This window comes from Populus trichocarpa, chromosome 1, assembly GCF_000002775.5.
Source record: "Populus trichocarpa isolate Nisqually-1 chromosome 1, P.trichocarpa_v4.1, whole genome shotgun sequence".
NCBI classification, from domain to species: Eukaryota; Viridiplantae; Streptophyta; class Magnoliopsida; order Malpighiales; family Salicaceae; genus Populus; species Populus trichocarpa.
The window spans coordinates 766,515-894,108 of NC_037285.2; the positions used below are offsets into that span (position 1 = coordinate 766,515).

A 127,594-nucleotide genomic window follows, 5' to 3' on the forward strand; every position below is an offset into this window, starting at 1 on the left:
AGTTAAAGTTCTTGAAGGCTTAGAAGGAGTGTCTGAACCTGTAAGTGATAAGTTTTTGGAATCTTGATTAGTGGGATTTCTCTTCTTCTTGTTTTTTTGTATATAATTCCAGATTTTGATTAAAATTGTTAAAGTTTGATAGGTTTCTTTTTGTTTTTGGGTTTTATGTCAATGTTTGTTTACTTTGGAAACTAGAGTAAATCAAATTAAAGGCAGTTTATGTTTGTTTGCAGCATGATTGATTTCATAAGATTAGTTGGAGTCATCTGTAATTAGCCTAAAAAATTGACAAGTAAATTATTTTGGAATAATGGGAGGGGCAGATGAAATTGTAATGATGTGTTGGATCTTGTGATTGTTATGAATTCTGATGATTCTGAGCACCCACAGACAGGCTCGAACTTGATCGAAGGTCGGTGGCAATTAATGTTTACGACTAGACCTGGGACAGCATCTCCAATTCAGGTTAGATTGCAATTTGTTGCCATACATTTTTGTTGTGCTTTTCATGTAACTTAGTTCCTTAGTGTAAAATATTGGAATTTGTCCTAATTTTCATGTGACAACATCGGGATTGGATCTACTTTTCTGGTGCTTTTGTGTCATTAGACAATTTAGAAATTATCTAAGTAATATAAAATTATTTTTGATATATCAGTTTATAGTTTAAGTTTTTGGATTAAAAAGATTTTTTTGATATAATATCAAAATTTTAATAATTAAACAGTTATAAATTCTAATTTGTTTACTCTCACTCTATTTTTAGTATGGGTTTGTACAAGTTTCGAGCTCAATAAAATAAAATTTTATATTGAGAAAGTGTATTAAAAAATAATATAAAATTATTTTTAAATTTCACCTAATAGTTAAAGTTTTCAGTTTGAAATAGTTTTTTCTACAGAAACTCCAAAATCGCAAAGTGGATTTGCTGGGTTGATACCATTTTGAATAGCATAAATTTCTCCCAGTTGTTTTTCTTCTGCATTTTGTGCTCATTCTGGCCATGTGCTTTGCAATATGCTGCAGAGAACATTTGTTGGTGTTGACTTCTTCAGCGTATTTCAAGAGGTATACCTTCGGACAAATGATCCTCGTGTGTCCAACATTGTAAAATTCTCAAATGCTATAGGCGAGCTGAAAGTAGAGGTATGAATCCACTATCTTTTCTAGTAAGTTATAAGCTTTTCCACCAGAAAAAGTCTCATCATACACCATTAGCCACCTCGATTAAGTGATGTGAGGGACGAGCCAGTCAGCCCGAGCCCATCAAGTCATTGCACTCTAGTCATCTTTTCATTTTTGAAAGCATGGCCTTAGAATAGAAGAAGGGACTAGGACAATCAGCATAGATGCAATGGTTTCTCCTTTAACCTTAAGAAGTATCTGACATGCACATGCATCTTCAGAGCTATGCAAAAATGCTTTGACTAGGTATTTTTCTCTTTTAAATGATGCATATAGTGAACCATGTAGAGGTTATAGCCCCAACTTCCATGCATCTGAAGTTCATGTTTCAAGCTTTGTTATGAATGACCCACTCCTCTTTCTCTTACACCATGCACATTTCACTTTTCTCTCAGGCAGCAGCAACAATTGAAAATGGAAAGAGGATCCTTTTCCAGTTTGACAGAGCAGCCTTTTCTTTCAATTTTTTACCATTTAAGGTTCCATATCCAGTGCCATTTAGGCTTCTTGGTGATGAAGCAAAGGGCTGGCTGGACACCACATACTTGTCTCCATCTGGAAACCTTCGCATCTCGAGAGGAAATAAGGTATGTAAGAACTACATGATCTTGAGCATACTAAATTCAGTGTATATGCTGTTTACCTTCTCTATTGGTGGGTGGTAGGTACTAATGTTATAGGTTCAGAAGTTTTCTTTTGGTTTCATTTGCTGAAGTCATCAAGCAATGTTTCTGTAGTGCAGGGCACCACCTTTGTGCTCCAGAAGAAAACTGAACCTAGACAAAGATTGCTGTCAGCAATTTGGACAGGAACCGGAGTTCTAGAGGTAAAATTACAATCGTCTTTCTAGACCCTGTCAGAGGACGTGCTTTGTTAGCCAATATAGCTCCACGTTGCTAATTACAGAGCTATAACCTTTGCAGGCAATCAATGAATTTATAAAGTTAAATCAGAATGTTGCTAAAGATGAAATGGAACTCATCGATGGAGAGTGGCAGATGATATGGAGTTCACAGGTGATTGTGTGATGATGATTGCACATATTTATTTATTTAATAAAACAAACTTGAATTGCCTATAAAATTATTCTTAAAACTTCATCTAATAACTTAAGTTTTTAGATTATAATGATTTTCTGACATGGTATCAAAACCTAAATGATTAAAATCTCACCATCGCATTTTATCTAATTACATTATAAAAATCGAGTAGAAAGTGACGGCGAGTTCGTGCAAATTTAAGTTCAAGAAATTTTACTTGAAAAAGCGTACCGAAAAATAATATAAAAATATTTTTGAAACCTCAACTAATAACTTAAATTTCTGGGTTGAGATTGTTTTTTAGCATGGACATCAGCGCCATGAATAATGTCTCTAGATGGTAGTAAAAGAATGTTGATAATCTATCGTTGAATCATTCAAATTCAAGCGACTTTCTTCTGCGACTTTCTTCTTATAACGCATTCAGATATTAAATTTAAATTTTTTACTTGTCACTGATTCTTAATTAGCTCTTAATATGATTTTTTTGTCAGTTCTACTTTACCTAGACCCAAATAGCAATTTTTATGATGCAGATGGAGACAGATAGTTGGATAGAGAATGCTGGCAGAGGTCTAATGGGAAAGCAGGTAAGCACAAAGGATGCCAATAATCTTCTTCATGTTAAATCTTTCTGCATACTCGAATCTTCTTTACAAATCACATCCTAACCCCCTCACCCTCTACTCCTGCCGTTTCAGATTGTCACAAAGAACGGACAGTTAAAGTTCGTCGTCGACATCTTGCTCGGTGTCAGGTTCTCCATGACAGGAACATTTGTGTAAGTCTCTCAGCACTTTGTGGGGATCTACAGAGAAGAAATGCAAGTAAAACTGATATGGCACAAACTATTGGCAGGAAATCAAGTCTCAATACATATGATGTTAAAATGGATGATGCAGCCATCATTGGTGGCATGTTTGGACTCCCTGTGGAGATGGAAACCAAGATTAACCTAGAGTTGCTGTAAGATTTCTGGTCTTAGATACTATCAAATTGCATGATCCCATGATGGTTTTCTCCGCCGACCATTAACAAGAGACGGTATACATGTTGTTGCAGATATAGTGATGATAAAATCAGAATCAGTCGAGGGTACAAAAACATTGTGTTTGTGCATGCACGAACAGATGGAACAAGGCAGAATTAAGCCAATTGGTGGATCAACCAAGGAGAATTTGCATCTTGTTTCTGTCAGTTTTCTTGATGCATCTTTGACAGAATATTATAAAGAGGAAATTGTGAGTGTTCTTATTCAATTTGTATTGCATATATATATATAGCATACAGAACATTGGTTTTCCTTTGATTTTCCCTTCCCTCCTTTTTTCCTTGTGTAGAAAATTGAACTAATAATAGTATACCTGCTTGTCAGCTAAATGGAGATAAAATCTGATAGATTTTTATGAAATTCAGGGTAAATATTAATACTTGATGAATCCGTTTTGAAGAGATAAACGGATATAAAAATTAAAAAAAAAAAACATAATGATAAGAATATTTTCACGTTGAACAAGTATTATTTTCAAGGAGTTGTTTGGTATTATTTTTATTTTTGGAAACAAAAACATAAAAATGGTTTGTTATTGTTTTTTTTTAATGAAAAAAATAAAACCAACTATTATCAGAAGTTTTTGAAACACTTTATTTTTTGAGAATTTTTAAAAATAGTTGGTTTCTATATTTTTGAAAGAAAGAAAAACATATCTTTTATTTTAAGATTTTTGAGAACAAAAACGGAAAACATTAATAAAACCCACAGCCCCAAACAAAACAAAACAATGATAATTTTGGGAGACAGTGACTCTACGTCGATGGTCCGCATCTGTGCGTTGAGGTAATAGCCCATGAAAGTTGGCCAATCAAACCCATATTTAAGCCTAGCCTTTTGGTTTGCTTTAAAACCATAGGCAATATTTGGGCCCTAAAACCTTCCATACGCAAGCTTCCATGTTAATTTTGTGATTGAATTTAAAAAAAAAAGATTTGAATATATAATTTAAAAACTATCTCAACCTGTAGAAAATTTAAACTAGTGAGGTGTCACTATATAATTTATATTATTAACTAATTTTAATTAAAAAATAAAATAAAAATGATAAAATTCGAATTTGTAATTGAATGATTATTAAAATTATGATATCATATATAAAAAATAATCTAAGAATTTAAATGGATAAATAAAGTGTTTTATTCTCTTATAAACCTTCATTTATAACAAAAAGAAAATATACCTTCCTACATATAATCCCACTATCAACGATAATTAGCCATGCTAATATATATATATATATATATCAACAAGTTCTATATATATTATAAAAAAAAAAGGCCACCAACTAACAAGTAATTGCAGCATGCAGCAGCCGCTATGATGTCAGGTCTCCGAGGGAAGGAATAAATCGCAGGCATGTGAAAGGGTCTTTTTATCAATACATAATCAAATCCATCCAAATCAATTATTTTTATAATAATAATAATAATAATAATAATAATAATAATAATTTATTTTTAAATATTAACTCAATTACATTTAATCAAGTCAATTAAAAGTTTTATCAAAGTTAATATCTTATTCAATTCAATTAAGAGTTTAAATCAACCAAATTTTAAATCCTGAATCAGTGGAGTCAACCTAACGGAAGTTGGATTTAACAAGGGAAAAAACAAATAGAAAAGGAGGGCAAAGACGCTCTTAGAACCTGTTTGACAACACGGCTAGCTGCCCATTTGTTTTTTAAAAAAATATATATTAAAAAACAACAATGCATAACCAACATCAATACAATTCTTCCTTGTAAAATCAGCCTCCTGGCTGAAACCCTTAACCGGTATAGGTTAAAAAAAAACTGAAAAAAACTTATTAATTATTTTTTTGATAAAATTTTTAATCAAAACAATATCCTTTAATTTTTTTTATTTTTAATTTTTTTGAAGAGATCAACTTGGATTAAACCCTCCTGATCCATTACATAAAAGAATTGCATGCGTGACACGTTACCTTATCCTTTGTATGTTTCACAAGCGTGGAGGGCACGGTCACCATCACCAGCATCACTCCGAGTAAAAAATATAGAGATTGAGATAAGATTTAGTGAGAGCATTGAGCGGGGAAACATGATCTATAATAATTACTTACCACACCATGCTCTTGGAAGGTAATTTAATGCAAGTTAAATTCATATCGATTTAAATGATATAGAATTTAGTATGATATTTTAGTCTAAGATTTTCCTTGATCAATTCAACCAGGATTATTAAATCCAATACCCGTAACTTAGACAGTGTTTTTTTTATCAAAAATCAAATTAAATTTTGATAGAATCACAATTCACAAGTCAATTTTAGATCAACTTTTTAAAAACCTAACCCGGGCCCAACTAAAAAAGAGTATAACTACTAACCCAACAAGGTATCTTGGGGGCAAAAAAATATAAAGTGTATTTAGCATCCTTTCTTCTCGTGAGCTTTTTCTTTGTCAAGTAATATCAAGCAACCTAGTCTTTTTTACATTATTTCAGGCCCAAAGATCATGACTTGTTTGCCAACCAAACTAAGGTAACGCGGTCTACACAGAAAGGATATAGCCATCAATTGAAGTAAAGCCACCTCTGTGACCACACGAAGAGTGCATTTGCTCTTTAGACAAAATTTAAAGGAAAAATCTTAGTCTTCTCATGCAGCTGTGATGTCTGAAATATTCTTATGGAAATAATTAAAAGTATACTCTACTATAGGACCCCTTGTATCCAAAGGAAAAAAAACAAATCATGAAAGGTTGCTTCGTGGATTAGCCACGCATCTTGGAAGCTGGGTTTTCAAGGTTCAAGCACACAGGAAACAAGGATTTGGCCTTTCCTTGATTTCAAAGATTAAGCAAGAAACCTACGGTTCTACACCGTAAATGAATGATGCCCCCACAAAAACTGTAAATGTTAATTACCTATCACTCGATTCATGACTAGATTATAGACACATAAGCTAGCATAACATGAACATGAATTCTGTCAAGATTCGACAAATAACATTGTATTAACAATGAACCTGATACGGCAGACAAACAGTTGCTGCCATCTTCATGTCGGGTAAAGGAATGCAGGAACACAGCTTAAGGCAGACGGTGAGAGACCAAAAGTGTCGAGCTCTTTATAAACCTGGCATAAAAGGGATCCTCAGTACCTGACACAGAAGGAAAGATTTTAAAATCAAGTGATGGAACAAAAACCAATTGAATGCCACAACGATTATAAGAACTAATATTGCTAGTCAAGACCTATTGCAGGCTCATTAGTGTAGCAGACTCATCATCAAGTCTCCAAATTTCTGCATCATCCACCAGGACAGTCACTCGTGTGGAAGCAACATAGCCTGCTGCTTAAAACACACCCCTATAATAGGCAACAAAAAAAAAATCTTAAAGCTACGTCTCTGGGAAACATAAGCATCACATTTGCCGGGTAACATGTGAATCTCAGGAGCTACAATTGCTCAAACATTGGACACCGATTTTTATGATCAATTGAACTATCAAAAGTATGCGAGTTCTCAAAAAGAATTTTAAGTCACTATCTGTCTGCAATTACAAGTCAAGCTGCATTAACTTCATATGAGGAGACACTAAATGTTTTCATGCAAGATATTGCACTTTAGCTCTCTCTGAACAATCCAGTAACGGATATACCAAGGGACAGGGAAATTGTTGAGGCCATTTATTTTCCAATTTTAGCCACTGAATGTAACTCCACCCTCTTTGACTACAAACAACAATAAGCAATAACAGTTATTGGCATCAAAGTACAAGTTTAGCACTAATAAGCAAAGTTCGAAGAGCAACACCCAACCAAATCTCCCAGCATTCTCAAATTGGAAACTGTAATCAGAGTCTCAGATGGGAAAGTTTTATTAGAATCTCCAACAGCTGGTTTTCTACTTCTAATCATATCTGGAATCAGAAAGTAATAAACCTACCATCCACTATCACTCAATCATGTGTAACTTTTTATGGCTACATGTCATAACAACCTGGGATTTCAGAGGGAGAAGTTCTTCAGGCTCAAAAGTTTCAGATCTCCTGAGAAAACCAAAGAACCAATAAAAAAAAAAGGCCATTTAGTAATTAAGTACAGAAACATGAACAAAATGGTAACAATTATAAAGGTACATGTGCACAGATCAGAACAGCAGGCCTCCCTTCCCTGCAATCAAGAATTGAAATAATACTAGAAAAGTAATCACAAATATAGTAAGGATAATTTGGATAAAACATTCAGAAAGGCATTCCATGGAAAGGAAAAAAAAAACAAAAGCAAACGCGGTAGAAATGTTTATGGAATTAGACAAATGAAAAGCCAGTACATCATGGTTAGAGATTTACGCCACATGTTACAGGTTACATCCAGCTCAAAAGCCATAAAATGCAACATACAGATTTATGCTTTTAACAGAACTAACATTCACACTAGCCCCCCATTACCTGAACCCTTCCACCCAAATTCCACCCGCGGTAGCCTAAAAAGGATAACAAGATACAACCTACTTCCTAGGTTTTGTAATCTGAACAAGGGAAAATTGGGGAATCAAAACAAATCCTCCCTTATTTCCTCCTTTCAGACCAACAAAACATAAAAGAGAAAAAAAAAATTAAACTAAATCTACAAAGATCACATTTATCCTTTGTGCAAAGACATGAACATGATATTCCATCTATTCAGAGAAGAGACTCACATTAACGCGGGACAAAAGATTAGTCACCACCGCCAATGCTCATCTCTAAGGACACTTGATTATCATTAGAAGTGTCCTCCTTTGAAACCATTTTGTCTTGCACAACCCTGTTGTCAGCAGTATCACCTTTAGACAGGCTCCTCCACCTTTGAAACCAGACGGTCTGGTAAAAGTTAGCTTCCCCTCTTCATCATTTGCTTCATCAACCTTCACTGTTTCTGCATCAGTAGCTACAAAATCGTCTCCTTTTTCTACATCATTAACAAATCCACTACCTGCCTTCTCATCCTTAACCTCATGCTTCATGATAACTTGATCATCAGTGCATTTTCTTCCATACAAACATCATCACTCCCCTTCCTCCTTATCAACATTACTAACATTCCTCCCTACTCTCTCCATTTCCACCCACTCCATCACGTCCTCGTTACCGTCGTTAGCTACAGTATTCACACCAATATCAGATCCTCCATCACTCTCATTCTCAGAAACATTCTCCACAACCTCCTCATTAACATCTTCCAAAACCATAGCACTACTGCTACTCTGACCATGCTGCTGATGCCTCTCCAAAAACTGCAACCTCATCCTCAAATCCCCTAACTCACTCTCCATCAAAAACAACCTCTCTTTCAAAGTCAAATTCTCCTCTTCCAATTGCGCTATATGCGTGTCCTGATCATCAACCCTATTCTCCAAAACATTATTATTATTATTATAACTATACTCCCCTCCAACACCACCACCACTCGGATAAATCATCTCAAACCTACTCAAATCATGATCCAATCTCCTTTCCACTTCCACGTGCTCTTCCACATCACTCTCCTCATCATCCTCATCATCCTCACTCGCTTCATTTCCAGGGGATCTCAACCTAATCAACCCCTTCATCGATCCATACCCATCAACACCCCACTCCTCTTTCGCCATATCACCTAACACCTCCCTCGAAGGCGAAAACATCGGAGTTGGCAACATTGCCGGAGTCACCGGACACGGAGAAACCAACGAAGCAATCCCACCAGATTTTTTCGCCCGGATAATAAACGACGTCGTATTCCTCGGCGCATAAGGCGCGAACCGATTATTAAATTTCTTCTTTGGATGATAATATTTCCGCGCTTTCATTCTGTTTTGTGTTTGCAATTCATTCAAACTCGGTGGCTTATACCCTCCGCCACCGCCGCCACTAACACCACAAGATAAACCAGGGTTATTATTGGAATTTTCCATTCTTTTGTTGTTGTTGGCATTTTTACCCTTCCAGTTGCTGCTGCTGTTGTTGCTGCTTCTAGGCTTTGAAGGAACAAAATTATTATTAAACTTCGACGGATTTTGAAACTTCTTGAAAGGTCTCTGGTTCATCATCATCATCATCAACGGCTGTGGTTGATTCATGGCTTGACTGTGACTCAACATCTGTAATTGAAGATGAATCGGCGGTGGCTGACCCATCAATTGCGGTGGCTGCTGATTCATGATTGACGGTGATGGCTGATCGTTCATTATTCAAACCCTAAGACAAAAAAAAAAAAAAAGAGGCTCGGTTTTGACGTACAAAAATCTAAATTAGCAAATTAGATTTGCAAGTAAGATCAATTCCCGTCTACTAAGAAGAAGAGGATGAGAAATTAAAGATCAGATCGAAAAACCCTAAAAAGAACAGATATTTTTCGACTTTTTAAAACTTCTTTAATTTGTTCTGAATTTTAGAGATCTAGAGAATTCCTGGTTAATTTTTTTTTAGGGCTGTGTTATTGTGTTAGCGGTGGGGTATAAAGGGGCTGTTTATATAAGGGATAAAGGAGATTTATGGCGGTTGGATTTGGGGGTTTTTTAATGGACGGTGGAGATGAAAGGACGTGTCGGTTTGAAAGGGTTATGATTTGACTGCTTGAAGGCGATAAGTAGGGAAATGGCAAACTAGTCTTTATTTTCTATGGGCTTAGGGTTTGGTTTATGAGATATTGAATATTTTAGGTTGGAGAATGAAGGGACTTTGCAACTTGGTCCTTTAGAGTTTTTGTATTTAATAACAATTGTAGAAGTACTTCTATGTTCTTTTTTGAAAGAATTTTGGGTTTTGGATAATCATCTAAAACAATCCCTTTCAAATTAGTATTTTCAATAATATTAATTTGAATAAATAGCATTACTCGAACATTTTGAGCTACTCACTGGTACAGTTTTTTTTTATTTAATAGCAAATTGTATTCTTGATTTAGTTTTTATTCGATAATTATTTACATTATGTATGTTTCCGAGTGAAATGAAAAAATTTCAATGTAAATATAATATCTAGAATGAAATCTATTTTAAAATATTAAAATGACAATATATTATATCAACTTGGATCAACTTAGATTAACATGTCAAATTTGTTATCCAAATCATGAGACTATGATAATTTTATTGAAAGCAAATTAAAAAAAAATATTAAACTCAATTCTCAATCAATCCAATGTAATGTTGAAGGATGAAATTTAAAATAAAATTCAACTAAAAAAATGAGGCAAATCAACTCGGTTAATCTATGAAATATGGATCATAAAACTGGAATAACCTTATAGAAATAAATCGAAACAAATTATAAAACTCAATTCCTAATCAACTCAGTATTGAATGGTGAAATTAAAAAATAAATAAAAAAAAAAAAAAAACCCACCTGAATCAATCAACCAAACTTGTGACTCGGGTTATGAGACTATATCGATTGCAAACCAAAAACAAATTATGAAGCCTAATTCTCAATCAACTCAATATTGAATAATGAACTTCAATAAAATTCAACTAAAAAAACAATAAAAATCCAAGTCAATTGGCCTAACCTATGACTTGGGCCATAAAACCGTGATAACCACTTAAAAAGCAAATAAAAAAATTTATAAACTTCAATTCTCATTCAACTTTAATTTTCAAGGATTACATTGAAAAAAAATAAAAAATGTTTGGCGTAAACTTGAGTTAATTTACCAAACTCATGACAGAAGACTGTGATAACTACATAGAAAGCAATTCGAAAAAAATTATAAAGTCTGATTCTCAATCAATCTAATATTAAAGGATAAAATTAAAAAAAAATTGACAAAGAAAACGACCCGAGTCAACACGACTATAACCTGCAAAATTCACAACCCGAGTTATGAGACTGTAATAACTTAATAAAAATAAAATCAAAATAAATTATGAAGCTCTATACCCTATAAATCCACTATTGAAAGATAAAATTGAAAAAAAAAAAACTTAAAAAAATTAAGAACTAAAGTGAAAAAGAACTTGGCTTTTCATTGTTTATTGCTATGTTGATATGGTGAAAAGCTAAGCACTTTTAATATATGTTAATATATTAAAATTAATTCCTTCTTATTGTGTTTAAATAAATTGTTTATGTATTAATTTAAGGAATAATTATGTGTGAAGTATAGAAGAGTGCATCTTATTAAGCAAGTTAACCCTTTTGAATATTAGATTTAAAGTTAGTTCATAGATACCAATTATTTAAACTTATCATGTAAAATTCTTGGAAGAAGGGAATACAAAGAGGGAAAGAATGGAATGAGTGAAAATTAAGAGAGAGAAAAGTAACATACTTTGATGATGGTGATACTTAGAGGTGGCTTGGGTGGTAAGCAAGGAGGAAAATGACATGCATGGGACATATATTTAGTTAATGTTTTAGAATAAAGATAATATTATAAATACGGTGAAGATATAAAAATAAATATTTATAAGATAATTTGATTTAATTTTTTATGTTTTCAGAATAAAAAATATAAATATATATATTTTTTAATTGTAAAACAGTAATCAAATGTTAACGAAGAATATCATGCGCTAATTAAAGGGAATAAGTATTTCTCACTTCTATTCTTGTTCCCAGCTTGCAATGAGGAAGATCGTGTGATGATTTTTTTAGGCTTTTCAATAAACCTTATGATATACCTGTCGGTCTAAAGATTAAACCCCAGATTTTCTTTTTTTCTTTTTTTGCTAAATATTCCCCGTATATATTCTAGCCAAAGATAATCGACTAACCTTAAACGGCATCTTGCCTAATCTCTGCAACAAGCAACGGTATTTTATGATAAACACCTAATCTTCATTCCAGTTTGTTATAGATAGGAGTGAGTAAAAAAACTGATTAAATTAAAAAAATTAAAAAAAATAATTGAAAAAACCGAACAGCGAAAAAAAACCGATTAAAATTTTGAAAAAACCGACCAGTTCGGTTTCAGTTTTATAAGCTTAAAACCGAAAAAACCGAACCGAATCGAATCCAAATCGAAAAAAACCGAGCCAAACCGGTCTGAACCGGTTTTGTCCTAAAAAACCGAACCGAAACCAGTCGATTTGAACCGGTTTCGTTTTTTTTTAAATAAAATATTCGGTTTGGTTATTGTTTTTTATAAAAACCGAACCGAACCGAAATGATCACCCCTGATTATAGCACTCAAAAGATTTTTATTCTTTTTTGGTAAAATTAACAAAATGAAAAGGATTTTTATATATATAATTATTTTTATAAAGAATTGTAATTTTCGTTGATGATACACAACAGCATCATACACACATAAGCTTAGCGCCATCATAAATCAATTTTTTTTTTTTTTTTTATCAAAGATCGTCTTTCAATAAATACATGCCACGACCCTGTAAAGAAACATCAGAACCTTCTTACACTGACAAAATATTCTAATAAAGTAGGAGTTTAATGTACAGATCAAATCTAGATTTAAAATCTAGATATGAATTGCTAATATTCTAAGAAACAAAGGAAGGAAATAAAATGGAGAACCAGGGAGATGATGGGCTGCCATTGGTGATTTTTTTTTAAGAGAACTAACAGGGAGGAAAGAGAGAGAACTTGACTACGGCATATATACGAGTATACCATACGAAAGAAATACTACGAGACTGAGTAACATATAAAATGCTCTTGCTAGTTGAAAACGATGCTTTAGATCCGTGTGATAAAGTGTCCATTTAACGAACTCTTGGGCACAAAAGATTCAAGTGTGAAGTGAACTCATCAATGAAAAGGGCTCTTTGTGCTTCAGTAGGTAGAGAGATGTGGTGGAATCCATTGCACTGCATGCGTTTGTGGTTGCTGATGAGCGAGCTTCTAAGAAACCACAGAAAGGAGGAAACAAGAACACCAGCATCTCGTAAAGGGAGGAGCCATTGATTCTCTTCTTTTTCTCCTTATTTTCTGTTTTGACCCTTTCTATCGTAGTTGTTAAAATTGATTAATTCTCGGGAGTTTGGTCTACGAGATTTATGACTTTCAAACTTAATTTGGAATGAGTTTTGAATTGAATTGAAAAGTAAGAAATTGACCTGACCATCTTGCTCTATTCCTAGCCAAGAAAATTCCAAGAATTTCTCAAGGAAAAGCAGGTGGTGCATGAAAAATCTTGTTGAAGAAGTTCAATCAATTCCCACACAATTTACCACATAGAATTATAATTGTTCAACCTATGAGTGAAAGCGAAATTCTAGAAAAAAGAAAATGGGCTAGATTTTACAAAAAAGCAGGCGGTGCATATAGTGGCCATCAATCCAATCCCATCTGGTGGAGTAAGAATCACAGAAATGGGATAGTATTTAGTATCTAATCAACCCTCAAACCTTAATATTCTTTTTCTGTCAATGTCACTCACGTGAACATCTTCAGGTCACACCACGAGACTATGCATGATAAGATAGAAGAACAACGGTTTATAAAAGAATGGGAATCTCCAACCAGTTCTTCAAAATGGCCATGCATAATCCTAAGAGATGGGTGCCTATGGCTGTCTTTAGCACATGGCGGTCCAACATCAGTTGCCACTCGGCCCTAGAAACGAGCCTCTTCCAAGCTCTCTATGGTCATGCCCCTCCCTAAAGAGAAATGGTTCATCCAGAGTCAATATTAGTAGCTGATGTGGAAGAGCTGGTGCGAAGGAGAGTCAATATGAATGAAGCAACTGGCTAGCAAGAACAGGACAAAAAGAGAGAGAGAGTTCTCATACAGTGATCAGGTATTCTTGAAGCTAAAGCCATACAAGAAAGGTCGTGTGGCCTTGAGGAAGAATTTTAAACTCAATCCTGGGTATTATATAGACCATATCAAATTAGCAGGAAGAAGATTGGGGCAGTAGCTAATCTACTGAAATTGCCTGAGAGAAGCTGTGGTGTCCTCTAGATTACCGGTAATAAATGGAGGAAGGATGGAAGTTCTTCCTGTCACAGTGCTGGATAGGAAACTGATGAAGAAAAGGAACAGAGTAGCAACAGCTGGCTTGATTCAGTGGGGTCCAACTTAGAGCATTCTTGTCATTCAAGAGGGGAGCACTGTTACAACCTTCAGGGGAAGAACAAAAGCTAAGCTGGAAATACACATAACACATTAATAGTGGGATGGTTAATTGACAGTTAGAGGCTGTTAATGACAGTAACTGTCAGTACATGAATAAGTGAGGGAGAGTTAGTTAAATGAAGGTCTGGTGATGTATATAAGCCCATATAGAGATTACGTGAGATACAAGAAATAACAGGGGAATTCTTTTTCTATCTTCTCTTCCTTTTCCTTTCTTCTTCTATTTCCTGAATCTTGTTAAGGTTAGGCTTAACATTCACCAAGCGACCCACAAGTTAACACAAACCCTTATTTAGATGCATCCCGAAATCAAACCATGCTCCAATATTGTGCTATTTGATAAAAACAAAAATGCAAAGACAAAAACAAAGTGAACTACTTGCTTGTGTACTTACTAAGTAGAAGAATGTGCCAATTTGAACTTAAATGTAAACATATAATAATAATAATAAAGGGTAATCAGCAGCAATTTACCACTGCTAAGATGGAATTAACAATCAATAGGGTTTTTCAGATTAGCCACTAAAGCACAAAATTTACGTGTTAAATCGGTTGAAAATTTTAGCTGAATATGTATACACATAACTAACCACAAACTGCGCAATGTTTGTAACCACAGAATCTAATATACAATATAACAACAAATGCTACATTGCTATTCACGTAGCTAAAATGTAACCTAACTGGTTTGCTGCTATCACAGAGATATAATAAGATCAAACCGATACAATTCGAAAAACAAAACTCTCCTTTAGGATCAAACCTGTTCATCATATCCCAATATTGGGGTTGTTACCAGCAAGAATGAGAGAAATTTCCAGTCCTCGGCTGAAGGCTTGGTTGAACATGAGCCGGGTTTGGAAGGTTGAAACGAATGGAAACCAAGACAAGAATGCTATTGGGATGAAGATCAGCATCCCCATCCCAGCATCGTATAGGCGGGCAATTGAACGGATGGATTTCCATAATCCCATCCGTTTCACTACAGGTTTCCAAGCAGATGCAATCTGAAAAAAAGAGAATGAAATTATAATCTTAAACCATGAGAGAAACGGGGAAGAATTGTGTAAAAGATATATATAATAAACATTGTTCACAAACAATCAGGTTAAAGACAAACTACTTGTCCATGTTCTCCGCTCCCTCTTCCTTCTCTCCCCTATTCCTTCTCTCTCAAGTTCGTACCGTATTGAATTAATTCAGGATGTCTATTACGATGTTTGATGCGGCACTCAAAAGCCCTTACATTCTTTTGTGTTTGATAGCATGGAATTGTTTTTCTAGATATGAACAACATGCGTAACTCATCTTACTGCAAGCAGTTTCATTGTTCTAGCATGACCGCTCGGTGCTTATTCACTCTCACTTTTGTGCAATGGCTTCTTGAGGACATTGTTTTTTTCATTTTGTGCCCCACCCCCCTGATAATTCTTACCATGACAATTCATGAGGAAATAAAAGTTGACTAAATAGCCTACATGTATCTGATAAGATGTTTTTCCTTCCAAAGTTTCCGATTTTCACAGATTTACACAAGAAATAACCTGTCCTTGATGTTAAACTCGCATATATCAAGATTACAGCACAGCAACAGCAACAACAAAAGAGTAGTTCAGAATTTCATCACTGAAGAACATATGGAAATTTTTCTACTTGTGCTTTAAGGAAAGAAGATGAGTAAAGATAAAGAATTAAAAGAAGAATGAAAAAGGTGATTCAGAAAACTCACAGATAAAATTCCCCATATAGTGGGAATAAATGCTAAGATGCTCGCAAATATGTCACTCACTGACAATTCTGTAAGCGCAACTGCAATAACTATACCAGCCAAAGCTAACATGAAGGAGACACCTTGTACAAAGCGCAACAAAAGTTGGAAATTGACAGAGACCTTCTGACTGAAAGTGAACACCTGTAATCAAAAGGTAAAGATGAATTGAATTACAAACAACATGACAAGCAAGTCTCATAATTAAAAGTACATAATTTGTGGCTGTGCAGCAATACTGCTCACCTTGAAAAGAATTATAAGGACAGCTAGCACAATCCATGAGAAGCCATACACCTAAGATACATCAAAAAGTGATTTCCCAAGAATAAGCAATGCATGTTAGATCAATGAATCTTATTTCATTTGGAGGACGAAACATAGGAGGGGTAAAACTGCATTAAGAGGCAAAATAGCCATTTCAGAAGCCAAAGCACGTCCTGCATAAAGAGACATTTTAAGAGATGTATTACCGATAATGATGTATCACTTCCTTGTATATGAAGCTTGTATACAACACCATACTGGAAGATAAAGAATCTTAGACTCAAAAGAGTCTCCATTATCCTCCCACTCAAAGTCCGAATATGTGCCTGTAAGATATTTTGAGGTCATTAACGTGAAACAAGGTGAAATGCAAAAAAATAGATAAAAAGTGAAACATACAAGACTTGCATGGTTAAAGAAGATTTAAGTCACTTCAAGTAGTTCGGTAAAAGCTTGCTAAGTTGACCAAATTGCCCAACATCAAATGGACCATGTGTTCTGTACAATTGCTTTACTATTTTGACAAAAAAATATATGGAATTAATTCTGGAATCTGGATTAACATGAAACAGCATTAAGAGCATTTTCACGATACTTTGATTAGAGCATAAAACAATACTGCTCAGTGTAGTCAAAGGCTAGACCCAGGTCTTAGATGAGAAGCTTTACCAGCGTGTTCCCAATCAATTACGAGAGTAGCTTTACCAATGTGTTTGCAATCTTAAAGAAAAGGAGCTTGTTTCTTTATTGCTCAGTTAGTTTTTGCTAAAAATATTCATTTAACGGATATCTGAACATTGCAATAGCAACCAAAAGTTACAATCAAGATTAGGCATTTTTGTTGCAGCTTTCCTTAGTTTTGCTAATTCTCCATATAGTATATATCCCAGTTTTCTCCTCTCAGAATCTTGTAGGGCTGAAGCTTCTCTTATCCCCCCTTCTCTCCCTACTATGCATCCCAGTATTCTATCTTTGCACAGCCTAACAAATAGACAATATTATAGAAACAATTATACATAGCTGGAATCAAATGGATACTTGATGCTGCCCCTTATTTTCATTTATAGGGTATGCCAATGAACATCTGATAATGGCCGATGGTACCACTGAACCAAGGAGAGTCACTGTTTGATGCATGCATAGTAGTGGAGATTCTTTAGGGGAATTGGAGTGGAATTTCCCCTATGCATTTATTGAAAACATGAAAAAGGGAAAAACAAAGACATGTACAAGAACAAAAGTAATACCAATTCTTCATCCCACCAAGCCTCCCAACTTTCTTGTCCCTTAACCCCAATTCCACCTCTGTAAAAAAGCCAATTTGTCCAATCACTGAAGTCCTCCACTGTCCTAAAAGTACAGCATTAAGGGTTACTCAACAAGGTGGCCAAAAAAAACCCATAAATAAACATAAGAAACAGTGCTTACTTTTGCCACTCAAATCCAGATGGATTGAACAAATAGGGAGCAAAAAGCCAAGATAGAGCCATAAACCAACTGCTGACTGTAAGAAGAATGTAAGATAATGCACCACCATCATTATACCCGTATGCAAGGTACACGACCAGCAAAAGCACAACTTCTAGTCTGAAGATAAGAGGACAATCAAACGATTATTGCAGCTCAAGCACACGCGCGCCCAGAGAGAGAGAGAGAGAGAGAGATACCCTTTGACAAAATGGCTGCGGGAGTAAAGCCTGTAGTTTTCAGAAAATCTAATATGGCGGACCACAAATCCACGACCAGTGGCTTGATACTAGTAGGAAAAAGAATATTATTGTAACACATTCCACAGCACTAAAAACAAATAATAAATATTCAACAAAGAAAATGATTGAACATACCCTTGCACCGCCATGAAGAATGGTCCTACCAAAATAATGTGATTTTGTGCCTAATGAAAATGTGAAGAAGACAGAGCAGAGCTGAAGCTGCATTGTGATGAAATTGACAACAGCCTGCAACATTAATCAGAAGATTACCACCACAACAATTTTTCAGCTCAGCAACAAATTAAAGAACATGAAGCTAAGCAGAAGTTCATGTACTTAAAACTGTGAACCGTGAGCACATGAGTCAAGTAAGCTAAGCAATGAATTACAGTAGTCTCAGATGACAGGATAGCATAAGCAGAAGTTCAAATGTAAATATGTATGCTTGTAGATGAGTGAAATAATGCAACACAAAAAAAATGCAAAATCTTAGTTCTCTTCTCTTCATAATTCCAAGTTTACTGGGTCCAGTTGCTTAAACAATGCTTGCGAGGGAGGAACACTAACCTACATAAAAATAATTTTACAAGCTTAGGATGTAATATATCACATGCAGATGTTTGGCATATGCGACACCAAGAAGCTCAGAAAAATTTAACATAGAATAAAAATGTAACAGCATAAAATGTAAGGATGGTGTAGGTGAAAAAAAATGTAAATGAAAATAAAATATAAAGAGATAAACTTTCTTGCATCTTGCTCAACCCTTAGTTAGTTCATGTAATTAGCATTCACAGCTTATGAAACATATAGTAAGAATGATATTTACCCTCAAGAATCCCAGCTCTAAGATGAAGCCCAAAACCATTGGCACAGCAGTAAAAATACCAATTTGAAAGAGAAATTGAGTGTTCAGAGCAGCACTCAGGGCATTGTTCTTCGTTATCAGTGCTCTAATTTCAACTTCTTCACCTACTCCGGATAGTGCCTAAAACAAAATCGCATCAGTGTCAAGAAAAATAAATTGGGAACAAGAGCTAGTATATTTGTGCAAACAGCAGGTGCTGAGTTGAAACAAAACTGTGAACTATATTTATATAGTCTTATAAAATCAGATATATAGATTATTCTACTAAAAAATAAAACATATATGGATTATTTCTTAAAACATTTTACATCAGATGAATGCCTTAAAACCTATGGGATTGTATTTATGAAACATGTTAGACATTGTTTTTTCATTTTATGGTGGCTTCAAACTGGTACATAATTTCATATCATATTTATCGACTTGAAACAGAAAAATATCAGCAAACTAAATATAAAAATGAACATTTAAGTCGTGATCTGGAGTGCAAAGGATTTAAAGTGAACAAGTATACAAGAATGGGAATTTTTGTCCAGTAATGGACAGATATCAATCTTACCAAATATGCCTTCCCATAAAGGAAAGCGTATACAGTCAGCACCGTCAACTGCAATGTAATTTCCAAAAGAAAACTTGTTAAAAAGAAATAAAATGAGAGGTGTGCATGTATAAAAGCATGATGCAGCTTTCACACCACATTTTTCCTCTCCTACTCTTTTTCCCTGTAAAATTGGAGCATAAGATGCAAACCCCAATCTCTGTTGTACTAGATACACATTTATCTAAATACTATCTAGAAATGCAACACAAAACCTACACGATGAATCAAATCATAGAGGCCAGCTGGTAAGAAGAAAGGCATGCAAAAGGTGCACAATCAAAGGATTGGAACAAAAGCAAACTTTTAGAGTAAGATATACATTCTCCCTTCGTGAAACAGCGTAAAATTAGCATAGTCTAACTCTTTACATGTTGCATTTTCTTTATGATTGCATTAGGCAACTTAAGCCAACCGATGTGAACATTCAATTCATTCAACCGCAAATAAATTATAAATTGTCATGTTCATAACCACAGCTAGTAATTACATACCATCGTACAAAAGTAGTATCCCACGGTGGTAAAGTAGAATGACATCATTCGAAAGAAATCAAAAAGCTGCCCGAGCCTGTAGACATCCCTACTAAGAACTTGCTCACCATTACCACCAGAAACCTTCCCTTCAAATACAGCTATCTGATTGAGACCAACATCTCGTCCTTTGCCAACCTTTAAATTTTAATTAAGGATTACAATTACATACCTTAAAAAAGCTCCAAGTAAGAAATGAGAAACCATACCTGAATATACTCGTGATGGGTGACATTTCCTTGGCGTAGAGTTGAATTGAACCCTGCATGGGATGTCAAAAGGCAAAATTCTGTCAGGTACACACACACACACACAATACACACACAGAGAGAGAGAGAGAGAGAGAGAGAGAGAGTTAAATGTAAAAATAAAAGCATTTGAAAGAAACTACATTCTAATTCCTTCATAGGTTTTTAACTTAAAAACTAAAATAATTACTAAAAGCCTAAGGTGAAGGAGAAAGCCCACACATAATGAACAACAACAAGAGAGATTGGCTTTGGCAGATCAAATTCACGAGGTCGTGATGCTTCTTTTATTGAGAAATGAACCAACTTCCAACAACCCATAAACTTTCTGATCACTTGGATAAAACAAGGAACTTCTCTTTGGTGATAATAAAATCCATAAGGTGCTAAATGCTATTCGTATTAAAACTTTCAGAAACAGATTAAGCAAATCAGGTTTTGATCTAAGGTACCATATGTCCCTAGCAAAGACATAAAAAGAACTGGAAATCAGTCCATCAATAGTCAAGTAAAGCAGTCATGCCTGAATATATATCTTCACTGATGTTGATAACACGAGAGGCCTTGCTAATACCACCCCGAGTTATGTGGAAAACTCTGTCAAAAACATCTGGATGTCCATAATGCATACGGACCCTGCGAGTTACATACTAGTCATCTGTATCTGAAAATTCAATATGATAGTACGCTACCAATTTACTTGCTATAAAACTACGAGCTTACTTTAAAGGATTAGCCAGAACACGCTGGCCGAGAGTTACAAAGCTAGTTTCCTGATTTGACATAAATGAGGCTAAAGAAGAGACACTGCAATCATCACAGGTAATGCCTTTAGCAGAAAATAACATGATTACTCAAATGAGAGAAATACTTGTTTCACCAGAAACATACCTTCCTGTAAATACATGTTCCCTAACACCAAGAATGGTTGGAGGACGAATACCATGATCTTGATGGAATTCTTCCAGCAGATTTCTCATCTTCAAGGCCTCCTCAAAATAATTATCCTAGAGTTATCATGTAAAGACACATTACAAACAACATTACACAGTGAAGAAAATTACAAATACCTACTCTACATACCATAACAACAGCAACCCAGTGAGGGAACAAAGAAGAAAAAATGACAAGTAGAGTAACTTTCATTTTATTTGACGCATTAAAAAATCATTTTAGTCAACTTTCACAACGAGAAATCATATATATGCGATATTATTCAGGGGGCAAATTAATATTTTTTCATTTATAGGGTTTTCAGGTTTCCCTACAAATAGAATGTTATACTTTTTATTTTCGAAGTAGTACACAATACATAAACTATGCAAGTTACAGAACACCTGAAAAACACAAAAGAAAAGAGTTAGCACTCAAAGCTATAGCAATCTCTCTCACCTAAAAGGGTTTAAGAGATTTCTCAATGATGGTTCATGCGGATTACCGTTAGAGGTCGAACATTTAGACAACTTGTGGTTTGCGACAACTCAATCTTGAAGCAATTATTCAAAGCCGAAAAGAACATCTAATCTTCAAGTAATCTTTATATAAACTCTAAAAAACATTAGATCTGTCTAACAGAATCTTGGAACTCTCAATTTTTTTAAAAAAAAAATTATCGTTTTCGCTGCGTGCATGTGTTTCAGAAAACCCAATAAAGCATATAGATGTGATCTGTGTGGCTGGGCTATTTTTTAGGAAGATAGTGGTGTTCTAAAATCCATCACATTTAATAAAGATACCAGGTTCCTTGGTCACCTTTTGCTAACTTTGGGGAAGTGGTTTAATTTCTCTTTGAAGTTTAGTAGTACTGCTCATCCATAAACTAGTGGCCAAATAGAGTCTAAGTAAAACTTTGGGCAATCTGATTCGTAGCATTTGTGGGGACAAGCCTAAACAGTGAGATGTTGCATTGGCTCAGGAAAAATTTGCTTCCAACAGTTCCAAGCATAGTGCTATTGACAAGACATCATTAAAAATTGTGTACATGAAACTTCTGAGTCATGTGCTTGATCTACTCGCTGCCTAAAGCAAGTCAGCAGAGAAATTGACTGAACAGTGCAAGTTGTGCATCAAAAGGTCAGAAGGAAACTGGAAGAAACGGGTGCTAGAAATAAACATGCAGCAGACAAGCATAGACGAGTTAAATTGTTTCAAGGAGTCATGATTTTCTTGTGCAAGGAGAGGTTTCGAGTAGGAACCTATAATAAACTAAAGATGAAGAAGTATGGTCTGTACAAGGTGCTGAAGAAAATCAATGACAATGCTTGTGTGTATTGGTCTTCTGAATAGCATAGGCACATCGAAGACCTTCAATGTTGTTGATCTTTATGAGTGCTTTCCAAATACTAAACTCAACTCGAGGATGAGTTTTTCTAAAATGGGAGAGACTACTGTAGAGCAATTATCCCAAGAGAGAAGGACCATATTGAAGCATGAAGTTATTGTTTTCTTATTTTAATTATTTTCCTAGTTAATTTTGGATTTTAATTATTTGTTTCCTACTTAGCTTGGGACTTTTAATTTAATTAGTATTTTACTATTTAGAAATCTCAATGCTAGATGGATTCTATTAATTAGATACCTTTTAATTAGGAATCTTTTCCTATAAAGGATTTTAGTACTAATATAAAAAGTAATGTCTAGTTTATTTTATGGAAATCAAGACTATTATTTAGATTCAATAAAAATATCAGAGAGTTTTCTCTAGATTTCTCTACAGTTTGATCTGTAACCTTAGGGCTTAATAACCCTAGTTTTATCTTCATTATACACTGCGTAAAGAAACAATACTTAATTCAAAAATTTAATTCATCATCAATGTTCTTTCCCTTGAATAGTAATGAAATTGTAAACATGCTACATTACACACGTACAAGTGAACTTTATTATTCCTATATTGCATAAAAAATCCTTCTTCGTTTTCCACACAAAAATTAGTGGATTGGGAGCAAGAAGAATTCCAAAAATTTGTCAAATTGGGTTCCTCTTGAAAAGATGTTGCGGAATATGGTAGCTTTCTTGACTTTGTGTAGTGCTTCTAAAACGTTTAGTCTTGGGTTAAAGCAAAAGAGACTGGAAATGTAAGGCCCTTTGTCAAATTGGGTTTCTAGTAATTGTAATTTTGTGAAGGAGGAAATAATACTTATCGTTGTTCCAATAAGGTTATTGATCATAAAAGTTCAAAAGAAAAACAGGAGAACAAAAAATAATGAGGCCAATTTGCATAAAATGACAGATTAGTTTCACTTGTCTCAACATTTTACGAGTCCAAGACTGTTCAAGATAATTACATTAATGGGAAAAAACTATGACTTACCTGATTCATATCAATTGTCTGAATTGCATTTCCACGAGTAAATATAATTGCATGGTTTTGATTCTCAGGTTTTCCTTCTCCAAGTTTTGGATTCCCAGGCAACTTAACAGAGTATATTTCCTTCAAAGAAAAAAATTCACAAATTAATAAGCTACAAGTGGAACGAAGAACAGCTCTTGCTCTAAATAGAAGTTGTCAGATTGCATTGTCCATTATAATCTATTCAGGATGGAACTATTTTGACTCCTAATCAGATTAGCTCCACGCAAATACATCCCGAAACTGCACATCCAATAAACTGCTAGTGCATTAGCACGGAATAGAAACAATTCTACCCATATTATCTAGAGGATAAACGTTACACCAAACTGACCAACCAATATATGAGTAATATCGGTTTTCGAAGCACACTGTGATTTTACTTTATTTGTAGATACAACCAAAATTCAAAAAAAAAAATGCAACAAATCACGATGAAAAATACAACAAATTCAAACTGGGTTAAAACACAAACCAGATAAATGCATTGCACCAATATTATAAAAATAACAGTTCGTTCAACATACTTCAACTAAAGCCAATGGCTATCATCAACATTAGAGGACAGCAAAAAAAATGTGAACCTTGTCTTTTCCATTGATATCAGCCTTCACAAGCTTCGAATAGTATTCTCTATGCACATTACCATCCTTCAAAGATTCAACCTCATCAATGAAAGCAACACGAAGAGCTTCATTTCTACAACATAAGTAAATGGCTAGATATTAGGTATCTATTATATAACTAAGCTTTCAAGTGGGAAAAACTATTACTACATAGAAATGCTTGAATCTCTAAATTTGGCAAACAAAAACTAACATGCTTTAAAAAAAAGATAGGCAAGGAGAGTGCGCAGGGGGCACAAAATAAATCTGGCAAAAGAGAACATACTTCAAGCATAAGAACATATATTTGACATGCTAAAATTCACCTTTGCATCAGCAATGCAATATCAGCAGCCTCAGGTTTTTGGTCCTCTTTCTGCTTTCCATATATTTGACACGTAACAACATAAGTAAACTTTAAATCAGCCAGTGCTCGTGCTTCCGGGGACAAGTCAAAGCCCTTAGCATCATTTGTATCATTAATAGAAACTGCAGCTTCCGCATCTGACATTGACATGCATGATCAGATCACTGATTATGTCAGGGCTATAAAAAAGAAAGATATAAATGAACCAACCTCCAGACGCCACTCTTTCCAAATAAGACTGAAGCATTAGAGCTTTCCTATAGTACATCATCCCACGGACTGGAAATATCAAAACAGTGATTTAGCAAAATACCCAATAATTTATGAGACATGCATTGCATTTGTGCAACTAATAAAATAGAAAAGCAAGAAACCTATCTCTTCAAGTGAAGAGACTAAGAGTCCAGATGATGCTAGCAAATCAGTAAACGCTAACATAAGAAAGGAGCTACGTCCCCTAATTAGCTCACTCAACTATAATCCAATACTCATCTTAAAAAACCCTCAATCCTGAATTGGCAGGTTATAAAACCTAGAAAAGCATAATATATACTGATTGATGCAAGTTTCTTGGTATAAGTGTGAGCATGGCATGCGAGTGGCTAATGAACCAACTGGAATCTCATCCGAGCACACACAAGTACACTTGGCTAGGAAAAAAATCAAGTGGATGTGTGAGTGTCATTAAAAGATCAAAATAGGAAAGAATTATCACTAACTTAACATGCATTTACATGAATTAGAAACACAGTAAATGTATTTGTCCCACATATACACCAGATACACAGTTTCCTAGAAAACAGTTCAAACGACAAGCAACTTTTGGAAAAAAAAAAAAAACTGGAGAAGAAAACCTGCAAGCACAGTGTAGAAAGCAATCTGGAATGGCAAGCCCAAAAAGGACATGCGTGCCTTACAGCAACCAGGCAACAATACTAGAATACAAGAAATGGTTCATGACTTCCAAATATAAGAGAGAATAGAATAGCGGTGTGTGAAATCATATATCTACTGAAATAAATACACTTGGAATAGGACAGGAAAGATGTACTAAACATCATAAAACCAAATAACAAAATTCAGATTTCCCATACAAATTTAGACCATGACCAGATCCTGTATAAAGAAACGGATTATATTGTTTTACTATAAGAACTTCTCCCAAATGAACCAATAGAATATGGAACCAAGAAACTCAAGTGAGAAAAGAGAAAAGATCACTTGCCAGTTCTGGCTAATGTTTGTCCCCTGTAAGAGGCCCAAATCCGAAGTTCAAGGTTGTCATCAGGATTATTAATGAGCTCTGAGTCTGGTGCATTCTCATCACAGCCAATACGATCAAGAAAGTTCTTCCACTCATCTGTGACAAAACATAAACAATTTTGAGGCTGCCAGCAAGTGAGAGAAAATACATTTCAAGTCATAAAGCAAACTTTTTCAAAGCAGCCATAAATAGTCAACTAGCCAACCAGACTGATAGACCAAAAACTCAAGAACTGCAACACTCCCTCTATACCCCACATTACAGTCCATTTTTGCACTTTCTGTTGGTAAACTATCAAAAAGTCAGGTGGTCTTCATTATTGGATTCCCAATTCTATACTATCTCAAATTCAAATTAGTACTTGGATAAAAATTCAATAAAAATCAAGGGCAGGCAAAGACTTTACTAAAAATCAACAATTGACAATGTAATCAATGGTATTCTTTTAAATTCAGAGACTATGAAACTGGAAGGGAATAAAAAAATTTCCATGATCATCACTAAAACTAACCCAAGAAATTCTTCTATTCATAACTAAATCCCAATACCTATTTTATTTTTTCTTCTTTCCCTAATCGGACTATCTATATAAATCAAATCATTCACTGAAAGAGAACATAAAAATCAACATAATTAAGTGAAAAATCATTCACTGGAAGAGAATCAAGATTTATCATGGATCATCACTCCACCTCGTCAACAACTCTATTCCTCATATCGTTACCTGCAATTAACTATCCATGACATGCCACATCCAAGTCATGTATGGAATCACGTATTCCGCTCTAACAGATATTGGGTCCACAGAAAGTGAAGTGTTAAAAACTGAGCGAAAAATTTTCCAACATTTTTAGTTTGCGAAGATGTACATTGTCCACCAAGTGTAATGTAAATCCCAGAAGTAATCACAAATTGGAATTACAAGAAATGGGAAACCAAATAACATGTCTAGGTCTGAGACACCAATACCAAAGCAGATGAAAGCTTGACATCACATAAAGCTAAATACACAGAGCATAAAGCTTAGACTCCTTCAGTGAGTGCATTCTGTCCATTGACCATGCCTAAACCAGGATCGTAATATAGTAAGAGATAAAGAATGCAAGGAGCACATGGACAAGAAAAAAAACAAGAAAGGAAAAAGAAAACACAAATAGAATTGACCGCATTGGGAATCAAGACTATCACATAAAATCCTCCCAACCAACCAGGTAAATTTCTCCAACCTTTCCCTTCAAAGTAAAGATCAAACATTCTAATCACCATGAACTAAAGGTTGCAAGCAATTACAAAGCAAGGACAAATGAACTCAAGAAAAAAGGGCGGTGTCAAAGTTAGTTTAATCATCACAACAAAGCACACGGAGTACCTGGATATATTTTCTGGAGGTAAAACAAAGTCGATATTCCATCCTCATTTTTCTTTTGAAGTTCGTTCATGCTATAAAGAACAATCTCAGAATAATATGGAGTGAACACACTGCACATGCATACAAACATCATGAGAAAACTAGATCCATCAAGTATGCATTAATGCCTACAATTAATGCACTGAAAAAGTACAACCTGAAGGATAGCATCTCACGAACTGGCTTTGGTGCAGGCAGATCCATGAAAAGGGAATTTGTAAAGAATTGTAGCCTCCTTCTGGCTTCAATATTTTTGGGGACATTTGCAGCGGAATCTTTGATTGTTAAAAGCAAATACAATCTCTTGATTTGCGTTTTCTGCATATCCTCCAAAGTTAAATAATTTCATATAGAACACACCCTGTCATTACTAAGAGAAGAAACAAGATAAATCTTCTCTAACATACCAGCTCTGTATCTCTTGGCCACTTCAAGTTTGTAAACAAACGACCTTCAGTCCTTGCTTTTGACAGCAAATTCCACGTCTCATAGTGCTCCCTGGAATATGAACCCATAAGGCATATTTGAGAGGAAAGTGTCAACGTATCAAATGCATAAGTGAACACAAGCAATTTTACCAGACCTCATGTTGACAGAAAGGACATCGTGCCGCACCACATCATACAGATCTTGTACAGCTTTAATGGCACCATTTTCCTGGTCTGGTTTTTCAGCTTTCTGTAGAAGAATTTCATATAAAGTGCAGAAGCATTCAATAGCAGTTTATGGCTTTAGAGATAGATATAGAATGAAAGGCTCCTTGCCAACGAAATTAGACAATGTAAACCAAATCCTTGCATTATTAATCATCCTTCATATTGAATAGTATAATTAGGGGACAACTGATCATGATAACTGGAGATATTCAAAATTATTCAATGCGTAAAAAAGAATGTTATTGAAAACAGGTGTTGCTGGAAAACACAAAGGATCAGGGACCTTGTTAAATCCCCGTGTGGGGGAAAAGTTTTTAAATTCTGGGGTAAAGTAAAAAATATAGAAATGCCACAGATATTTTGTCACAAATAAAAGCCTGATATAGAACATCTATAGCTGAACCAGTGGGGTCAGAACCATCTCGTTATCACCAATTCATCTAAGAAGTGAACAAACGAGAAAAGCTCCAGATTAGAAACAAATGAACCATGGGAATATTGATATCCTGAGTTCTGTGTATAACAAAATATCAGTTGTCAGGTTTAAACACAGATAGCAAAAGAAGGGGTTTTCTGTAGGTAACTACTAGATTTGAACATTTGATAGCTTACAAGGGTCAGAGTCTCAGGAAAATATTATACAGATAAGACAATGACATTGCTGATTAGAATATCAAAGAAATCGCCAAACATGACTATCTTAAGCTGATCAAGACGGGATAATTTGTGCTATGCATACGAATGAAGCAGAAGGTAGGGAGCGAGGGAACAGCGAAAAGAAAAGCATTTGTATCATAGAAAAATGTCAATTACTTATAACTTTCCATAGATTATCATGTCTCATTTTACTATAAAACCAAGTGACTGCATTCCCAATTCATGGATTATGTTAGACAGACATGGAGAGTTTGCATTCATATCATGGAGGTTGTTACTTGGCCTTTATATGCTTTCCATTTATGTACTCTATTGACAGTTTTCAATTTTCTTGCCTCTTATTCTTGGTCCACATTGGCACTCCTTGGATTGTGTCAATGCACTTGAGAATGTCGTAATTTTTCGAGCATGAATTTATACAAAGTTTAAACATGTTACACAACGCAGAAATGAGACCTACCAGAATTCCAAGCAGTCCAGTAACTCGTGTAATTACAAGTGAAAGTTTCTTCAGCTGAAAGTCAACATGAATACTCCTGTTTGCAATACTGCCTTCAATGTCCGCATAAACCCTTTCAACCCTGAGGTAGAGAAGATATTAATACATCACAAAGCATTCGTACCTATGTACAATGGCTCAAATAGTTTCCTCATCTCAAAACTTACCACATCCTTCCTTCACCCTCCAATATTTCTGTCAAGATAAATCTAAGGGCATGGTAGCCCTCCTCAACGGCATACTTCATATAGTCATCTCTTGAAATCCGTTCCCACAGCTCTGCTTGTGAATCACTACCCTCCACCATATCTTTAGCCAAAAAAATCTACAAAAAAACATAAACAAATACAAGGTAAAAATTAAGATCATGTTCAAGAATCTCCGGAAACTAGAAAAAAAAATCATCAAAAGAAATGGAGATGAGACAAGAAATATAAGGCTGGAGGCCCCAAGATGACCTTGCTGGCAAGAAGAAAAAGGGGCCACTGAACCAAGGGAAGGTTCCCAGAATTTTTAGGCATCAGAAGCAACTCCATTTCTCTGCAATGAGATAGCAGAGATATGATAATCATCAGAACAATCTGCTAGGAGTAGAGCAGAACCTGAAGAGCTTGTAAAAGAGACATGAAAAATCCACTATGACTTAGAAAAACATTAAGAGAAGACAACATAAATTCAACAGAATATAGTGTCCTCAAAGCATGGCCTTAAAACAATCTACTATTTATTATTGAGAATTATTAACCACCCTAATCCTACATGGTTCCTCTGTCCCTTGATAAAATATCAAATCAAATAAAAGATTAACCAACTTCAAAAAGTCTTGATTTCTCGTTTAGATTCAATGGCATTTTTTTCAAAAATAAAGTTAATCAAATTTAACCACAAAGCTTAAATTACTTGGTGATTCAAAGTTTAGTATGACAATTATAAGGCAAACCCCAAGTTGTATATTGCAAACTTCTTTCTCAGGATAAATAAAAAAATTATTGAATCGTTGTGAGGGAATTGACAAAGGATGAATAAAAACTAGTGGCTCCAGATTAATGAACAACAATAAAGCACAATCATTGTTATCAAGCATTGCAGTACAGTATGAAGCATGCAATATCAATAAATAGAAAAGATATGGAACAATTGCAATGAATAGGTGATATTCAAGGACTCACAAATTGGTGACATAATCTTCTTCCCTTAAATTGCGTATGATCTCATTCCAAAAGGGTCCAAAAATAACAGCATCAATTTTTCTCTTCTCCAAGGTATCCTGCATCACACCAAAATGAGTTATCTAAGATTCCTATCTCATTCATGATTCACAAAACTAAATGATGTACAAAAAAATATAGGAAAAAAAATCAAAGCAATGCAGATTGTGGTTGCGTTAGAACCAAGCAGCAAAAGTATACTCTCCTTTAAGTGCTGAGTAAAGCAAGACATTGAATTCTGTTTATCAACTGAATTTCAACAAATCATTAAAAAGAAAATGATATATGACAACATTTTCTGAAATACAGAACAAAACAAGCACACAGTGAAAGTTCATAAAAGTATAAAAGTAAGGGTAAATTACAATAACCTCCATGAGATATCATGAAATTACCATGACCACCCAATAGTTAGAAGATATTACAAAATCCCCACTGTACCCAAAATGCACTTCTTTTTTTTTTAAATCATTTTGTTAAAGGGGATGATTTTGAGAATATTGAGGGCATTTTGGGTATAGTAGGGGATTTTTGGAATATTTACATAAACGAGGGAATTCTGTCAAATATTTAAACTTTTGGATGATGTGTAATTTTATAACACCTCAGAGGGGCTTTCGTAATTTACCGTATACCTGAACCCCTTTAGGTCCCCAAAAAAAGGTTATAGAAGTTCAAGAAATGATGGTATAAGATATAATTTATCTGGAAAAATGACCAAACACATTATTTAGGAAACTAAATTGTCAAATGACTCACCTGACTTGAAGAGCTGTGGGAACTTCTGCAAAGGAGAGATTGCTTTCAGAAGAAAGACATAATGAAAACGAGGAGGAAAACAATTGAGATCATAATATCTTGTTAATGGGTAGGAAAGAAAATTAACAAAACCATGCCTGTTGGGGAGTGGGATATGAAGATTATTCATAAAAGCTCCAGGAAAGTCCTCAAAAAGTTTGTGAACAGCTTCCAAAGATCTAATCTGGATTTATTACATGCATAATAATGAATCTTAAGGCACACATAATAACCCAAAGAAATGAAAAGACTAATGGGAAATGAAAAGGGAAAGGATATATAAAATTTTAGCAAAATAGAAATGATATAAAAACAACAAGGATCTAGCTTCCATGTTCATGAAAAGAAAGAAGCAAATATACACAAAAAAAAAATCACTTACTTCCCCAAGGCGATCTTTTGCTCCAAGCAAGAATCCCCAAATAGCAGATATAATGGTATAGAACACATGGATATCCAAAAGATAAATCTGTCCAGAAACCAGGAAACGTATTAAATAAAATAAAGCTTCTGATTTAGCTAAGCAAATAACAGATATCACACAATTTGCAAGTTAACTACTTGCACTGACCAGACTCTAGTTTATATAGAAAGTTTGTGTTCAAAAGCACTCTTAAGATAGGTTTTCTGTTTTTCAAAAACCAAAACCTAATTTTTTACAATTTTTGGTTTTTAAAAAACTATTTATCATTAAGCAGATAAGAGTGAGGATACATGTTTTATTTAAAAAGTATAAAACATAGTAATAGTAGCAGTAGTGATAATGAAAAAAGGGGTAATCAGGTGGTGATGTAATGATGTTGATCACGATAGTGGTGGGTAGCTTCAAAGGTGCTGCAGCAGTTTTGCAATAGTGTTGTACTGGTTATGATGATGCCGTCGTCTAAGTTGGTAGCGATGAAGCTTGATGAATGATGTCTGGAATAAGACAAACTACTGGCGACCTTTTTGAGGGATTCAATTACCACTTACCGAGCTGAAATTGGCACTTTAGAGTATCTCTAGTTCTTCTTCCACTTCTTTAGAAAATTCCATCAATTCTGTCTTGTGAGTTTTAGAGTTTTCATAGCCTCTAATGGTGCATGGCAGTAGAGGGTTTAGAAGAGTCATTAAACTATAATAGGTATGTGAGTTTTAATTTCTTCATGTAGGATGCTTTTTCTGGTAATCTTGCTCTAATTTTACTAATGATCATAAGAAAGGCTTCAATAATTTTCAAGGTTGTTTGTCCATATCCCATCTATTTGAGATGTTGCATCCTCCCACACCCCCTTGCATAAAAGGCATGTCTGAAACCATTCAGCCAATATGGCTGGAGCGAATTGGAAACACATCAGAGAACAATAGAGCCACCTTATCCTTTTAAGCTACCCACACTATATCAGTAACTCAAACATAGCGGGCAAAAAAAAAAAAACTCCAACTGTCAGATTGTTGAGGTACATCCAGCAGAAAAATTATGGGACCAATAAATCGAATGAATGAAAGAAACAAAAAAATCAATTACAGATTCATAATATGAGCAGGTGTGAGCACATGTATGTATGAATTGCACTTACAGCAATCACTGGAGCCCATAAGGTAACAACTGTCAAGAAATTATGATTATCTGCAATGAAAGAGAATTCCCAATGAGCTATGCATTCATAAATTAATAAAGAGAATGTTGTAACATCAAACAAGACCACAGAGGCTACACTGGTATTGAAATGCTGGGAAAAATCCAGCACAATTTTGAAATGTTACGATTTTAAGGAGACTACAAAAAACCTACAGTGAATCAAAATGACATTTTAGCAAAAATCACCAAATCCACAACATGGCAACAATGAAACATTTAAACAGTATAACGTGATAAAAAATAATTCTGCCAAATGCCACCAGGTTATTAGCAAAATGCTTTTAAACATAAGAAGTTGGAAAAGAAACTGTAAAGTTCCAAAAATATGGCTTCTCAAAGCATTGAACACAGTCAAATAATGGCTTCTCAAATTCTATAAAAATATAAAACAGAATACAATTATAGTTACCAAAATTAAATCACATATATTTTGGAGCAAAATACTGGTGCAAATATATGACACAATGGGAAAAAAAATAAACAGAAATTTTACAACGTAATTATGGTATAAAATTTTGTCAAACGACCTTACTTTTAGATACAAGATCATGCCAAGAATACTTCAGATTATCAGTCATATTCACAATAGTCCTTGTCGGTTTCACCAAGGGCTTGATCTGCAAAAAAGGTTAAAATATAATTTAGGAAACTTCCATCAAAATTAAGGCTGGTGTTATATAAATCTCACTGACCTGAAGGAAATACGCAAATGAGAACTTTCCGCTCAAAACAACCAACCAAAAGAGCATGTACCTGCTTGTTAAAGATTCAAAATTCATTTCATCTTCTTTAAATTTAGAAAGCATTTAGATAAAAACAATGAAGATGAATTATATCCCTTGGATTTAAAATTTATTCTTTAGTAAATCAATTGAGAAATGCTGTTCAATTTTTAAAATGCCTAAGATATGTTTTACATCTTCTATGCGAAAAATGTTAGATTTTCATAAGTTCTTCTTAATTGTTCTTCAAAATGTCCACAATGTATATATTGGACTTTTTTACACAATTACAGATCTAAGGAGCCAATTCTAATCAGTCAAGCCACAAAAGGCAGCCCAAAATGAATCCATTAACATAAAACAGAGCATTTGCACTTCAAGCTATTGGTATAAATGATGGAAGAGATCATGACTGTGCTATTATTTGAAACAATGCTAAAAGGACATTAAAGTGAGGTGGTCAGTCCGGTATTTGTTTTTCCCCTGCTTTTGGGCAAGAAGGAAGCTAGTTTTGACAAGATTAAGCCAATAAAATTATGGACAAATTATCATCCCTGTATCATCATTGTACAACAACAGCAAACAAACAAACAAAAAAAAACACAGACAAAAATCTAACATAACAGAAGCAAATGTCCAATGTGAGAATTAAAATATTTTGTGGAGAGAAGGTTAAAGTATCAGAGATGTAGAAGACATTACTTAATGAAGTCACTAGTCCTTTCATACATGCCACGCCCAACATAATAGCGTTCCTTCAAAAAAAAAATCAACGAATCAACATTTAAATTTTAAAATACACCTAAAATATTAAAAAGAAAAACTATCCAAGGACATAGGACAGTAACCATTTTGACAATGGACCCAAAAATATAATCCAGCACATAAAAGGAAAATCAAGCATAAAGAAGAAATAATTTGGCCAAAAGAAAAGGTAAAAGAAAAACCTGGCGCATCCACTTTACGAAGCGAATAAATGGCCAATGATCACACTGATTAGTCATATGGTGGCAAGCTGGTATTCGCATGAGGAAACTAATAAAAAACTGGACACCAGCATAGATGCCTACAACGATCATGTACAATCTGAAAAAAACTGAATTTGAATTTTGTTTACTCTCTTCCTGGAGAGCTTTCCTGTATTTGAAGAAAGCAACAAGAATAAAAGGTAGCTTGTTATTCACATATGACAAGCATGCAGAAAATGATATCAAGTATAAATGCTTGCTTAAGAGAACATACACATAGAGGAAGCTTAAGAAGACAGAAGCACAAGAAAACCACACAAAACGAAGAAATATTCGAGTCACAGCCAGACGTCTTGATGTAGAATAAGCCCCATACATCATCATAACATCCAGCACACCTAAATCAAAAGGTATGAACATCAAAAAACAAATTACTCGTGAAATTGCAATATAAAAAATTGTTATATTTCTTATCTGTGATGATTGACAGTTGTAAGTAATTAACAATTAGTTCAGCATAACAATGAGAAAATCATTTTATATGTCAGAGAACCATACTTTCAATAAACTTCATCACAGCAAATGTTGGACCAAGACTTAGAATTTCCCGCAGTGTCTTGGAGTTAAATTTTCCATCATTAAAAGCAATGACAGTGAGTCCCTGGAAGCAGAAAAGAAATGCTTGCAGCCATGAGAATGATACATTCTAGTCAAGCTAACAAGTTATTAATGAGTAGAGACTTCATCAATGCATAGTAAAAAATATTCACAACAATGAAGAAGAGGGGAGTCGCTGGTATAGATATTTGCAATAAACAAAAATTATATCTAAAAGGCAAAGGAAAAGACCTTTCAAATGCATGGCAAGAAAATAAACAAAATGAACAGAGAAGCTTTTCAGATGCACAGCAGGAGAAGGACAGTGGTTTCTATGAGAATTTGATTTTGACATGCTAACCTGAAACATCATAACAAGAAATATCCACAGACGGTGGAAACTATGGTAAAGATGAAGGAACGTCCGGTGCTCAACAAACGAAGTTTTCCCTCTACGTTGACTTCCAGCAGTTTTAAGCAAATACTGTAAGGACAAAAGACATACTTTATAGTGATTCACAATGTAATACCCACCACAAGCAGTCTACAAACCTAAAGCCTTAATCATACATTGTAGCACAATGTAATACCCACCACAAGCAATCTACAAATGTAAATGAATATAGTTTGGCCATTATAGGAAGGAAAAGCCATACTTTCACAAGCCCTCATCCAACAAAAGTGGATATAAGTAATAAGGATTGAGCGGAGAATTAAGGGTGTAGGATGGAAGCTTGCCATGTTGAGATTATAAAAGTGGATATATATATATATGACCTCAACATGACAAGTTTCCCAGAAAACCTTCTCTGCTCTGTTTAAGCCACCTTGTCTCTATATAATCTATGATTCAAGCCAAACAGTCTGGCTTTAATATTTAACTCTATACATGAACAGGATGACATATTTACTTTGTCAAATGACAGCAACTACATTTCAAGAAAACCACAGAGCCAGAATCAATTATGCACAGGATATGCTTCTGCTCCTGGCGTTGCTGTCTTCAGATACTATTAAAAGATCCCAAAAGGAACAGAAAGCATAAAGGCATAAAAAAATGTTACAAACCTTTGTCCTTGGTTTTGGTCTCTGGAAAAAGGATGAACTCGTGCGCCACGGCCAACTGAGTTCAAAGCAATGAAGTGACCTGGAAATGGAAATACATGGATAAGGATGAGGAGAAAAACAATGGCCATCCATCTGACACAAAAATAGTTTTAGGTTCCATTTACTATGACTTTTGCAAATTGGTTTGAGTTGCTTTAATTTTTTACTCAAAGAAAAGTCATAAATAAATTTGGTTAGAAATAACTTTTGACATAAATCAATTTTGTTACAGATTCGAGTTCAAACTGCTTTAATCAAAAGTTAAAATTTAACTTTTTAACTTGTTGATTACATAATTTATCCTCTCCCCTTTCTTCAAAAACAGTTGATTTGAGTAACTTTTTGCTAAATATACTTCTAACCTAACTCATTTTTGTCGTAAGTTGTTTATAGAAAAATAACTTTTGAATTATGACTCAAAATCAAAATTTAATCTTCATAAGTCAGATCAAACTGAATATTACTCTATCTATAACTAACAAAGTCAGAGACAATCATTTTCTTACCACAAACAGAATTGAAATGGATTTTCCAATTGAATTTAGTTGATTTGAATAATTCAGTATAATTAAATACAATAGAATTCTCTTTAATGTCTATGAAATAGCTGCGAAAGAAATAAAGAGCATGGATACTTCATAAATTTCACAGCTGCACAGTTTAGCTATTCCATTGATGAATAACAAGAAAGACTAAATTGCATGTGTTCATTTACATTAATTCACCAATATTTAAGTTTTAAATGAATAGAAGCTCTTTTTTTTTTTGTTTCCATTGCATGAATTGGGAAAATGAATCTGAATTCTCCATTCCATCCATTCAACATGACTCCAAGTTAAGTGAGAAAAGACTGACAAATCAAAGGAGACTTACCAAAAATACTCATTAAAATCATCGTAATTTCTCCAAGAAGAATGAGGCGCTTGTCCATTAGCATTGTTTCCTGCTTCCTAGGTGTAGTGGCAGGGAAGTCAAATCTTAAGCAAAACCACAATGCATAGGACAGCAGAGAAGAAATTGGCACGGTTTATGACAAGATAACATCCCCGGAAGAGATGCATGTACAGAAATGACTGCAAGTAAAAATAAAACGACCAGCCTAAATCATAATGGCATCACAATAGAACAAGTCAGTCCCAAAGCAACAAACTTAGCACCAATGCATGACATAACATAGATATGATGTTATGTGTGCTCTATTGGTGAAAAATTGCTGCCAAAGTTTTAAGTATTATTCATGCATGACAACAAAACTACTCCAGCACTAGGCTTAGGTGCCAGTTCTCTCTGGAATGACAAACATAAGCAGTATTATAATTCACAGGACCATTTTCCAAAAATAGTCCTCCACATTGACCTTTTTTCCTTGCCATTCCTTCATCTGTTAACAAAAGAAGAAAAATGTGTGCCTCCTAGCTGAGAGAAAGATAACCGATCATTAACATGGCTTAAAAGATGTGATTTAAAAACTTTTCAACATTAGTAGTGCTTGCCACTGTACGAGGGGGGAAAAGAAAAGTTACTATTAGGTGTACTTGGAATTAATATACACAAACAGTTATAAATTGTTATGGAACTGCTGCGAAATTCCTTTCTAGACTTATCAAACCATGCACTCACTAAACTCATTTTATTTTCTTATTTTTCTACGGCAATGCAATCAATTATCAAATCATGAACTCACTTGACTCATTTCTATATTCCTATTTTTCTAATGCAACTATTCATGCCACATTTACCATGTTACATCAACAAACTTTGTTTTGATTTAAAGCACTTAAAAAGAACATAAATATAAAAATAAAACACCACAACAAAGAAGTTAACAGCATGAGCCAAGTGAACGAGAGCAACATCCAGAAAGAAGGATAGTAGCTGGATCGTGATTGTCCCTTATCAATTAAATGTAAAGGAATTAAGGAAAGAAGTGACAAACATGTGCACTCACCGCTGCAATAACCCCATACAAAGGAGTAATAACTTGATCAAGGAATGATACGCCATTCTCAGAATTGGAATCACAGCTTTTTGCTGGCTCAGCAATTTGCTGCCTCAACATCCCATCCATTTCCCTGACCATCTAAATATCAAGTTTATAGTTCATGGAATAAGGTCAGTAGAAAAATTGTTGCAGAAGTTTTTTATTATAGTTTTTCATTTTTATCAGTTACAGCACTTCAAACCAACGATTTGAATCCACTAGCAAAGGTTTTAAGAAGCAGAATAAATGAATAAGATCAAGAATATCAAAAGACATCTCAATTTGAGGTTCAGGCCAAACTTCAACACATGAGAAATTTTTAAAAAAAAAAATCCAGTAGGAAAAGAAAACACAGGTGCAAAACTGTACACTTGTTGATGGGTCCAAAATAAGCCATTTACCAATCTTATTAGTAATGTTACTTTTCTGAAAAGGGAAAAGATAAAAACTAATCCATTCATAGCGTATTCCGAGATTCACTTACATGATGAAATATGTAGCACAGGCATTCTGGAAGAAATCTAACATTAGCAGCTTCCCCCCATATTAGAAAGTACAGGGAAACAAAGAGCAACTTCTTTTCCTTGCTTAAATCTTCGAAACTGCACAGAACATTTTATTGGCATAAGTTTCAAACATTATCATTCATGAATTAAAATTCAATAATTAACACAAACGAGAATGAAAGAGGTTAAATTTCCATACTTGCTCCACACTGGTTGAATGCACAGGTAGCTGCACCATTTAATGTAATTATCGAGTGACTTCAAGAATACCTTCTGCACAGCAGCCTCATCCAATTTCTGAACAAACCGAGGGCATATAACAAATAGTGATTTGATGACATCTTATGAAAAAAAGTTTGCATCAAGACAAAATTGTTCAGAGCTTTTTACATAAACTAAATCAAGGCCCAAGATTCACATTAGTATAAATTGTTGGAATCTGGTCATGTTCTGCAGTTACATGGCCTAATAAAATCAGTATCCATATTGAAGAATAGAAAAAATAATATATTCCGCAAGTTAAAGGCCAAACCTAATGAAGCACTCATAAGGTAGTCAAACAATCTTTCTCTTTTTACATATTCTCTTCAATTCATCAATAGATCACAATAAGCAAAATACAAGACACGTGGATGGCTTTAAGCATGAATGTTTGTGTAGAAGTGCTTTCTAAAATGGTTTGAACAACAGCTATCAATGGAGCTGTAACATACACTGGCCCAAGTGTATAATTGGATCTTTAAATTGCATGCATTTATGGACTGTTGCTAAGCCACTACTCTTTTGAGAGCCAACAGCCTTTAGCTTAATCATGCAATCACATCCCCGGTCAAATTAGGAATCAACAGTAAAAAAGTGCAAATCTCACAGAATATCCCGTTCAGGTTTACTCTCAATTTATTGCGTTATGGAATGGGAATCCAAATAAATTCAACACAAACCAAAATAATCCACATCCATATAGTTATCAACCTACCATGCACAAAGAGAATAGTTGGGGACATCGACCCGAGACATGGTTCACATGTCCGTATGATTTATGATGACAAAAGATAGTCCAACCCTTACATTATTGGATTTTATTTGGGATTATTTGAGTTTATTTGTTGGGCTTGATTTAGTCATTGTTAGATATTTTATTTGGTGGGCTATAAACCCAATTATTTGTTCTAGTCAGGGTTTTAGTATTTATATTCTATTTTTCTAAAAGTTAGACAGTTTTAATTAATTGAATAAAGAATTGCAAAGTTGCAAACTTTTTCAACTCTATTCTTCTCTTTTTAGGCTTTTTCTTCTTTTTCTTTGGCTTCTTCTTTTCTTTCTTCTTTAGCTCTAAATCTCTTCTTATGCCACAATAGCTTTGGTATTAGAGCATGATTTTTTACTTGTTCTCACAATTAAACGATCCATACACTTATTAAAATTCTTGACATTCAATCTAGTTCGTAAACTCTAAATTTTATGGGAAGCTTTCATCAAATAACAAAAAATGTAGAAGTACCAAAAACAAAAGTTAGTATTCATCTTCTCTACCCAACTTAACCAGCCGCACAGCCACAATCATCACCACAACCTGCCTCATCCACCACACAAGCCCTATTCCACTCTTCTTGCCACTTCAACAAACCCTCCACAAATCCAGCCACTTTAGCAAACAAGACCCAACCAAACATCAACAGGGCCAAGTCCCTACAAATCAAATCAATACAACAACGGAAGCCACCCACACGTTGGATTCAGCACCATCATAGTAGATGAAGACCCACTGTCACAACCATCGTCTCCAGAGTCCCTCTGATTTATAACACCTCAACAACCCAATCACCAAACAACCCATCAAACTAGCATCAAAACCAAAAAGAGCCAGAAACTTTCATGCACGGCAGAACCCATTAGCCAGCAAAGATCAACAGGTTTTCCACCTCAAACCATAGCATGTGTCCAATAGTAAGATCTTAAGATAGACGTGAAGAATAAAGGAATTGTATAGGTTAGTTTCCGCAAATTTTCCATCTCTTGTCTTACTATACTTTTATTTTTATTTTCTTTTATATTGATTTTTAAAAAAAAGTTGAGAAAGTAAAAAAAAAAGTGAAAAGTTAAAATAACAAAAAAGCAAATTGATAAAAAAAAAGTCAAAAATAAGAGTCAGGGTAAAAAAAAAATACTCACGGTAGCAAAAGGAGATCACATCATCCAGTACACCATTGCGTCAATGATACTACATCACCAACAACAACGTGATTCGAAGGTCCATCTACGATCAAATTCAATGATTTCTCCACCTTTTGATTTGTTTAGTTTTACTTTTCTGGTTTTACACGTGTCATTTAAAGTTGTCATTAATATTACTTTTTATGCCTAAAAAACATATCTCACCTTACATTTATATCTGTTATTTTTTTCTCATCAACCTCTTTCATCATTGATATCTAGCATCTAGTCTTCTTTGATAATTGCGAGTCCTTGCTTGTGACAATGTGTTTGATTAATTATTTACACTTAAAGGTCTATCAATGCAAGCTTAAAATTTTATTGGTGTATTTTGTTCTTGATTACTCTCCACATTAAAAAAAAAATGGAATTACTATTATTTGTTGTATTGTGACTTCACTTGCAGGAATCGTATGTGATGTCAATTCCATTTTTATGTTAGTGTTGCATGCATTTGTAAATACTCGTCTAGTATCCAACTTTAAGTTTACAACTATCATGGATTCGACCTTGAGTGATATCTTTAAAGCCAATCATGAACAAAACATTGTAGAGTTTGAGACAACTAGGTTGGTTGTAGCTAGATATGCCTTAACACAACCCGAGAGAGCTGAAGACTGAAGAAGAACTACTATCTTTCACACCTATATCAAGTGTGGGGATAAAGGATGTAAGATTATCATTGATAATGGAAGTTGTATCCATGCAGTATCTTCGAATATTGTAGCTCACTTAGGCTTAAAACGTGTTCCCCATCCTAAACCATATAATGTGTCATGGGTTAATAATACCTCTATAGCAGTCAAAGAGAGATATTTGTTCCCTATCAAATTCCTAGACTATCATGATGAGATTTGGAGTGATGTCATTTCAAAAGATATAGAACATGTCATTTTAGAGAGGCAATGGATATATGATTTAGACGTCATCATTTCTGGTCGATCAAATTCATGTTTTTTCGCTTTTAAAGGTAGAAAGATCAAACTCATTGGATTACCACCAAGACCAAGCAATAATAACAAAAAAAAAGGATGTGAACAAACAAGAACTTAATACAATGAGCCTAAATGAGTTTGAAAATGAGGTTAAGGAACAACATATTGTGCCTGGTTTAGTTGCAAAAGAAATTTCAAGAAACTCTTTAATGGAACTACCAAAGGAGGTAAATATAGCTAACATAAAATGTCCAAAAGAGTTTGCAAAGGAGGTTCATGAAAAATCAGTTATGCCTCCTTTATTCGTAAAAGTTTATGGAGACTCTCTCATAGAGTTGCCTGAAAAGATAAGTGCAATGTTAGGAGAGTTTCAAGATAGTTATCATTCTAACTTCACTAATTTCTCGACCTTTATGCTTGACACCCAACTTGTCATAGATTTTGAGCAACATTCTGAGCTTCATGATTCTTCACCACTATGCTTGACATCCAACATTTCATAGATTTTGAACAACCTCTTAAAGCTCCCTAATGCTTTGTCCTCGATGCTTGACATCCAGCATGTCATAAGTCTTGAGCAATCTATTGAGATCCTTAAATCCTTACCCTTTATTCATGATAAGAAGAGGATAAGGATGACCCCGATTCACTAGGTTATGTTCAATATATATCCATCCAGGATTCAAAGGTGTGTTTCATTCCACATTCTCATTCGTGTAAGGTTCATGGTCACATACCTAGGATGCCAGTAGACATTCCTCCTTTGTCTCCTCACTCTAAAATGTCTGATTTAGCTGAGTATTTTGCATGTAGAGTTCATAATTTGCATGTAGAGTTCATAAGACATATTCAAGCAAGTAACTAACGATACACATTTCAAGCTGATTTACATAAGTATCATGATGTACTTGGAGATTATTTCATGATACAGATTAAACTTGAATGGTGTCCTTTGAAAACCAGTCATAAATTGCAAGTGAGTAGTGTTAGACCATTCAAAGTTTTGCAAATGATTGCATCAAGTAGTTATATCATTAAATTGTCATTAAACTTTGATATTAGCTATAATTTTGGCATGAAGAACCTCGTTATATATAAAACACAACCTATCCCTGAAGCTCTATTTGATATTACCACCCCATTATCATTATCATTATCATTGGCATAAAAGGAATATGTTAATACTATATTGAATGCACAAGTTGTTTTTAACAGGGATGGTGAAGTTCAACGAATCTCAATTTATGAGCTTAGGGACCAAATTCAGAATGTATTTGGATTAACAAAGAGACATCATAGCAGCTTAATGCTTATCTTTGGAAGCGTTATCACAGCCGCCTTGAACTATACTTGACAGGGTAAAGTTCTTCCAATCCCAGGAGAGTTGATGGAGACATCAGACCTGAGACATTGTTTACATGTCTATATGATCTACAATGATAGAGGATAGTTCAACCCTTGTGTTATTGGATTTTATTTGTTGGGCTTGATTTAGTCATTGTTAGATATTTTATTTAGTGGGCTATAAGCCCAATTGTTCATTCTAGTTAAGGTTTTAGTATTTATATCATATTTTTCTAAATGTTAGACAATTTTGATGAATTAAATAAAAATTTGTAAAGTTGTAAACTTTTCCAACCTCATTCTTCTATTCTTTGGCTTTTTCTTCTCTTTTTGGCTTCTTCTTCTTATTTTCATCCTTTCTTTCTTCTTTAGCATTAAATCTCTTTTTGTCCCACATCAAATCACACCTAAAACTATCAGACTTTGGGTTCAACTCAGCCTAATGCGAACATGTCCATCAAGGGAGGGACAATTATTCACAAGGATCTAAAACCCAATGAGATGATGATGAAAACTAGTAACACCAAGAAATTCCAGTCCTCTACGCTAATTCTGGCTATAACAACATGCAATTAGGTAATTCACATATTTTACTTGGAATATTTATCTATAAAATTCAAATAGCAAATATTTACCTATACCAATTGAAGTATTTCTACGGCCCCTTCTAATCAGATAAATTAGAATAAAACAAAGTAAACAAGTTCCTTTATTTTGTTGAAAGAATTGTTATCGTCTATTATGGTCAAACTATTGGAAAATGGAAAATGAGCATCAGCCACAAAATACTGGAAGATTTATATGATTCATGCTAATAACAGCATGCAAACAAATGTATAATGGCAATCACAACCATTGTTGTCAAAACGTTACTTCACCAAAGCTAGGGCACCCTAGGTGAGGAGAGAGCCACCAAGCAAGGCGATTTAATAGGTGCTCGCCTGGAGAAGAGTTGCTAGGACTTGAGGCGCTGTCTAGGCAATAATTTTTGTCTTTTCTTTTCTCATTTTTGACTATATTAATCTTATTCTTCTATCCACCCACCCATAGTTATTTAGAGGGTATAATTGTGAAACCCAAGGCTCTTGTCTTTTAAAAATTATAAAAAGAAACAAAAGGAAGAGATTCGCCAAGAACTGTCACTGGGATTGACACGTAGCATGTGAGGACCACCTTTTTCCGTTCAACAGCAGAGACATTTAATGGAACCAGCTAACCTCCATGCTTTACTATTATTTTATTCATCTTCTTTTGTTTATTTCTTCTTTTCTTTTATCTATTCTGACTTTCACCACACTTTTCTTCTCTTTATCAGTCTTCATTTATAAATATTTAAGCTATATAATGCTGCCAGATTTTCAATTTGATTTTATTTTTTTAAATTTCTTCTACGGTTATCAATTTATTTCCTTTTAGACTTGTCAAGGTTGAACAGTTACCCTTAAATAACTCCATCTATCTTTAAGACTTATTTAATCTACTTGCTCATTTAAATTATCTAGTATCCTCTTTTATCTTTCAAAGTTATAGACTTAATTAACAGTTAGTGAGACATTGATATGGCTTTCTATAATATGATATTTTGCTTTTAAATTTGATTATTTTATTTTATTTTAGTATATCACCTCATTTTGTTCGAGTGGGCCTATGACACCTCAGGTGTTTAGCACCATTGGAGCCTTAGGGCACCTTTCACTTTTGACAACACTAAATTCACATTTCAAAATTATACTTTTTTAAATTTCAGCATTTCTTTATCTTCGGTATACTTATTTGACAAATTTTCACCACCACCATGCAAAGGAACCTTTAAATATAGCAACTTCCTATAAGGCAATTGATTGAAGCAAAGTTTTAATCCTTTCCTTGTTGGGCAGTTGTTAAAAAATTAAAAGCAACAAATAACATGTGCTAGGCTGTGTGACTATAGAGCAGGCTAAGAAGATAAAAGCCACTATGAAAGGTACTTTCAAAAAAGATGAACAAAGAGTCCAGGATAAATTAAAATAACAAACTGAAAATCAAATCACTCAATGCCAAATGTAAACACTAAAACAGCATTAGTTCCAAACGATCTCATAGAACTTAAAATCTTTGAACTATAAATACTTGCACGTGAAGCAATTTAATTAGCGGAGAGTTAATAAAAAGATCTGATATGGAAAATTCATATTTACCTGGGGATAGCATCCTAAAATTCCAAAACAGAAATTAACCCAAATATGAAACAGAAACATGTGAGACATACCGGTTCGGTTGCATCAGGGATACCAAGTCGAGATTGTTCATTGGCAAGGAGGTGAACTACATGTTCCCGCTGGTTTGAAACATTGTCTTTCTGATAGCCATAAAGTTCACAAATGAGAAGCAAGAAACAAATTATTCCAAATGATTTCTTAGAAAAATTCCATAACACACTAGAAGAAGTGAATGCAAAAGTAGTGTAGAGAAGCGTGATTTTGAATTGAACCCCCCCCCCCCCAAACTTATATAATTTTCACCTATTCTGAATGGAAGATAAATATAGGAGGCTGGGCAAAGCACAGAATTCTCAGCATCCAAAAAAATATGAATCCAATTTAAAAACCCACAATTGCTTCTTTTAATTTTCCTCTCTAAACAAGTCATATTCCTAGAGCCTATCTCCCCTTATGAATCAATTAACTTGCTCCTTTTTCAGTTAATGAACTTAATGAAGACAATGACATGGGGTTTTGATATCCCTGTTGATAAAGTAGATGGGAGAATGGTTGTTCATATCATTTATAGTGTATTTTGAATCAACTGAAAATTGATTATGGTAGGGCCAAATAAAAGAACAAAGACCCAATTTACTATTTCATGAACGAAATTCAAGTTTTAAAACTCCCTTTGCATTCTAAGTGAACCAATGAGGAGTGAGAATTGCAACCGAACCAGATTATTACCCGATTAAAATGTAGTAGCCAGGTAAGAACCCCAAAAACATCAAAATATAATATGGCTCTGATCACATCCAAATACAACATCAAGAAATAACTAACTACGGATATTGCAAATCCAAAAGACATCCAAATAAAATTTCTGCTTCTAAATAAGCATACAATCTCCAAGCTTGACACTTCATTGGTGGATTTCTACTTTTAGAAGCATGAATCAAGAGAAAACAAACAAAAACTACGGAAGTGCACAAGTGAAATAGCCTCATACAGCACATAATCACGGAATTACAAACCTGAAACCCAAAAATGTAGTGCAGAAAATCAAGCATATCAAGACTTCTTGTAGCAGGAATAGGAAAACCATCTGGTAATTGCGGCAGGCCCTGGAAATACTTCAAAGCTGTTGCTGCTGCTCGTACCTGCACTTGAATGATGTTGAGTGAAAAATTATGCAATTAACAAATTATGAACATAGGATAATAATAAAACTAGTTGACCTCAGGGAAAGTAACAATAGCATTTGTCATAGTTTGACCATCCAGTGGAATGATGTTATAAGCAATAAGGTCCTCAGTCATGGTGGCATCGGATTCGATCATTCGCTTAAGCTGCACAAAATACAACATGCATATTAATTGACAGTAGACACAAATAAGTATTACCAACGACCTTTACAAATGCATATATTAATGATAGCATTCATTGGTATCCATAAAAAGGGGAGGGGTGGAGAGTTGGTTGCATTAAGAATATCTTTTCACGAATAAGTAAAAGAGCAAAAATGAAAAGCAAAATTATATTCTCATGCTGCAGTGTCCTTCCATGTCTTCAATTAGTGCAACCATGGATACAACTTCACAAAAGCAGAGCATGTCACAGAAAATACCACAATGGATGAATTATCTGGATTTCTGAGATGGCTTAGAAGCACCAAGCTCTACCAAAAACATAGCATAGGGACTGTGGTAGGCAGGAGAGTAGAGAAGTAGATCGAAGCACATATTGCATAACATGTTGAAATGGCGCAGGAAATAAATAAAATCAACCTGGAAGAAGAGAGTAAAGAAGTTGCATATGCATGCAATTTTAACTTTTCAAAGAGAAAGAATGAAGAAAAAAAAAATTGTGGCTTGAAAGAAACATAGAAGTTCAAATTCTCAAAATAATCCTGATATAGTCCACAAGATAAGTAACTGAAAAATTAATGTATGAGCAGCCATGAAGAGAATTATGTTTGAAAAGACTGTAGATCGAACCTCTTCGGGAAGTTCATCTGTTAGTTGCCCAAGTACAGATCCTAAAACTTTCAGAGTTGCAAAAACTCTTTTTCTCTTCACTGTCTTCCGCTCCAACCTGGATTGACAAATCAAAACCAAGCATGCCATGGTGAAACAAGAGAAATCATAAATAGTTCCAAACTAGGCAACAAAGTGCACATGCATGTAGCAAAAACTAAATTTATGGGACTGCCAGAAACCTTAGAAACACAAGAAAATGGAGCTAATGAATTAATTAAGCCAGCAAATTAATTAGCAGAGCTACAGTTACCACCTGAGGTAATTTCAGCGACAGGGCTTATTTATGGTGGCAGCCATTTTGATGGGGCACTTTTTTTTGTTTCTTGGAGAGGAGGGAGGGATCAGAGTTTGTCCAAACTCAAAGGCGAGCATTCTGAGATACAGCATATGAAGTGGATACCTCCAGAATTGAGTGGAGAATATAACTAAAAATGTATTCCTACCTCATTCAGCAATTCTAATGAATACCAAGCATGAACGACAAAGCCTCAATTCCAAACTAATAGGGGTCAGCTGTATCAAGCATCACTAGTTAAATTCTTCATATAAGCTCCCAAGTACAAGGGCTTACTATTACATATTGGAGAACTATAAAAATCTGCCCCTTCTCATCTAGGTTTATATTCACAGAAACTAAAACTATATCATGAATGCTGATTAAACCTAAAGAAATGACAAAAAAAAAACATTTATGAATCAGAAGCAGTGTTTAAATACAAACCATGTCTATGGTACCTATTCCATGAAATTAATGATGTTAAAAATTGGCAAAGAAGCAGAGAAAATAAACAGAGGGAGAGAGGTGGAGACAAAGAGAAGAAAAGAAAAATAAAAGGAAAGCCAAACTATTGTGGATGACATTAAAGGCATTCTGCTGTTTAAAGGCAAAGTTCGACTCAATTTTTTAATGAATTCTTTCTTATTTTAGGAACATACTCGCCAAGGATTCCAGTAAAAGCACCAGATTCCCTCAACTGCATTTCTTCTTCTCGTAGCTTGTCTACATTGTTGTTCTCTCTGTAGGATTTGTAAAACTCTTGCAGCTGAGCAATATCCTGGCTTCTATCTATGGTTCCACCCTCCCTTTTTGCCAGCTTTTGCTGAAATTTTCTCAAAAGGACAAAGAAGGCACATGATATTAGCAGACATATATATATAAAAACACATCACATCTATAATAACTATTGAATAGCTATTGAATAGCATCAAACATAATATAATTGTTAAGGTATCTAAAGAATAACATAACTATAACATTATAAACTACCAATCAAAATAATACCTGAATGTACAATTATCATTATTATAGATAATGAAAAGAGAAGACAAATTTAAAAACTTCTCAGCACATCTACAAAATAGCTTTCATCATTTATCTGGAAATCTATCTTCTGGTAATACTGTATTTTCCTGAATTTTTTTTCTACAAAACTGAAAGATCTTCTACATGTAAACATGACCAAAAGTCTTCATATACAAGAGCTATACCTTGATAACAGACATCAAACCAGTCTTGAATTGTAGAACACCTCTTCCTTCACTATTAGGATCCAGATTTTGTGCAAGTGAATAAGCATGTTCACATACTGCAGGTAAAATAATAATTAAAAAAAATACAGTAGCTTCAAGAGCGCAAAGCTTCTGCTGATTATATGGGGCATATCATTAATAGAAAACAGAATCAACAGCAGAATACAAGTCATTCAAGCAAAACATAGAAACTCCTATTTGTCATGTTTATAAGGGTTTGATATTTGCTTGACGACTTACCTCATAGCTTATTATTTTAATTACTTGTGGTTTGCTAAGTTGCCTAGATTATTATGTCTTGAATAGGAAATGCAAAATATTCCATATGCATGGGACATTGATAATTAATTGATTTGAAGTATCAGCTTATTAGTTTATGAACTTTGTAATTTTTTCTTAAACTTAAAGTTCAGATTTTACATCATGATAGACTAGATTGTTCATGTTCAAAAGTTTCTTCATCCAAAATCTTTTCTCTTTCTTTTTTTTTTTTTTTTTTTTTGCATTGAGTTGTGCTAGAATGTAAGCAAGTCTGATCAACTTAAGCTAAAATGATTAACACTCTCCCTAAGAGATTTGCATAAATACCCTAGGTTAGATGGTGTAAACATGCAAAATAAGAGTGACATAACCAAAAGAAAATAAAATACATACAAATTCTAGACACAGCTGGATTTCCATCTTGAATTTCATCTGCTGCTCTCAAAATTTCATCTATATCCCTATTATTAGTAAGCGAAGACGGAACATATCCAGCAATACCACCAACAGGCCGACCAAGTGCATCAGTCCCAGTTCTTTCCCTCCTTAACACAGCCCTTACTAACCTCTCCCATAAGTCCTCTGCTCGAGACATTTTCTGCAGAGCACAAATCATCAGTGCACTCTATCCAAACAGTTCAAAAAATGAAAAACAAAAAACAAGAACCTTGTACTTTGGAATTTTAAATAACAAGTACATATAGATTCATTGATTGATACAATGGATGATGTCATGGAAATGCATCAGATACAAATAAAAATATAAATAATACTTGCAGTTAAAATTGTCTGTCCTTTACAACCAATAGAGCATTACTGGAGTATAGCAGCCTAGCTGGCAATCAACAGTCTAGGACCGAAGAAGTGCAGCTCACAGCTGAAGTAAAAGCCGACAAATGATTAAAACCAAAACGCAAACTAATTATTCAAGGGACGATCCTAATAATAATTACTAACAGGTATCCAATCCGAAGACCAACAAGGCTACTGCAAGCAATCACCAATCAGATTAAATTTATCCAACAACCAATTGCACACAAAATTTGTGCACGCCTCAAGATACTACAACAAAAGGCTTTATGCAAATTTATACTGCCTTGACCTAGTCCTTTTCATAGAGCCTCAGATTTTCACTAAACAAGAGACTAAGCCCTTAATTTTGACGAACACTTGAGAGCAACATAAACCCTAAAACGAACATTTATCAGAAAAATTAACTTAAAAAGTGAGCAATACAATTAAATAGCATGATAACACCAAACAGAAACAATTAAGGTAGCCAAACACCCAACAGAAACAATTAAGGTAGCCAAATCATACTTTCTAAATAAGAAATTACGTGACAATTAGCTAAAATTACAAGAAAAAATACTCAAAAGTTAGTTAAATTTGTGTGTATTTATATACTAATATGTAAAAGAATAGACACAAATGGCTAAATAGAAGTTGCAGATCAAAGAAAGAGATAAAGGTTTCCAAAAATAAACAAATCAAAAAAATTGTGGTTGGGGAATTCAAAACAGAAAAAATTACAAAACTTTTTCGAATTATTTTTCTGTGCTCAACAACAACAAAAACAAAAACCTAATAGATCTCAAATTATAGTCACTAATTTTCTCGGTAACGAAACAGGAGAAAAATTCAAAAACAAAATAAAAACCAAAAACCAAAAGCCGTTACCTGAATCGCTACACGAAAATGGTAGAGAGAAGGAGAGAGACCGAGTTGACAAGGCGAGTTGAATCGATCTGTTCTTCTTTTTCTTCGTCTCGAAGCAAAAGATTTCAAATGAAAAAACAAAAAGACGGGGGTTTTTAAAAGGAAGGGTGTTTTTGCTTTGCTGCCATTTAAAAAGAGAGCTGGGAGATCGTTTCCGAGGAGAGAGAAAAGAAATGAGGGGAGTGATAGGGAATCTATAAAGGGGTAGTTATGTAATTATACGAATTTGATAATTTATATAGGAGGGAATTATAAATTAGCCCCTCTAGTTTAGAAATGTAATAGATTTGTCCATGTAGTTTTAAATATACTTATGATTTATTTTTATTTTTATTTTTTCTATTTAAATTTATTTTGTTTTTTCCAAGGGGTGTAGTGAAATTCATGAAATTCTTTGATTGTGTTTTCTCATAAAAATATTTTTTTGTTTGACAAATGAGAACAATAAATAATTAGTTATAACAAATTAATATAACTATAAAACATAAAAATATAATAAATACTAAAATAAAATACTAACAAATTAAAAAAATTTCATGAATCGCCTTATCTCGAAGCAAAAGATTTCAAATGAAAAAATAAAAAGATAGTGTTTTTTTTTAAAAAGTGTTTTTGTTTTATTGTTCTCTTTTAAAGAAAAAGCTGAGAAATTATTTATGAGGAGAGAGAAAATAAATAACGGGAGCAATAAAAAATCTATAGAGGGGTTATATATATACGATGATAATTACCGCTCATAACCGGTTGAATGCAGATTTGATAATTTATAAAGAAGGGGATTATAAATTAACCCCTCTAGTTTATAAATGTAATTGATTTGTCCATGTATTTTTAAATATACTTATGATTTGTTATTTTTTTCCATTTAAATTTTTTTTTTTTAAGGGGTGCAATGAAATTCATGAAATTTTTTGACTGTATCTTCCCATAAAAATATTTTTTTTGTTTGAGAGATGAGAGCAATAAATAATTAGTTATAACAAATTAATATAGCTCTAAAACATAAAAATATAATAAATACTAAAAGAAAACACTAAATAAAAAAAATACGTATATCTTATTTAAATATTTTACACTAAATACCTTGTGATCTCCAACCAATTATGCTCTTTGATATGATTTACATGAGTAACTTCTGAGTATTTATATTGTCAAATTTATTTATAGCTTAATTTTTTCATCCATTTTAATTTTAACTTTTTTCCTTCAAGAAGAAAAGAAATTGATAATAAGAAAGTACAAGAAGAAGGTATTTTTTTAGAATAAATTAATAGTAGATGAAGTATTTGTTAGCACTAATAAGAGACTAATTAAATAGTTTTTGAAACTAGAAAAATTATTTAATTCTTTTTTAAAAATAGAGGGACTAATTTATAATTTACTCTTTTATTAACATGGGATGAGAAGAAGACATTTACCGGTTATAGGCCGTGACACGGGGTTCGATGCCTTTGAACAATTAACGCGGAAAAGAAAAGTAGTGTAAAAAGGCCTATGGGGCCTTGAGCACGTGGAGTGGAACCTGGTCACATGATCAGTTGATCCTTTTTTTGTATTATAAAAAGACCTTTAGTTAATAAATTGATAATAAAACTAAGGAAATTGATTGATGAATGATCAAAAAGAAATTAATTAATTGAAATAAGGAGATCAAACAATGGGAAATGGTCTGTGGAGGTACCATTTGGGTAATTTGGAGCATAGCTGTAAACTATGCACCGGTTTAGCAAGTATACCTGAGATTTGATTGATTTAAAATTTAGATGGGATGAATTGAAGAGAAAAAAATTGGCTAAGGCGATTAAAAATATAGGGCAATTCATTAGCTTAGTCAATCTTGCTTAACCATCAATTCATTAATTTTTTTAATTTTTTTTATTAAAATGATATTTTTTTAATTCTTAAATAAAATTGAAGGTAAATCTAGATTGACATTTTCAACCTGTAATCCAAACCTTATCCTGATTCTGAGTGGATCTTTATTTCATGTTTTAGAAATATGATTTGAATGAAAAATTATCTTTTCAAGTATTGCTGTAATTTATTTTATTTATAATTTTTTTTTGTCAGATTCCACATTTCAATACCATAAAAATGTTTTCCTACATTTCCATGGCTCCCATCTATAAAATCAACAACAGTGTTCAAGTAATTTTAAAGGGTGTAGTTTAATTAGTCAAATCTTGGGTTTGTTCCTCAAATATCAACAGTTCGAGTCTCACAAATCTCAAGGCCATTGGAGACTTACATGGTTGTTAACTTCAAGATCTCGAGGGAATAATCGAGATGCGCGTAAGCTAGCCCGAACAAAAAAAAAACTTGAAATTAACTTTAAAAACTTGAAATTCAGATCATGATTTGAGTTGAATTTTGAGTTAAATTTGATTCAAACAGGTTTTAGTGACCAATTAAGCTGATTTGATGTAATCCAACTGAATTAATACAAAAAAAATAATAAATAATATTGATTGTTGTATTTCAGGAGCACGCTTACTTGGTATGGCTCATTGTCATCTTTTCAGCCAAGGGCCTGCAACTTCACCAGTTGGGAGCCAGAATACCAGGAGCGTTTGTGACTCAGTTTGGATAGCAACGAGACAATGCCTCCCTTCGGCCCTTCAGCTCCTACTTCATTTGATGCTAGCAACTTCAAAAGTGGTGAACCATTTCGCTAGCAACCAGTCTCAATTCTTCACAATGCTACTGGAAAAGATGATGGGATTAGGAACGATTGCAGGAGGGTTGATTATCAAGTTTATGATTTGTAATCATGTTTAGGTACTTGAATTAAGTCATGTGCAGTAATAAATGTGACAATCAATATCTCAGTAATATTTCTAATATAACTGTGAACCTTGAAACCTTTTAAAATTAAATTGTGTAGAATCCGAGCTAATTTAATATAAATAGGGATCTTGAACGTAATTACAAATATAACATTTTAAAATATTTTAAAATATTTTATTATTATTTTGATGTATATGTGACAAGTGAGGCTTTGGACAATATTCATTTGGAGGTAATCTTTATTTCATAAAACATAATTAATAAATATATATTATTTATTATACGGGTTTTTTTTTTTGTTAAGTGGCTTGAACCATTGCTTAAGTGGCCATTAACTTAAGCCAACTTTGTGTGGAAGTTGTCTTGATGTAGTCAATTTAACTGGTTTAAGGACAACTTAATTAACTAGTAAAATAATTTAAAGATGAAATTAAGTAAAAATTTTCAGAATGAAATTAAAAAAAATAGTTGATCTGAAAAAAAGTCAAAAACAAAGTTTCACTATTTATATTAAATTTTTTTTAATAATAATTTTCTTTTTTTTCCCGAATGTACATCATTTATTATATTATTTAATATTTATTGAAAAAATATTGAAATAACCTATCATTACAAATTAGTTTTTACACGTTTATTAAACATATCCAACGTTTTATTTTTCACCTGTTTTTTACCTTCTTGACAATTAGATCATGTTTGGTTGGAGAGCAAACGAGGTAACTTTTTGCCCATTTTACTTATTTTTTAGATGATTTTTGAGTAAGGAGAAAATTCAAAGGAGGTTAATTATCAATAACTCCAAGCTTTCCTCACATGTTTTATTTTTTTGGCTTTTGTTCCTTTTTTTTTTTTACATGTTTTTTTTTTCAAAATTAACTTCTTCTTCTTCTTCATTTTTTTTTGCTTTTTTAATTTTTATTTTTATGTTCAAAATTATCTTTGCAAATTTTTTTAAATATTAAACTGGTTAAGAATTTAGTTATGTAGTTTTTTTTCTTTAAAACAATGTGGATTACTACAATATTTCCTTACATGGTTTTTTTTCTTTCTTTTTATGATTTTTTTCAAACTGGTATTTGTCGATTTTTTTTTTATATTGAGCTAGTTGAGAATTTAGTTTCGTAGTTTTTTCAAAAATAACACTGTAAATTGTTACAGTGTTTCTCCCACATGGTTTTTGTTTTGCTGCAGTGTTTTCCCACATGTTTTTTTTTAATTATCTTTGTTGAATTTATTTTTTCAATATTTAGCTGATTGAGAATTGAGCTTTAGCTTTCCCCAAAAAAATTTTCCATTTATTTTGTTTTATTCCAAAATTGTCTTATTCTTTTTTTGTTTTTTTTTCAGAATTGTTTTTGTCGATTTTTTTTTTTTACTATTGAGCTGGTTGAGAATTTAGTTTTTTAGTTTTTTCTTTGAAACATTATGGGTTGCTACAGTGTTTCTCCGCATGGTTTTTTTTGTTTTTTTTAGAATTATCTTTGTCGATTTTTTTTTTCATATTGAGCTGATTGAGATTGTAGTTCTTTAAAACACTGTGAATTGCTACAATGTTTCCCACATGATTTTTCGTGCGATGTCGCGGGCTTGTGGCATGTTTGTGCGTTGTCGTGGATTTGTGGAAAAAATAAAAAAAAATTATATGGAGAAAAACTGTTGCAATCCACAATATTTTCAAGAAAAAAACTACAAAACTAAATTCTTAACCAGATTAATATTTAAAAAATAAAATGAACAAATAAAATTTTGGAAAAAATCATAATTAAAAAACAAAAGGAAAAAAATCATGCAGGGAAACACTGTAGCAATCTATAGTGTTTCATAAGGAAATGTAAAGTTGTAATTCTCAACCAGCTCAATATTAAAAATAATAAAATCGATAAAAACAATTTTGAAAAAAATCATAACAAAAAAAAATCATGTGGGGGAACACTGTAGCAATCCATAGTGTTTTAAAGAGAAAAACTACGAAACTAAATTCTCAACCAGCTCAATATGAAAAAAAATAAAATCGACAAAGACAATTCTGGAAAAAAAAAACAAAAAAAATCATTAAAAAATGAAAAAAAAACCATGTGGAGAAACATTGTGGATTTCTGTAGCAATCCACAGTGTTTTAAAGAAAAAAAACTACAAAGCCATATTAAAAAAATAAAATCAAAAAAAATAATTCTGAAAAAAAAACACAAAAAATTGAAAAAAAAAAGGAAAAAAAACACGTGGGGAAAGTTAAAGATAAATTCTAAACCAGCTCAATATTAAAAAAAAATTCGATAATGATAATTTTGAAAAAAAAACATGCGGGAAAATACTGTGACAAAACAAAAATCTTGTGGGGAAACATTATAACAACCCACAATGTTTTAAAGAAAAAAACTATGAAGCAAAATCGATAAAGATCATTTTGAAAAAAAAAAATTAATAAAAAATATAAAAAAATCCATGTAGAGAAACATTATAGTAATTCATAATGTTTTTTTTTAAAAACTACATAATTAAATTTTCAACAAATTCAATATTAAAAAAAACACTGTTAATATCTAACCTAGAAAATGTTGAAGACGTAGGGATAAAGTAATTTTTAGGAAGAAAATTCATGATTTTTCTCTTTCCCTCTCTTTTGAATTTAACATGATATTACTATTTTTAATTTGAAAAGCAAATATATAATATATAATTAATGTTGTAATCAAATTTAATTTAAAATTTTAATAATCCACCATCACATATAATTTGTTTTTTGTTTTAACTTCTATCAAACATCTTTAGAACTTCACCCATTTTAACCCTTTTTACAAATCATACTCCATTTCTTCAAATTTTTAACCTCAAATCAAACACAACCTTAACAATTTCAATTTTGCTTTTAAAAATATAGGTTGTTTTTTAAAATATTTTTTTTCTTAGAAATAACATCAAAATAATTTTTTTAAAAAAATTACTTTCAACATAAACAGAACCTAAAACCCCTGCACAAACTCAGTCTTGCTTGTTTCAGGCATTAGACCCTGCAATACATAGCATAACATTGATAATTTGATCAAAGATGCTCAAAACAGAACTGATGATTTAGTGGAAAAAATTTATTCAAGTTGGGGGGGGGGGGCTGCTAGAAGTTGATTTTATCCCAATTACGAAAAATGCAATTCCTTACTCATCCACAAGTACAATGGTTAGCAAACATATTAACAGAATTTTCACAAGCCAGTGTGATACTGCTAGTGTGGTACTAAGATCACTCCTTGTTCCTTGAAGAGCGATCCTTCCTTGGGCCGCCAAGAATTCGAGAAATTTGCAGACCTCTACTAAATGCTTGGTTGAACAGCATACGAGTCTGGAATTCAGACACAAATGGAAACCAGGCAAGGAATGCAACTGGAGTGAACAGGAGCAAGCCCATAACGATTTCGTAACCACGAGCAAGTGTCTGAACTGATCCCCAAAACCCTGCTCGTTGAACGATTGGCTTGCATGCTTGTGCAATCTGGTAAAAATGGAAGGAAAATTAACATGGGTGATGATGCATGGAAACTGAAAAGGCTATTCTGAAAACAAAATAATGATACACAAAGACATGAAGTAGTTTAAAAATGAAGAAAGATCTTGAATCTCGAAATCTAGAAAGGCAACAATGTAATTTTTACTCTTCATAGTTAGATTTAGTAATTGAACAACTAAAAAGAACAGAAAGAGGCTAATCAATGCAGCCTCCTTAGTTAGAAGCTTATGATATAGTTCAAAAGTGATGCAAATGAAGCCAAGCCAATTTGACACCAAGTTCGAGCTCTAATTCTCTGAGAGCTTGAGCTCAATTGAACCACCACAATAATAGAGATGTGTTGCAATCATGGCTAAGGCTAAGATCCAGCTTATCAAACTTTCAAAACAAACCCAGGGCCCAAGAACAAGAGTATGATCTGCTTCAATGACCATGGAGGTCTGCCAGACCATACAATAATCATAAAAAAAAAATGAAGACATTTTATACTCTAGTTGAATGTTTATGGAGAAGCAAACTTGAAATTAATAAGCCTAAACTCTGCTAAGTATTGTATTTGTCAAGCATAATTCAAATAACCTAAACGAAAAAGGCCAAATAGAGCTCTCAGCTCATCTACACCGCATTTGAGACTCAAATGAGCCAGATGTCAGGAACATTGGCAGAAATTATAGAAAGAGCAGGATAGAAATTCACTCACCAAAAGCATCCCCCAGCCAGTTGGCATGAAAGCAAGAATGCATACAAAGATGTCCTGCACCGTCATATGAGGCAGTGCAATCAAAGTGACAAGAATGGAGATAAATGTTAGGAATATCATTCCCTTAATTAGACGGAACGCAAGCTGGAAGTTAGCACTGAACTTTCGCCGCCCAACAGATACGGTCTGAGTAAGAAAGAGAGAAGTAAGTGGATCCATACATATAACACACATCTCAAAAAACTAAGCGTGAAATACATTTCAAGGAAAACGTTAATCTGATCCAGAAAGAAATACAAAGTTGTTATGGACAGTAATTTTATCCTCCAACTTCTATTCACAAATAGTCCAGAGATTTTTATATCTTTCTCAAAAAATGAGACTCGTTGAAAAAGAATAAGATTTATCATCTATAGCATTTGTGAACACGATCTTGTGCAGCTAAAGGTACTAGTGAACCATGAGAAATAGAAGGAAAAAAAGAAAAGCATTGATAGCTTACAACTACATTGCTAATGTAGAAAGATTAGCAAATGATTATTGCTAAAGATGTGCAGAAACCTAGAAGACTGAAGAAATAAGCAGCTTACCTTCATCACAAACAATATTAGAAAGATGACCAGCCATGATACACGATCTTTTTATATCTTTCTCAAAAAATGAGACTCGTTGAAAAACAATCAGATTTATTATCTATAGCATTTGTGAACACGATCTTGTGCAGCTAAAGGTACTAGTGAAACATAAGAAATAGAAGGAAAAAGAGAAAAGCATTGATAGCTTAAAACTACATTGCTAATGTAGAAAGATTAGCAAATGACAATTGCTAAAGATGTGTAAAAACCTAGAAAGATTGAAGAAATGAGCAGCTTACCTTCATCACGAACAATATTAGAAAGATGACCAGCCATGATACACCATAGACCTATGACCAAGCACAAAGGATATGACATTGGTTTAGAAATGCCAGGTTTTAATTTTTTTTTTTAAAGCAGGAGGTGAAGGTAAAATATGAGTGCAGCTGAGGACATACCAAAAAACTTTTGGTTTTCTTTGTGATCGTTAAATGATATACTAGTCCATATTGATAGATAAAGAATCTTAGAGATAACAATATCTCTGCTAGAATACCACGCTTTCCAGAGTGACGAAGATGCTCCTGTTCTTCTTCCCACCATGATTCCCAACTCTTCTCTGATGGAACACCTATTCCTCCACGGTTACTTATCCACTTGTTCCAATCAGTCCAATCATCAACAATCTTCTGCCACTCAAATCCAGAAGGATTGAAGAGGAATGGAGCAAAAAGCCAGGTACCAACCATAAACCACATAGATATAGTTATTAAGAGATAGGCGACTGCACTTCTGTATGGCTGACCAAATATTTGATACACAACGAGCAAAATCATCATCTCAATACCCTTCACAAAATGACTGCGGGAATAGAGCCTGTAATTGTCAGCAAACTTGGCATGGAACACTACAAACCCTCTACCAGTGGGCCTATATTTCGCACCTCCATGGAGCAATGTCCTTCCATAGTAGTGGGTCTTTGTGCCAAGAGAAAATGTGAAAAATACAGGTGCTAGTTGTAATTGCATCAGTATAAATTCACTTAGTGCAGTGCGGAAACCCCTTTCCAAGCCAATTTCCATCAACATAGGCAACGCCATCAAAAATCCAATTTGAACAAAAGATTGAGATGCAAGAGCCACTTGAAGAGGTTTGTTGTCTCGAATTGCTTTCTGTGTGCTCAAACCTTCTTCAAGTCCACTGAGAACAAGATAGAGGCGGCCATAAAGAAATACATACACCGTGAGCACGGTTATCTGTGAGAAGAGATGTTCAGTACCTTCAGAATTTCCCATAAAACTAACACGATAACATCTTTGAACAAATGAACAGAAATTTTTAATATACCAGAGTGCTGAAGTAAAAACCAACTGTGGTGAAGTAGCAAGACAGCATTCGGAAAAAGTCAAAGCGGTGTCCAAGCCGGTATATATCACGACTCAAAGTCTGCTCTCCATTTCCATTAGCTATTTTGGCCTCAAACATAGAAATCTGATTGAGGCCCACATCTCTCCCCTTCCCAACTTGTATATATTCATGATGGGTAACATTCCCTTCACGTAGTGTAGAATTGAAGCCTGTGGATGCAATTAGAAATATATATGATCAGTTAAAGCAAAGACCACATAGAAAACCAAAATGGCTACAGAAAGTTCAAAGCAAATACAGACCGGCAAATATATCTTCACTCAGATTGATAACCTTAGAAGCTTTACTGACACCCCCTCTAGTCAAGTGAAAAAGCCTATCAAATACATCCGGATGACCATAGTGGAACCGCACCCTATATGAGAAGAAAACAGAGACATGGAGGAAACTTAGCATATGAAAAAAGAATGATATCCTTGTTGAACAGGTAATGAAATAAGCCATCACATGTTTATTTTTGCTCTAGACAAATTATCATAAAATTCTTACCACGTTCAACAGCATCAGTGGCCAACAAATCCAACCTTTCATGATCATTTTTATTCTCGACACATTTATTATAAAATCACTTAAGATTTTCCATATGGTTTTAACCTTGGAGTTCTCACCACTCCAAGGATTTTTGCTTGCATGATGCTTCATCAATCCTATTCGATAAATATATCATATATCATTCACCATGATGATAAAACTGATCATAATTCCTGTTTCTAGCATTAAATGTGATATAGAATCGAATCTACTTCAAAAATAATAATAAAAAAATTTGTCAGTTTCCATCATCCTATTTCTAGCATTAAATGTGATCTAGAATAGAATCTACTTCAAAATTAAAAAATTGTCAGTTTCCATCATAATATTTGCCAATGTCTAAATCACAAGCGTGCAGTTGATGACCACAAAAACTTTCCTTCATCTAAGTTTGTAGCATCCTTTTGACAAATATGCCATCGGAATTGAAACCAAATTAATTAGTGACAAATTTCAGCTTTTACTTGATCCTCTGCAGCTACCCCCCCCCCCCCCCCCCCCCCCATCAAGAACAGGAAACTGAAAGTTTTGGAGTACAGTTACTTCAAGCATTTATAACTTACTTAAGAGGGTTGGCCAATAGCCTCTGACCGATAGTCACAAAACTGGTTTCCTGATTTGACATAAACCATGCAAGAGATGAAACACTGCACCAAGCAATGAAAGAAAATTCAGTGATCATAATCACAGTAAAATACATCTGGAGAAAGTAGCATACGCAAAGAATAACACACCTTCCAGTAAATATATGCTCTCTAAGCCCAAGTATCGAAGGATTCCTCACACCATCAGGCTTTTTAAGAAATTCTTGCAGCAAATTCCTCATTTTCAAGGCTTCTTCCATGTAGTTATCCTATAGAATTGAAAACATCAAACAATGCACAACAGCTGAAGTTAATGATAATGTTTATTTAGATTTCACTTTTATCATACCTGGTTCATATCTATTGTTTGCAAGCCTTCTCCACGTGTGAAGATAATAGCATGGTTTTGGTTTTCTGGTTTTCCTTCACCCAAGATGGCTGGTCCTGGAAGTTTTATTCGATAAATGACCTGCAATTGGACAGCAAGACAATCCAATTGAAGTACTGTAATATCAGAAATTGATAAAGAAATTGCCCAAGTTTACCTTTTCCCTTTTTTAAAAAAAAAAACTTCTTTTGCTCACTAAGAAACCAAGGTGCACTCATGGTATCTGCTTTCCAGAAAAAGTATCATGAAACAAGGGAAATCCACTTTCTTAAGGAAAGTTTGCCCGGGTTACTCAATTCTTCAAGATAGTAGATTCATCTCATATTTATGCCATCATTCTTTAGAAGAAGAGTTATGATACTTTTTGTTGATAACTGCTACAATGTAATCGTGCCAATACCTAATTTCTTAAGAAATGCCTGACTTGCGAAATAGTTGGCTTTACCTGGTCCAAGTTTTGCACTGGCTCAGAGGAATCAATGGACTTAGGTAAGGCTGCCTTCACTAGAGATGAATAGTAAACTTTTTGGATGACCTTGGATCTGTCTGGATTAGTTTCTTCAACCTCATCAATGTATGCCACACGGAGAGATGGATATCTACCAATTGGAAACATATGAGCAAGTTTAAAAAATTGAAATCAGAAGCTCGACAAGAAGGCTAAACAAACCTAATACTTACGTTGTCATGAGCCTCAAAATATCCTGTGCACGAGGATCACCGGACCGCTTGTGAATCCCATATTTCTGGCATGATACTACATACGTAAATTTCATATCAGCAACTGCCTGACACTGTGCCAACAGTGACCTTCCCCCCTTCGACTGATCATCAGTACTCAATTCAATAGCCTTATAGCCCTCCATCAAATCTGAGAAGTGTAATAACAGGACAAGAAGGAAAAATAATGTGTATGTTAAAATTATAACATATTAAACATACAATACACTAAATAATCGATAAATCCAAAAGTTTAAAGAGAGTTGTCACCTTCATCTCCAGCCATATCAAGGAATGCCTGAAGCTCCAAAGCATGCCGATAGTACATCATACCTCTCACTGCCAGTGGCAATGTTATAGTCAAACGAGAAATTAATGAATAAAACAGGAAAAGAGAAAGAGGAACTGAGTGAGTACCCGTTCTAGTCAAAGTTTGGCCCCTATATGATGCCCATAAACGAAGTTCTTCATCCAAGTTGTCTCTTCCTTTGAGTTCTTCTTCACTGCTGCAGTCCACTCGTTCAAGAAAGTTGTTCCACTCATCTGTCCATTATTCTAAGTCTATCAGGTATCAATGGAAGATTTATGGTCAAAACAAAGAGAAGCAGATCTGGAATTTGGTACGGCACCAAATGGAAAAGAAAGAAAGAAACCTGGAAAGATCTTTTGCAAGTAAAAGAGGATGGAAACACCATCTTCATTTGGCACTTCCAAATCAAGCAAGGAGAAAAGCACATCCTCTGTATAGTAAGGAGTTAAAACACTGCAAGATAAATTACCACATTAGGAAAAGGTTTAGTTCTGCATATTAGTTAACAACAAAGTATGTCTATTATTTTACTATCATTGTTTCTGGTGCAAAAGTTTCAACAAAACAATAGAACATCACTTAAAGAAACATATGCTACATCATATGGATAAAATGTACGAGGCACGCAATTCATCTGACAAAAGTTTTGGCATCTTTGTCTAACCTTCACTTTAGACAAGTACCGTATCCTTTTCACCTTCTATTTTATGTGTAATACTATCCTAGTTACACTCTAGCCAAATTATTATAGTTATAAAACCCAACCCGGGTTTCATGTCAAACCAGGCCCGGAGTTTACTCAGTCAAAAAACCATGTTTGGCTTTAAAAAATTCCAAAACAACTCGCTTTAAATTGTTTTTAGATCTTGAAACAATGCCGTTTTGGATTGAGCCGGATTGACCCAACCAACCCCGTGACCCAGGCCTTGGATTAGGCTAGGTCTTATAACTATGCAAATTATATAGATGGACTTGAGGAAAGACGGATTCATTGACGATTGCATTTAGTCAATAGAGATTGGAGTGGGAAGCAATATTTAATTTAGTTTTGTGTCATGGAGACTATCAGTTGAAAGACAGTAAAAGATGAAGCCACAATCATGATGGCATTGAACAAGCCTTACGAGAAAGAAAGCATATTGCGAACTTTAGGTGCAGTAGGCATGTCCATAAACAGTGAGTTTGAGAAGAAAGATATACGCCTCCTAGCTTCTAAGTTGGATGGTACATCCATCGCGGATTCTTTCGTGGTAAGCAAAAGAAAAAGCCTCTTGATCTGCAAAGATAGGTGAAGAAGAGATATTTAAATTAGCATGCTTATCCAATTTCATAGTGGTTAATAAATTTCTATTCACAAAACAAACCTTCTCTTTCCATGCTTCTGTGACTGGTTCAATTGGAAACTTGATAGCTCCAGAAGATGCAAATAACTGATATTGTCGTTCATGGAGAGTCATTCCCTCATGTCCAGATCCGCCATGAATAGAATCCACCAGACTTTAAAGGAAAAAACAATAAATGATAAACTTGGATGCTAACATGTAAAAAGACATAACAGCGTGATGTCAGATGCAAATATGCTTGAAAAGACCAATTACAAATATGTCGCACTTGGATATATGATCCTCCATCATTATGTCTCTTGTCACAACCTCCAGCATGTCCTGAAAGAGAATCACAACTTGATCCCTGTCCTCCGGTTTATTAGCCAGCTGCAAATTCCAAAAACATAGGTTAGGGCTTCTCATTATCATAGTTGTATCAGCACTTTGCTCTAGAAAGGATGTGGAATATTACCAAGTATTTGATAAGCTTCACAAAGTGATCATAGAGGAACGGAAGAGCACTCATTTTGTATTCACTTATCAAATCACCTCCGTCTATGTGTATGTTAACTTCAGAGAATATGAAATCGATCACCCTGAAAAATTATCATGAACACATCAACAAAATGGTCAAAGCTACTAAAGGTCAAATCCTAGTGAAAGTAAATAGTGGCATAGAGAGTTGAAAGCAAATATGCTTTTGGATTTTCATCTAAAATTTTCTAAACCATCTGCAATGTAATAGAACTCACTCTTTCTCACGTTTCCCTTGAACCAAAAACAAGATGATGTTCTTGAAAGAAGCATAGCATTCACGAACAGCACAAGACATGTAGTTGTCAAACTCGATTCTCTTTTTCAGCTCCTTATCCTTACCGTTACTGTCCTTAGCCATGTCTAATGCTATTGGGATCTAAAAGGAGACACAGAGTTAATATCATCACATGAAGATTTCACCAATTTACAATAAAGTGTGCTGAAAGAAACCTTGCTAGCCAGCAGAAATGGAGGCCACTGTATAAGGTCCAAATCACGGTCAGCCCAATATGGAACAAGCAACAAGTCCATCTCCCTGAAAATGAGACATACAGTTCAAGTAAAATGTAATAGCAAGAATGAAAAAGCTTTAAAGAAACTAGAAAAGACACTATTCTTCATAGTAGCATCCTTACTTATTGCTTATAAGGTCTTCTTCTCTGAAACTACTGATGATTTTATTCCACAACTGAGCAAATCTTGCTGCCTCCTTTTCTTTGTTAGATGGGATCTACATTAAGAACCCCAGATTGGTAACTCCAGATAAGGACTACTTTCTGTAATGACTGCATTACAAAATTTACCAAGGTCACCAATTTTTTACCCAAAAAATACCAACAGTCAAGTCTAACCTCAGCAAATTTGCGAGACAGGGTTGCCTTAAAGCCTTTCTTCTTTGGCTCACTCTTATCCCCTGGAATTAAACAGGCATTGAAAGCACCAGGCAATGATTGGAAACGAGATCTAAGCATTCCCAATGTTCGAATCTGGAATAAACATAATAAGTTACAGACCAAACAACAAAAACTCAAATACCAAGATGTCAATTGGTTTGAAAGATATCCAAAGTGGAAAGCATAAAAAAAGGCAACCACACCAGTTCTTCAAGTTACAAAGCATAAAAGAAAACCAGATCATTATATTCTCTAAGCAAAAGGGTACTACCCTGCATGAATAAATAAGGAAGATAACCAACATGATTGACATCCAGGAATATATTCAGCACTAAGATTTACTAAAAGGTTCTTAATTATAATTGATTGGGAAAATAAGCATGTAAACAAAGCTAGATGATTTTCATTGTAGTGTATTATCAAGAGAATAAAGAAAAAGATATTGCTAACAGGTTCTTAATTATAATTGATTGGGAAAATAAGCATGTAAACATAGCTGGATGATTTTCATTGCAGTGTATTATCAAGAGAATAAAGAAAAAGATATTGCTAACCTCTCCAAGCCGTCGAAATGCACCATAAATACCTCCAAAGAAGGTGGAAAATATGGCATACCAAATCTGAGAATCCATAAAATATACCTACAAAATTTGGTTTATTAGATCGCTTTCAGTTGAAATAGAATCAGATGAGAATTTATACATTAACAGAAACAACTCATACAAGAATAATTGGAGCCCAGAGTGCAATCACAACACCAATATTGTTCTTTGCTGCAAGTAAACAGGTAGACCATGATTTTTCTTCAAAAAAGAAATATAAGTGCACCACAATCTGATGCTACTAATGTCTTCAAGTCTATTACCTCGTGGAAAGAATTCATGCCATTGGAAAGTAGTTATATGAACACTCATTATGGCTTTTGTTGGAACAACTAGAGGCCTTATCTGCAACCAAAACAAATTACAGTTAGCAGTAAAAAAGGATTGAATTTCCATCTAGCATGGCAGGTCAAGATTCAATAAGCAATGGGAGATCTAAGAAAATGAAAGAAAGACACACCTCTATATAGTAACTAAATGTCAACTTTGTTATAATAAGAAGAACCCAAAACATTGTATACCTGAATATTCAATAAAGGCAACAGTCAAAAAATTGCAAATTTAATGTTGTACTGTGATTTATTTTTCAAACAATGATCCTTACTTGAAGAGAGAAATTGTACTCTCATGCATTCCCCTCCCAACATAGAGCCGAGGCTGTAATGTGTCAAATGGAGGCATGAATCTTGTTAAGTAAGATTAAAATTTATATGAATAATAGATAAAATATGGACAGCAATTGCCATGCATAACCATTGGAAGTAACAGAAGGATGAAGAAAGTGGCAAAAAATGTTTCTTTATACCTGTGACCACCACATCATAAGCATCACGATCCTATAGTTAGACCTCTCAAGGAATCGACGTATGAAGGGAAAAAGAAACAATACTGCAGCCAGCATATTTGGTGCCAGGTAGATAACTACAGCCAATATAAACAAGGAAGGCGAGCTGAAACCATTGCCAAACCAACCTTTGATGGTTTGGGCAAATCCTGGAGGTTTATCATCCCAAGTGTAAGCATAAGTTACTGGTAAAACTACCACCCATGCAGCAGCTGAAACAACCTTCAGAATAAATCTCAACTTGACATGGAATGACATTATTTGTCGTGCCTTCCAATTAAGAATGACATCAAGGATAGCTGCATCAGTTAGCAGAGATTTGTCACATAACAACTTCCTCTTCATACAAATCCAGCAAACATGGCATGATAAATAGGTATAGCTTGAAAAAATGAACAACTTCCTTAGAAATTTCATTAAATGGAAAGCATGATGCACATTGCATTATTCATTCCATAAACAAAACACCAAGTTGGGAATGTTCAGAACATACTAAATAACAGTAAATAATTTGAACTCGTGTACACAGCAAGAAAACACAGACAAAGGTAATTAGATAGAGTTAAGAACCAATAAAATTAAAAGTAATTAAAGCCATTACAATTTGTTTTGTACATAAGCATATAGGCTAGCCTATCCATTGCCTAATTGAACTTTATTGACATTTGTATAACATTTTAAACTGGTACAACACTGTACTTATGGAAGAACAAATAGAAGATACTAGTAACTGAAAGGACAACGGATAGAAGTAAGCTGCACTCTTTATTACCTTGCCCGAGCTTTAATATTGCAGCAGTAATGAAGACACTCAATACTTTCTTAAATACATCACCGCTAAAGATAACACTTGGTTGCCCCGAACCATGCCAAGCAACCGTAATCATAGCCTTCAAAATCAGACAGCATCAGCACCATATCAGCATAGCCAGAGTTGTTAAATAAATTTAAAGCAAATCAGATGCATGAAATAATAGAAAATGTACCTGTAAGCACAGGATAAAAAAACTCCACATTCGATCAAAGCTTCTAAAGACATGCAAGAATGATCGTATCTCCACGAAATTAACTTTTCCTACCCATCGATCTCTATAGGCTGGTTTATTATCCTGAATATCATAACAGTTTAACACAAATTAACATAATGTCCCTTTTGCAGTATAAAAACCCAAATAAAGAAACCAGGCAAGAGGAATGCAACTGCCATTCCATTTACTTCCAGTGTAGGAAGCATATGATAACCAAGACCCCCTCAATTAGATAGGAGCATTTGGTCATAACACCAGTCCAGTAATCTCAGTCTGTTCAAGTCATGTGTGAATTGATATGAAACAATGTCATATATAATTATTAGGCTATTGACACTAGGACAGGGGAAAGAAAACGAAGAGAAATTTTTTTAGTGGTTATTGCTTACCCCATTTTTTTCAAAATGGTGATGATCAGACAGGCAAAAGAAATCAGCATCTGCACGCATGGGCCAGCCTAAGCGGAAACAATCAACTGACCTACAAATGATGCATGGGCAAGTTTTTTTTTTTAGAAATCATGCATAGGTAATCTGATCAGGAGAAATTTTGAAAAAAGACATACAGACATCTCAAAGGAACAGTAGGAAACCAGGACCAATACCAGAAGTACTCATTTAAATCGTCGTAGTTCCTCCATTGAGAATGCTTTGACTTCCCTTTTTTACTCCTTTCAGCTTCCTGTCAAGTGGTGCAATGATGATGACAGATGAATTTAACCAAAAAGAAAATACAACACTCAAATTAATTAGACTACATAAGAAAAAAGGACAATTATTGCATTCAGCACCTTTGCGATCATGTTGTAGATAGGAGTAACAACTTTACTCAAGAAAGCCTCTTCTTCACCTCCATAGGCAGGCTTTACATTTTCTCCTGTCATAGGACTGACATTTCCAGCTAGCATGCCATATAACTCAAATGCCATCTACAAATAGCAAAATAATTTAGCATCAATTACACTTAACAGTCAATGAACAAGCCCAAGTTGATGAAAAACATATTTGCAGATCTACAGTGAAATTGCAAAGGCATAAATGCTCTGAAATAAGGGTGATGGCACAAATAGTTCAAAAGATTGTCGTGCACTCATTGGTGTGTCCACAAATGAGCAAAAGCCAGTTTGGAACTATTGTTAGTGTCCTTGCCCCAAAGATACAAGGCAGGCAGAGCATTGGACGAGTTATCATGAGACAAGATCCATCTATTCTATTTGGGTATCCAGGTTGATACCATAAATAGACTCATTCTCTCCTCTGCGCTATTTCTACTAGGGTCACTCAACTTATCCAGAATTTCTCAGAACCAGATGCTTTATCTGATGGGGTTAAAGATGATGGAAGACAAAAATCTAAAACCATATTTCCAGTTTCCCGCCAATGAAAAGGAAAGTCAAACAAAAGCAATGAGATAAAAATGAAACTATCTTAAAACATACATGATGATAAATATAGCAAATGCATTCTGGCATGAATCTCAGGTTTGCAGCTTCCCCCCATATCAAAAGATACAGACCCATGTATAATAATTTACGCTGTTGCACCTCCTGCTGTATGGTTGGTAACCTGCAAATTCAGATTAAATCCATTAATATAAGCATAGAATGGAAATCTACAATCCCTTTCTTCCATAATTGTCCTCTCCCCCCTCCTCCCTGTTTTTTCGCATCCCACAACAAAGGAACCAAAAAAGTTCAATGCATGATGTATCTGCACTGCTTATTTCCATGTCAATAAAATCATATTGATGTCAATTTTGTGGTTAGAATATATATAAATTGCTAGCAGCTCAATCTTTTTTGTAATTTTCTGAAGCAGTTCAATTAAGCACATTCCTTAAAAGATTTAACCAGCTGGAAGATGAAATGCAAACACCATCTAATCAATCCTAAACCGGAGTTCAGTCAGCTATTGAAAAATTATCATATCATTCACAAGGAACTGGGTGCTCTTACCAAAGGCTACTTTTTCTATCCAAGTACTTGCACCATTTTTTGTAGTTCTTAAAAAGTTTCTTCATCACTTCAGTCAATGCACGCTCATCCAACTAAGAAAGAAAAATGCACAGGGTTATTCAGATTTTGTTACACAAACACGACTGAAAGCAAATAGAAAGAAAAGAGGAACAAGGAAGAAAAGGATATCTTCTGCACCTATAATTGGTTTACGGTAGAAATTATAGAGAAAGACATGGGCCCAAAGCCCACTATACTTTACCAGTCACTATTTATAGAGTAAAAAAAAAACTGATTTTGCAAAAATCGAGTCAGAAAACAAACCTTTGGTTGTTGGTCAGGCTTGGGAAATTGCCGTATGTGCACATTAGCAAGTAATAAGATTAAGTGCTCTCTTTGATTTGCCACATTATCCTTCTGCAGAGTTAATAAATGGTATTTGTTTGAATTATATTCAGCTAAAACAGTTTTGTAACACTAAAAAATTGCAAGAGCCAGATGCAGAAAAGAAAATAATCCTTCTCAATTTATTTTACCTGAAACCCAAACATTGCCTGAAGCCAATCCAAAACATCTTCGTCGTTTTTCTTCTTGTAATCCTTGGGCCACGGAAGACCTCTTGTGTTACGCAGAGCAACAACAGCAGCTTGGATCTGTGTGCCAACAAAATATAAACATAGCAAGTGGTAAAAGAGAAACAGCTAGGTTGTAGGTAAAAAGAGAAAGTGCACATAGGGAAGATACCTCAGGATATCTCATAATCGCTTGATTTGCACTATCTGGATCAAGTGGCAGGATATTGTAAGGCAGATAGATCTGAGTTTTTTCTGCAACTTTATCTTGAGCTTCTAAAATCTGTAAAATATTTGATGCAATGATACAAATCATTTATGTGCTAATAACAGACCTCAAACAATTAAAGTTCTTAACTTAATTTAGCAGATAGAACTTGCATTAACAGATACTGTCAGAATGCACGTTCACACAATAAAGCAACTAGAGAGGTGATTATAGATGTCACATGATTTCACCTCACGATCAACTTCAATAGATTGTGTCGTATTAACAGCCTTTAAAACCTCAAAGAGCACATTAGCAGTCTGGTATGCCTTGGTAAGCTGGGCGCTGCATTTAAACAGAATACAGTCAGTTAAATACAGTAACAAGAACAGCAACTTTAAAAGCATTTGATCTAAAGAAACTTGTTATAAGATATAGCTTCAAAGAATTTATTTCACTCTCTCATTTAAAAGAACTTACCGGTCAGCTTTATCAGCAGCATTATGCAATGCTTGGATGTATTTTTTGTAGTAATGCTGATAAAAACTCTGCATTTCTCGTGCATCACTTTTTTTAACCCTTCCCATCAAGGTTGGATCGTTCTCCTGAAAAATGTGAGCAGAGCTTTTTTGCATAAAAGCCAAGACCAACAACAATAGCATGAACAAAAAAAAACCAAATGCATAACTGAATTACATAGAAGAAAGAATTGAACACTAAAACTGCCACAAAGTTTCCTAAAGGAAAAACGATGTTGTTTTTTATACAATATTACAAATTAACATTGGTTATTCTTCTGGTACTTGCATGCCACTCTTTCTAACTTTTTTACATCAGCAATCAGTGCCTTCAACACACACGCCAAACTCATAAATTAAGCATGTTTAACCTAGAATACATCAGAGAAAACTACAGAATACACTCTCCTCTCCCTACCTAGGGAACTGAAGAATGTTCTGGTGTAACTCTAATGGAAATGATGTCACTCATGATTTATAACTGTCATGATTGAACACTGATTCCCAGAAGATCAATTTAAGCATTCAATGTATCACTTGAGGTGCCCATTCCAGAGTCTCTCCGCCTCTCTCTGCCCACTCCAAGAGATCCTCAGATATTTTCTCCACTGTAATTGATCACACTGACCTAACAAATAGGCTTACACTTTGAAACAAATAATAAGCCGTTGTCAGAGTCATTCATTTCTTAACTCCATGCAGACCACGGTTCATCATTATAAATGATTACCCTCGACAGCTAACTGCTCGACATTGTAAATCTAGAAATACCAGGACACAAATGCCACATCTTAAAACTTTGTTCTAGCAAAGAACAAATGATGACTCTTACCCTTTCGAGACGTTGAAGAAGTGCAGTTTTAAATTGACGAACACCTCTTCCACTAGAAGTAGGATCCAACCTATGCGCTTTCTCAAAGGCATAAAATCGACCTACATTAACAGAACATTACAATCAGATATGCATATAAAAAAGACCATATCTTTTACTTACTGAAATCAAAGATAAGAAAAAATTTCAAAAAACAAAAACAGCAAGTCTTTATACTTGAAAACACTATAAATCAAGCCTGCATTGCATAAGTACTAAAAACAGAAACTTTAAATTCCAAAAAAAAAAAAAACAAAAACATCACGAAAAAACAAAACTTTATTTTTACTTCGAAAAGCAAAGATAAAAAAATAATCTTTATGCTTAGAAACGCTATAAATCAAGCCTACATTGCATAAAAAAACTAAAAACACATGCCTTAAATTCCAAAAAACAAAACAAAAAAACTTTATTTTAAAAAAAAACTTACAAAGATAAGCAACTCTAGGATTGCTAGATTCAACTTCATTAGCAACACGAAGAATCGGCGCGATCTCAACAAGTGAAGACGGCACTACTTCACTATCAAATATCGACTCTCCAAGATTCCCAGCTGTCTGCGTCCTCGTTAACCTCCGTTGCGTCTGCGGTGGTGTCGCTAACGGCCCCCCAGCCGCCTGATCCATCCCCATTCCTCCTCCTCTCGACGTCGACGACATCTCTTTCCTTCTAAATCCAAAACAACAAAATAAATAAATAATAAAAATCTAAAAAAAGAAACAAATTAGATAAATATAATAAAGGAAAGAGATGTACCAGAAGAATTAGGAGAAGTGAGCAATGGCTTATGAGTCTTACATATCTGTAAAAAAAAAAAAAAATATATATATAAGTACATTATTATGAAAAATAAAATAAATAAAAATAATCATGTATTTTTGCAGTGTGAAGGATGAGAAGCTTACAGGGAAACCCTAAGAGAGAATGTAGAAAGTTTTAGAGGGTGGGAGAGAGAGAGAGAGAGAGAGAGAGAGAGAGAGAGAGAGAGAGATGCTGCAAGTGTAAGCTGCTTAGCAAGAACGGGAGCTTAAGAAGTGAAGTGGTTTTTTAGTGAGTGAGCTGAGTGGGGAAGAAGAGGGTTATAGCGTGTTTGGGAGTATGTTTTTTTAAAGTTTGTTTTTTTAAGTTTTTTTATTTCAAAATATATTAAATTATTATTTTTTTATTTTTAAAAAATTATTTTTAATATTAACGTAATATTAAAAAAATATTAATTTAAAATAAAAAAAATTTAAGTTTTTCAAAATCCTTTTCAAAAAGCATAAACAGTAACTTAATAAAATAAAGAGGTAAAACAAAGTTACCGTTGTTTTTACTGGTATGGTAAGATTCTTGAGGTTTGTGATGATAAACGGGGTTAATGTATTAGGTTATTACGATATTGCCATTGTGTTCTTTTGAGCTGATAGTTTAAAAAAAGAAATAAGAAAGTTTTCAATAAGTTTTTTTTTTTCCTCGGTAGATGTAGAAAATTATGATTATGATTATAATTATGATGAGGATGACGTGATTAGCACAAGATTTGCATGAGAAAATGAAGATTTATACTATAGTGAAATTACAATGATTTTTAAAAAATTAATATCAAGTTTAAAAATTATTTTAATTATTTTGTAAGATAAATTGTTATTCATTTATGTGTCATATGACTTCAGTCTTTTTATTTTTTCATCTTAATAGATTAGACAAAAATAAAGGTTGGGTGAGTATTAAGTAATAATTAAATTTATTTTGTTTGGGTCTTATAAATTTTAGGATTACTGGAGGCTTATATGGTCGTTAATTTAAGGACCTATGGAATTAGTCAAGGTGCACGCAAGCTGAGCCGGACACCCAAATTAATTTTAAAAAATAATTAAATTTATTTGAATTGGACTAGCATTAAATTTAAAAAATAAAAGTACAGATGTCATCGGGTAATAATATTATATAAGAAGTGGGGGAAATGTATTTATATTCTAATTTCTTAATGTAAATAGAATTAAATATGCATTACTTCTTTTTACTGTTATTTTATAGACTGCAGCAACGTTAGTAATATTTTGGAGAGTGAAAAATTGAATTTTAAGACATGTTTGCTTCTTTTATTTGCCTGCTATATTGTTAATAAATAGGACAATGAGTAGATTTACGTGCTTCTACATGTATTGCTAAGCTTTTCTTGTGAATTTTTTTATCTTATATATAAAAACGTTCTTATATTTAAACAAAACTATAATAAAAAAATTATGAAAAAATGCAAACGGATAGAATATTTTACTCTAATCAATACATTTATAATATATTAATCAACTGTGATTTTGATGTTAGAAGTTTTTTTTAGATCACAATACCAAATATTATTATTTCAGTACGTTAATGAGTTAATAGATATTTTATTTGAATTGTGATGTTTTTTAGAATGGTAATATCCTTGTACAGAGGGGATATTTTCGTCCAAGCAAAGCAAAAGCATCTAAAGTGGAGTGGGGACTACCGTGAAAAAAAAAAGTAGCAAAACATGGGCATTCTAGGAAAGGTGTTCAAAATTCAAAAGGAGGCAAGATTCTTAATGATCTAAAACTGGAATATCGAGTGGAAAGTAGCCGTTTTGTAAAACCTCTATGGACCATTATACCCTAACCAGATTCATTTTTTATATAATAACCCAAATTATAACATAATCCAATATTTTTCACAAGAATTTTTACTTAAAAATATATTTAAATAATATTTTTTATATCAATATATTAAAAACATAAAAAATCAATTGGATATTTTTTATTTAAGATAAGTATATTTTTAAATAGAATTTTAAAAACTTTATAAGAAGTTAACTCAAAATAATCCAAGTTAAAAAATAAAAAAATAAATAATTAATCTATATAAAAAGTACTAAAATTGACTAAAGCATAAACCGGTAAAAATCAATCATCATCCTGTTAAGTTTTTATTTTTTATAATTTTTTTTATTAAAATACCTTCATTTTAAATTTTTTATTCAAATAGGTTTTAAAATCATGATTAACAAGATAACAGCCATCAATAACAGGGGCAGCATTAGTAAATTAACAAACAATTAAGAAAACAGGGGAGCATATTAGGAAACCGAGGAAAATTGAAGGGTAATTAAGACTTTATGGTGATGAGAGATGAAAGTCGGTTTGTAGTTTTGTACTGTCCGAAATTCCTGCCATGCTTTTTCACTTTTAGTGGGACCCACGCAGTCGCTGGCACTACTCATGGGTCCACTCCATTCAAAGATGGGAGACAACGTAGCACTGACGGGATGGATGGATAGTCTTTATTGATACCGTTTAGTATTGTTGTTCGATTTTAAAAGTTTTCTTTTTTTATAAATATACTAAAATAAATTTTTTATTTTTTAAATATATATTAAAATAATTTAAAAATAATAATTTGAAACGAAAAAAATAAAATATTTAAATATTTTTAAAATAAAAAAACAAACAGATTATTACTCTTATCTTTCAAATTATACAAAGGAATTCGGAAATCTTGAATTCAATCATATAAATTAAAATACTTTAAATGTTATGTGTTGTTAGATAGATGTAATTTTATAAAATTTATTTTTGATCTGTTTTTGTTATTGTTTATATTTATTTTTTAAGTCATATTTAAATGTATTACAAAAATATATTTAACTTAAAAAAATATTAAATTATTATTTTTTAAGTAAATTTTTCATATTTTATTTTTCACATGGCCCTGGTCTTCTGTGCGCCTTACAGTTTAACTTTTTTTTCCACTTATTTATTTGTTTTTCTTAAAATATTATCTTCTCTGTGTCAGAGCAACATAAACCTGAACTTTTAATATTTAATTAATATTATTTTATCAAAAACTCATTCACATCCTTCAAAAACCCACGAGACATTTAAAATAAGTAAATAATTGTTAATAACACGTAGAATTAAATGAAGATCTCTATTAAACCATTGCATGTTCTCATGTTTTACATCGATAAGAGTGCACGCACAAAAACACACATACTTTCTGAATAGTTTTCCTTGTCGAGATTCCTTCTAAATTTCCGTTTGCTTGCGTGGTTATTTATGTGTTTGAAGCAATCACACAGCCTATAAACATTCAAAACGCAATTCATTTTTTATAGGACTTATTGAAAATTTTAATTCACTCGTATTATTCACATTAATGATATTTTTTTTTGAAAAACCAATGTAATAAATTAAAAATTCACTCATAATATCATGTTTATGTGAACAGTAAATTTTTTTGAAAAACTAGTTTAGAATGAACTAAATTTACTCGCAGTATAATAAATATCAAATCAACTTTAACTAAAAGTAATTTTTATAGAACAGTTTTTTTCAAATCACAACAACAAAAACTACTACAATACAAAACACAATCTAAAATTACAAAACATGAAATCATTTTTTAAAACTTTAACGAATCCAAAATGATATGATTAAAAACTTAAATTGATCAATGATTTAATTAGGATTTTATTTTTATTTTTATTTTTTAATTAATATTTTTTTTTATATTTTTATAAAATATAAAAATAAATTGATATGTATTGATTTGATTTAACCCATCGAACCTTTAATTCAAAACTCTTCCTAGATGACGCTCATGTCAGGTTTGGAAACGATGCATGACATGATAAGTGTGTCACCTTAAAACTATAGAATTGTGGAAATAGGCCCATGCTGACTAGATTTTTATATTTTTATAAAATATAAAAATAAATTAATATATATATTAATCTAATTTAATTCAAATTAACCCATCCAACCTTCAATTCAAAACTCTTTCTCGATGACGCTCGAGTGAGGTTTGGAAACTGTGCCTAAAATTTGTTGACATGATAAGTTTGTCGCCTTAAAACTATAGAACTGTGGAAATAGGCCCATTGGACCGATGTTGACTAGATTTTGGAGTGTTTGGGATAATAGTAAAAAAAGAATTTAAAATATTTTTTTTTAAAATAATATTTTTTTAAAAAATATTATTAACATTAAAATAATTAAAAAATCACAAAACTGTAATTCAACGCATGAATAAACATAAACATTCCGAGAAGGGTTTAGATTTTTTGATCCTAAGCCCAATTTGACATGGCTATTGTATAGAAAGATTCGCCCATTTCACTCGACACTGGAAGTCTGTCTGGATCCCATCAACAAGATAAAAAAATATCTAATCTTATACCACAATGATAGCTTTAATCACTGATCTATTAATCCTCCTGTTGCTCTTTTTTTTTTTTTTTTTTACATAAAAGAGGTATTTTCAGACTCGCTTCGAGATTAAGTTTTTTATTGGTACAGTTTCAAAGACGGGCCATTTTAATATATTTAGATATCTTAAATTTATTTAGGTTATGGTATTGATTCAAATTTATGAATGAAAAGAGATAGTTTTTTATTGATTTTTTACACTCTCAAAACATGAATCATGAGAAAACATATTTCATTTGTCTTTATTTTTATTTTATTTTCAAAACAGCAACTGAACGTTAACAAGTAGATTAGTTGTAAATACTACACGTAGCATTGTCCTAATAAAATTATAAATAAATAAACATTTCATGTTGGTTTAATTTAATACGTAGCTTGGCATGGTCCATTCCATCTTTCTTTCAACTTTACCTTATTTTCCAAAAGGTACTTTCATGGAATAAAGATGATTGAAACTTGATCTTACTCCGTAAATCTATGTACTTATCTCACATTTTTGCTTTTGTGTCTGGTCAATATTCTAAAATAGAAATAATAAATATAAAAGAAATAGAAACATGTTTAGTAAAAAAAATAAAGATAATAATATAAAATAAATTTATTTCGGTTATAATTTTTAAATAAATTTCTATATTTTTAAAACATAAACTTAAAGGAGACATGTCTTGTATATCTATATTTTTTTTTTACCTTGAAACAAGAACTAAACACCAACCAATAAATTAATTCTAAAGGTTGTCCGTATAAAATAACAAATAAAAAATCATTTCATATTAGTTTAATGCTTAGCTTAACTTTCCATCTAAAAAGTGTTGCATAGTTAATTTCATTTTGCTTTCAACTTTACTTTCGATTTCAAAAAAACATTTTCATATAATAAGAATTGAAACTTGATAGTTGATATAATTCTATTGGCTTGTTAAGGAGTGTGGTTGCGGTTATTTTTTAAAGTGTTTTTTATATCAAAATATATCAAAATGATATTTTTTATTTTTTAAAATCAACAAATCAAATTAATCTAAAATATATAAAAACAATTAACTTTTAATAAAAAAAAATTTAAAACTTTAAAAAACACGAGAAGAACCATGTTTTCAGCTTTTGAAACGCTGACATCCAAGTACTCATCTCTCGTTTTCACTTTGGTGACATGATTTGATCCTGTTCGATATAATAGAATGGTTAATTTAAATCATGGATCAATAATTTTTTTTTCTTTCAATAAAAGATATTAAATGTGCAAGCCTAGCCGGACATGCCTAGAACTTGTTGTGATGCGTCCATATGGTGAGTTCTAGTACGGACTATTTTGGCATTAGCTAGATTTCATAGCATCAAAGATTTGTATTGGTCAGAGTGATGGCAAAAATTGTTTAATCAGCCATTTGTCTTCGTACAAGGCATCGATCTTAGCAAACATCAAATGGACTTGATGGGTCATACTTTTTACAGCTATGCATAATAATTAAAAAGGTATTTAAAAATATAATTAAAAACAAATTATTTTAAAAAATTATTTTTAAATTATCTGAAAACATAAAATTAATTAATTTAAAATAAAAAAATAATTTTTTTTAGTTTTTTTTAAAACCTTTTTGAAATACAAAAGTAAATAGATTTCTTGGCACCATTTTTATTTATAATAAAATGGTTGGATGTTAGATTACTGCATCATCGTTTCATTTTCAACTTTAATTTTGCAATTAGATTTTTGAATAATTTTAACTTGAAGAAACTGTTTGGAAACGCGGTGCAAACCGTGTTTTCAAAAAATTTAATTTTTTTGTTAAAATTTAATATGATTTGTATGTTTTGGATCGTTTTGATGTGCTGATGTCAAAAATAATTTTTAAAAAATTAAAAAACATCATTATCATGCATTTTAACACGAAAAGTTATTTAAAAAACAACCGCTACGACACTAACAAACATACTCGAAATGGATAAGCCGAAAGCAGTGTTGTGATGATTTTATTAGCATGAACTTACAAGGATTTTTTTACTTGACATCTGAAAAAAGATCTGAATTTGTTACATACTCTCTCTCTTTATAATATTATGATATGAAATGGATTTTATTAGCACGAGAAAATGGTAAGTGCTTCAAAAAAGACTAGAGTTGTGTAATTGATAAAAAGCTTGAAAAAAAACATGTAAAATATACTAGATTTGATGCAGTGATAATGTGTGTTTGATATTGTGATATAGTGTTTTTTTTATTTAAAAATATATTATACTAATTTTATTTTTTATTTTTAACATTAATACATTAAAACTAACAAAAATATTAAAAAAAACATTAATTTAATAATTTTTCAAGTAAAATATACCTTTAAAATACACAAAAACCAAAAATTACTATAATTACAAACACTCGGGGTCTCTCTCTTCTCAACATCATTATTTTAAATGAGTTTTTAATAAGCATGAGAAAATAGTGAGTTTTTTTATGTTAATAAAACACTTTTCAACTTAAAAACTCAAGTTGTTAAATGAAATTTTAAAATATAATTTATATTATTTTTTAACATATATTTTTAAGTGAGAGTCTAGTAAATGCTTTTGCATATTATTTTTTAATGCATTTCTTATAAAATACAAGATTTAAACACGTGACTCAAAAAACTTAAATTATTATATAACATTTAAAAAATTATATCTAATTTTTTTAAAAAATAATTAACATAACTTAAGGTTTAAGGTTTTAGGTTTGAATCTCACCACTCTTTTTTAAAAAAACATAACATATTTATGTCCACCAAACCATATTTATAAAAAGTATTATAACTTTTAACCTTGATATAAGTGCCGAGAGCTCTAATAAAATAAAATAAAAACAAAATATTTAGAGTATAATTATTCTACACGTAAATAATTTTCAATGCAAAAAGAAAGAGAGGGGGGAAAATGACTTGAGAAACTGAAATTTAATTTTCATTTCTAATATATCTTAATTTCATGCCTCTTATGGTTTTGAATTTTGATCTCTCTTGAAGAAGCAAGTGATGCGGTGGAATTTGGCTGTGAAGCAATTCCCTCCGCTCCTCCACCCTGATCCAGACCTGACTCCACTTTCTCCCTCCTCCCTTGTCCTCGTGTGCCCAAAAAGTCTCCCTTCACAACGAAAGTGCCCACTAAAACCAAAGGAATTAGCATTTTCCCATCGAGCATAAATTAGCGTTTTCCCATCAAGCATCTTTCTTTATGGAAAAGAAGAGATTATTAGGAACTTGACCACGCACGACATTGACAGTAAAATAGCAGTTCCTCTTATTGTGAACCTTTAATTTTTCAGAAAAAAGGACATGAATATCGCCAGGTCCGTGACCACCAGCAAGAAATACACCTTAACTCTAGTTTGATTTTGTGTTTTAAAAGTGTTTCTGAAAAAATTATTAATTTTTATTTTTTTTACTTTAAATTATTTTTTTGATAATTTTATATCGTTTTAATATGTTAATATAAAAAATAATATTTTTTTTTTATTTTGATGCGTTTTCAAGCTAAAAACACTTTGAAAAACAACCGTTACTATACTTCCAAACACTCTCATAAGCACCTATACTTAAAGTGAATTTCTAGGAGTGTGATAACTTCTGTTATTGAATGTATTTTAAAAATATATTTCACTTTTAAAAAAATTAAATTAATTTTTTTAGTATTTTTCAATAATTTTATTATGTTGATTTTTTTTTCCAACTATAAACTCGAAATCAAGTGTTTTGCTGGGGATGGATGAATTTTTTTTAACGCAAAAAAAAGTTTCCAAGCTATTCACTGATTAGTCCACCATTATATATATAAGATTAAGGTGACCGATATTTCTCTTCACTACTAGACTAACACTTGATGTGCTGAATCTTTTATTTTATACAAATATTGAGGAAAAATAATAGCATTGTCCTGCACTCTAAAATAATAAAAAAAAGTACCCATTCTTTTCTTACACAGAAAGTTCCAAAATTAAAATAAAAAAGTATTGGAAACCAAGCAGCCAATAGCCAGTTGGTCAAGAAGAGAGTGAGAGGGCTGCAGTTGAAACAGTTGACATCTTGAAAAGCCTGCCTGCAGATGCAAAATAACACAGTTTACATTACATGTGATCCCTCTTTTTCTAAATTTGATCAAACCATATCCCTTAATTTGATTTTTTGTCAAACCAATCCCTCTTTTTTTCCAATTAAAAGGTTCTTCAAGTCCTTTTATTTAACTTCATCACCAACTTAATGGCTACATGAACGAAATATATTATGAAAAAATAAAAAAAATAGAATATAAAATATAGAGTGGTTAGAATTGGTCCAATTGAAATTAGATGATTTGAGAAGTCAACTTAATTAAAATCTATTTAATTTTTTTTAAAACAATATTATTTTAACTAAAAAAACAATTGAAACAACCTTTTTAACGACCTGGATTAATCCATTCAAGTTGTAACTCGGTCCAGATTTAATAACTTTAAAGAAACATTAATCACATTAACCATACACACACACACACATGTATATATAGAATTTACAAAACCTCCATTGCACAAAGAACAGCAACTTTCTCGCTTGTCATCTTTCAATTGTCATTCTTCAGTCTTAATTGCTTCTTTCCTGTGTTGCCTATTGTAAATGACCCCTCCAAGCTCCATGTTTATTTTTCTCTTTGTTTTTTCCCTTTCTATTGCTGTCCTTTATATTAGACAATACAAAAACTTTTCATGGCTTTTGCTCATCAATCATCTTCTTTGTTCTGATTTATTCCCTTTCTTTCTCCTCACAAGATTCTTCAATATTGTTCCAACATTCTACCTCTCATTTCTAAGTAATCATCGTGAGAGAATCGTGCCTGGATCTTAATTCTTGTCATAAATGTTGTGCCTCTAGAGTTCGAGCAAGTTGGATTTTGGTGGTAAGACAAATTCTGATTTTTTTTTCTTCTATGGATTTTATAAAGCATCAATGTATGGTTTTGTTTTTAGTTTCCAAAACTAGAGAATGTAGGTGTGAATCAGACAGCATATGCATACTTAGTTACTAAGTAAAATTTCTTGAGTTCCAAGTTGTAGGGTTTTGAGAGAATTACATGCTAAACTTCTTTGCATAGTATAGTTTTCGTAGGTTGTTTGTCGTATGAATCTGGTTTCTTTCTTGGAGAAACCAATTTGGTTGCCAACAATGTCAGTGAACGTTACTTGATGGCCTTAATTTCCATCTATACATGTGTTTTGGTCACCAGAAGAAGTTGGTTCCAAGCTCTTTACGGTCTGAAGTTTTTGTCTTCTATAAAATTTTGTGCAGGGAGGGGGTTATATTGTAAAAAAATGGCAACATCTTTGGAGGAGCTTCTTGCGAAGGAAGGGTTTAGAGCCGGAAGATCAGGGACAAGGGCAAGGCCTGCATTCAAAGGAGAAGCTGCAAGTATGCCTCGTTACCCTTCTGGAGACCAAGGCAAAAAGGACTCTCCATCTGGTCCATCTATCAGTAGAATCAAGACTGAAAGGACAAGATCTGATGTCACTCGGTATACTTTGAGAGGAGAATCACCAGTAAGTAATAGTAGTTTAGGTTGGAGACCGAGGGATGATCTGGTTAGAAGAGAAAAAATAGATTCAAGATTGAAGACAGAACTTCGCTGCAGAGGTTCGAAAGATGTGCAGGAAGATAAGACTCTGAATTCTGACACATTGGAAGATGTCAAGGGGAGTGAGATTGTTGAGGTTGGTGTGGAAGAAGATGGGAGATTTAAGGATATATACTCTGATAAAGCATATTATTCAGAAAGAAAGGAAAGATCATCAAAAGGTAACGGGAGCTCGGAGAGGTATAAAGAGAGGAAAGGGAAGGATAAGAAAGTAACTGAAAGGCGCGGCAGCAATTCTAATGAAAAATTGCTCAAATACACTGGACTGAGCAATAACAACAGGAAAAGTATGGACCAGGTTGAGGCGGCTTATGAAAGTTCGGTTAGAGGCTCAAAGAATGCCAATGGCTTTGAAGATGATCAGAGAACAAAGAATGAGAAAAGTGCACCAGCAGTTCCTGAAATTGCTCTTGATGAAGTTGCTGTTAAAGCAGTAACCTCCATCTTAAATGGTTATATCAAGCGTTTTCTTAAAGATGCAAAATTCCGAACCACTCTCCGTCGCAATTGTTTCTCTTCTCTTGCTTTTATCGAAACAGAAGAAGGCGACAGCATTGAGAGCATGGCCAAGGCCAATCTTGAACAAGCTATTGCAACAGTGGAAAAGGTTTCCGAGGCAGCTGCAAGGGCAAACGATTTGAAAACAGCTGCTTTGCAGCTTAGTGTGATCACAGGCTTGAACTCAAATGATCTGAAAGATGAATATACATCAGGAACTCCAAATTCTAGGTTGTCAGCTTGTGCTCACATCTATCTCAGTGTGATATATAAGCTACAAAAGAAGGACAAGGCTTCAGCTAAGCATCTTTTGCAAGTGTTCTGTGATTCTCCTTTTCTGGCAAGAACACTTTTGTTGTCTGAACTGTGGGACTATCTATTCTTCCCTCATCTTTCTCATTTGAAGACTTGGTACAAACAAGAGGCAGATGCTCTATTCAGGAAGCCAAGCAAGATTACGAAACTTAAGTTTCTTGCCAAAGTTTATAACGAAACTCTGGATTCCTGTACCTATCAATTTGCAGTTTACTACAAGGATTGGCTCACAGAGGGAGTTGAAGCTCCTTCTATTCCTTCTGTCGACATCCCTTTCACGTCACAGCAGGGGGGTTCACGGGATCATTCTTCAGGACCAGCTAGTCCGTCTGCTCCTTTCTCACCCCAGCCAACGGTGAGTAAGAAACTATATGATGCTGTATTTGGCCGTTCAAGTAAACCTAGAGTTCATGAGGCTGAAGACAATGGGAAGGCAGAAAACTTCAATAATGGTGCACATATTTCTGGTTCTTCTCCTATTGAAATCAAACATACAGTGACGATCTCTTTCAAAATGGTTACATATCCTGGTCAAGATATAGAGAACCATTCCCCTGAGAATGTACCAGATAACACCTCCATTCCTGTGAGTATTTCCTGTGATTTTCCTTCATCTTTGTACCATTTACTTGTATGATTTATGCCATTTGTTTTGTTAGTAATTTCCTTTCAATATTTTTATGAGTTGCGAATATCAAACATATAAAAAACATTTGGTTACTTTCTCGAGATTTGAAAGGACTGAAATTAACTCTAAAACTGTCCTAGAGACATGACAAAAATCCATTCTAAAATTATTTCGTAGACACTCTATCTCCTCTAACCAACCAAACGCAACCATATGGATGATACTTATTGATAATTAACATTTGAACTAGAGAATAGTAAACCTTAAATTTGTTCCTCTCATCTTTTCTCTGTAAGTATTTTTCACGCTCTCAAGAATTTAAACATTTCTGCAGGGTAAAGGGCTCTTAACAGCATCTAACAAAGAATGGAAGTTGGTCAAAGTGAGTGTTTCACCAGGCACAGATCTTAATGCTGACACTTGCAACTCTAGTGCAAGGGAAGAACCTGAAGGAGATACTACTCATATGCTAAATTCATCTTCACATACAAAAGAAAACGAGCTAGCCCTCAAGACACTAGCAAAATCTGTTTTCGAACTACAGCGAACTGAGGATTCTGGTGATCCCACTGTTTCAGACCTTTCACATTCCAAAAAGGTGTCATTTCACTTTTCTTGGCAAGAAATACTGAATTCCTGACCGTGTTTTGCATTTAATACTATATGCCTACAAATTCCCCTATAATTTCTCTGATTATTATGTTAAGTGCAGGCAATCAACGCGGACGCTTCTAGTGAAGGTGAGTCAGAACATCTCAAGATTATTTCTCCCTTTACAAATTGTTGTTTGAATGCTCATAATGCACTCTCCCAGTGCAGGGCCAAATGGAAGTCATGAACATTTTGATGAAGGATCCATTTTTGATAGCATTCCACACGACTTTATTTGCCCTCTCACCGGACAGTTGTTTGAGGATCCGGTGACCCTGGAGACCGGCCAAACCTTTGAGCGAGAGGCCATCCGAGAATGGTTTGATCAGGGAAACAAAACATGCCCTGTATCAGGAAAAACTTTAGCATGTTCAACCGTGCCACTTACCAACTCTATTTTGAAGCTTGTCATCGATAGTTGGAAATTGGTGAAAGAATAATAGCTATTATAATCTAATCAGCAATGTTTAAATATAATTTTAGGATCGAAATTATGTACCATTGCGGGTCATGAATAATAAATTATGTACTTTTATAGAAAAACGATTTATATTTTCCCACTTGTTTCTCTAACCCCATTTTGTTCAAGAAAAACCAAAATAATTTTTACTCACTTAAAAAAAAAACTTAACACTCGTGAATTTAATTTTGAAAAATAGTTGATAAATTAACCAATTAGGTTTCCAGCATGAGTCACAACGGTTCCATTCTCTTCTATGAACTATGATATTAACAACAATCATAAATCGCCTAGAAGACATAATAACATGTTCCATGTAAGCTTGGGAGGATGGGCTACTATTTGTTTTTGGTTTTTAGATAGATGAGGATCTAGTTTTTGTCAAGATTTTTTAGAAGAAGCGATTGTTTTTTTTTTTAATTTTTTTTTAGTATATTTATCTTATTTGTATAAAAAAAGTTTGGTAAAGTGTATTAATTTTACCATTAATTTCAATTATTTTTTCCAATTAAGATATTATTTAATATTAATTGAGATAAACGTTATCTGCAGATAGATGATTTTAACAAAAAATAGATTAGATAAGATAAGATAAGATAAGATAAGATAAACATTATCTATTATATGAAATGAGATTTTTACAATCATACGAAGTGAAATGATTTTGACAAAAAATAGATAAGATAAATGTTATCGGTTAGGTAAAACGTGTTTCTAACAATCACACGGGGTGATAATTTTGACAAAACTCAGATAAGATAAATGTTATCTCTCAAGTGAAACGAGTTCTTAACGATTATAAAATAATTTTAAAAAATATATAAGATAGCGTTATCTCTCAAATGAAACGAGTTTTTAACAATTATGAAATAATTTTTTAAAAATATATAAGATAACTTAATCTATCTATTAGGTAAAATGAGTTTTTAACAACCACACACAATGTGAAATGATAATTAGATAAGTTCAAATTAAATGTAAAGCACATAATTGGCAATTGAAAAAAATTAAAAACAAGAATCATGAATTCATATTCTTGAGATATTATATAGATGTGTCCTTATTTGGTGATGAAATAAATAACGTTATTAAATTATTATATTTGAATAAAAGAGATGAAGATAGTAAAAACAAAAATAAATTTGGTTGAAAACACAAAAACAAAGATAGAAATATAAAATAAATATATTTTTGGGATAATTTTTACATGAATTTCTATATTTTTAAAATATTTTGAAGTGAATAGAAAACTCTATTTAAGTAAAAAGAAGTGATATTTTGAATTAAATGCCTAGGATCCAAATTTGAAAAAAAGAAATAAGCCTTAAAAGGCTCTCCATTTTAATATTCTCTTGGCCTAACTCTCTCTGTGTGTGTGTGTGTGTGTGTGTGTGTGTATAAACTAGCATGCACATTTCATTTCATCACATATTCATTATAGGGTGGTTCATCTTCTGGTGCAATCTTTTTGCCCCAAAATCCCAGGCCAAATTCTGTGTCAATAACCCAAGAAAATGCCACCTCAAGCCATATTTTTATAGCACCGTTTCGTGTCAAACCTTCGTATCTTTTTCACGAACGGTTCTTTATAACCAAAACCATCGCTATAAACATGATCCGAAATCGCCACTAACTCACATCACCTCTTATTTTTACAAGTATTAGCTCCTATTTGCCTCCCAATAACGTCACTCTCATTCTGTAGTGAGTCAAGGCATGTGATGCATGTACGTACATGTTGTATAGGCTATGAGTCTTTCCATCATCTCTAGCTTTAATGCTAGGGAGTGAGTGATCCGCAAAACAACTTGAGAGCTCACAGTGGGATTCTTAGATAGGATACAAGAAGGTGGAGAGCCTAGGGAGCTGGGACTGCTAGATCTGTTGTCATTTTATGCCATGGTTGCTTGGTTAGGAGGGAGGAAGGATTGAGTGGGAGATGAGAGAGTTGTGAAAATGTGAGGATATGTTGACTTACTACTCATTAAAAGTCCTCTTTTAATAATGACTAGCAAGTCACAAAATATTCTCACATTTTCACAACTCTCCCATGCATTTCCTTCTCAACACCCTCCCTCCCAACCCAGCAATCATGGCACACGGTGTCAACAGATTTAGCAGCCCCAGCTCCCCGTCTCTCCACCATTTTTGTTTCCTCTCTAAGAATACCATGCAGATAAATCACTCCCTAGCACTAAAGCAGGGGATGATGGAAAGAGTCAAAGCCTATACGACAAGTTCAAGCATCGCATGCCTTGACTCGCTACAAAATGAGAGTAAAGATTATTTCTCCCTTTACAAAATGTTGTTTGAATGCTCACAATTAATGCACTCTCCCAGTGCAGGGTCAAATTGAAGTCATGGATATTTTGATGAAGGATCCACATGACTTTATTTGCCCTCTCACCGGACAGTTGTTTGAGGATCCAGTGACCCTAGAGACTGGCCAAACCTTTGAGCGAGAGGCCATCGGAGAATGGTTTGATCAGGGAAACAGAACATGCCCTGTAACGGGAAAAACTTTAGCATGTGTTCAACCGTGCCACTTACCACCTCTATTTTGAAGTATGTCATCGATAGCCAATATAATTTTAGATTTGAATCATGTAATATGATACTTGACGAAGAAATCTCCCTTCTTTTCTTTGTCTTTTTGACACCCGACCTTTTTAATTGATAAAAAACTATGTATGTGTGTACATGTCACTTTATTATTATATATTGATTTCATGTGTACATGGTAGAGAAGAGGGCCAATTTAATTATTAAGTATAATCATCTATTATGATTCTTTAAATTCCTCTTGATGATCATTATTAATACAAAAAATTATATAATCGGTAAATGTAACTTATCAATTTCATAAGTACAAGTTAAATACAAATACTAAAACAAGTATAGTGAGCTACTTTTACAGAAAAATAATTTATATTTCCCAATCTTTTCTCTAACCCGATTTTGTTAAAAAAAAAAACCAAAATAATTTTGACCCACTTGAACTTATACCAAGAAAACCTTGATACTTGAGGGTCTAGCTGCTGTGGTCAACCGTGTGACTTGTTCCGCCCCCGTCCCGGGTTCGACCCTCTATGTGCACGCCTGTCACCCCCGCGGTGCCTTACCTGCTCCTGGGCTTGCAGGATGTCCAGTGGGCCGTGGAGAATAGTCGTGGTGCGCGTAAGCTGGCCCGGACACTCCACGTAAATCAAAAAAAAAAAAAAAAGAAAACCTTGACACTCATGAATTTGATTTTGAAAAATAGCGGCTAAACCAATTAAAATGATATTATAGTATTGTAATTAGCTGCTAAACCAATTAAAATGATATTGATAACCATCACTGATCCAATCTTTTATATAGGGGTGAGCAAAAAAACAAAAAAACTGATTAAACCGAGAAAACTTGAAAAAAAATAATAGAAAAAACTGAACCGTGAAAAAAAATCGATTAGAATTTTGAAAAAATCGACCGGTTTGGTTTGATTTTAGAAGCCTGAAACTGAAAAAACCGAACCGAATCCAAACAAAAAAAACTGAGCCAAAACAGGAAAAAACCCGAGCCAAACCTGTTAGATGAATTATAAAATAAGATAAGATAGATGTTATTAGTTAGACGAATAATAAAATATAAGATAATATAAATGAGTTTTTAACAGCCATGAAGAGATATTGTAGATGTATTATAAGATAATGCTTAATTAATATCTTAGGATAGAAGAGATAGAGAAAATAAATATAAAAACAAGTTTGGTTAAAGAGACGAAGACATAGATAGAAACATAAAATAAATTTGTTTTTTAGACAATTCTTGAGTAAATTTCTATACTTTTAAAACATGAAGAGCGTGAAGACACATGTCACTTAACTCCATTATCCTTATCTTTTTTGTTTTGAAACTAGATATGTGGCCCGTGCTTCGTTGTCGGCTGGGTTGAATTTTTGCTAACATAAAAAAAATCTAGAGGATTTCAAGTGATGAAAAAAAAAACTATTAATTTAAAAAAAAAATGTTGAAGAAAAAACCCTTGAGACAACCCGGTTAATTTGACAAATTAACCACCCGCGATATGAGATAATGATAAAAAAAAATTATACTATAAAAAAAAGGACCCAATAAAAAAGATTGAAGTTCAATAAAAAAACACATAAAGAAAAGTGAAAAAATCACAAAGCTCAAAAGCCAATAATTTAACTCCATAAGTATGAAATTGAAAAAAAAAATCAATTTTAAAAAAACCATAGAGGAAAAAAACCCGAGCCAAACTGAGTTAACTCGACTGACCTATTCTCGGGATATGAGATCGTGATAATCAAACAAAAAGGAAAGTGAAATAAATAACGAAGTTCAAGGCTTAATAACCAAAATTTCAAATGAAGAATTTGAAAAAAAATCAATTTTTAATAAAAAGACAAAAAAAAACTTAAATCGAATCCAAGCCGTGAGACTGAGATTACCCTATAGAAAGGCAAACACAAAAAAATAATGAAGAAAAATCTCTGATCTCAGTAAAAATTTAAAATCCAAACAACGCCGACCAAATCTTGTTTAAAAACTAAATGAGAAAAATAATAAGGGACTGAACTGAAAAAAATAATTAAGAAAAGGATAAAAAAAATACTAATTAGAAGAATCAAGACCCAAATTGGATAAAAAAACTAAATAAAATAAGATATTGAGGGACACAATTGAAAAAAAGATAAATAAGAAAAAATATAAGAAAATAGTAATAAAAAAAATAAGGACCAAAATTGAATAAAAAACAAAGACAATGAAATGAACCGGGATGAAATTGAAAAACAAATAAATGAAGGAAAGGATAAAACACCAAAAAAGAACAATAAAAAAAATAAGAACCAATTTGGATACGAAAATCAAATTAAATAAAATTTATCAGGTATGATATTGAAAAAAATCTAAAATTCAAAATGTATCAAAAGCAAAACAAATAACACGTTAGAGGAATAAGGACCAAGAATGATAAAAATACAAATTAGATGACACAATTGTTTTTTTGAAAGGGTTGACACAAATTTCGAGGTTAAAAGAAAGAAAAGAAAGAGGAAAAAAACACGTTAGAGGCCAACCTGTCTCCGTCGCAAGCACATGCCACACCACTGAAAAGAGAACAATGAGCTGCTCCTAATGGTACTTTGGATGACAGAATTTGATAGCTGTATAGCCTTACATGCCCTGCCTTAAAGGCCTTGATGGTCGTCACATGATGACACGTGTGCTGTACGCGTTAACAATTTGGACAAAGATAACTCCATAAAAAAATAAAAAATTCAATCTCTGGTAAATCTAATGTTGGATGATATAATTATAAAAAAAAACGAAGAAAAAAAGAGAAAACAACACTATTCTAATTAATAGTATTATCCGAGTAGGAGAACACTAAAATCCCATATTCCTTTAGTTTAGTTTAGTTTTTTTTTTTGAAATTTTGATTTTAATCTCCCTCCCAATATCATCACTCTCATTCTGTAGTGAGTCAAGGCATGTTTGTCCATGTTGTCTAGGCTACCAGTCTCTCTCCATCATCTCTAGCTTTAGTAGCAGGGACAGGGAGTGATTGATCCGCATGCAACAACTTGAGAGCTCACCGTGGGATTCTTAGATAGGACACAAGAAGGTAGAGAGACTAGGAGCTGAGACTGCTAGATCTGTCGACATTTTATGCCATGGTTGGTTGGTTCGGAGGATTGAGTGGGAGATGTGAAAATGTAAGGATATTTTGACTTATACTCATTATTAATTTATTTTTAATACCAACTCATTAAAATAATAATAAAAAAGTAATTTAAAATCTCCATTGATGCGTGTGTTCACGTAGAAATTCAATAGCGGAGGATACCCATTGGATTACAGAGAATAATTTATCTATTTGCCTGTGGTGTTGGTACAGCTTCACGAACTTCAAGTGTACTGAAACATGGGAGAAAGAGGTAGGAAAGCTTCTTACAGTTTGCAAATTATGTTGATTGTTTCCTCTGCTCCATGCCCAAGAAAACCCTAGATGATGATCAACATATATATACCCTTCATCTGCCGAGCCTTATTCTCATACGGAAATGCTTTGAGCTTTTCTTCTTCTTTAGTTACGTTTCCTTGACCCAAGATTAATTTCTTAGAGTACTAAGATTGACATTTTCTTGCCATTGTTAGCTGGGAGGGAGGAGGGGAGATATTGGGAAGGAAATATGAGCCAACACTTCTGAAACGAGATGCTCTTTCTTACATGATAAAAAATATGTTTTTTAAGCCAAATATAATTTAAATTATATACACAAACATAATTTTATTATAGTACCTTTATATGTTTTTGTTAAGAAGAAACTATTGAATTTATCTTGTAAAATTTTATTTTAGATGCAAACAACCTAAATGCCAATTAGTGCATAGTATATGAATTCTAGTAAAAAAAAAAAAAAACAAATCAAATAGAAAATCACAAATCTGTTCTTTGTCTCGTTCAAGTGTGAAAACAAGATTCTTAAGAGCAACCAATCCATGTCAATAAATACGGGAAAAAAAAAAATTAATTTTTGGCACTCGGTGGTTGCTGATCCTTTGGTACATTGGTTTTAGGTAGACATACATCAATGGACATGGACCCCTAACCTACCAAGCATGTGATATAGTACATGTGATCAATTAAGCAACATTATTGACTAGAAGAAAAGTTAAAAGTTAACGTACAAGGGTGGTTCATTCATTTGAGAATTGACGAGAACCTATCAAATTACAGTTCCTTTCCTTCTCCTAATGTTAAAAAATCTCCCTTCCTACATCTTTGTGGGAAACATTGACAGAATATGCTGTCATAGTGTAAATCCCGATTCCATTGGACATACAATTACTGATGAAATCATGGATAAAAAAATATTATCTGAAAATATATAGTTCTATTCCATCAATAACATAATTATCAATAAATTTACAGATGAATTTATCGTGCTAAAAAACATTTGCTAGCAATAATTCCATCGGTAAATACATCAATGATTATGGAGAATTATCGACAGATTAAATTCATTAGAGAATTATATTTATATGTATGTTACCGACATAATAAATCTGTCGGGGAATTATATTTAACAATGACAAGTCTTGTAATTTATTTCCAACTTTCTGAAACTCTTTGAGGGACCTAGTCTGTCGATAATTCCGTTGGTATTTCACATTCTGTCAGTAATCCCATCAATATTATATGTAATATGTTTTTAAAAATATTAAAATAAACAATACAATTAAAAAAATTAAAACATAATTCATGTAAAATAAAAGGCAAATTTGTATTATTAATTTTAAAAAAATATTATTAAATATAATTTATCTATCTAGTGAACATAAACTGGAGGAGGAGGCAGGGACCAATCTTTATCGGAACCAGGAGGGCAACGAGGTGGAGCATAAGTACCAGTGAGGGTTGCCAACAGTTGCTTGAGGACATTTACTTTATCCCCCAGTTCAGTCGCCTCAACCCCAAGTTGGGCAGTCTCAGCTTGAACTTGTTATTGTACGATTACATGAACAAACGGTGATTGCTGGCTCGATCCGAGTTGCGTGGTCCCAACAGTTGAGACATTATGGCTCGCTCATATATCCCCGGTTGTAGTATTGGAGATATTATAAACTCGATTTCTATCGAGTCTTCTGGCAAATCTAACCTCTAACTACAAATCTAGATCGAGTTTCAGATGGGTTGAAGGATTGTCCCTGTATCTCTCAAGCAATTAGGTGTTACATGTTTCCTGAAAAAAAGTTAGCAAATATAAAAAAAACAATAATTTAAAAAATGTTCAAATTCAACTTACCACAAACTTCTGGGCTCGACTATCCACGCGCTGCTGCACCCTTTTCTATCTGTCCCCCTTTCACATATGTGTTTAAACAAAAAGCTTCACCGGTCTTGGATCACGCCTAAAAATTATAGCATGCAAAAGAAAGCTACTGTTAGTTAAATTTTTTCATATAATACAACTTTGAATTTTTTTTTATATAAAACAGGATCTTACCTTTTGCTTTGCATGTGAAACAAATATAATGGATCCACTGGAGTGCATGGTCATGGAACCATGAATCTTCTTGGTCTATTTTTCTGAACCTGACTGCGACTGCATGCCTTAAGAAATGCTTTAAAATCACTTGCTGGATATAAACGTCCCAGATACCCTCAGAGATGTGGAGGTTTGAAACCCCTCCATATGGCCACGTATTCCCAGCCTGAAAGACTTAAATCTTTTGCATATTTTTTTTTCTTTTTTCTAGGCTTTCTACCTGAAATCATGCAACTTAGTTCTTAGAAAAGAAATCGAATAAGATAATGAAAAATAAGATTTTAATATTTTAAAGAAAAAATTTCACAATTTGAATTCAATCTTATCTAATAGTGTTGTAAATCTCCCACACCCTCATGGCTATGTCATTGTCAACCTCCTCCCAATAAGATCTTTTCTTATATATCAATTTCATAAAATAATTAGTTTATTAAAGTTAAAAAACTAATCAAATTAAATATTAAAAAATAACTACTTATGTTTATATTAACCTTGAACTTTACGAACCAAACATCAATCACAAGCTTTCATTTAAAGCTTTTGGAAACCCGACTCTATTAAAACAAAGGCACTTTCATAGACGATTTCATCGCCAATGTTATCATGTGAGCAGTTTCAACATTTGTAAACTTGAATTTCTATTTGTTCATTAAAATTAATCATCCAACTCCATGCATGTTGCTAGAACTAGAAGTTGAGTCAATCGACTTTTCTACCATGATCTCGTAAGGAACATAGGGTTCTCTATACGCAAAGTGCAAACCAACACAAGTATTTTTCCATAAACTAGTTTTGTAGAAGATGCATCGTAACAACATCTAGATCTATGATCTTTTTATTTTAACACCTCTTATATAAACATCTAAAACTGCCTCCACTAATATTCTTCAGATTAGATATTACATAATTAATAAAACCCTCAATCCTATTACAATAATCCATCAAGCACAACCCTTTGAGTGAAACTTAATACATCCAAGAACAATCATCAATTATTTATATAAAACTTATATAGAATATTAATGACTACATGTATAAATTAATAATGTGAACTAAATAAATTATCGGTATCCAACTAATTAAATATCATTGATTCAACTCAAATTTATTCAATCTATTTGAATAGTACCCTTTAATCATTATCAATTTTCACCAAAAATTCAAATTTCTCTAAATTTTTAAAAGTTCTTAACTTAAAAATAAAATTGATAAAATATGAAATGTACCCATTAAATAACTCATTATTTTTTTCATTATAACACACTTAAGTTAAAAAATCAAACTTGATTTCATCAAATGACAAACAAATATGATTTTTCTAAATCTCAACCAAATCCTAACATGTACAAATCATACATTTATACAATAAATTCCTCTAGGAAAAAGCTATAAAACAAGTAAATATATAAAAAAAACTACATATACTATACAAAATGCCAAAAAATTAACATAAAAGGGGTTACAATAAAAAATAGGTTGGTTTGCTTACTTGATGTGATAAATATTCAAAAGAAGTTGAATCACGGTATAGATACTAACAAATTGAGTGTTGAGATTGCTGGATTTGTGATGATTAGAGCTAGATTTATAACAAAATAAAAGAGGGAAAAAGTGCTGTCACTACCAGATTTAACAGTTTTATCAATGAAAATTTATGTCGGTATTTACACTAATAGTTCATCTATGATTATTATCGATTGGATCACGGATGAAAAAACATTTATAAAAAAAAGGAAGAAGAAATAGGGGAGGGGGAGAAAGGAGGGTTGTGCTGCTGGTTATAACTTTAATATTACTGATAGATTTACCGACAAAAATTAGTGAAGGTGAATTATCATCGGTAAGTCCGTCGAAAATATTGGCACATTTGATTTGTTGACGAAATGAAAGAGGAAATAACTACGTATTTTATTTATTTATTATTATTTGAATTCCATTGGTAACTCCCTGGGTAATCACTAACAAAACCGCTTTCATTAGTGATTATCAATGAAAACAATGACATTATTTTCTGGTGGTAAATGTCACCGTAATGTATCAATGAAATTTCTTTCATCAATTTTTCGTTGGTAATTTACAGTTTTCTAGTAGTGACAAGTCTTAATAGATGGTTAGGCTAAATTAATCACAAATTTATTAAAAACCTATCTGATTCACACTTGAAGTACATGACCTAAATTCCTCATCTTTAAGAAAATAAATAAATTTAGATAAAAAATCACAAGAACTTTTTTATTTATTAGAAGGTTTATGGGACCTTAACCTAACCTATTTAATGAAAATAATTATTTTTATTATTTAATAAATAATGTAGTGTAAGATTACTGTTTCAAAATAGAAGTGGCAAAGTCAGTTAGGATAAAGAGGACATGTTTCCCTTTTCTTTCTATTTTGAAAGAAAAAATTTCATTTGAAAACCATCTTATAGATATTTATTTATTGTTTTCGTTATAATCAACATGTTTCTCATACTTTTATTCTGAAACACCAATCACACTCAATCTAGAGTTAACTAACTATTTGACTTGCCCTTCACCGCATGTTGAATAATGTTTTTTTAGCAAAAAAAAAAAAAATGAATATGCAGTTTTCCAACATGTTTTTGGACATAAATAAATTCTCAATCATAAACTGAAAAGCTTATGCATGCATTTAATTAAATAAATAGAGAATTATTTGTGTCAATAAACATTGAAAAACCCTTAATGATAACTATAGACTAAACTGGAAAAATTAAGAGGTAGATGCAGATCAAGATATTTGATCTTGCAACACAGATCGTGTACTCAGTTTTGTTTAATAATTTTTTTTCTTAGAATACATTCTTTATTTAATCAAATAACCATTCGTGATAATAAAGCATTAAAAAAGTAGTTAAGATAACTAAAGATTAAACTGAAAAAATAGAAAGACAAAAATAGACCAAGATATTTGATTTCACAACACATGCTATGTATACAATTGTGTTTAATAATTTTTTCCCAGAATAAACTTTTAATGTAATAAAATAATAATAGAAACAAACACACACATAAACAATATTGAATACAATAAAAAAATATTATGTAAGGTTGCACATATTAAAAAAAAAGAATGTTATAACTTTAATGAAAACCAAGTGAAAAATAAACATATTTAATTAAAGACTAAATTAAAAAAGTTGAGATATAGATGTTCACGAGCCATAGACTTGATTGTATTTAATAAAGTTATTGTTTCTTCGAACCAATGTTTTTATTTAATAAAATGATAATAAAAAAACATATAGGAAAGGAATTGAATAAAATTAAAGGAAAAAATTATTAAGCAGGGCTACAAAGAAAGAACGTTTCCTAAAAAAAACAATGAAATCTTATCTATAAAATAAGAAAAAATTAAATCATATTCTATAAGAAAAATCATGAAAAGTTATTAAACATTTATTAAAATAGAAAAAAAAGCCAATAAAGGATGATACTGCAGGAAAAAAAAACCAAAATAACAAATGGCAAAAGCGGTCTAGGTGTGCGAGCTTGACCAAGGTCACCTAATATGTCTAGGCTTAAGAAAAGCTCAGGCTTGCATGTCTGAGCTAACTTTTTATTTATTTATTAAGGCTCAGAAGACCTGCCGTCCACCCTTAATGTTTTTGAAAAAAAATTACAACCAGACGACGCGTCATTGCTTCTCCACAGATTTCAACTATAATGGTGGTTGTAAAATCATGATTGATATTTTTTTGACCTGAAAACCTATTTTCAACATTTTGTTTGGGCCAAAATACTGATAAAAACACCATACACATCTTGATAAACCCTCTATTCGACCTCAAATAACCTCAAAACCCGAAATCAACTTGTAATAAAAAACTTATTGAGCTCAAATCCACCATTTTCAGAAAAAGAAAGGGCAAAAAACACCTAGGTGAAAATTCCTTAATCGAAAGGAACTCGTCGACACCAAAATCTATATTTTTCATGGTTGGACGCGGTATCAATTGAGACTTTCTCTCTTTACTGTTGGATTTGACAACAATCTCTCTCTTTTCTTGAATCAGAAAAAAAAAATTAAAATTAAAATTATATTCTTTAAAATGTGACGAACCAAATATTTATTACCTTGAAAGTTGAAAGCACGAGTACTAAAATGAATAGTGCTTTTTTAGTCACTATTGGTACCCCCACAGTTTGAGAGTGCTTTTTTTTTTTTTAAATGGTGGCTTTTGTCAAGATTCTTCTACCCAGGCAAGGCAGCCCAAGCAAGCAGAGAGACATACAGCTTCAGAGAGAGAGAGAGAGAGCAGAGAGAGAGAGAGAGAGCACTTCTTTTGCAAGAAGGTGCCTTCTATATTCAGGTACATTTGTTTCTTCAAATAATATGCATGACCCATGAATGGTTTTCTGTGGCTAAGGGCTTTATGGGAGTTGAGATGCATAGTTTCTCATCTCCACGCTCAAAATGTCAAAAAAGAAAAGGAAAATAAAATGATATTCCAAAAAGTAAAAACGGTGGAGAGAATAATTTCTGAGTAGATTCGTTTTTCAACTTTCTTATTGCCATGCAACATACCATGAAGCTAGGTTTTGATTCTGCAATCTGTTTTTGCCCATTATTCAGATTTTTTACCACATAATGTGGAGTTGTTTGTTTTCCCATTCCAACTTTTTTAAAGTGTGGTGTGCATTAGGGGCAGCAGCACTATGTCTCATATTGTGAAACCTCATAGTTGGAAATTTCATTTTTTTGGTTACAAAAGTAGGCATTTTTAACAGATACAATGGAGTTCTGTGTCTTAATCTCCAAATCTTTAGCCTTCTCTTTCCAACAACTTTTATTTTTTGTATTAATTGGATAAAACAAAAATTAAGTGGGGGCGTTTTTAGCCTCCATGTTTCTATCTGTTTCTTCAAAATAAATCTAGAAAAGGAAGTAACTAAACTAATTAACACGAACCGCTAATTATTTTCTATGACCATATAAATGCATGCTCAAGTAATTTGGGTGGGTTAATTACTTTAAGATTTTCATTTAACTTTGGACTAACAAACTTTGCTTGAATTTATGAATCTTTTTTTTTAAAAAGTGTCAATAAAGAAAATCTTGCTTTGACAGGTTCTGTTCTTCATTTTGGCTGTATTTGGCAAAGTAAATTAATTTTGAACAAGACCAACAAGTGGAAGTGATGAACAAAATATAATGTATAGGTGTCTGCCTGAAGCATGCATGGTTACAGAAACTGCAAGTCATGGTGGTGTGTTGAGAGGGTCTCCCTTACATTTGTTGCTTGTTCTGACAATTTCCCCAAACATGTGTCATCATGCGTGCACTAGTGTCCATGACATTTTAGTCAGAAACAACCGACTGCTGTGTTTTTCATTGATTGTCTTCACCTACATTTGCCTGCTGTGTTTACTAAATATACAGGTAAAATAATATTATTGAGGTTGTTGAAACATTAATGATGTTAAGATTAGGTTAATTAGATCGATAAAAACGATGAATTTTGGCATGCACTCATGGTTTTGATGTAGACTAATTTTGGATATGCCGAGTACAGAGAAATTATACTGTATAATAGTTATTAATCAGAGTATGTTCTTGGAATATTTTTACTCAATGCTAAAGTCATATATTTTAGCCTGGACCGCCATGGATCCTGTAAAGTCATATTTAATTTATGCATCAGTACGTTTTGTCAATCCCTTGCCTCTTGTTATGATCCAGCCAATTTCATGGTCCTCCTACATTAATTTATTGTTTCGTTTTCTTCTAAGCCTATACTTTCTGGAAGCAGTTATAGGCCATCAATGCATGCTCAAAGTACTGTGATATATTTACAGTGACCCTGGCTAATCTGATAATTCTACTAAATTATTTGTTCATGTTTTCATGAATTTCAGGGAAGCTGAACAGAGCAATGGCAGCCAATGGAGTGTTTGCCTCCAGTGGCAAGCATGGAGGAAAGGAAAGCCGCATCAAGAGAATGCCACATGGGAAGCCTCCGTTCACTCTTGGCAAAATCAAGAAGGCCATCCCGCCCCATTGCTTCGAACGATCCCTTCTCCGCTCATTCTCCTATGTGGTTTATGATCTGTGCATAAGCTTTCTCCTCTGCTACATTGCCATCACATACATCGACCTCCTCCCATCCCCGCTCTCCTGTGTTGCGTGGCCCATGTACTGGATTCTCCAAGGCAGCATTCTCACTGGTGTTTGGGTTATTTCTCATGAATGTGGTCACCATGCCTTCAGTGACTACCGGTGGCTTGATGACACAGTTGGCTTAATCCTCCATTCTGCACTTTTAGTCCCTTACTTTTCCTGGAAATACAGCCACCGCCGCCATCACTCAAACACAGGGTCCCTTGAGCGCGACGAAGTGTTCGTTCCAAAGCCTAAGTCTCGAATCGCATGGTATTCCAAGTACCTAAACAACCCACCAGGCCGAGCTTTAAGTCTTGTTGTCACACTTCTGCTAGGCTGGCCCTTATACCTAGCCTTCAACGTTTCAGGCCGACCCTATGATCGCTTTGCCTGTCACTATGATCCCTATGGCCCCATATATTCTGATCGTGAAAGGCTTCAGATTTACATTTCTGATCTTGGCATTTTTGCTGCAACTTTTGTGCTCTACAGCATCGCTGTATCTCGAGGGCTGGCATTTCTGATATGCATTTATGGGGTACCGTTACTTATTGCTAATGGTTTCCTTGTCACCATCACATACTTGCAGCACACTCACCCTGCATTGCCACATTATGATTCCTCTGAATGGGAGTGGCTTAGAGGAGCTTTGGCAACCATGGATAGAGACTATGGGATCCTGAACAAGGTCTTCCATAACATTACAGACACGCATGTAGCTCACCATCTCTTCTCTAACATGCCACATTATCATGCAATGGAGGCTACGAAAGCAATCAAGCCAATACTGGGTGAGTTCTATCAGTTTGATGATACTCCAATTTACAAGGCCTTATGGAGGGAGACAAAAGAATGCCTGTATGTTGATCCAGATGACGGAGCTCCTGAAAAAGGCGTGTTCTGGTACCGGAACAAGTTTTGATCCTGCTGCCTGCAAAATCATGCTAGATAGATGCAAGGGTAGGGTTCAATCTGTGTAGCGTGTTGCTAATAAATGGGGGAGAAGGTGTTGTTGAGCTAAAAATGTCATGAACTTGTAATGAAACTCATCAACTTATGAATTCTTATGAAAAAAAAAATCAACTTATGAATACTTCTCTTCTTAGCTACTATCAGCTTTTGTTTTTAGGCTAGACAAGCGATGATGACCAAATTTTTTTGTGGTGTTTCCTCTGTCAACTTTGTCTATAAAACCTTGCAAGAAATTAAATAAACACAGACGAGCACAGAAAACTAAGAGAGATAACAAACAATATTCATGTAAAGGATAAGATAAACCCCTCGACGAAGGGATAAATCTCCCTCAAAATTATTCATTAATTTCCTTCATCATACCCTTCAACATCAGTACTAATCCTCGATGAACCAGCACTTGTTATAATGACTCATCTGAGCCATCTTTTGAACCTGGAGATAAGCCTCCAAATCCTGAGGCAAAACTTGACTCAAAAAAAGGGGCGTTGCGCATTAATGCTCCAATTTTCCTATTTCCATTTATGCTTATGGTTATGACTCATTTTTAAACCCTTTTATTTTGATGAATTCCTAAAATTCTCAAAACTCGATAATATTTTGGCATTCATATGATTTTTCTGAAACTATAAGGTGGCAGAGTCAAAGGAAACTGGAGGGCCGGCACAATCGCCCCTGAAAAAATTTAATTTTCTTAAGAGTATATAAAGTATATAGTAATGACTGCATCTCTATCTTCATAAAATTTGTCTCCGATCGAAATATGTGTTGAAAAAAGTATCTTGATATTTACAATCTTGCAAATAAGTTTTATCCCAAGAATTTTATATCAAGAGTAATTTCATTTGAGATCGATCTTGATAAAATTATTTTGGATTTGTTATTGTATTAATTTGAGAATATTATGAATTGAGAAAAGTATCAATGCTTATAATAATTAGGAAACTATCTGTATTCTTATTGAAAAAATAAATTGCTAAAAATTTAATTCTGATTCCTTAAGCTAAATTTTAGTTTTGACAATTTCCCAAATGTGTCATCAAGCATGCATTAGTGTACATAACATTTCACTGAAAAACAAATCAAACTTACCAGACCAGTAAAATCTAACCCTGAATTTTTTTTAAAAAAAATAATTAAAATAATATCATTTTAATAAAAAAATTCTTTTAAAAAAGTTAATAGATTGAAGGTCTGGTTTTGACCAGATCAGGCTTGGATCAAGAGGTTAATTTGAGTTTTTTACTAAGTTAGTCGGGGTTTTTTTATTTCATTTTTTTTTAACTTGAATTGATTTGTTTAGTGGTTTGATCCCAGGTGAAACCACTTGGCATGTCTAGATTTTACAATGATTATTCACTTTGTTTTTCATTAATTACCTTTTAACTTCACCTACATTTCTTAATTAACCGTTGCAATTTATGGAGGTAGAAGATTATTATTTAGGTGGTTGAAATATTAATGATCATGTCTATATATCTTTTTCTGATGTTTAGATTAGGTTAATCAGATCGATACTTTGGCATGCACTATTGGTTTTGATGTCCGACTAATTTTAGGTATGCTGTGTACAACGCATTCATATCGCTAATAATTACAGTGTATTTTTGGAAAAATTTTACTGAAGTTTCAACAAATTTTGTTAAATTCATACACGCAATCGGACAATGAAATGTATAGAACTACAAAATGGAATTATAAAAATCATAGATGTCTCACGTATGGGGTGATCCAGAAAAAAAACTAATTTTTACTGGGTGTTGGTGAGTAAACTCGGATATATATTTTTTATTAAAAATAATTTTTTAAAAATTTTAGTGTTAAATTTATTAGGTTTGGTCAAATTAAGAGAATTATAAGTTAATCCAGTTTATTTTAAATTTTAAATTGCAGATTCCCGAATCAATTATTTTGACTATGATAGTTTAATAACTATTACAAATACTATTCACTTGATGTATATTTTTATATTTTTATTGTTTATTTTTAAAAAAAATTAATCATGAATGTTTTACTTTGAACTGATTTTATCATAAAAATATTTTTTATTTTTTATTAGAGAATACTTGAGAGTTTGGTAGCGGTTGTTTTTTAAAATATATTTTACTTGAAATTGTATTAAAATAATATTTTTTTATTTTTAAAAAATTATTTTCAACATTAACACATCAAAATAAATTTAAAATAAAAAAATAAATTTTTTTTTTAAAATAAATTTTTAAACACAAAAATTAACTGTCATAGTTAATTTCTTCCCAGATACTTCAGCCATTTTCATGGTCCTACAACCTTTATTTTTTCCTTTTCTTCTAAGCCTATGCTTTCTCGAAGCAGGTACGTAATTGCCATGAATACACATACATGCTGTGAAATCAGATTATAAGAATATGATATCTGCTAAATCATGATATTCAAGGAAGCTGAGGACGACAATGGGAGTCAATGGAGTGCATGAAGGAAAGGAAATCAGCTTCAAGAGAATGCCAAACACGGAGCCTCCATTTACACTTGGAAAAATCAAGAAGGCCATCCCTCCCCATTGCTTCCAACGATCCCTTCTCCGCTCATTCTCCTATGTTGTTTATGACCTCTCCTTCAGCTTTCTCTTCTGCTACATTGCCATCACATATTTCCACCTCCTACCATCCCCTCTTGCCTACATCACATGGCCCATCTACTGGGTTCTCCAAGCCTGCATTCTCACTGGTGTTTGGGTCATTGCTCATGAATGTGGCCACCACGCCTTCAGTGACTACCAGTGGGTTGATAACACGGTTGGCCTAATCCTCCACTCTGCACTTTTCATCCCATACTTTTCCTGGAAATACAGCCACCGCCGCCACCATTCAAACACAGGGTCCCTCGAGCGCGACGAAGTGTTTGTCCCGAAGACCAAGTCCCGTGTCGCATGGTATTCCAAGCACCTAAACAACCCACCAGGCCGAGCTTTAAGTCTGGCTGTATCACTTCTGATTGGCTGGCCCTTATATCTAACCTTCAACGTTTCCGGCCGACCCTATGATCGCTTTGCCTGTCACTATGATCCCTATAGTCCCATATATTCTGATCGTGAAAAACTCCAGGTTTACATTTCTGATCTAGGCATTCTTGCTGCAACTTTTGTGCTCTACAGCATTGCCACGTCACAAGGGCTGGCATTTCTGATATGCATTTATGGGGTACCGTTACTTATTGCTAATGGTTTCCTTGTCACCATCACATACTTGCAGCACACTCACCCTGCATTGCCACATTATGATTCCTCTGAATGGGGGTGGCTTAGAGGAGCTTTGGCAACCATGGATAGAGACTATGGGATCCTGAACAAGGTCTTCCATAACATTACAGACACGCATGTAGCTCACCATCTCTTCTCTAACATTCCACATTATCATGCAATGGAGGCTACGAAAGCAATCAAGCCAATACTGGGTGAGTTCTACCAGTTTGATGATACTCCGATTTACAAGGCCTTATGGAGGGAGGCAAAAGAATGCCTTTATGTTGAGCCAGACGACGGAGCTCCTGAAAAAGGCGTGTTCTGGTACCGGAACGAGTTTTGATGCTGCTGCCTCTAAAATCTAGCTAGCTAGATCACCCCCGAGCAAGGGATCAGTCAAAGTAGTATAATTGTGCTGCTAATAAATGGGGCAGGAGGTGTTGTTGAGCCAATAATGGGATAGACGTGTGATGAAATTCAGCTTCTGAGTACTTCTAAGTGTTTGTTTGTCAATGCGGGCGTGGTTCATCCGCATTTCTAAATTAAAAACATCAAAAAATGATATTTGGAGTTTGGAAAATATGTTCTACTTTTCAATTAGCAAACAATAGTAGCAAACAAATTTAAGAAAGAAATGTTGATCCCGCTCATATCTTTCAACTAATAACAAATAAGATCATGATTTGATTTTCAAGCATGTCAAAGAACCATCTCAACCCAATAGCTTAAGCTGTTAGGTAAGGTCCCAGGATATGATTTATATTATTCTCTAACACACCCCCTCAAGTGAAAGCTCTTTGGGCTTGAAACTTGCACAGACTCACATTACCTTTGTGCTTAATTTTTATCAAATAAATAGGGATGATGAGATTCGAACTCGAGACCACTTGGTCATCAAGGCTCTGATACCATGTTAAAGAACCATCTCAACCCAATAGCTTAAGCTGTTAGGTAAGGTCCCAGGATATGATTTATATTATTCTCTAACATTCTACTAGTTAGAATACAATTAGATTTTCGTCAAGCCTATTCTTTATTTAATAGCTAATTACCAACCAATTATATTATTTACAATCCATAAATAAAAAAAAAAGATATGGCCATTGGTGGCCTTATATTGAGATTGAGTTTATCTCTCCATTTTTTTAATAAGCTATCCATCAACATTAAATTAAAATTCATAAGAAAATGAATGTTTTTTTTATATAAAAAAATAGATATATTTCTATTCTTTATTATAATGCTTTTTTTAGTTTTTTTTCCTATTCATAAGAAAAGAATGTCTTTTCATATAAAAAATAGATATTTTTCTATTCTTTATTATAATGTTTTCTTGAGTTTTTTTCCTACTTAAAACAAATATTTTTTTCAAGTTTAATTTTTCTATTTAATATTATTAGAATTTTCTAATTTTTTTTATATAAAGTGTTGTAACATGGCCTTCTTGGCAAGTGAAGACAAAGAAAAATAAAAATTAAATATTTTGATTGTCTCCTATAGTTATGGTGTTTTTGGTCTTTAAGACTTTTGACATGTAATAAACCCCTTAATCTTTCGCTCTTGTATGCATCAATTGGTATTAAAGCCCAACTATTGATGGTTATTTTGCTTTGCTCTGTGCTGCAGAACAAACATGATTGAAAGAGGTTATAGAACATAGAGGTGAGCAAAAAAACTGAAAAATCGATTAAACCGAGAAAACAAAAAAAAAATAACCGAAAAAACCGAAAAAAAAAACCGATTAAAATTTTGAAAAAACCGGCCAGTCCGGTCCAGTTTCGGTTTTATAAGCAAAAAACCGAAAAAACCGAACCGAACCCAAACCGAAAAAAACCAGAAAAAAACCGAGCCAAACTGGAAAAAAACGAGAAAACCAAGCCAAACCGGCTTGAACCAGTTTTTGTCCTAAAAAACCGAACCGAATTGAAACCGGTCGGTTTGAACCGATTTCAGTTCGGTTTTTTTTTTTTAAATTCAGTTTGGTTAGTTTTTTTTTATAAAAACCGAATCGAACCGAAAATGATCACCCCTAATAGAACATGACATGCTTGTGTGGGAGGTGATGATGGGGTTCCTTTTAGAAGAAAAAAAAGAGTCCAAGAACTAGTGTGTTGTTTTCATCTATGTCAGTTAATGTTATTTAAAATCATAGTGGTGGGACCCATTATGGAGTGACTCGCATAAAGATATTGTGTTAGGAACCTATGATGAGATGACCCAAATAAAAATATGTTCTTGATGAATGGTAATTTTTAATTGAATACCAAACTCGATGACGAGTTCCTTCCGGGCCTGAGAGACTAATACAAGAACTTTTTTAAGAAAATAGATACTTTTTTATTTTTTATTATGATGTTTTTCTAGTTTTTTTTTTAATATTTGAAGGGAACATTTTCTCAAGTGTTTTTTCCTATTTAGTATTATTAGGATTTTCTAGTTTTTTTTTTCTATATAAAGGGTTGTAATAGCTTTTTGGCAAGTAGAGACATAAATGAAAAAAAATTAAATATTTTTGTCGTCTCCCTATATTTATATGGTATTTGGTTTTTTAGGGTTTTGACATGTGATAAACCCCTTTATCTTTCGCTCCTGTCTGCATCAATTGATATCAGATCCCAATAATTCTTAGTGGTTATTTTGCTTTGTTGTGTACTGCAAAACAATCATGGTTGTAAAAGGTTATGAGACATAATGTGCTTATGTAAGAGGGTATTAGTAACTTTCCATTTCAGAAAAAAAAACATTCAGGAACTAGCATGTTGTTTCTATTTGCGTTTGTTACTGTCATTTTAAATCATATTGGTAGGATCCATGATATGACATCTTGTATAAAGATAATATGTTAGGAACTCATGATGAGGTGACCAAAATATTCTTGATGGAAGACAATTCTTAATTGAATACTAAACTTGATAACAAGTTCTTTCCGGCTCTGAAAGATTAATGCATGAGTTTTTTAAGAAAATAGAGTTTTTTTATTCTTTATAATGATTTTTTCTAGTTTTTTTTTTATTTGAAGGGAATATTTTTTCTAATTTATTTTTTTATTTAGTATTATTAGAGTTTTCTAGTTTTTTCTATATAAAAAGTTGTAATAATCTTTTGACAAGTGCAGACATAAAAAAATAAAAATTAAATATTTTGATTTTTTTTTAATTATGATATTTTTTAAATTTGAAAATTTTAACATGTAATAAACCTTTTTATCCTTCACTTTTGCTCTCGTTTGCATCAATTTTCTTGACTATATAGATACCAATTATATAGACGAGAAGACAAGAAGTATAGCATGCTTATGAAGAAAAAAAAATAGAAGCAAAAGCCGAAAATATATGAAGGATGACAAATGTTTTGGTGATATTTCCTCTGTCAAGTTGATTTGTCCTTGGAAAACCTTGCTTTAAATAGAACCAAGAAATTAAATAACACAGACAACCACACAAAAATAACACATAGAGATAAGAAAAACTCATGTACGGGATAAGATAAAATTTATCTAGTTTTTAAAGGTCATTTGCTAGAAAATCCCTTCAATTAAAGGTATAAATCTCCCTAAAAATATCGTTCTTCGCTGATGAATACACAACAGCCTCATTATTCTTATTAGAACATTCATCAAAACTTATCTGAGCCATCTTGAGAGCCTGGTGACGAGTCTCCGAATCCTGAAGCAGTACCTGACTCGAAAAACTGGCCGCGCCGCGATGCTTCAATCTTCCTCTTCTTAGCGTGATAACTCATATGCCCACCCAAAGCGTTTCCATTTATAAAAGATGCTTTGCAGATAAAGCATTTATGCTTATGAGCACGACTTGTTTGGGCTATTGATAGAGACCTTGGAGTTCTCCTGAGAGGACTTTTAAAATGGCTTGACAAGGTTGTGCTACCTAATAATTCTTGTTTTGGTTGCAAATGATGGGCATCAGGGAGTTGGATTTCTTGAGCTTTTGACGACAGGGAGGTATTCATCAAGCCTAGAGACAGTGAAAGATATTTAGGCATATTTAGATTGGTTTGGTTAAGGCTGTCCAAATTTGCCACAAGGATTGGTTGGTCAATCCTATTATTAAGGATGCTAGGGTTTTGTTGGTAATTGCTCATGATCATGTTAGAGCCAACATTCAATCCAACCAAATGATTCCCGAGGCTTTGAGCATTTCTATCAGTTGTGAATGTTACAACACTATCGCTATAGCATGGCGATGCATATTTCAGGATTCCTGCAAATTGTGTTTCTTGATATTTGACATGAATTGTTTGACTAAGATAGTAGAAAGGTGGGTTCAAAGAAGTAACTCTAGGGGTTGGAATGAGACGAGGAAGAGATTGTTGGTTTCTCAAGGCGATGAATTGATGGCTAGTAATTGGAAGAGAGTGAGGGCTCACCATAGAAGGATGAGCACTGATCAAACCAGAAGAATGGGGTTGCAGCTCTTCTGTGGCAGTAGGCTTTGTAGCCACTACTACTCTAGGAAAAGGAGCACACTCAATTTCTGTGTTGGATACAACATCTATTTCGGCCAATGGTGGATTTGTATGGACGAGAACATTTTGAAATGATAAATTTGGCGCAGAAAAACTGGCGTTGGACATGTTTGAAAGATTTGGGAGCTCAAATTCTTTGCCCATTGGGATAGCTACATCGAACCAGTCTTCAATGTATTGTTGTGGATCATGCTCGACTTGCTTGGCCATAGAACTAGATGATTTAATTTCCTGATGGGATTTTCGTGAGAGAGGATAGGCTAATATGTGATCATAGATTCACCTAATCAATACACACAGTTAAATACACACTCTCACGCCATTACTTGGCCACGAATTCATTAAAAGATGCAAGAACAATATCAATGGAAAGTAAGGTGTTGAACTAATTAATATTTTGCTGTGGTTGAAAAAAAGAAAGAAAGAATCTGATATATCTTCCTGGCATGAGAAAAAATTTCCATGCATGGAAATGGGATTGGTTGTACTTGGTCGTATATATGGTATGGAATTCAATTTCTTTCTTTCTTTAACTCCTTTTTTTTTGGTGTATTTCTTTTTGTGCATTTTATTTTCACTAATTTGTAATAAAAGGAAAAAAAATAAAACAATATAATTAAAATTAACTATACAGTTAATCCACTTTTTTCTAGTGTGTGTGTGAGCGTATTTAAAATTAAAGTCCTTTATATATATGCACCAGGTCATACAAAATAATATTTAGTACGAAATGTATTTTTATACCTAAAAGAAAAATCTATTACTATAATTTAATAAAATAATATTTGGTATTTTCTAAAATTAAATTGAAAAATGTTAATGCATAATCATATTTGGAAGGGTAGGACTTGTTGAGCCAGATTTATAACCTTTATTTAGACTTTTTACCGGGTGGTTTAATGTGTACCCTATATTGGGTTATTAGGCCTTGAGATTTTTGGTTAGGCCCGTTTTGAAAAAAAATAAAAATGAAAGCATATTTTATATTTGATAGGAAAAAAAAAACTTTTAAACACATGAAAAATTTGTTTACTAATTACTTTAACATTTGAAATTCATGTTTTTGGAAGTAGAAAATTACTCTCTAAGTTCTTCATTTAAAAAAACTACAGAAAAAACTTATTTAGTTTTTTTTAGAAAAACAAAAGTCATATTTCATTGTTCATTAGAACAATAAAATATGTCTTGGATCACAATATTTTGATGATATCTTTTAGGGTTTTTTTATTTATATAATAATGCTTTATCTATTAGTTAGCCACCATTTTTTATTTATATATGTAGGGCAATGTATAATAATTAATGTAGAGTTTACAATACATGAATAATAAATCTTTTCTAAATATGTACAAGCCTATACTATTTTATATATTATAATAGGCCTCCTCAAACCGAGGGTGGAGATTCTATTCGAAGTTTGAACCGAAGAGCAGTAAAAAGGAGAAACAGGAAGAGGTTTTGTAAGAACATTTACAAGTTGATTCTTGAAAGGAATAAAACGTATCTGAATGGCTTTTGTAGCAACTTTGTCATGGACAAAATAATAATCAACTTCAATATGCTTAGTACAAGCATAAAAGATAGGTTTTGCATACAAATAAGTAGCACCCAGATTATTATATCAAATCATAGGCATTGAAGAAGGAGTAATATGTAGACCTCACAATAAATATTGAAGCCATATGACTTCAGAAATGCTATTAGCTAAGACTTTATACTCAGCTTCGGTAGAAAACCAAGCAACGATGTGTTATTTCCCGAACTTCCAAGAAATCAATGTATATCAAAAGAAAACAAGTTAGCCACCCATAGATTTACGATCATCAACACTACCAGCGTAATCAACATTTGTAAAACCATGCAAGAAAGAAGAGCTAAGGGTGATATGAAGACCAAAGGAAGCCATACCCTTAAGATAACATAAAATGAGTTTAACGACAGTCCAATGTGAATCTGTAGGAGAATGCTTATACTGACAAACTTTATTAACAACAAAAAAAATATCTGATCTCATAAAAATGAGATAAGAGAACAAGCAATCAAGAACATGTTTATCTTATCGTAGCATGAGACCCATAGTAGCAGGATGAGCCTCAATGCCTAAAAAATAATAAATTACTTCTAAATGCCGAAGTTTAAACTCTGAGTTCAGCAACTGAATCAATCTGTGAAGTAAGGCTAAGTTGCTTCCAGTTAACAAGATATCATTAACGTAAATTAGAAGGCAAAAATATCATCACCTATAGATAAAATGAATAATGAGGTATCAACCTTCGAAGCATGGAAGCCAAGAGAGATGAGATAATTACTAAGTCAAGTGTACCTTGCTCGAAGAGCTTGTTTCAAACCATATAAGGATTTATGCAACTAACACGCATGAGAAAAGAGAGTATAATCAACAAAACCTGGAGGTTGCTGCATGTAGACCTCTTCGTTAAGTGTCCCATTGAGGAAGACATTATGAATATCAAGTTGATTAATTTTCCAACCACGTGACACCGCAATTATGAAAATTAACCAAACAATGGCTTGATTAACAACAAGACTGAAAGTCTCAAAGTAATCAATACTTTTTGTTGACTAAAGCCTCCAGTAACTCTGCAATAGAGGCATCACTGGCAGACAGTGAAGAAGCAGTAACAAGACAATTGGGAGAACCAATAACAACAGACTTGCTACGCTGTAAAGTAGAAGGGTCTGAACTTGTGCCTACAGTATGATTGTTAAAGAAACATGTATGTGGTGATGGTAGAGCAGGACTGGTGGTCTGTTGTGGGTGAGCAAAAATAAGAGTAGGAGATTGAGAGGGGTCTTGATGATCTTTAGGCTGAGAGGTTGTAAGCGTATGAGAATGGAAAAGAGAGGAGATGAGGAAATTGGGCAGATGAATAGGATCAGATAGAGAGTAACAAAGTGATTATGCAATTTATTCAGATTTGTTAAAAGGAAAGACTTGTTCATGAAAAAAAACATGACGAGAGATATAAATGTGTTGAGTTGTGATGTCAAGACAACGATAACTAAGGTGAGAAGAGCTATACCCTAAAAACACATATGAAGGATAACAAAAATCTAATTTATGATTATGATAGGGATGTAAAAACAAAAAACAAAGACACTCAAACGTGCGCAAAAAATCATAATCAGAAGATCATTAAAAGAGACAATCAAAAGGAGATCTACGGTCTAGGACAAGAGTAGGCATTCGATTGATAAGATAAACCAAGGTTTAAAAAGCCTAATTCTAAAATCTTAATAGTGTTTTACATTGTCCTAGAAGAGTAAGACCAATTTCCACAATATACCTATGATGAAGTTCAACTGTTCTATTTTGTTTGTAAGTATGAGGACAAATTAAACGATGATGAATACCAATAGTCTGAAAAAAATGGATAACTTGCAGTATTCACCGCCCTAATCAGTTTGAACAGATTTAATTTAATTTTTAGTGAAAATCGATGCTCAATAAAAGTTTGAAATTGATGAAAAACAGAGAAGACATCAAACTTCACAATAAGAGGATAATAGCATATATATATATATATATGCACGCATCAACAAAAATAACAAAATAACAAAAACCATTATAAGAAAAAAAGGAGCAAGACCCTAAACATCACTAAAAATTAATTGAAGTGGAGCCGAAGTTTTGTGACACGTAAATCCTAATGACAAACGTGATGATTTTCCTAACAGACAAGATTGACACTAAAAAATAAAACATTTAGAGATATAATAAATTTTATTTTTCGAAACTAATAGATTAAAAATACAGGAAGTAGGATGACCTAGTCGACAATGTCATAGATCAACAGAAGCAGATACATAAGGAGACTAATAAGCTTGCGGAATGAATGTGGTAGAAGTCTTGGATAAAACATAGAGACCATCTTTACTCTGACCGGAAAAGAGTAGTGCCTTGATGTTAAAATCCTTAATATAAAACACAAATAGGTGAAATTCAAAATAAACATTGTTATCTAGACAAGATTTCTGAACAGAAAGCAAAATTTTTTGAATATACGGTACATGAAGAACAATAGATAAAATGAATGTACGTTGTGGTGTATGTAGCTTAGTATGACCAATTTTAGATATGAAAAGGCCCTTACCATCACCAACATGCAAGTGATTATCACCTAGATATGGTTCTAACACCGTTAGATTTCAAGATCAAGTGTAACGTGTTGATTTGCACTAGTGTCAGGAAACCAATCCACATAGTTTGTGGAGAAAATATTGCCCAGCGCAAGATTGACACTAGGTTGTCTTCCGTGGTTTTGAAGTTGAGCACATTGGGGGGTTGAGTGACCGAAGGTATGGCATATCTGACACTAGACATTAGACCACTGTGAAGAGTTATGAGACCTCTTGTTTTGCTGCCACTTTCCCTGCCTTTAGTCGTTGTTTGAAGACCCATTAAAACTCCAAAAATCAGAACGATAAGCAGACTCGTGTCTTTTACCACTATAAAAATTGTTACGCTAGCCTGTAGAAAAACATCATCTGTCATGATAGTTATTAGAGTTGTTGTGAAAAGAACCAGAAGATAGAGGTTGAGCAACAAGAGATGAGGGTGGCAAGTTTGGCGTGGGCAGTAAAGGGGTAGTGATAACAGCAACACTCATGGATTGAATGGAGGTCTTGTGAAGGATCTCATGAGTTAGGAGATGACTATGAAGATCTGCATATGAAAGAGGTTCTGCCTTGGTCACGAGACTTGTTACCAAGTCTTTAAACTCACCCTAAAAAAAAACTTACAAATTAAAGTTCTCTAATGAAACTGGCCGGCCCACAACAACTAATTCATCAAATAATGCATTTTCCTTTTGCATAAATATAGTGTTCGTATCATCACCTTGTTGAAGATCTTGAAAAGAACTATGCAGTTGCATAATATAAGAATTAGATGGAGAAGCGAGAGCTTGCTTAAAAGTATGCCAAACATAGTGTGAGATTTGACAATTGACAACAACATGTAGGACACCCATTGAAAGAGAAAAAAGTAGTGCACTTAGAATAAGTTGGTCCTGCTGTTTTCAATGAACAAAAGAATTATTAACCCAAAGAGAAACATCATCAGTAGCAACCACATGAGGGGAGGGACATGTCAATAAGCCATCAACAAAGTGAAAAATTCCTTGTCCAAGAAAATATGGCTTCATCTACATATGCTAATAAAAGTAATTTGTGTTTGTAAGTTTCAAGGAAATAACTTGATGAGTATTGAAGAAGAGAACAATTGAAGTATCCACAGTGAACAAATACATGACAACATCAACAAGGGAAGAGTGCAAACTCACACCAGCACTAATAGGAATCACTGACAGAATAGAGGAAGAGGACAGGGTCTGCAAATACATAACAGGATTCATGGCAGTAGCAAGAGAAGCCTCCAAAACAAAGGGGGTAGAAGAGGTCTGCATCGATGGCTGAGAAGAAGGGTTTATTGGAGAAAAGGAAAGAGAGTTTAAAGTGTCGGTGACTCTGATACCAAATTGAGAATAATAGAAGGCTTAACCTATTAGTTAGTCATCCTTTTCTATTTATATATGTAGGATAATATACAATAGTTAATGTAGAGATTACAACACATGAATAATAAACCATTTCTAAATATGTACAAGCCTATACTATTTAATATACTATAATACTATTTATTGATAAATCAAAATGATTAAGTTATTTGTCCTCTATTAGGAATAATTATAGGCTATATTTGAATTTAAAAAAACACATTTTAAAAAATAAAAATTAAAAAAATGGAATGGTTATGAACAACATTCTTCTTGGCTGTTTGTTTTTTAAGATATAAAATAAAAAAATGAAATCTAAATCTTGATATTATTTGTTACTAATAAAATTTAATTAGGGGGCAATATTCTTGCCACCGTTAAGATTTTAGTATTTTGTCATATTTTTTTCCCCATCAAATTATACTCTCTAAGTTTCTAGGATTAACTACTTTATTCTAATTAAGAGTTAATATTTTGTATATTGTTGTCAAAATCGCGAGTTGACTCGTAAAATCGTATGATTTTACGAGTCAACATGTATATAATGTTTAAAATCGGGTTAAAAACTCGAAATCGGTCAAATTCGTTCAAAATCGGTCAAACTCGGTAAAATCGGATCGATTTTACGAGTTTGACAAAATTTAAAAAATTTATTGTCTCCCTATCTAAGTCCCCCGACACTCCACTCCACTCCATAGTCCCCACTCCCTAGTCTCCCCTTTCCCCGTTGCCCAAATCTTAAATTTTCAACCTTAGCAAACTAACACTACCATCGGAGGATCTTGGGTATGGGGAAGCCTTTATACTGTATTTTAGGTTGGGAAGGCATGATCGGAGGATCGAAACCATGGGAAGACAGAGGTAGATGGTGAGGAATCAAAGGAGTAAAATAAGAGATATGAATATTTATAGAGAGAGAGAGAGAGGAATATTGTGTTTTAAACTAACCATTGTTAACTACAAAGAGAGACGACAGAGACTCAGAAAGAACTCGAAATACATGTCTTGCTTGGTGGGATATTTGAACATTATTTTTAGGACTTGTCACTAACATAAAAAAAAAGGTGGAAAACAAGGTGGCATGAGACAAAATTGATGTTATTTTGGTAGGTTTTTGTTCTCGTTGTCACGGGTTCACTGTATTGGTCTCTGTTTTTTTTTTTTTGAAGTTGGTGATATACCTTAGAAGGTTATATCATCTCACTAGTTGCTTGCAGTGTGTTTCAAGACCTGCCTTCTAAAAAATATTCTTAAACTTTATCAATAAAACATAGTTGTTCAATCTTATTATTTTTCTTTTTGTCTGTGATTGAAAGTTTAATTTTACATTTCATTATGTGATGACTTGAAAGTTTAATTTAAAATTGAATTTCTAATTTAACCATATAAAATATTAACACAATAAAATCAAGTTGATTCAATCAGAGTTTTAGTAGCTTATTTAACTCCACTCAACTAGATTCAATTAGGAATTTAACCTTATATATGTATGCTCTCTTTTTTTGTATTTTATCCAACTCTCTACACTATACATCCTTGTTAATGCATATATTGATTCTTGAATAGATTGTTTGTTTTAGGTTTATTAATTTTTAGTTAATAAAATTCTATGGACATAATTGTATTATATTGTATTTTAAGTTATTTAAATCATGTATGAATTTTTATATGAATTATGTATTTTATGGTGTTTGGACATTTGTATTGTTTATTTCACTTTTATTTTAATTGTTTTATATCATTATTTACTATTTGACTGAAATTATCAATATATAATTAGTTAAAATATTTTTCTTCTAATTTAATGATTTTATTCAAGTTTATAATCCAAATTTATATTATATATTCCGTGACATGTCAACCTTGATTTTGTAATCTAAATTGCTTCTGTCTAGTCTAAACTCTAAAGACAAAGCTTTATCCACTCAAGTAAGAAGACAAGAACTGCTGAAAAGTTGAAATTTTTTTCTTCATTAATTTATAGCTCAAACAACACCTTAAGAAGGCTACCCGTTTTCCCTTCATCATGGATAAACATTAAACACAACACGGCATATTCCTCCTTTTTCAGGCTTACCTAGCTAGCCTAGCTATCTTGATATTAATGGCAGAAACATTAAAACTTGTTCCTGAACCAGAAAACACCCTTTTCATCTGGCTCAACATACAAACACTCTCCTGCCTCCCTCCATAAAGCCTTGTAAAATGGAGTAGAATCAAACTGGTAGTACTCACCCAGTATTTGCTTGATTGCTATAGTAGCCTCCATTGCATGATAATGAGGTATTGTAGCTACAAGATGGTGAGCTACATGTGTGTCTGCAATGTTATGGAAGACCTTGTTCAGAATCCCATAGTCTCTGTCCACAGTTACCAAAGCTCCTCTAAGCCATTCCCATTCAGTGGAATCATAATGTGGCAATGAAGGATGAGTGTGCTGCAAGTATGTGATAGTGACAAGGAATCCATTAACAAAAATTAATGGTACCCCATAAATGCTCATCACAAATGCTAGTCCTTGTGTTATAGCAATGCGGTAGAGCACAAATGTTGTAGCAAAGATGCCTAGATCAGAGATGTAAATATCAAGCCTTTCACGATCAGAATATATGGGGCTGTAGGGATCGTAGTGACAAGCAAAGCGATCATAAGGTCGCCCGGAGGCGTTGAAGGCTAGGTATAAGGGCCAGCCAAGCAGAAGTTTGACAGCAAGACCTAAAGCTCGGCCTGGTGGATTGTTTAGGTACATGGAATACCATGGGATTTGGGACTTGGGCTTCGGGACGAACACTTCGTCGCGGTCGAGGCACCCTATATTTGAGTGATGGCGGCGGTGGCTGTATTTCCATGAAAAGTATGGGACAAAAAGTGCAGAGTGGAGGATTAAGCCAACTGTGTCATCGACCCACCGGTAGTCACTGAAGGCATGGTGACCACATTCATGAGCAATGACCCACAGACCAGTGAGAATGCAGCCTTGGAGAATCCAGTAGCTTGGCCATGCAATATAGGCAAGATGAGATGGTAGGAGGTGGAAGTAAGTGATGGCAATATAGCCCAAAAGAGAGCTTATCAACAGGTCATAAACCACATAGGAGAATGAACGGAGAAGGGATCTTTCAAAGCAATGGGGTGGGATGGCCTTCTTGATTTGGCCAAGTGTGAATGGAGGCTTCGTGCCTGGCACTTTCTTGATATGGCTTAAGCTTTCTTTTTCTTCACCCTTGATATTAGGGTTAAACACTCCATTGGCTCCCATAGTTCTGTTAAACTTAAGCTTCCTTGCAAATCCTGAAAACATGATCATTTGAGATATAAATTTTTTGGTCTAGCTTTAGTATTCTGATCTGAATCTAATTCTATATAACTACGTAGATGCAAGCTCAAAATTAAGTTGCTGACGTTGTACGTACGTAACTACAGAAGTAAGCTTCTGTCATAAAGAATACATATATAGTACTGGAATGTATACTAGCAGATGAATGAGAAAATTAATAAATGGATTTTTGATAAACAGAATAAGAATAAGAATAAAAGAAAAAAGAATAAGAATAAGAACCCATGAGATTATTATAACTTCAACTTTTATAGAAGCTCAGCTTAGCAATCAATAATTTTATTTTATTTTATTTATTCATTTATTTATTTTTCATTTAAATGGAAAGAAATTCATGGCAAAAACTTAAACGGAGAATATTGTTAGTTTTCCTATGACAATTTCAATATCTACTCTCCATCCATTTTTGATTTGTGGGAGATTAAGGTCGATCTAGTGAAACGTTACCGAACAGCAACACTAATATTAAACTTTGAAAAATTTAAATTTAAAATATTTGGATACTATTTAATTATAAATAATATCAAACTTAATTAGTTTTCGACACTGAATATTAACTTGAAATAATAATAAAAAATACACGAATTGTAGAAAATTAACATAATGGAATTCTAGAAAAGATTTTTTTTTTATTTTTTACTATTATGATTTAGTGGATTAGATGAGGGTAAAATCATTATTTAGACTTTGAATATGAATTAGTAATAACAACAAAATATCAAACTGCCCTTTTTCTTTTTCTTTTTTTACAATATGAGACAAAAGATTGGCAATTTTTTCACACGTGTGTGATAGAGAAATGTATTTAGTTAAAGATAAAATAAATATGTTTTAGGATAATTTTAAAGTAAATTTTTATAAAGAGATATCTCATTTAATAATACCCATAATATATGCTATTTAAAAAAAATTAAAAAATATCTTCTTAAAATGTGAGGGAGTTTTATGGTACTAGAAAATAATCAGTGTTACTTAATTATTTTCTAAGTTAATCATAAAAAACAAACAGATACAAAAAAAATAAAAATAAAAAATATTTATATTTATTTCCATATCATTATAAAATTTAAATATGATACAAAAAGTGAGAGATTGGCATGCAAAAGCAGAATCCAGAATAAATTAAAATATTAACTTGTCAAAAATCAAGCTTTATGGTATCCACGTGGGGTGTGTGTGACTATAAATGTCGTGAAAGGCCACCATTCTTTAACCAGAATCTAATCCTGTCCTTAAAGTCACACCATGCATTAAAGCATCATATTCACTGTCAAGGACAGGGATTTCAAGTTATATAATCTACCATTTGTTTGACTGTTGCTTTACCGCATATTATTTAAATTATTTTAATATAAAAAAATTTAAAATACAAATTAAAAAACCTATTCAAATATCTTATTAAATAAATTAATAATCATTAACAATAACAAAATAAATTAATAAAATTAAAAAATGAATGTAAATCAAGATATTAAATAGTACAAAATAAAACATTCACCTGATTTTATTATATACTAAACTTGTTTATTAACTTGAAATAATAAAAAAATACACAAATTGTAGAAATTTAACATAATGAAATTCTAAAAAATATATATATTTTTTACTATTATGATTTAGTGGATTAGATGAGGGTAAAGTCATTATTTAGACTTTGAATATGAATCAGTAATAACAACAAAATATCAAACTGCCCCTTTTTTTTTAACAATATGAGACAAAAGATTGGCAACTTTTACACACGTGTGTGAAGGAGAGAAATGTATTTAGTTAAAGATAAAAAAAATAAAAAATATATGTTTTTAGAATAATTTTAAAGTAAATTTTTATAAAAAAATATCTTATTTTTATTTTTTTTATTGATACGGTAACCGAACACTACTTGTGATTTTTCATTGTAAGACAATAATACCTCTAATACATGCTACTTTAAAATGGAAATTAAAAAAAAAAAAAAAACCCTTCTTAGAATGTGATGGATTTTTATGAAACTTGAGAGTAATTAGTGATTTTCTATTAGTTAATCAGTTATTTTATATATTTATTTTAAAGAAAAAAAGAGAATAAATAAAACTTATAAGCCACTAAAAATAATAAAAATACATTCACTTAAAAAAATTATATTTATATTTTTTTAATAAATAAAAAAATAACTAATAAAATATCCTCATTTATTTCCATATCATTATAAAATTTAAATATCTTTATGGTATCCACGTGGGGCGTGTGTGACTATATATGTATATAATTATTTAAAGTACATCGTGAAAGGCCTCCACCATTCTTTAACCAGAATCTAATCCTGTCCTTAAAGTCCAATCATGCATTAAAGCATCATTTCAATGTCAAGGATAAGGACTTCAAGTTATATAATTTCCCAGTAGTTTGACCAGTGCTTCACCACATATTATTTAGATTACTTTAATGTATTTTTTAATATAAAAAAATTAAAAATATAAATTAAAAAATCTATTCAAATATCTTATTAAATAAATTAATAATTATTTATATAAATAAACAAAAAAAAATCATTAACAATAACTAAAAAAAAAATTGATAAAATTAAGAGATGAATGTAAATAAAGATATTAAACCATACAAAATAAGACATTCACCTGATTGTATTTACTGAACTTGGTTATTAAAATCAATAAAAGATAAATCTACAACCCAAAAAACTCTTGACTTAAAAGATAAATACAAATGAAACTGACTAAATAAACTCATGGCCAAAAAATATATTATGCAAGGCCAAACACATCAGTAATATTATTTAAAAATAATTTTTTTTTATTTTAAAAAATAAACTTCATTTGTAAAAACCCCAAAAAAAAATCTAAATGAATTAGCTTAACATCTTGGAAAATAAATAAATTAAACAAATAAAAAAAATATTAAAAAAACAAATGCGGAGCAATAAGATTGTATGAAGTCGAATCTCTTACAAATCAAATGTCGAAAGATGAAATCAAGGGAAAAAAATCAATTACACAAAATGATCTAAAAATAAGGGTAAAAAAAACACTAATTAGAGGGCAACTAAAAATTTCATTTGATATGCGTTTCGTAGCGGGTTGTAATTGTTTGTTTTTAAAAATTGAGTTTACAGACTATTTTGATATGATTTTTTTTTACATAATATAAATTATAAGTGTAAATCAAAAAAATTATCCAAGCATCTAATAATCATCTATGTAAATAAATAAATAAAAATTGTTAATAATAACTAAAAAAGAAACTGGAAAAATGAGAGATGGACATAGTTCAAAAGATATTTGATTTCGTAAAATAAAATATTTACATGTTTGTGTCCACTAATTTTGTTCATTAAACTCAATAAAAGATAATAAAAATAAAAACACATATGAAACAGAGTGAATAAAATAAAAGGAAAAAAAATTATGCATGGCCGAATATATAAGAAATATTATTTTAAAATAAGTATTTTTTTGTATAAAGTAAAACAAAAAATCAGCAAAAATTAAACACAAAACAAAATAGCTTTTAGAAAAAAACATTTATCCAAAAACAACTTAAAAAACCCGTGGTTTAAGTAATGAGACGGAGACAAACTGAAGAAACGAATATGAAGGTAACCATAAAATATTTTTTTTAAATAATGTAGAATGATAAAATAACAAAATATAATGAGGAAAAAAAATTTTCTAACCATATTAACACTTAAAACTTGACCCATGTCATTAAATTGAAAGCATTACAAATGAAAAAACCATGAAACCCAATCCCAAATAAATCAAACACCGAAGGATGTATCCGAGAAAACAATCAATCGCATAAAAAATTTAATTAAAAATTAAGGGTGGAAACCAAAATAAAAAAATTATTTTGAGAGCATTTAAAAATTAAATTGCAGGGTTAAATTGAAAAGAAAAAAATTAACAAAAAGAAAAGAGAAATCAAAAGAATGAAGTTTAAATTGAAAAAAAAAACCAACATAAACTTTGATTGAAGGATAACATTGAATACTAATAAAATTTTAACAAAAATTCAAGGGTAAAAATGACAAATCAAAAAAATAAGGTGGTGAAAAATAATATATGAGAAATTGTAATTTAAGGACTGAATTGAAAACATAAATTTTTTTTTTCTAAAATGATCAAGAACGAAAATAAGCAATAAAAAACATAAAGGATTGAAATTGAAAAACCAAAAAAAAAAAAGACAAACGTGAATTTTAACGGGAAGAGAGAGAAAAGTAGGAAGAAGAAATGACCACCAACAACAAATTACTAGACCACCACCAACATGCTCTTCACTAGGAGGAAGAGCACATGACATGGCAGAAGGATATTCTTGGACAGACAGTGGGCATCACATATGCCATCGAAGGAGCGCAAACGCCACCAACATGCCGGGGCATGAAAAATACGCACCAACAGCTTTTTGGAATTTAATATTAAAAACAAATGTTAAATTATTAAAAGCCCCCTCATAACCCTGAAAATAACAAATAAACCAATATAAAAGTACCAAAACATCCTTGAATGCATAGAAGCTATTTTATCTTATCTGAGGGCAAATAATTATGTTATTTATTTTAAAGTTTGTGCAAAGTAAAAAAATAATTTTAATGAGCGGGTTTAAATTTTCTTGAGGATAAAAAAAAAATTTACTATACAAAATAATTTACAAAGATAATAATACTTATGATCAATTTTTTAACGAAGAATTTGTCAACGGAAAAAGATCAAAATTGACAAATATAATATTTGAGAGAGTTGGATGGATTTTATTAATTAATTACTCATTCATTAACATCCTAAGGCGTATCTCTAAGTAAGTTATTTCCCCTTGAATTAAGGGTGCATGAGTTAGGCAAAATTGGAGGGTTATAAGAATTAATCTGAAATTGACTTAATACAACAATGGATTGAATGAATTAATTAGAAATCAACAGGTTAATTTTAACTATGATTTTTTAGAATTTTTGAAACAATATTGTTTTGATCTGGATATAAAAGATTTGAATTTTAAATCGATATCTGAATTTCGATCGACTTTCGAACATTTTTTCGGAATCATTTATGGAAATATGACACTTATTTTTCCCACAATATATTTGCAAAATTATAATATTGTTTTCTTAATTAATTAATTATTTATTAATATCAACAACTATCTTTTACCACATCAGTTTGCGATCTTTATTAATCAAGTTTATCCTTTATTTTAAAATAACCCATAAAAACACATACATTCCAAAGCCCACTTTCTCTTGATGGGCTTTCATGATCCAAGAGAAAATAAAGAAAGGTAAATAAGAATAAACCCCTCCAAAAAGAAAAATTAGGGTTTTAGCAGCTCAGTGAAGACAGCTTGAAAAATCCTGTTTTTCTTCGAATTGTTGACCTTTTTATAAACATTTTCTCTTCTGATAACAACAGGAGCAGCTTTCTATATTCAGTTTCAACATGGAAGTTGAATACCCAGGTTTGCTTTCTCTCAATGTATTTTTTTTGTTTTTTTTATGGTTAAGTTTATTGCTTTTAATCTTAATTTGATATGGGTTTTTCATGGTTAAGATTATCGAATTATTTACTAATTTAAAAACCCATGTTTTTTTCTTGATTATATATAGAATTATTAAAAAAGATTGAAGCTTTCTGTGCTTTTTTTTTTCATTTTTTGGATGGGCTGATGGTGCTATTCTGTTTGTTTTTTCAATTCGGTTGAAGGGGTTTTGAGTATTTGCTGATGGGTTTTTTCCTATTCTTTATTGGTGATTGATGATTTCAGTTAGGGATTTAGAGCATGTGGCCAGTGATGAAGAGGATGTGGATGAAGAAGAGAAAAGAAGTCGAAGGAAGTCGAAGAAGTCAGGTAAAGTGGTAGCTAGAGAGCATAAAGACCAGTTGCAAAGGCTCAAGGAAAAGGTTAGATATGCTTTACTCTCCAAGGATGATATGTTTTGTTAAATAAATGGATAGCTGAGCTGAAATGTCATGCTGGGTGCTTGGATGACTTTTTGCATGGGGGTTTTTAGGAGCTGAATATCGAGAGAAGTAGATTCTCTTGATTGCAGACTAGGTTGCAATGCTTCATGTTTGAGCACTTGAGGTTCTCAATTTCACGTGGAATGTTGGCATTTGAAGGATTTGGGAGATTGTTAATGCTTAGCGATTGGAAAAAATGAAATGAACCTTCTGTTTTTCTTAATGCCTTGTTGATTGTGAACAATTTGCTAACAAATTAATTCTTAACAGGATCCTGATTTTTTCAAGTACCTGGAAGAGCATGATAAGGAGCTTCTAGAATTTGATGATGAGGATTTTGAGGTAAGTATGCATAATATTCTCTTACGTAGATTTTTTATGTGATAATCACTATCAACTGACCCAATCATGCTGTTAAAATTTTTGCAGGAAGATGGTGATACAGATGTGGAGGATGCGGATATGCTCGTCGATGAGGAAATTAGGGACCGTGATATTGCAAAGAAAAACCAGAAACCATCTGACAATGTTATTACTACTGCATTGGTTGAGTCCTGGTGTAATTCAGTTCGAGAAAATGGAAAAATAAGTGCTGTTCGTTCTCTTTTGAAAGCTTTCAGAATTGCATGCCACTATGGTGATGATGGAGGTGGTGATGCTTCAGCAAAGTATACTATTATGTCTAGCAGTGTATTCAATAAAGTGATGTTATTTGTATTAAGTGAAATGGATGGAATTCTTCGTAATGTGTTGGGCCTCCCTGCTTATGGTGGGAAGAAAGAGACTGTAAATGATCTTCTGCACACAAAAAAATGGATGAACTATCACCACCTGGCGAAGTCTTATCTTGGGAATGCCCTATATGTTTTGAACCAAATGACTGATACACAGATGATATCATTTACTTTACGCCGTCTCAAATTTTCATCTGTGCTTTTAGTTGCCTTTCCAGCTCTCTTAAGGAAGTACATTAAGGTACGAACAACTTGTCTCATCATTTTCTTATTTTTCAGATTTTTCTATGTGATTATTCTGATTACCACTCGATCAGTTGCACTGGAATGTGTCAGTTCTGATGAGTGGTCTTGGAGTTGGTGCACTTTAATACCCCTAGTCAGCTGAGATCATTTGATTTTGATCATCTTCAATGCTCGCTCTTTTCATTGTGTATATCTAGTAATGGAATGCTTCTTAACTCTTTTACTTTAGATGATAGTACCTGAGACACTAGACTGTGACTTTTGGTGTTTAAGAGGCACGAGTTCTTTTGATTCTTTGTTGATGTTGGATTGGTTTGAGTTACTGTCAATCAGTTTAATACCAAAGTCTTATGGGCATCATTTTGGAGCAGGTGATAATTTTTTCCCCTTGATTTGTTTCAGGTTGCCCTTCATTTTTGGAGTACTGGAGAAGGTGTCCTCCCTTTGGTGGCCTTTTTCTTTTTAAGGGACATATGCATTCGGATTGGATCTGATTGTTTGGATGATTGCTTCAAAGGGATATACAAAGCCTATGTTTTGAACTGTCATTTTGTAAATGCAGTAAAGTTACAATATATTCAATTTCGTGCAAATTGTGTCATAGAACTTCTTGGGGTAGACCTGCCAACTGCATATCAACATGCCTTTGTTTTCATCCGCCAGTTGGGAATGATTTTACGAGATGCAATTACTATGAAAACAAAGGTATTTTGAAAATTTTCCTTTTCAAATAAAGAGTACTTGTTTAATTATTCAATCTATTGGTGAATTTAGTTCATCTAATTGATTTGATGTGGTAGTGGATTAGGTGCCTGTCAATAAAGTTACAGAATATTCAATTTGATGTGGTTGTAGATTTTCTCTTAATATTGATTTGTGAATTCATCTAGCTGAATGGCATTAAAGGATCAATATAGCTGACCCCAACTAGTTTGGGGTTGAGGCTTGGCTGTTGTATTGAAGTGTGAATTCAATCTTCCTGTATTCTATGCATCTGTACTATCAAGCAATTTGAAATATGCTAGTCTTTCTTCTTTTCTTTGTATTGATTTAAATTATTATTTATGCAGTTCTCAATTATCTTGGAAGTGATGCTAAAATTTCGCTTACTTATTCTTCTCCTTGCCTTTCACTGTTTCTATAGGATTCATTTCGCAAGGTTTATGAATGGAAGTTCATGAATTGCCTTGAACTTTGGACTGGAGCTATCTGTACCTATAGCTCAGAAGCTGATCTCAGGCCTCTTGCTTATCCACTCACCCAAATAATTTCAGGGGTTGCCCGTCTAGTTCCTACTGCTCGATACATTCCCCTTAGATTGAGATGTGTTAGAATGCTTAATCGGATTGCTGCTTCTACTGGTACTTTTATACCAGTTTCCATGCTGCTTTTAGACATGTTGGAGATGAAAGAACTGGATAGGCCACCCACTGGAGGTGTTGGCAAAGCTATTGATTTGCGTGCTGAACTAAAGGTATGTTTGACATTTTCTTTTTTAGTGTTAATTTACATTGTTTTTGTTCTCATGTTGGGCAAAAATCCCCTAAAGTATGCCTTTTCAATATATTGACTTTTGCGAATTTTTCTGTTAGGTGAACAAGTCTACCCTGAAGACACGAGCATTTCAGGAGGCATGTGTGTTTTCCGTGGTAGAGGAACTTGCTGAACATCTAGCTCAATGGAGCTATTCTGTTGCTTTCTTTGAGTTGTCTTTCATTCCAGCTGCACGATTGAGGAGTTTTTGCAAGACTACCAAAGTTGAAAGGTTCCGGAAACAAATGAGGGAGCTTATTCGTTGGGTATGTATTATGCATAATTCATATGTGCTCTTCTTTAGATAGATTTGTCTGTATTAGGGTTGGAAGATTGTTGTATCATTCATTTTTATGACTGTTATGTGTACAAATAAATACATCACATGTAACAAAAAGGGCTTGAGCAGTGCTGATTTTTTAGCCCATCCATGTCCCAGATTGAGGCTAATTCCAAGTTTACAAATGAAAAGCGCATGTCAGTCACTTTTCTGCCAAACGATCCTGCTGCAGCATCCTTTCTTGAGGTATTGCTATTTCATATCATTGTTGCTTCCTTTTCACTGTGTTGAAGTTTTTCCATAAACAAATAGCCGTTGCTTTTGTACACAGAGCCATGCTTTGTTCATCAAGGATTTGTTTTGGCCTTTTTTCAGATTGCTGTCTCCATATTGTTAAATCAGGATTTCTGATGTGCTTAAATTAATTCGTTACAGGATGAAAAGAAGTCAGGGGCCAGTCCTTTGTCACAGTATGTTGCAACCTTGCGTGAAGTAGCACGACAAAGAAGTGATTCATTGACAGAATCCAGGTTACCAATTAGTGTTCTCATGCTTTATGAAACAAATCTTTAATTGTTTTAGACAGCTGATTTGTGCAACTTATGTGCCAAAATTTTCAGTGTTCTTGTGGGTGAGCATTCATCTGTCTTCCGAAACAAGATACCAGAAAGTGACGAAGATGATGATGATGATGATGCTGCTAATGAGAAAGGAGCTGTTGTCTTTAGTTCCTCCTGGTTACCAGGAGGTACACCCGAGTAAGTGATCCCATCTGCCTCTCCCTCAATTTTGAGTTATTGTATCATATTTGTTATTTTGAAGATCATCTACGGTTACTGAAATTCTCAACAAAATCATCATCTACAGTGATTGACATCAATCAATTTTAACAGTCTGATGCCTTTATTTACACCCCTGGCAATCTAAGTTATCAATCTGACCCTGACCCACTCGACCTTGGTTTACAGGGCTAAACCTTCCAAGAAGGAGAAGAAGAAAAAGAAGAGAAAGGCAGAGCACCAAGAAGAGCTAGCTTCAGATGAAGATGTTGTGGAGGATCTCATACTCAGTTCTGACGAAGATGAATCATTGGATGACTCTTCTTCTGATGAAGATGAGAGCCCGAAACCACTGCCTAGTAAACCTCAGAGTAATAAGCAGAAACGTCCTACAGACTTGTCCAAGAAGAAGTCTCTTCTGAAGAAGTCGAAGACGAAATCTTCAGCAAGTGACTCCGCTTCCAAAGGTAATGTTGACAGTGCAAAACCCACGCCTTCTAAACAGCATAGAAAGAAGCAAAACGCACCCGCAAACCTATCAAAAATGGATTTACCATCCCATGCAAAGAAGTCCAAGAAGAGGAAGATAAGTAATTGATGAAACATAGGAAATGATATGGTTTGATTTGTTGTATTCAAGGCAGTTTTACAAAACATGTTTTCTCATTTTTCTTTCTTCACAAGCCAATTTTGTGGATTCGCAAAAAAATTGTACGGGAGGGAATTTTGGTCAGTTAATACATGCTACTTTTGAGTTAATCAACTTTTACGTAAATATAATTTAACTTATTTAATTATCTTAATTAACTTTCTCTTAATTATAAACCATTTTTTTATAATAAAATGTAAATCATGGAACTTATCGAATTGAAAATTTAACAAATGATTTTTATTTTATTTTGATCCAAAGTACAGCTGAGAATGGCATTAGGTTTTGAAATTAATTTATGGCAAAAAAAACTAAAGTGGTATAATATTTCATATATATATATATATATATATATATATATATATATATATATATATATATATATATATATATATAGATTCCAGTCTTTGAACATTTATATATTGATGTTCTGCAAGTTATCAATAATTTGCTTTGGCTATTTTAGTTTAAATTTTCTCAATATTAACTTCAATGATTCAAAGAGATTCCAGTCTAATCCCTAGGAATTAAATGTGTTTATACAGTCATTCTTGAAGTTTCATACAATAATTTACGTTTTTGTACTTGTATTGAGAT

General features: G+C 33.0%; 9 protein-coding genes across 20 annotated transcripts in view; 5 read left to right on the plus strand and 4 right to left on the minus strand.

Annotated features, from left to right (window-relative positions):
- The window catches only part of LOC7455759 (probable plastid-lipid-associated protein 12, chloroplastic), a 3,931-nt gene extending 399 nt beyond the window's left edge, over nt 1–3,532 (plus strand). The window contains exons 2-11 of the mRNA XM_002297621.4: nt 1–40; nt 391–465; nt 1,027–1,146; nt 1,581–1,772; nt 1,928–2,011; nt 2,109–2,201; nt 2,762–2,815; nt 2,927–3,006; nt 3,084–3,191; nt 3,288–3,532. The exon at nt 1–40 is cut by the window's left edge and continues 14 nt beyond it. Of these exons, the coding sequence (XP_002297657.4) occupies nt 1–40; nt 391–465; nt 1,027–1,146; nt 1,581–1,772; nt 1,928–2,011; nt 2,109–2,201; nt 2,762–2,815; nt 2,927–3,006; nt 3,084–3,191; nt 3,288–3,375 (934 nt within the window). The 3' untranslated portion in view covers nt 3,376–3,532. The remainder of the gene's footprint in view (nt 41–390; nt 466–1,026; nt 1,147–1,580; nt 1,773–1,927; nt 2,012–2,108; nt 2,202–2,761; nt 2,816–2,926; nt 3,007–3,083; nt 3,192–3,287) is intronic.
- On the minus strand, nt 2,817–9,728 carry LOC7483271 (uncharacterized). 8 transcript variants are annotated; one of them, XM_052456849.1, is made up of 4 exons: nt 7,950–9,728; nt 6,499–7,296; nt 6,270–6,404; nt 2,817–3,033 (listed from the first exon to the last, which is right to left on the minus strand). In XM_052456849.1, the coding sequence occupies exon 1, from the start codon at nt 9,456–9,458 to the stop codon at nt 8,298–8,300; it is 1,161 nt and encodes a 386-aa protein (XP_052312809.1). In that variant the 5' UTR covers nt 9,459–9,728; the 3' UTR covers nt 2,817–3,033; nt 6,270–6,404; nt 6,499–7,296; nt 7,950–8,297. The 8 variants fall into 8 exon arrangements, with proteins under 8 accessions (XP_052312809.1, XP_024437853.1, XP_052312820.1 ...); XM_024582085.2 differs by lacking the exon at nt 2,817–3,033 and having other exon boundaries at nt 5,985–6,404; nt 6,499–6,613; nt 7,248–7,296; XM_052456860.1 differs by lacking the exon at nt 2,817–3,033 and having other exon boundaries at nt 5,985–6,404; nt 6,499–6,979; nt 7,248–7,296.
- A 5,072-nt stretch (nt 9,729–14,800) lies between these two features.
- On the minus strand, nt 14,801–51,008 carry LOC7460528 (callose synthase 9). 3 transcript variants are annotated; one of them, XM_024589602.2, is made up of 52 exons: nt 50,804–51,003; nt 49,517–49,721; nt 48,821–48,918; nt 48,269–48,432; nt 47,291–47,387; nt 46,532–46,642; nt 46,328–46,453; nt 45,362–45,451; nt 38,820–38,917; nt 38,599–38,716; nt 38,082–38,213; nt 37,007–37,083; nt 36,095–36,173; nt 35,388–35,510; nt 34,988–35,090; nt 34,704–34,827; nt 34,409–34,598; nt 34,164–34,216; nt 33,432–33,492; nt 33,272–33,356; nt 32,678–32,727; nt 31,501–31,587; nt 31,217–31,302; nt 31,080–31,104; nt 30,282–30,379; nt 29,571–29,652; nt 29,280–29,437; nt 29,074–29,194; nt 27,884–27,978; nt 27,708–27,798; nt 27,458–27,618; nt 27,262–27,371; nt 25,854–25,988; nt 24,839–24,907; nt 24,588–24,765; nt 24,241–24,355; nt 23,618–23,737; nt 21,196–21,311; nt 21,028–21,111; nt 20,828–20,940; nt 20,266–20,318; nt 20,018–20,194; nt 19,485–19,532; nt 18,887–19,045; nt 18,190–18,303; nt 18,013–18,101; nt 17,774–17,932; nt 17,593–17,695; nt 16,552–16,671; nt 16,325–16,375; nt 16,040–16,222; nt 14,801–15,317 (listed from the first exon to the last, which is right to left on the minus strand). In XM_024589602.2, the coding sequence occupies exons 2-52, from the start codon at nt 49,716–49,718 to the stop codon at nt 15,081–15,083; spliced, it is 5,718 nt and encodes a 1,905-aa protein (XP_024445370.2). In that variant the 5' UTR covers nt 49,719–49,721; nt 50,804–51,003; the 3' UTR covers nt 14,801–15,080. The 3 variants fall into 3 exon arrangements, with proteins under 3 accessions (XP_024445370.2, XP_052312823.1, XP_052312825.1); XM_052456863.1 differs by lacking the exon at nt 50,804–51,003 and adding an exon at nt 49,941–49,958; XM_052456865.1 differs by lacking the exons at nt 14,801–15,317; nt 16,040–16,222; nt 16,325–16,375; ... (3 more) ...; nt 18,013–18,101; nt 18,190–18,303 and adding an exon at nt 18,366–18,624 and having other exon boundaries at nt 50,804–51,008.
- Nucleotides 51,009–56,736: 5,728 nt separating this feature from the next.
- On the minus strand, nt 56,737–72,781 carry LOC7483272 (callose synthase 3). 2 transcript variants are annotated; one of them, XM_052456868.1, is made up of 44 exons: nt 72,622–72,781; nt 72,473–72,518; nt 72,147–72,382; nt 71,678–71,778; nt 70,808–70,932; nt 70,579–70,672; nt 70,292–70,402; nt 70,084–70,200; nt 69,872–69,964; nt 69,548–69,639; nt 69,032–69,158; nt 68,384–68,521; nt 68,198–68,274; nt 67,983–68,073; nt 67,552–67,674; nt 67,338–67,455; nt 66,527–66,864; nt 66,326–66,378; nt 66,182–66,242; nt 65,985–66,066; nt 65,843–65,892; nt 65,674–65,760; nt 65,078–65,212; nt 64,862–64,956; nt 64,677–64,761; nt 64,442–64,602; nt 64,162–64,285; nt 63,976–64,076; nt 63,729–63,861; nt 63,489–63,640; nt 62,708–62,817; nt 62,472–62,597; nt 62,325–62,393; nt 62,016–62,205; nt 61,780–61,933; nt 61,296–61,415; nt 61,097–61,215; nt 60,926–61,009; nt 60,074–60,186; nt 59,751–59,980; nt 58,862–59,659; nt 58,703–58,753; nt 57,829–58,014; nt 56,737–57,113 (listed from the first exon to the last, which is right to left on the minus strand). In XM_052456868.1, the coding sequence occupies exons 3-44, from the start codon at nt 72,373–72,375 to the stop codon at nt 56,865–56,867; spliced, it is 5,892 nt and encodes a 1,963-aa protein (XP_052312828.1). In that variant the 5' UTR covers nt 72,376–72,382; nt 72,473–72,518; nt 72,622–72,781; the 3' UTR covers nt 56,737–56,864. The 2 variants fall into 2 exon arrangements, with proteins under 2 accessions (XP_052312828.1, XP_052312827.1); XM_052456867.1 differs by having other exon boundaries at nt 72,147–72,385.
- Nucleotides 72,782–81,449: 8,668 nt separating this feature from the next.
- Nucleotides 81,450–85,205, plus strand: LOC7455762 (putative E3 ubiquitin-protein ligase LIN-2). Its single transcript, XM_002297623.3, has 5 exons — nt 81,450–81,825; nt 82,215–83,956; nt 84,333–84,596; nt 84,711–84,738; nt 84,818–85,205. Exons 2-5 carry the CDS (start codon nt 82,238–82,240, stop codon nt 85,087–85,089), a joined length of 2,283 nt encoding a protein of 760 aa, XP_002297659.1. The 5' UTR covers nt 81,450–81,825; nt 82,215–82,237; the 3' UTR covers nt 85,090–85,205.
- Nucleotides 85,206–97,335: 12,130 nt separating this feature from the next.
- On the plus strand, nt 97,336–100,385 carry LOC7483273 (delta(12)-acyl-lipid-desaturase). The gene is made up of 2 exons (XM_052456870.1): nt 97,336–97,502; nt 99,049–100,385. The coding sequence occupies exons 1-2, from the start codon at nt 97,361–97,363 to the stop codon at nt 100,212–100,214; spliced, it is 1,308 nt and encodes a 435-aa protein (XP_052312830.1). The 5' UTR covers nt 97,336–97,360; the 3' UTR covers nt 100,215–100,385.
- Nucleotides 100,386–102,611: 2,226 nt separating this feature from the next.
- Nucleotides 102,612–104,064, plus strand: LOC18094295 (delta(12)-acyl-lipid-desaturase). Of its 2 annotated transcripts, XM_052456872.1 has the most exons (2): nt 102,612–103,347; nt 103,495–104,064. In XM_052456872.1, the coding sequence occupies exons 1-2, from the start codon at nt 102,697–102,699 to the stop codon at nt 103,825–103,827; spliced, it is 984 nt and encodes a 327-aa protein (XP_052312832.1). In that variant the 5' UTR covers nt 102,612–102,696; the 3' UTR covers nt 103,828–104,064. The 2 variants fall into 2 exon arrangements, with proteins under 2 accessions (XP_052312832.1, XP_006368553.2); XM_006368491.3 differs by having other exon boundaries at nt 102,612–104,064.
- Nucleotides 104,065–115,430: 11,366 nt separating this feature from the next.
- On the minus strand, nt 115,431–116,907 carry LOC7455763 (delta(12)-fatty-acid desaturase FAD2). The gene has a single exon (XM_002299113.4). It carries the CDS (start codon nt 116,790–116,792, stop codon nt 115,602–115,604), a length of 1,191 nt encoding a protein of 396 aa, XP_002299149.3. The 5' UTR covers nt 116,793–116,907; the 3' UTR covers nt 115,431–115,601.
- A 5,197-nt stretch (nt 116,908–122,104) lies between these two features.
- On the plus strand, nt 122,105–127,107 carry LOC7455764 (nucleolar complex-associated protein 2). The gene is made up of 11 exons (XM_024593915.2): nt 122,105–122,273; nt 122,580–122,716; nt 123,047–123,118; nt 123,206–123,751; nt 124,159–124,461; nt 124,901–125,230; nt 125,349–125,555; nt 125,729–125,815; nt 126,005–126,099; nt 126,190–126,327; nt 126,538–127,107. Exons 1-11 carry the CDS (start codon nt 122,255–122,257, stop codon nt 126,944–126,946), a joined length of 2,343 nt encoding a protein of 780 aa, XP_024449683.1. The 5' UTR covers nt 122,105–122,254; the 3' UTR covers nt 126,947–127,107.
- Nucleotides 127,108–127,594: the final 487 nt, after the last annotated feature.

Bases quoted from the DNA above. Each gene is read 5' to 3' on its own strand.
- LOC7483271 (XM_052456849.1), bottom strand. From the start codon at position 9,458: ATGAACGATCAGCCATCACCGTCAATCATGAATCAGCAGCCACCGCAA.
- LOC7460528 (XM_024589602.2), bottom strand. From the start codon at position 49,718: ATGTCTCGAGCAGAGGACTTATGGGAGAGGTTAGTAAGGGCTGTGTTA. The intron at 20,319-20,827 runs GCATGACTGCTT...CATCCCATGCAG, and splicing joins CAGTGAAGATATATATTCAG to GGTTCAATTCAACTCTACGC. The intron at 18,304-18,886 runs GTAAATATCATT...TTAATGTTGCAG, and splicing joins TAGAGCTGGGATTCTTGAGG to GCTGTTGTCAATTTCATCAC.
- LOC7483272 (XM_052456868.1), bottom strand. From the start codon at position 72,375: ATGTCGTCGACGTCGAGAGGAGGAGGAATGGGGATGGATCAGGCGGCT. The intron at 69,640-69,871 runs GTTTGTTTTCTG...TTTCTTTCTTAG, and splicing joins AGCCTGACCAACAACCAAAG to TTGGATGAGCGTGCATTGAC. The intron at 65,213-65,673 runs GTTAGCAATATC...TGTTTATTCCAG, and splicing joins CATTTCGACGGCTTGGAGAG to ATTCGAACATTGGGAATGCT.
- LOC7455762 (XM_002297623.3), top strand. From the start codon at position 82,238: ATGGCAACATCTTTGGAGGAGCTTCTTGCGAAGGAAGGGTTTAGAGCC. The intron at 83,957-84,332 runs GTGAGTATTTCC...ACATTTCTGCAG, and splicing joins CAGATAACACCTCCATTCCT to GGTAAAGGGCTCTTAACAGC. The intron at 84,597-84,710 runs GTGTCATTTCAC...TGTTAAGTGCAG, and splicing joins ACCTTTCACATTCCAAAAAG to GCAATCAACGCGGACGCTTC.
- LOC7483273 (XM_052456870.1), top strand. From the start codon at position 97,361: ATGGTGGCTTTTGTCAAGATTCTTCTACCCAGGCAAGGCAGCCCAAGC. The intron at 97,503-99,048 runs GTACATTTGTTT...CATGAATTTCAG, and splicing joins AAGGTGCCTTCTATATTCAG to GGAAGCTGAACAGAGCAATG.
- LOC18094295 (XM_006368491.3), top strand. From the start codon at position 102,697: ATGGGAGTCAATGGAGTGCATGAAGGAAAGGAAATCAGCTTCAAGAGA.
- LOC7455763 (XM_002299113.4), bottom strand. From the start codon at position 116,792: ATGATCATGTTTTCAGGATTTGCAAGGAAGCTTAAGTTTAACAGAACT.
- LOC7455764 (XM_024593915.2), top strand. The intron at 122,717-123,046 runs GTTAGATATGCT...AATTCTTAACAG, and splicing joins TGCAAAGGCTCAAGGAAAAG to GATCCTGATTTTTTCAAGTA. The intron at 126,328-126,537 runs GTAAGTGATCCC...CTTGGTTTACAG, and splicing joins TTACCAGGAGGTACACCCGA to GGCTAAACCTTCCAAGAAGG.